Source organism: Ursus maritimus, unplaced genomic scaffold (genome assembly GCF_017311325.1).
Source record: "Ursus maritimus isolate PB19 unplaced genomic scaffold, ASM1731132v1 scaffold_31, whole genome shotgun sequence".
Taxonomy (NCBI): Eukaryota; Metazoa; Chordata; class Mammalia; order Carnivora; family Ursidae; genus Ursus; species Ursus maritimus.
The window spans coordinates 16,926,841-17,071,019 of record NW_024425675.1 but is presented as its reverse complement, the minus strand read 5'-3'; the positions used below and the strand labels follow the sequence as shown (position 1 = coordinate 17,071,019).

Genomic DNA, 144,179 nt, shown 5'->3' with positions numbered 1-144,179 from the left:
AAGCTACTCTGTCCTTTTCAGTTTTGTGTACCACACGGGCCGGGTTCTTGAATTTGTCTAAGTAAAATGCATCACCCTTTTCCCATTAATTTTTCAGATCCACCAGTCACTGAAGATGGGTGGGTTATTTACAAAGACTACCAGTATTACTTTAGCAAAGAGAAGGAAACCATGGACAAAGCCCGAGAATTTTGCAAGAAGAACTTTGGTGATCTTGTTTCTATTCAAAGTGAAAGTAAAAAGAAGTTTCTATGGAAATATGTAAGAATTTGATTAATTGGAGAATGAAACAGTGATGCAATAAGCAAAGATAGAGTCTACTATTGGTACCCCATGGTGCAGTTTCAAATTATGGGCTGAATTTGAATTTTCTAAGGTCAGGACAAAGATGTCAATGTCAGAGGAGGAGAGGTAGATGCTGGCCATAACAGAAATGAGTGACCTGTTTGTTTAAATATTCAGTGCAGAATCACAGACCCCAGAAAGTTTTTAGTCAAGACTTTGTGAGGACCCAGACATGATAGCTTTGTGTTCACTAATTTGATCTTCAAAGATCATAATTCTTTTTTTTTTTTTAAGATTTTATTTATTTATTTGACAGAGATAGAGACAGCCAGTGAGAGAGGGAACACAAGCAGGGGGAGTGGGAGAGGAAGAAGCAGGCTCATAGTGGAGGAGCCTGACGTGGGGCTCGATCCCATAACGCCGGGATCATGCCCTGAGCCGAAGGCAGACGCTTAACCGCTGTGCCACCCAGGTGCCCCTAAAGATCATAATTCTTAACTAGTTGTTATATATCAATCCTGGACCCTTTGTGTCTTAGTGTAGGTTGATTATTCAAAAATCCATCTTAGTTGGACCAAATTGTTGGTTAAAAGTACAGCTTGATTATCCACATGAAAATCTTCCTTGGTTGTACCAAAATTGTCACATAACAGTGAGAGCATAGTTTATTCTTTCCAAAGGTAGTTGGCTTAGGATTTCTTTTTCAAAATCTTCATGGCATCCTTGTTGCTTACCAGAAAGGAGTTAAGAGGGAAAGCAGAAAAAAATAAGGTGAACGTAATGAAAATAAAAATTCATTTACTTACAAGGTATTCAAGTGTAGTGTGACTTATCTTCATCTTTGTGGATATATCTTGGTTTGAAATTTTTAGGGAATTTCCTAATATTGCACAAATATATACGTGGATGAAGTCTTTCCTTAAGCCAAATACTAAATGGTTACTTTGTTTTAAAGAATATCTTCAACAACCTTATAACTATAGGCATTTGGTATTATAGAGAATGATTTAAGATATTTGTTTTATAAATTCAGGTTCTTATATAGTGTGCATATTTTTCTTTCTCTTTTTTTTTTAAAGCTTATTTATTTAAGTAATTTCTACCCCCAACGTGGGGCTCGAATTCACAACCTCAAGATCAAGAGTCACATGCTCCTCCGACTTAGCCAAGCACCCTAATATTTTTCTTATTATTTCTATGAAAAACATAACTTTAATGTACGACAGAATTTCTACATGAATCCCCCCTTAGAGAAGGTCCCAGATGGGCTGCCTCATTAATAAGTAGGTTTTATTTAAGGATTTTTTTTTATTATAGGGGTGCTTGGGTGGCTCAGTTGGTGGAACACCAACTCTTGGTTTTGGCGCAGGTCATAATCTTGGGGTCCTGAGATCGAGCCCCATGTTGGGCTCTGCACTCAGCATGGAGTTTGCTTGAGATTCTCTCTCTCTCCCTCTGCCCCTCCCCCTGCTCATGCTCTCTCTGTCTCGCAGATAAATAAATAAATCTTTATTTAAAAAATAATTTTCTCATTATATAAGTAAGGATTGAACTATATGTCAACTTCCGTCTTTCAGGTAAACAGGAATGATGCACAGCCAGCATATTTTATCGGTTTACGGATCAGCTTGGATAAGAAGTTTATGTAAGTACATCCAAATGAAACAACGTTGCTTCAGAGAGTGATCTGATAAAACATGTAAGAGTTATTTTGACACTTTAGCTTTGCTGGGTACGTTTTTAAAAATCCTACTGAGTTCTCAATCTAAAAAGGGTCTTTAAAGAGACAAAAAGAATTTTTTAAAATCCTGTTGAATATTTTCAACATCATAAGTCTCAAACAGACAACTCCAAGTTTGACTCAATCTTGCAAAACACCGATCTTGTTATAGGGTATCATCACACGTTAGCCAGTGATCTAGTAAGAAGGTGTGTTATACAAATATGAATATTGAACTTATTTTGAAAATTGTGATTCCCATTTAGACCATCCTTGGCGCACAGAATTAAAGGGTCCTTTTTTGTTGCCGCACTTACTGTTTTCACAGCACTACTTTGAAATACCCTTGCAACTGCCTGAAATGCTTTCCCTTCAAAGGAATGACTGTACTGTTTTCCATTAGATACAGGGGCCAGGAAAAGCTGTGGGAGGGAGGAAATTAGTACATTTTTGGGGTTTCTGTCCTTGTTCATTAATACACATGTTCTCCTAAGTTTGAAGAGCAGATATGTCTTTCTGGCTCAGTCACAGATGTTTTAGCCACATATGTTCCGCTTGACCATTAATTGCCATTTTGAGCAATAGAGACCCAAACTCACACTCATTATTTTTAAAGATCAGAAGTGCTTGATGCTTCTTTGGACAAGCACCCGTTTCAATCATCTCTTAAATGAGAGGGTCGCATTTGATGATCCCTTGCTCTCTTTCCAGCTAACAGTCTCTGAATTATAATTTATGAAAATAAGCATTGGCCCACATACCTTAGGAAAAGCCTAGAACAAACATGAAAATCAGAAGATGGGCTTAATGAGAAACTCTGAATTCTTGGTCTCTCTCTATGGGTGGTTTTGTTTTGCGGGAATCACTCTGAGAGGCTATTTGCTTCTGGCCCACTTCCCGAGAAACCGGGGTCTCCATGACCTCTCTCACTTCAAGACAAAAGGTAGCTTCTTCCAGGGAGGGAAAAGAAGACAGACTAGCCAGGGCACTGAGTTGCCGCAGAGGAAGGAGCACGGTGCCACGGGAAGCACCAACCACTTGGGAGTTTTCCTGCTGGTCTTCTAGAATCCTCTCTTCTGTTTGCTTAAAATCCTGTGCCCTGTTCATCTTCGTTGACTAATCTGTTCCCCACACCAGCATGTAGCCAGTTATCCTAATGTTTGGATTATTATTGCTAAATGCCTGAATTTTCTTCTCCAGTTGGATGGACGGAAGCAAAGTGGATTACGTGGCTTGGGCCACAGGTGAACCTAATTTTGCAAATGACGATGAAAACTGCGTGACCATGTATTCAAATTCAGGTAGACAATATAAAAAGCTTGAATTTGCCTTGTGGGGTGATGTGTCATTTGCTACATCCCTAGGCTAAAGGTAGCAAGTTGTGCACTTAAAGCAGCCAGAAGAGCAGAGAAAATAAAGACGTTAAATTTCAGCAGCATCACTGTTTGGTTTGTGAGAATGGAGGCTTAACATTTGCTCTAATACATGACACAGTCTTCTCACGTCTCATTTTACGTATTTCTGTATGTTTCGATTTGAGTAAAATATCCAGAATGTTTATCTATCTCCTTTATCTGTCTCCACATCTTTGTCTGTAAAATGAGAATAATGACAGAACGTACCTGTCGTTGAAAAGATTAAAGATATAATATACCTTAAAACACTAAGAAAATGCTTGGTATATCTAAGTGTAGGTATTATTAAATTATTATTATTAGCTCTTACTGGCTATTTAGATAATACATCTGCAACACCAGGTTTATTCTGAGCTCCCGGGAAGCTCTCTATAAAGTTGAACTCTGACCAGTTTCAGGGAAAGAACAAAAGGGTAGGACAAAGATCTTTCTAGCCACTTGTGTAAAAATGTTTGTAGTCGAAGCCATTTCTGAGAATCCTTCTAAAACATAAATGCATTTTTTTAAAAAAAGAATGTTTTTAAATGCAAATATGAAAGTCTAACTTGGCTCTTTGTCCTTTGCCAGGGTTTTGGAATGACATTAATTGTGGTTATCCAAATGCCTTCATCTGCCAGAGACATAATAGCAGCATCAATGCCACCGTGACTCCAACGGTGCCTTCAGTCCCAGGAGGTTGTAAGGAAGGCTGGAATTTTTACAATAACAAGGTACTAAGAAAATTAGTTGTCGTCTTGGTATTGATCAATACAGAGAGTGACAGTGCCAATCTTTCAGCTCAGAGGTAACTTTTGCTTACCTAAGGACTTCAGAAAAATGTAGGCAAGGATAGATAGAGATTCCTTTGTCAAATGCTTTATGGAAATAGGGAGTATACTTGGAGATGTGTGTCCTTTGTTCTGAGGAAGAAAAAAACTTTGCAAAGGAAGTTCATGGGTGGTAAAACTCCCTTAACCTTTTGGATCTCTATTTGGTTGGAGAAAATTTATATGCAGCTATAATCTTTGTGAAAATTTTTCATTTCTTCAGACCAAACACTATTATCTGTACTTAGTCCCTCCTTTTTTTTTTCTTTCATCGAAGTGTTTCAAAATCTTTGGATTTGTGGAAGAAGAAAGAAAAAATTGGCAAGAGGCACGAAAAGCTTGCATAGGATTTGGGGGAAATCTGGTATCGATCCGCAATGAAAAAGAGCAAGGTAAGCAGACATTGTACAATCCGTGATGCACTTAAATATGTAATTTCCCCCCCTGCTGATAGTAAATGATATTTTGGTTTTCCAGAATAAACACTAGACAGGGGAGAAAACCCAAACTCACATGGAGAACTATTTTATTCAGTTGTAGGCACCGCCCTGGGCATTTAACATAGAAAGACCTTTTTCATTGTTAGGACAACTCTGCGAAGCCAGTTATCATCACCACACTTGTGAATGAGGAAGTGGTGTTCAGGGACCCCACTGCTAAGCGGGAGGGTTGGGAATCAAACTGGCTCCCTCAACTTACGTTCCATTCTGTTTCCACCAAACGAGTTTATTCCCCAAAGAGCCAAGGACGTTGAGTAGTTCTAGGAGTGAAATGGAAAATTAGCAATTCTAATCACTTGATCACATACCTTAAAATGCAATAAAACTAATTTTTAAATAGGAAATTTGAACAAATTGGGACTTTTTCCCCCGATAAAACATAAGGATAAACCAGAGCTTTGAAGAAAACACTGAAGGAGAAAACTCATCATATCCATACAGCAGATTGTAAAATTCGGTATATTGTTAAGAGAAAGATAGTTGACCAGTTTTGCATGGTCTTTTCATGGCTGACTTACCGGAAATAGATACTAAGCTGGATTAGTGACTTATCACTTGGAGGAGGATGCTGGCCACCCGCAGACCAGCCGGATGAAGTAACTAAATTCATGGAGGGTTTGGAAGCCTCTGCAGGCAGCAAGTGAGGCATATTTGAGAGACCTTCTGCTTTCACAGCCTGGAAAGAGGGGGTGTGGGCTATAAAAAGAGAAGGTATGGACCCGTATCGTTCCAGAATGAAGACTTAGGACAAATGAATGGCTGTTACAAAGAAATAGATTTAGGCTCAAAACTGCGAGGTCATTCTCACAATTAGAACTGATTAAATGAGCTGCTTTGTGAGTTCTCTACAGAGCTGTGAAAATGCTTACGTTGGAACATTCTCAACTGGATGCTGTAGAGTCAGACTGGTACATAGCATGAAAGATGTTCAATAAATATTTGTACGAATGAATTTATGTGAGTTGTTAAGGGGGAGATGAGGAACTGCATAATTTCTAAATTCCCTTTTGGGTTTGAGATTGACTTCCAAAATCATTACCTGGAAGACATGGTATGTCTCAGAAAATATACAAAGAAAGCCCCAGGAACCCTCTATGGCCATCTCTTAAATGTTTTCTCTACTCCGTAAGTGCCGCCATGTGCCCTCTTGGAACACATGATACAGTAAATCAACCAAGGTTTCACTGAGAGCCTTTGTCAAGTTCAGCAACTCGCCAGACACCAAAAGAAAAGGGTCAAACCATAGCACACAATAGAAACATTTTCAGAATAGAATATTCATATTTCTCCAACTGGCCTACCACATTTTGGGCTTAGCTACCCAGCAGAGAAACATAATAATTGATTTCTTCTCTTAACCACAAAGTGCTGATTCCTGGCATCACAAAATTAGAACCTGGGTAATAGAGATGTGCAGAAGGAAACAATTTTCAGATAAAATAACATTATTCCTGGCAAAACCGGCACACGTTGTTGAAGTCTTATTGTGGTTGTTGGCAGAAAAAAAAGTCAGTGCTGAAATACTGGCAGGTAGTCCTTTTCCACATGCATTTTAATTTGGGGATGGGGAAAGTTAAGATCTCATTTAGGAAATAAAATAAAACCAAAATAAATATCTAGCCATGCTCTTCTCCCTCTGAAAAATGTTGAGAGGAAAAAAAAAATTCCCTTTTACCTTCAGTTGAGAAAGAAGCAAATCTCTGAGCAGAGCGGTCACTGCCTCTGCAACCCTAGCAGGAAAATAAACATGCAACAATGGCTCTTCCGTGGAATTGTTTGTTTCATGAAGAAACAGATAATTGTATCTCTTTGGGCTTCTCTCTATTTTGCATTTCCTTTGCGTAACCCAAATGCTTAGTCGCTCAGTCTCCTATGTGCATTCAAGAGTCGAGTATAAGCATTAAGTGTTGTAAGGTGTTCTGTCCGGTTGGTGTTCATTCACCTGGGCATCCTCGGCTCCTGGCAGGCAGCCGGGTGGCGTGGGGGGCACACGCAAGGGCACATAGACAAGGGATGGGGCACGTGTTCATTGAAGCCTTTTACAGCTTCTGGATATTTACCACCCTCCTCTCTGCCACAGAATGAGCAAGGAAGCAAGAGGCCACACTGGCTGTACCTTCTCTGCATTTTTCTAGATCTTCTCTCCTAATGATGCAAGTGCTTAGTGTCAGGATGGCCCCCCTGGTCCAAGCACACAGGGTGGATGGCCACTGACCCCTTAGCAGTTGCTGCCCCGGGGTGGGGGTTCCAATTGGGTAGCTCTTATGGTTTGGAAATCCAAAGTCGTGATAACTTGACAGCCTCATGCTTCTTGTTTTGACAAGTAGGTTTCATTTTTGGAAGTTTTCTGGATTAAGAGCCTGTTTGCCCCCTAGTTTTTAGGATCAGATTATCTTATTTAAAGAATCAGGAAACCTGCTAACTCATAGGATGAGTGTGTATGAATTAGAAACAGTATCTCTTTCTGCAGGAGGCAGGCAGCCACAGCCCAGATTGGGGTGTATGAGAAATATGAGAAAGAAACGTGTTGCACGGGGCATGGGGTGGACTCAGCCACCCTTGTCCCAGTTCCCCACTGCCCTTGGGCACAGCCCAGCCTGTCCATTTATCTGCAGTGGCCCCAATAAAACCTAGACTTTTATTATACGAAACTTTCCAAAGTACGAACTGAATTGATAAGGTGATACTAGGGTTAGAATGTGTTTGTTTTCCTGGTAAGTGGTTTTAAATAATAGTAAAGACCTTAATCACATACTCAGTATTTTAAAATTATGTATTTTGAATATTTTCCATATTTTGAGTATTTTCCCCCAAAGGCTGAAATTATCTTGTGGAACTTTCTTTCAGCATTTCTTACTTATCATATGAAGAACTCCACTTTTAATGCCTGGACTGGGCTGAATGATGTGAATTCAGAGCACACGTTCCTCTGGACGGATGGGCGAGGAGTTCATTACACAAACTGGGGGAAAGGTTATCCTGGCGGAAGAAGGAGCAGTCTTTCCTATGAAGATGTAAATATCAGTTTCAGGTCACCTCTCTGTGTGCTGTCGGCCTGCTTAGAGTCAGCCTATTAGTGATTCATCTTCTGTGCAAAATCGACCAGAGTTCTCCTTGGTCTGGTTCATTCTCGCATATCTTAAGTGTTTCAGACTGAGCCAGCCTTGAGGGAAGGGGTATAAATTCAATTACAAGCTCTTCAACTTGTGGGGTAGGTGGTGATGGTCTCAAGGGATGGGAAAGCCAGCTCCAACCAGGATTTATGTTCTCGGTAAGGATGTACACTTGAACTCAGAGTTATGAATTTTATTTGTATCAGCTGCCTCTAAACTCTTGCAGCTTGTAGTATGAGGGCTGTATGTCTGGCAGCTACTACTCCTAAAGATAGAAGTTATCCTGATTGAGCTGCCATTTGTAGAGTACTTACCATGTGCCAAACACTATGCTAGCTGCTCTCATACATTAACCTAAGAGACAGGTGAGTGTTTATTTTAGTACTTTTAATCTTGCATCATTGAATAGTCAACCAGTCCACGCTAAACACCACACTAGGCATTGAGAAAAACATGGAGAAGCAGAAGATTTCATTCTGACCTTAAAGAAGCTTATATTCATGTTAGGCTGCAAGTCTGATACAGGAAAGAAGAGAGTTAAGAAATGCAACTGTATGATGACAGGATCAATTATAAAGCCCTGTAGCAATTAGAAGGAAAGAAGCTTACTGTGGGAAAGAATGATCTAATCAGTCAATACTTATTTAGGGAGGCTTTCATTTGATGCAGAGAAGGAATATGAGAAAGAATCAAATATGGGTCTTTTCCTCAAGAGGTTTAAAACAATGATTGGAGAAGTTGGGTGTGGGAGGTGGGGAACACCATGCTAAGTGGGCAAGGTGCATAAAGTCTTCAAGAAAAAGGCACAAGATGGGTCTGGGCAGGAGTAAATGACTTGGGATATAGCAGGGCTTTTATACAGAAAAGAAGTAGGAATAAACTTTGAAAGGTTGACAGCAGAATTTAGAGAAATTTAATTGCCCCAGGAATGAGTTTGGACTTTGTCAGATGGGCAGCAAAAAAAGGTTGGAGTAGAAAAATGATCTGATCAAAATGGTGCCTTTATGATAATTAATTGGGTGAGCTCTGTGTAGAGTAGATACATTTAGGTGATGGGTTAGTGATTTTCTTTGGAGAAATTCTTTGAATCTTCATTTCATTCATCAGGGCTGAAAACTTACTGAAGAAGTTGAAGTAGAATGGAGTGGGGTGAGGTTTGCTTAAAAAATTTCTAGATCAGAGGTGAATTTTGTGTAAAGCAAAAAAATTTTATTTTTGCCTAAGTTTTTTTGTTTTGAGAACATAAAGACAAGCAGAAACAACAGAAGCAAAATCCGTAATCTCACCATCCAGGGAAAAAACACTGTTAATTTTTTGTTGAATTTATTTTTAGGCTTTTTCTTAGTGTGTGAAAAATAGAAAATTTATTTCACAAAAAAATGGAATCAAAATACACATACTGTGTTGTTACAATTTCAGGACTTGAAAGATGAAGAGGATTAAATACAGTGTGATAAACAGAGCGTGAGAGAACTTTTCATATGCCTTTTGTGGTGGAAACATGCTTGCTCAGGTTTTCTGGAGTAGAGCATAGGCTGTAAGCCAGGGTAATGGAAGATAAGAATAATTAAGAAGGAAGATGGGAATGAGTGGAGAATCTAAATGTAGGCTTGGGAGTTCCTGGGAGTTGAAGTTCGTGGGATAATGAGGCTGGAGGCTGGAAGTTTGCAAAGGCAGCCAGAGCAGCATTTGCAAGCTACGGATCAGGGAATGAGGGGGATAAAGCCAAGGATTGGGTTCTTTCCATCTTTCTGCTCTCATCATTGGCATGCTGGCCTAGCTCTTCATTACTGGAGAGAAGTTCCAGTCATTCTGTCCATTCAAGATAACACCCAATCTTCCCTTCCTTTGTGGCTCTTTATCAACAAGAAACCCTGCTTACAGCACGCTTTGAATTCCTCACTTGCTGGGAAGCAGGACAGTGCAGTGGCTCAGGTCTCTGCCAGGAGACAGAATGCTTGGGGTTTGAATCCTGACTCTTATTTATTAGCTGTATAACCGTGGGCAGGTTAACCTGTGCCTCAATGAACCTGTGCCTCGGATCTCTCATCTATGAAATGGGCATGCTCATAGTACCAACCACTAAGGATGGATGTGAGTTTACAGGAATTAATATGTATATAGTACTCAACAATGTCAGATATTATAGGTGTGAGCTATAATTATTAGAACTGATGGGTTAAAGAAACCCAACACATGATAAATCAAAATCTTCATCTGACATTGGTTGAAAACGTTGGCAGGTGCAGGTTTCATGACTTTTTTACTTGATTTGGCTCATAGACTGTCCTACGAAGCTTGATATTGCAAACATATTCCCAATAAAAAATAGAAAACTCTTTCCAGCCTGGCATACTTCCCTGTAAGATGGCAAATAACGTGTGCAACTTTTTAGCTACACACCAGCAATTTGCTCTGAACCCATAATGAGACTTGTATAAATAAAATTAGCAATGAAAAATATAGATTATACTTACTTCTCTTTTACAGTAGGATACCTGTTTTGGGGCTTGAATCATGAGAATTTATACAGAGAAGATATTGTGTTCTCCTAAGATTTGATTGCTAAATTTTGATAGAGATTAATACCATTTCTGATAGCGAAGTTTCTCAAACCTGTCTCTAAAATTATTCAGAGCTATCTGATTTTTAATTAAAAATAGTTCAGTGTAAGAGGTCCACATGGAAAGTGCGAGCAGTTGCATGGCAAGTAAGGATGAATTGAATGTAACTGTAAATGATTTAGGATGGTCTTTAAATTGGGTGGTTAGGAATGAGGGATTTTTTTTGGCTTAATAATGAATTGATTTAAACAATTTTTGATTCACACTGCTTTTTATTTTCCTTTCTCTGAAAATGTACAGGCTGACTGTGTGGTTATTATTGGAGGGAAATCAAGGGATGCAGGAAAATGGATGGATGACACGTGTGACAGTAAGCGGGGTTACATATGCCAGACACTTTCCGGTAAGTTCTACTAAACCTCGCCTGCCCATAGAGCTGGGGTTATTTAATATTTTTTTTTTAAAATAACCTTCTTCTCAATTTTGCTGTAAACCTTAAACTGCTCTAAAAACATAAAGTTTTATTTAAAGAATGGCTATTCTCATGCAGTTGTTTCTCACCTCAATCCATGGGTGCCTGTGACAGAGAAAAAGGGGGACATTTTCTAGAAACTATTCATGAGTGTACCCCTTCATCCATTACCAAAAAATTTTGTGCAGATTACACTTGAAGTTGGAACTTCTTCCAACTTCATAAGAAATGTAGGATTTTCACTTACCTGTACCTTTTAAAAAATGTCACAATAAGAATACTTTGTTTCTGCTTGCCTAATTTGAGAACCAGTGGCACATAACATCATATATGCCTCATTGGTTCTGTATCCTCTGCCTTTAAAAGTGTAGATATCTTTTTTTTTTTTTAAGATTTTAAGTAATCTCTATACGCCATGTGGGACTTGAACTCATAACCCCGAGATCAAGAGTCTCATATTCTACCAACTGAGCCAGCCAGGCACCCCTAAAAATGTAGATATCTGATTTGTGTTTCATTTTGTATCTTAAGAAGCCCTATAGTTAAACAAAAATAAAACAGAAAATGTGCATGATTACTGAGAGTCCAGATTATGGTTGTACGCACTTTAGTCTCCAGCGAAAGAAGAATACAAATGGCTAGCTACACGAAAAGAGGGTCGGAAATTAAAAGATGGTTTAGAGAGGAAGGTGCAGTGTGGGGTGAGCTGCTCTCATCCTGAGAACAGCTCTTAGAGTTCAAATTAGAAGGTACTTGTTCTAATACATCAAACCAATTTTTCTACACTTTCTAGGGAATCCGGGAACTAAGGTCAACTCATGACCAAGAGTGAAAATCACTTATGATATTTTCAGATGATTGAAAAGTACTGCAGAAATTCTAAACTTTCATTAATTCAGAAGCTGGTCCGGGACCTGTCGCTTTTGCCTGTATGCTGTGTCCTGTGGTACCAGAATCTTAGGCCACCAGAAATGCACACATACCATCTGAGTTTCTGTTTTGAGGAAAGGAGGGACTATCCTTCCAGGAGTGAAGGATGACTCACAAGCTCTTTGAAAATCTTTTTGTCCTTATTATAAACTTAAGTGATAGACTATTTGCCACTAATAAAAGTTTATTGAAAAATAAAAAATATTTATCATCATTCACATATACATTTGTGTTTTTATTCATATATACGTATATATATGAATATATATATTTTTAAAAATATATTTTATATATTTAACCATTTTAAAACTGTTTTTAAAAATATGTAACACATATTCTTTGTTGATGTTTTAGAAAATGCAGAAAAGCATAAAGAAGGGGAAAAAGTCACCCACAATCCAACCACCTGAAAATAACCTCTCAATATTTTAGTTTTTCCTTATAATTATTTTATGAATGTTTTAATAAACAAGCCAATTGGACAGATGAGCTGTTTCCTAATTGCATATAGCTGTCTGTGAAACTTTTTTTTAAGCTTTCAAACCTCATTTGCCATGTTTAGTGGCCTCCAAATCCTCCACGGGTATTAAGACAAACCCAGACCTCCCCAAGTTGGTAAATGGTAAGATTATTCAATCTCTACAAGCTGTACCATGTGAAGGGTGCTGATCTGGGTCTCTTGGTTTGATGATATTCTTCTACTAACACAAGGTGGCAGCAACAGCAGTAGAAAGGGGAAGGTGCCCCTTGCCAAAATAAAGTCATTACCATACTAGGCATAATCAAGAGCGCATTTGGCATTTGGATAGTGACAGAACAAGGCAGATGGTAGATTAGGGCGGTATATAGTGGAGCACGTCTGAGAATTAGCCAAGACAAAATTGGTAGGCAAGGACATGTAGAACCCTAGACTAGGAGTTGGCATTTATTTTCCTGTAGAGAGACACATTGTAAATATTTTAGGCTGTAAATATGCATTCTCTGTTGCAACTACTCAACTCTGACATGATACTAGGCAGTCATAGACAACACGTAAACAAGTGAACGTGGCTGTGATCCAATAAAACTTTATTTATAGACACAAATTTGGATTTCATATAATGTTTACATGTCACAAAAATTATTCTTATTTGATTATTATTATTATTATTATTATTGTCAGCCATTTAAAAGCCATTCTTGGCTCATTGGCTTCAAAAACAGACAACAGACCAGATTTCACCCTGTGGCTGTCATTCACTAACCTCTCACTTTAGGGCATCCATCCATTAAGGGACACAAAAAGAAGCTCTTTTTTGGGGTCTTGACAGTAAGTGGCACAAAGGATGGATGGGCCTACAACAGCCATTAGAAACCCATGCTGGAGGACTGAGGACAAACGTTCAGAAAGCCAAAGTGGCTCTGCATAGAAGGGCCCTAGCCCCTGAGTCAGTTTGGTTAAGATACGGGAGGCCTGGATGAAGGGTGTAGACAATCATCACTAGGAGAAAAGCCTGATCCTGGGATAAGGGTTCAACGAACCCAGGACTGGTGTCTGGCTTCATGCCAAAACTTAAAGCGGTTCCCAAAGGTGCATTACTAACAGGTAGAGTCAAATAGATACAAATAGATGCAAATTCATGGAGAGGGTGCAACAGACAGAGGAGGGGGAGGAAGACTGTTGGTGACCTTGAAATATGACCAAGATGATAAAATAAAGATTAGTAATGACAGGATGATAGATATTCTTTAATTGATGGGATTAAACTGTGTCATTTCATTCAGATACTAGATTTCGTTGAATTTGCAAGCTTTTTGGTTTTGTTTTGTTTTTTTTTTCCATTTTTTGGTTTTTTGTTTTTTGTTTTTTTTTTAGTTTAGAAACTTGATTACGTATCTATATTAATGGTCTAAATACAGTTTGGAAATTATTTCATTCAACCAGCCATACTGCTTAAAAAACAGAACTTTGTTTTTCAGTGTGAAATGACTCATGAAATATTTTTAGCACCCGATGGTTTAGATTTATGCTATTCTGATTATTTTTATAATGTACAAGATATGGTAGTAGACTAAGTGTACCATTAACACTCAAAGTAATGTTTATTGATAATGCTAATGAAGACGAATTTTTTTATTCCAGACTCTTCCTTGCCTAATCCTCCAACAACAATTCCAACAGATGGCTTTATTAAATATGGTGAAAGTAACTATTCACTCATGAAATTAAAATTAGAGTGGCATGAAGCAGAGAAGTATTGCAAGCTTCACAGTTCCCTTATTGCTAGCATTCTTGATCCCTATAGCAATGCATTTGCATGGATGCAAATGCAAAGATTTAATGAACCTGTGTGGATCGCCCTGAACAGCAACTTGGTAAGATGCCGGAAACATGTGTGACTTGACATGATTGATAAATTGTGATTAAGCATGATTCTCTTTCTATTCATTCTGCTGCACATTTGTTATATGTAAGACACTGTGCCGGGAGATACGTATGATGCCGACATGAACTAGACCCAATCTTGCAAGGATCCAATGCTTTCAAGGATCTAGCAAGCTAGTGATATGTGTCAGAAATCAAACTAAGGTTTATATAGCTTATATTAACTTTAATATTGCTTTTGAATATTAAAATTAGATTCTGCATCTAAGCATTTTTATTTATTAACTAACTCCTCTCTAGTGTCTCAATTACAACTATGCCATCGGAATTAAGCAAGCAGATCAGGGGCATCGTTCTTGGATCATGAGGACACTTTTTATTTTTTGTGGCAAGCCATTCTAGAGTTATCAGTCCTTAAGTTGTGTGAAGAATTTCACTGCAGTCAATTCTCTGTGTTCCGTAAAAGAAAAAGGCATGTTGGCAGAGGATTGGGGTGGCAGGCGGGGGCTGTGGGCACAGAACTAAGAGTGGTGATGAAATTGCCGAAATATCCCTATGAGTTTTCTCTGATGCCCTGTGATCCGTCTATCCTCCGTCTACTTAGCTAGCCAGCCAGCAAACCTCCTAATAGAAGAAATAGGGATGTCTGCAAGTAACTAAGAGACAAGATCGAAAATGTCGAAGAGAGGTATGTAAAAGTGCTAACAAGAGGAGGGAAAGGGATGGGTTGAGTCAGGGAAGAAGGCTGAGAAGGCTCCTCAGAGAAAGTGGACTTTATAGAAGTAGTCTAGGATGGTGGAACACAAGGAAGGAGTGTCACGAAGAGAGGAAAAGGCAGAAGGAGATAGAGCTGGAAAGTAGGTTGGTGTCAGATTGACAGAGATTCCAGTGCTGTGCTACAGGGATCAAAATGTACACTTCATGCCCAGAGTAATTCCTGAGTAGGGAAATAAATATTTAAAAGTAAGTGGTTCCATAATGATTTTTGTGATTAAACTTAGGCAAGACATTTTTATGTCTATGTTGACTCTGTTTTTATGGATTAATTTGCTTGATAGTTCACTCATTTTCTTCTTATAGACATGGTCACAATTCTCTCATGAGTTTTAAATAGGCTTTTATTTATTTTTAGAAAGATTAAGCAGCTTTTCCACTATACCAACATTTATAATTAAAACAGTAGTATTATCTTCCTTATGTCTGTGGAATTAATGACTATGTAAGCATCATTTGATTAAACATGATAGAATACTACAAAATCCTAACTTGGGATAACACGTGCTTTTGATTTTGTCATTAAATCTTTGGTAATTGGCTTGGTAAATTAAATAATGCAGTTAAAATGGAGACTATTTGAATTATTTCAAAATTCATTTATCTCTTTAATACTATATATATCATATTTTTTAGGCATTACTTGTAAATTCTTAGACTGTTAAAAGGATATTATTGATAAGTAATATTTTTGATGTTAGTAACTAATTGATATGTGATTCTACTAAATTTAATAAGAAAGTAAGTATGAAAATTGAATAAAACAATCAGCTGTGTAAAAATTACTGTCATGGTTTGTTGAAAGACCACCTTACTGGAAAGCAAGACCCCTAGGCTCTTCCGTTACCTGTCCAGCTGATCTCACCTGTCATTTGTCATGTACACTTTTTAAAAAACTAAACAATGAGAAGATCAGAAGAGACTAGTATTTCTCTCCAAGGTCTAGTAAGTTCAGTGAAAATTACTTAATTTTTATTATCATTTCAGTGATAATACAATAAATATTTTATTTGTTCTGAAGACAAAATTTGTATTTTACACTGAAAACCTCTGAAGAAAGAGTTTCATAGAGTAAGACATCGGTTTTTTTTAAGTCTGTGTTTTTCAAAGTAGCTTTCAAGGATGTAGTTATGGGGAACTCCAAGAGTCTCTCTAAAAGGAAAGTAACATCCGCTGAATTTAAGTTGGTAGAAATGACTTGTAATGTCCTTTTTGTTCTGAAATGTTGAAGATTGTTGGTCTAATCACAGTCCTAAATGCACTTTTACTCCTCCCTGGGTTCTTTTGGTGTTTTCTACATGAGGCAAGACTCCACGTTAGTGGTGTTTTTTCTCCCTGCAGACCAATAACGAGTATGCTTGGACTGACAAGTGGAGGATGAGGTATACTAACTGGGCTGCCGATGAGCCCAGACTGAAATCAGCCTGCGTTTATATGGATTCTGAAGGCTACTGGAAGACAGCGTCCTGCAATGAAAGTTTTTATTTTCTCTGCAAAAGATCAGATGGTAATTAAATACACAAAAACAATCGAGGGATTTGAAATTTTCTCAATAACCTCATTATTGGTATTATTAAACAGTAACATGTCTTGGGGGTCTTAAGAATAAGATACTAAAACATATCCCTTCACCTCACAAAAGACTGACTTGGAAATAGACAAATGCCTAGAGATCCGAATAATGGAGATAGAAAATGTTCTTCACTGCTAGAGTTCATTTGCACTTTTTGGATTTTTGGATTTTTATTATTGAGATTATCCTCTGAATCTATGATGTCAGATTTGTCTGGAAATCACGATTACCTTTTATATCAACAGCACACCTGTATCAAAATAATTCTTATCAGAATGCAAATAGATTAATCAGAGTCAGTGATATTATGGTTTTAGCTTTCCTAGAATACAGTCCTAGAAGTGAATAAGGATACAGGCCTAGAGTTTTAACTGTCACATTTCGTTATATCACAGACATCAGTCATAGCTAACAAGTGTTAATAGGGGTTAGGATTCCAGAAAAATTGTCTTGAAGGGGGACTCCCTTGGCAAATTGTTTTTAGGGAACCTTTTTAAAAAATAATGATTGGTGATAAAATTTTCCTTAGCTGCTACACTATTATACTACAGAAACTTCAGGTTTTATTTTACTTTAAATGTCTTTGTATTAACAGAAAACCCTGCCACCGAGCCCCCACAGCTGCCTGGAAGATGCCCCGAGTCAGAGCACACAGCGTGGATTCCTTTCCACAGTCACTGCTACTATATTGAATCATCATACACAAGAAACTGGGGTCAAGCCTCTCTGGAATGCCTCCGAATGGGTAAGTGCCACATTTACTGTAAGAAAATCCCATCATCATCTATTCTGGACTACCATGGTACTAATAACACGGTACATTAAAATCATATGGGATGTGAAAACACCTGTTTATGTTTCTCCATAATTTATATTGTAACAGAATGGGCAACATCATGCCCCCCCAATGTGATTTATAACATTGTAGCCTCAAAATTTTAAAGAATTACAGTAGAAAGTAATCGTTTGCTGAACAAGTCTTTCTTACTTTCTGCCCTAATATTCTAAATTGTTAGGATTGTCATTCTCAGTTGTCCAGAGTGCTGTGTTCACCTCTTCTCATTATAAGCTTGGGTTCCACAGTGCCGCGGAACCATTTTGCTTTACTGTTAATAGAAAAGCATTTAGCTCTGATTATCTTATCTGTGAAGAAAAACAAGACAAAATTCAAATAGACATGACATAGATGGATAATTTTCCTCTCAAAATAAAAATATTAAAGTTAATTTTTCAGAGTGCATTTAAAAATCCACTTAATTAAATCCCACTTTTAAAAAATTACTGAATTATTCTTTTACTAAATTTTGATTATCTTCTAAGTCAGTGTTCTTTATCCAACAGTGATATATATATATACAAGAGCTATATTCTCGTTTCCTTCAAATTCATTCAAAAGTCAACCTTGAGTTTTGACTTTTTCTTTTTACTTTTAGGCTTTTTTCTCCCTTAGTTCTATTGCGGTATAATCGATAAATAAAATTATAAGGCATTTAAAGTGCACAATGTGATGATTTGATACAGGTGTACATTGTGAAGGGATTCTCACCATCAAGTTAATTAACATATCTATCATATCACGTATTTACCTTTTTTTTCTTTTCTGGTGAGAACACTTACCATCTACTCTCTTGGCAAATCTCAATTTTATAATATGACATTATCAGCTATAGTCACCATATTATCCATTCGATCCTAAAACCTTATTTATCTTGTAACTTAAACATTGTACCCTTTCACCAGCATCTCCCATTTTTCCCCCACCCCACCCCATGGTCCCTGGCAACCACCATTCTTTCTGTTTTGTTTTTTTTTTTAATTCCACATGTAAGTGATACCATGGAGTATTCATCTGTCCCACCCCACGGTCCCTGGCAACCACCATTCTTTCTGGTTTTTTTTTTTTTTAATTCCACATGTAAGTGATACCATGGAGTATTCATCTGTCTCTGTGTGGCTTATTTCCTTAGAATAATGTGGTTAGTCAGTGTTGTCACAAATAAATAAATACATATGTCACAAATACATGTATGTGTATATATATATATATACACACACATGTATATATACACATATATATACACATAGATAAATACATGTGTCACAAATACATGTATGTGTATATATATATATATACACACACATGTATATATACACATATATATACACATAGATATATATACTGTGTGTGTGTGTTATACATATATGTACACATACTACAATTTCCTTATGCATTCATCTGTTGATGGATACTTAGGTTGTGTTTGTACCGTGGCTGTTGTGAATACTGCAGTGAACATGGGAGTAGAGAGGTATCTTTGAGAAGTGATTTCATTGCCTTTGGATATATAGACCCAGAAATGGGACTGCTGTATCATACGATAGTTCTATCTTTAATTTCTTGAGGAAACTCCATGCTGTTTTCCATAGGGGCTGTATCAGTATACTTTCCCACCAACAGTGTACAAGGGGTCTCTTCTCTCCATAGCCTTGCTAGCATTTATCTCATCTTTTTGATAATAGCCAGTCTAACAGGTGTGAGGTGAGGCCTCATCCCATCGTGGTTTTGATTTGTATTTCCTTGATGATTAGTGACGTTGAGAATTTTTTCATGTACCTGTTTGCCATTTTTAAGTCTTCTTTAGGGGAAAAAAATGTCTATTCAGTTCTATTTGCCTATTTTTTAATTGGGCCATTTGTTTTTTTGCTGTTGAGTTATGTAAGTTCCTCGTGTATTTTAGATATTAAACCTTTATTAGGCTATGCAGTTTGCAAATATTTTCTCCCCTTCCATAGGTTGCCTTTTCATTTTGTTGATGGTTTCCTTGGCTGTGCAGAAGCTTTTTAGTTTGTTGCAGTCCCATTTATGTATTTTTGGTTTTGTTGCTTTTGCTTTTGGTGTCAAATACAAAAAAAAAATTATCCCCAAGAAAAATGACAAGGAGCTTACCACCTGTTTTTTCTTTTTACTCCTCTGGATATATTTGACTGCCCCTTCTTCTGGGCCATTGTTTCTTGCTTCCACTTTATCTGGTCTGCTGTTGAATCCCACTATCGTTATGTTTCAGTTCCATTATTTAGCCCTGTGATTTCTGTTTGGTACTTTTTGATTCTTTCTCTCTCTTTGTTGAAATGTTCACTTTGTGCATTGCTTTTTTGACCTCAATGAGCATCTTTATAACTGTTATTTTGAACTCTGTCAGATAAATCAGTCATCTCTGTTTCATTAAGATCCGTTTGGAGATTTATCTTGTTCTTTTGTTTGGAACATATTTCTCCTTTTCTTCATTTTCCTTGGCTCTCTGTGTTGGTTTCTGCACATTCCATAAAACAAACACCACTCCCAGTTTTGAAAGTCTGGTGTCGTGTAGGCGATGAACCTCATCAGTCAACCCAACCCAACCTCCTGCTTGTCTCTCAAACCTTTGTGATGGTCTACACTGCCATCTTTTTTTTCGTGGCTCCCAGTAGTTGAGTGTGTGCAAGGGTCCTATGATGTTCCAAAGGAGAAAATCACAGTCAGCACATAATCGTATGCTGATTAGAAGCCAGACCCTCAAGTAGCAGCTAGGAAAGTATGTAAGCCAGGTGTGTGTATATGCTCCTTCCAGAGAAATATTGGTGACCTGCTTTTGTCATTGTGCCAAGCCAGAGAAAAAAGGTGGCGGAAGTATTCACCAGATACCCCAGGCTCTGTGGAAGATCACATCTTGACCCTAGATGCATGCAAATTTGCAGTTGGACCACAGGGCAGTGGGTTGTAAAGTATGCAGTCAGTCCCTCTCCAAGAGAAGGCTGAAAAATGGGCATGTTTATCTCGGGATGTCTTAATTTTCCCCTCACTTTCGAAGGATAGTTCTGCTGGATAGAAAGTTGTTGGTCAACAATCATTTTGTTCCCCAGGCTTTTTTAGTATCTTGTGCACTGCCCTCTGGCCTCCCTGGTTTCTGTTGAGAAATCAGTGTTAGTTTTTTTTTTGAGGATCTCTTGTACATGATGAGTTACTTCTCTCTTGCTAATTTTAAGAATCTCTATCTTTTGATAGTTTGCGATGTGAATTTCCTTGCAATTCCCTTACTTGGAGCTTGGATAGATGTGGTTTCCTAGATGTGTACAATAATGTTTTCCATCAAATTTCAGAATTTTTGACCATTATTTCTTCAAGTATTCTTTTTGCATCTTTCTCTCTCTTTTCCTTCTCAGACACCCATTAAGTATATTTTGATATACTTGATGATGTCTCACTAATCTTGGAGGCTCTGTAAATTTTTTCTTTTTTCCCCCCATTATTCACACTGGATAATTTCAATTTACCTGTTTTCATTTTTTTGGTTATTTCTTTTGCTTAATCAAATCTGCTGTTAGGCTGCTCTGGTATATTTTTCCTTTCAATTATTGTGATTTTCAACTCCAGAACTTTAAGAAATAATTTCCATCTCTCTCTCAATATTCTCTATTTGGTGAGACATTACTCATACTTTTTTTTTTCCCATTTTTTACACATGTTTTCCTTTATTTCTTTAACATAGTTGATTTGGTCTTTGGTAAATTGAAGGTGTGGCTTTCTCAGGAACAGTTGGTATTGACAGCTTCTTTTCTTGGGTATAGGCCGTATCTTATTGTTTTTTGCATTTCCTGTAATTTTTTACTGAAAACTGGACGTTTTAAATAATTTGATGGGCAACTCTGGAAATGAGAGTCTTTCCATTCCACAGAGTATACTGTTGTTGCTCTTTGTTGTTTTCTTCTGGTTTAGTGATTTTCCTTCACTAATTCTGTAAAGTTTGTATTCTTTTTCATGTGTGGTCACTGCAGTCATACTTAGTTAGTTTAGTGGTCAGCTAATGATTGGAAACAGATTTCTTTAAATGCCTAGAACCAGTAAGTGTCCCAGGTTTTCCTGAGGGACTCTGCCTGAAGATCTTGCTTTCCACATTCATTCAAGTAGCTTAAAACTCTGCCTTAGTCCTCACTTCCTGTTTGTGCAGACCCTCAAGGTTAGCCAGGGGTGAGAGCTTAGGAGTCCTTCAAATTTTTCATAAGCATGCATGTGGTCCCTGGTAGTGTACACACCCCAGTAGATGTCTGTGGCCTTCTAAATTCCCAAGAATGGATTGAAGTTTTTTGGAGCTCACTATGGACCTCTTATTCCCTTTTTTCCTTTTAAGCTTTTTTTTCTTTGTTATCTTCTTTTCCTCACCTGTTATCCCTGCCTCAGACATCTGTGATGTTAGACAATTGCCACTGAAAGTTTTTGAAAAATGCCCTCAGAAAGAAGGCTGTTACACCGTTGAGTTCTGAATTAGGACAAATAAAGCCAAGCTTTGCAAGTGAGACTTTCCATGGAACTGTCAGAGAGATAACATAATGGAAATTCTTTGAATTGGGACTTTGAAAGAGCTCCAACCCCATTCTGACTATTCCAGTGGCTTCTAGGCTGCTGGTTTTCACTGTGATTTGGGTGCTGTTTGTTTTTAAGGTAAATAGAGAGCGAGGATAAGGCAATGAGATTAGAACAAGTTAAAACACCATGAAGCTCACTCTTCATCCAAAGACTGAATATTTTTCAAATAAATACTTTCTGGATTGTTACAAGCTGCTGATTAATTTTTAGGGTTCTGAAATTTGTCAGTGTTCTTTCTGCTTTTGTAGAGGACAGGATTTTCATGGACACTTAACTCTGCCATTCCTTATGGTGTCACCGAAGTCTGCTTTGGTATTTTTTAATTAAAAAATATTTTTCCTTCATATTGCTAACTGTTTTTTTTTTAATTGCAATGAATGTGGAGAAAATTTGTTTTCAATTTTAGGTGACTATGTTTTCCTGTAAATAAAATGAATGATTCTCATTTATCAAAACATGTCACAAGTATTTTGAAATGGTTATTATCTTTGAAATATATTAAACAGTGGAGTATGTAATCATGCAAGAAAAACAATCATCAAGGGGATTATACAGGACCCAGGAACCTGTCTTGCAGGCATACGGTTAAGTGTAGGGTTTTGAGATTCAGAATGCCTGGATCATGTTATGACTCACCCCTCTACTATTATTGGGATCTTGACAAATTACTTACCCTCTGTACTTTTGGATCCTTATCTATAAAGTGAGGTAACAGTAGTGTTCATTTAATAAGGTGGTTATAAATTCCTAGTGAGATCATACTTGTAAAGCACAATGTGAAATGTCTGGAATAAAGTGCTTAAAATGTATTATTGTTATTATTATAAAGTTGTTATTATTATAAAGCTATAGATTTTTGCTATAAACTCTAATGCTGACACTGACTCAACCCTAATGTAATGTGAGATGTTGATACCATAGTAATCTAGACAGTCTTTCAGTTTTCCTCTCTCTTTTTACTTTGTACAGCCCTATACCTAACAGCAGGACTAATAATTAATCCTGCTGCCTGAAAAAACTAAGGGTTCTTATCACTACCTTAAATACCCATCTCTTTGCATCTGCAGAGAAGCCTAACCCAAATCTTTTTTCACCTGTTGACCAGAGTAGTCCCTCCAAACTGAGGCATCTATTAACAGTCTAAGTTCCTTCCAGTAGATAGATCTATCTGTCCATCATTTGTCTATATCATATCATCATAAATCAAATATGGATGAATCCATGTATCTGCGTGCTACATTCTTGAGGAAGTTCTATGCTTTCCTCTCTCTGTCTCCTCTCTCATTCCTTCTCTTTATTATTTTCTATTCTTTCCAATTGAAATCCTATGCTTCTTAATATCTTATATTCTATTTTCTCCATACTCCCCTTTAGTTACTCCACCTAAAACACATCTTCTCCCTATTTGACATGTCAGTTACATATCGTACTTATTTTTTCTTCTAATGCACCCACCTATCTATGCTATCTCCTGAACCATAACCTGGTTAAGACATACTCTATGATGACCTGGATAGACACTTTCCCAAAGAAGACATCCAGATGGCCAACAGACACATGAAAAGATGCTCAACATCACTAATCATTAGGGAAATAAAAATCAAAACCACAATGAGATATCATCTCACAACCGTCAGCATGGCTAAAATCAAAAAGAAAAGAAATAACAAGTGTTGGAGAGGATGTGGAGAAAAAGGAACCCCCACGGACTGTTGGTGGGAATGTAAATTGGTGCAGCCACTGTGGAAAACAGTATGGAAATTCATCAAAAAATTAAAAATAGAACTATTATATCATCCAATAATTCCAGTATTGGGTATTTACCCAGAGAAAACAAAAACGCTACCTCAAAAGATATATGCACCCCATGTTAATTTTAGCTTTATTTATAATAACCAAGACATGGAAGCAACCTAAGTGTCCATCAGTAGACAAATGGATAAGGAAAATACACACACACACACACACACACACACACACACACTGGAATATTACACAGCCATAAAAAGGATGAGATTGAGGTTTTTTTGAGACAACACGGATGGACCTAGAGGGTATTTTGCCAAGTGAAATAAGTCTGACAAATGCCATATGATTCCACTCATAAATGGAATCGAAAAAAATAATAAACAAACAAAAAGCAGAATCAGAACCGTAAATACAGAGAACAAACTGATGGCTTGTTCAAGAGGGCAGGGAGGTAGAAGGTTGGGCAAAATGGGTGAAGGTGAGAGAGGGAACGATACAGGCCTCCAGTTATGGAATGAGTACATAAAGGGAATAAAAGCAGAGCAAAAAGAATGCAGTGATATTATAATAGTGATGTAATGGAACAGATGGTAACTAGACTTGTCATGAACATAGCGTAATATATACACTTGTCAAGTCACTGGGTTGTACACCTGCAACTAATGTAACAGTGTGTGTCAACTGTACTCAAATAAAAAAAATTCACACACACACACACACACACACACACGCACACACACACGTAGCTATACCCAAACCCACACTCAAGAGGAGGATATTACGTAAATGCTTAAATATCAGGAGGCAGGGATCAGAACGAGCCACCTTAGATTCTGTCTGCCACAAGAGCTATTACAATGATTTGAGTGTGAGATGCGAGTGGCCGTTCTTAAGGTAGAGGAAGTAGAAACAGAGAGAAGCAGACAGATGTGACAAATATTTAAACAGTAAAATCAACAGAATGTGGGCATAAGCATTAGAAAGGGTGGAAGTCAAGAATGACTCTCATGTTCAGGCTTGAGCAAGTGGAAAGATGCTGCTGCTTGCTGAGATGTAAACAGCTAAGGAGAAATAAGATTTCTAGGCAAGAATTTAATGAGTTTTGTTTTGTACATGTTGAGCTTGAAGTGCCTGTGAAACATTAAAGCAGAGTTTTCAAAACAAAAAACAAAAAACAAGACACATTGTCCTACCGGTCTTCATGTGTCCTGCAACAGCTCATTCAGTGCTTGTACAAAAATTATGCTTAAAAAAAAAAATTTTTTTTTTAAGAGTGCACGAGCAGGGGAGGGGCAGAGGGAGAGAGAGAATCTTAAGCAGGTTCCATGCCTAGTGCGGAGCCCAATGCAGGGCTGCATCTCATGACCCTGAGACCGTGACTTGAGCCAAAATCAAGAGTTGGCCGCTTAAACGACTGAGCCACCCAGTCTCCCCACCCCAAAATCATATTTTCAGAAGGGAAACTGAAATTTTGAGAAGTCAAATGTGTACTCTTTGGAATTCTTCCCCTTAAGTGGAGATGTTGGGGTGATTTTTATTGCTCTTACTATCAATACTGTCATTGTAAAAATATTTTTAGTACTTAAATGTAGTTCCATTGTGTTGTTTTTTTATACCTTGCAGGCTCCTCTTTGGCTTCCATTGAAAGTGCTGCTGAATCAAGTTTTCTGTCCTATCGAGTAGAGCCACTTCAAAGCAAAACCAATTTTTGGATAGGATTGTTCAGAAATGTTGAAGGTAAATTTGCAGAACAATTATCTAATCACAGATATTTCAAAATGTTCTGTGCAAAACAAGTTTTCCATTCCAGAAACTCTTGCCTTAAGTAACGATTAATTTATGAAGAGTTTGAAAATTCGAACTTGTATTTTCATTTAAAATAAGAACTGAAAGTTTAAGTGACTCACATATTATGCTATCTTGAAGGCTGTTGATTAAATGAGTGTTTTCTGTAGCTAAGTTAGTTTAAGAGCTTTAAAAAAAATAATTTCTATCTTTTGCCAGAAAAAAATTAGGGAAGGATAAGTATATGTATTTGTACTAATTAGGAATCAATTTTGAACTAAGCTATATAAGAAGCATACTCTTTTCGTTTTTTTTTTTTCTCTGTAATAATTGGTCATTATAATCTTGCATACTAAAAGTCTGGTTGTAAATAACTATTGATTATAGTATAAAATAATATGCTGAGAAATTGTGCAAGAATAGGTTGAATTTATTTGAAGATGGGTGATTTTTAGCTTCTGTTTTTACTGACTTTTTCTGATCATCAGGGAAGTGGTTGTGGGTGAACAACAATCCAGTCTCCTTTGCCAACTGGAACACAGGAGATCCTTCTAGTGAACGAAATGATTGTGTAGCTTTAACCGCATCGTCTGGATTTTGGAATACTATTCACTGTTCTTCCTACAAAGGGTATATTTGTAAAAGACCAAAAAGTAAGTAAGAATTTTCCTTGCAGTGCTTACGTTCACAGGCCATTATTTCTTTCAACTATTAAGGGGTCAGGTGTGGGATTATAATGCAGTTACAGGTCCCATGCAAACTCTCCCCCTGCATAAGTGGAAAATCCAGCCCTGCCCCTCTCTCTCCCTCTGCCCCTCCCTCTGAGGGAGCATACTCTGCGTGGCTGACATAATAATTTGGGTATATCAAGACATTTATGATGGGATACCCAGGCATATGGACTGTGAAGTTGCAGGCGGTTTGGAGGGTGAGTTTACAAAAGCCTTACAGCATAAAAGGAAAAGGGGTAAAGTTTGTCATCTCCACCAAACCAGAAGGGATTAGGGATTACTATGGAATAAATCATGTAAGACCAATTAAACCTTCTTCTGAGATTAAGTGGCAGATCATGTAAAGATAGGGATTGGCGGAATTAATAGTGTTCTATGCCCACGATGTGGTTACTCTCTAGACTTTAATAATATTTTATGCCATTCCCCTTCACGTAATATCCTTCCTGAGAGATAAAATTGTTAATTAGATAATAGATTTAAATAAATGGATTAGATAAATTAACACTCTATCCCCCAGTAGATTTTATTATTTTGGAATTGTGTACTTCTTCAGTCTTTTCTAGCTCTGTTTGAGACACTTTGGTGCAGTGTATGTATGTATGAAGACGTACAGACATACATAAGTCTTCTAGATTCTCTTTATCTATCCTCTATCTCTATATATCATATCACCATGAAGCAAATATGGAGGATTCCTTGTATCTATGAACAAAATAATAGTCACTACCTGAATGCAATTATTATGGGTTTTTAGAAGTATTTAATTAATTTTTTTATTTCGCAAACAGTTGTTGACATTGAACCTACTCACACATTAATTACAACAAAAGGTAAGACCATTATGAAATTTTAAGTTCTGTATCGTAATATATCAATGCAGTTTGCTTGTTTTAAAAACCATAACGATCCCTTCATATGCCTGTGTCCTCTCAGTACAATTGCTCGAGCTACATTAGCCTTTGTCCTTGTGTCATCCACCTCCCTTGAATGACACCCTAGGAAAGCAGACCTTGGAGTCAGGTTGGTGTTTTTACCACAGTGATTATTGAAGACAGTGCTGCATTCCAGAGGTGGCTTGTGGAAGCCACAGGAGACATTTCTCTCAGGAATCCTTGTGGGTTTTTTTTTTTTAAGCAATGTTTTCAATTTTATTTTTATAGACAACTTGTATCCGGTAACTAAGGGTAACTGACCTTACTTCACCAATTTTGTTGGCAGCTAAAAAAAACTCAGTGAGATGTATGGTTTGCCTGCAAACCATATTAGCCTCCTGGATGCTGTTTGTTAAGTAATTATACTCCTGAGTTCAGATTCCCAGTACTCTTATTTTCTCTTTTCCCTAATTTTCTCCCTTGCTTTCTTAAAAAGATCGTCATTATGATTACTATTCTATTTATCTTCATATGATGTATCTGTAAGGAGCCTTACCTTTTTTTTTTGAAACAGGTGTACATATTTTAAGACAGTGATGTTAAGTGGGGTCCCTGGGTGGCTCGGTTGGTTGAGCACCCGACTCCTGGTTTCAGCTTGGATCATGATCTCATGGGTCCTGGGATCGAGCCCTGGGCAGGGCTCCATCCTCAGTGCAGAGTCTGCTTGAGATTCTCTCTGCCCCTCCCCATGCTCTTGCTCTCACTCTCTTTCTCTCTCTCTCAAATAAATAGATAAGTCTTTAAAAAAACAAAACAAAAAAACATGGATTAACAGATGGAATATTCCTGCAACTGAATAATAATCTTAACTTCTAAAATAATCCTTGATGTCACACGGGCTCCTGTTTTCATGTCCTGCATTTCTGTCTGACGAATGGCAAAGAATATTTGACATGAAAGGACATTTATGCAATTTAGCTTTTCAAAAAAAAAAAGCTGTCTTGTTCTCCATAGCATTCTACCTTTTGCCTCCCTCCACCTTTCTCCTCATGATTTTATTTATTCCTAGCTGACCCAAGGAAGATGGGCCCTTCCAAACAGTCTTCCAGCGTGGCAGGAGTCGTCGTCATGGTGGTCCTCCTAATCATAACAGGTGCTGGCCTCGCAGCATATTTCTTTTATAAGAAAAGACGTGTGCACTTACCTCAAGAGAACACTTTTGAAAACACTCTCTATTTTAACAGCAGATCAAGTCCAGGAACTAGTGATATGAAAGATCTCGTGGGCAACATCGAACAGAATGAGCATGCAGGCATCTAGTATCCTAACGTGATTTAGATATATTTGAATTTCATAACATTATAACTAAAATGTTAAGGTCTTTAATGCAATGTGATTGTTTTCTTTAAAAGTAGTACTGTATTGACCTGGCCTATCCTTTTTCTTTGCCTAATTGAAGAAATAATTGCTCATGTTCTAGTCTGGCAAGGGATTTTCACAAAAGAGGGATAAGGATATTGACTACCACTTGAAAAAATAGCTTAGGTGAACACACAGCACAGGAATGCCAGCTTAAAATTTAAGCGTCACTGGTGTGTAGCGAGCGTCAACCCCATGTGGGTTAGAAGAACCCCAGAGACCTAAGCTTCCTGAAATAGTTTAAGGAGCTCCCAAAGAAATGTTACCTGTTGAATTGTAATTCGGAGATTAGAAGACTGTTTAAAAAATCAAGTACCAATAACCTCGGGTGGCATGAAAACTTAGTCACTGTTTTCTCTTACCAATCTTGATTTTTACTTCGGTTATTTAGAACTGTATTTGTACACATGCAGAAAGGAGGAGGCAGCTGAGAATCTTGTTTTCTCTAACCAAGGTTTTCCAGGCTGAATCTTGCAAATGTGTTCTTTTTCCTGTTATATGTATATCAGGAACACAAAGATGTGAAATAAAAATGTAAATTTGCATAACTGGATGTACTTAGATAATGTGAAATAAACATCAAAGACAAGGTCTATTTTTAATATATGTGTATTTTGGTGATCTTGGTAAATGTCAATTTTCTTTGAAGTGTGACTTATTTATCTATTTACTTTATACTTTACTCTGAAAATAAGCACTGTGACTAGTAGAGGAATCCTTGAAACCCTCCATCTATTTGAAAAGATACATTGCTTAAACACTAGGTATAAAATGAATTTTTTCTCACAGTGACTTGCATAATTTTCCCAGATCTTCCCCTGTAACACTGATTCAAGTCAGGGTTCAACAAAGGCACTGTTACTGCGAATTAGGTCTTTAAATATCTTTTTCTCACTTTAATAATTAATAATTCCTTTTTGCCCTAAAAATGTTGCTTTCGATAAAGCTTCCTGTACACTGTAATACTTCGGAGGGTTCGCATCTCACACAAGTACCACACTATCAGCTCATTCTTGCCTTTGTCAAGGGCTTGCTCCTGGGCAGGAGTTCCTTACCTGAGGTCTCCGGACGGGACTCAGGTGCCTGTGTTAAGAGATCTAGGAATGTCCAAAAATTGCATGCAAAACACTGTGTCAGTTTGTGTTTGTGACCTTTTTTTTTTCTGGGAAGAAAAGAGCAGATTTTCAGGTAAGTCTGTAATTCAAAACAGATGAAGAAGCTGAACATTGGGCGGGATTGGGATGGAGTTTCTAATACCCCAATCAGATGAATAATGGGTGGAAAGATATAGGAAGTGCGAGGTAGGCAGTTGTGGAAAAGGTTGCTGAGCACAGGCAATTCCCTCTCATACTTGAAACAGTTGGAAACAAGCTGCTTTTTATTTTCTTGGTAGGAATGAAGCATTTTCCATTTGAAGAAGTTTCAGTGGGAAAGATATATATAAAGATATATACTATACATACATAGTATATATACATAGTATATAGATACTATATATAGATACTATAGAGAGAGATATATCTATATAGATACTATACTAAATATTATATAATATATAATATATACAATATATACTACATATACTAAAATATACTATACATATATATGCTATATATGTATAAGATATACGTAGTATATATTCCTAATATATATATACACACTATATATTCACTCTATATGTATCCTTTTCCTAATATATGTATTTTTGCCCCTCAAGATACAAAAGAGAATTAGAAATATAAAATGTGGAGAAATACATAGTGAGCATGATATAAAAATTCTTCACAAAAGTGATTCTAACTCAGAGCGGCAGATGCACAGAAAATATTTTGGACTTCAAATATGTATCTCAGACTTAAACGTCTTACTTTTTCAAGAAACAGTCCGTATTTGGCAGAGGACTGAGCGTTGTATTTCACACTCACTTTATCCACTCAAACATATAATCAGATAGTTAAGTCATTTGTACCCACACATGTATCCAAATACAATACTAAAATATCTAGGCTATTTTGCGGGGGGGCGGGGAGAGGCATATAGAGTGGTGAAGAGCAGTTTATGCAGTTTTGGTTTTGGTTGTTGGAGTTGAGTTGTTTCATTTCGTAACCAGATATTCTATCTGGAGGATTAAATGTTTAAGTACTCTCCTCAGTGGCTTGCTTGCTTCAGGTTTGTATCAGAATCCAGCAGCTGGAAGATTCTTAAGGATATTTTTCCCTCCAGTTGAGCTCAGGCAATGTGAATAGTCTGTAACTTGAACTCTGAAGTTAAAATTGGTATCTGTAGAGACTGGCAGACTCTTGATTCATTTTTCAGTATTCGCTACTGCATCTGGTTGTGTATTTGCCCATTCATCCGTCAGATATTTCTGGAGCCTCTGTTACGTGTGCCAGACATTGAGCTACCCCCTGGAGATTCAAGTATGGGTAAGGAACAGTGCCTGTCCACAAGACGTGCACAGCCTAGTAGGTGTCTAGGCACAGATCATTTTACATCAATGTGGGAGACGCACTGGTAGAAATAGGCTTAAGATATTTTTTCAGCTTGCACCTGGGTGGCTCAGTTGGGTAAGTGTCTGTCTTCGGCTCAGCACATGATCCTGGGACTGAGCCCTGCATCAGGCTCCCCACTCAGCAGGGAGTCTGCTTCTCCCTCTATCCCTCCCCCTGCTCATGCTCTCTCCTCTTACTCTCTGAGGTAAATAAATCTTTAAAACAGTTTTTTCAGCTTTATTGGGATATAGTTGACATACAACTGTGTACATTTAAGATGTACAACATAATGATTTGATGTTCATATATATTGCAAAATGATGACCACAGTAAGGTTAGGTAACACAACGCCCACTTCACATAATTTCAATTTGAAGTACGTCTAAGGTATTAATGGAGCAGTGACAGATGCAGACATGGTTTCAGCAGTGCAAGAGCTGGGTTTTGTGGGTCTGAGAAGTTAACTTTGGGGGGGCCCTCTTGAAGAAAGATAATACAAAAAAGTAGGTACAAAAGTGAAAATTTATTCAAAATGAAAAAAGAAATGAGAAATTACAGATTTTTTGAAGTTGGCAGCTATAACAAATATCATAAAATTCAGGACAATTATACTTTATTTTTAATAATTAACTGCCTGATATCCTTTTATTTGTTTTCTAGGATGTACCATAACAAAATACTATAGACTGGTGGCTTAAACCATGCAAGTTTCTTTTCTTTCAGCTTTCCTATAGCTTACGGTTCTAGAGGCTGGAAGTCTGTGGTCACGGTANTGGCGGGGGGGGGGGGTCCTCTGATGCCTCTCTCTCTGGCTTGCAGATGGCTGCCCACTTGCTGCCCCTTCATATAGCTGTCCTTCTGTGTGCAGGAGTCCCTTGTGTCTGTGTGTGTGTCCTACCTACTCTTACAAAGATACCAGTTAGATTGGACTAGATCATACCTTAAGACCTTGTTTTTAACTTAATACCCTCCTTAAGGATCCTATCTTCAAATACAGACACATTCTGAGATACTAGAGATTAGGGCTCCAACATTTGAGTTTGGCGGGGGCAGGGGGGACACAGTTCAGCCTATCAGATACTTCAGAACACTTCTTTTTCATTATCCCTTGTGTCAGAATTTTCCAGAGAAACTGAACCCATAGAATCTATCTATCTATCTATCTATCTATCATCTATCCATTGATCTATCATTCATCTAACTTTTTATCTACTTAACTATCATCTATCTAAATGGAGAAAGATACATTTTAAGGAAAAGGCTCATGCAATTGCAGATGCCTAGTGAGTCAAAACATACAGGATAGGTGAGCAGGCTGAAGACCCAGGGAAGAGTTGCAGTTGGAGTCTAAAGGCAGTCTGTTGGCAGACTCACTCAAGGAAGAAGTTCATTCTTTGTTCTGTTAGGGCCTTCAACTGATTAGACAAGACTCACCTGCACTAAGGAGGGTAATCTGCTTTGCTCAAAGTCCACTGATTTAAATGTTACACTCATCCAAAATAATTCCTTCATAGAAATATCCGGAATAATGCTTAAGCAAATATCTGGGCACCATGGCCCAGCCAAGTGGACATGTAAGATTAACCATCACACCCCTTTGTATGGCAAAGGTTTTGCAATATTTTTTATAGAGAGAATAGAAAGATAAGGCAGTCTTCAGCATGATAGAGCAAATTTTTGAAAAATTCTTTGATAGTTTATAGTTTTAACTCTATAACTTATTATTGATAATGTAGTATAAATTTTAGGCTTAAGGTCAAATACGGGAAAACCTTTTGAATTTCATTCATCTATAAGCACTAATACTTAGGGCATTTATTTTGAGTTCATGTGTGTGTGCATGTGCGTATAACGAGTAATTGTAAATACCTCTGAATCTGGTCATAATCACTAATCAGTTTGTTGACATTTTTATAATGGCATATTATGAGTGCTCGGTGAGGTTGGTATTTTGTGTCAAATCAGCTAACAATTTAAATATTTTTCTAATGGTTATTGTGATTCAGTTCTCTTCATTCTCATCATTAACTAAATTACCATATAACCTAAGAGTCTCTTCACTACTTCAACTTGAAATTAATCTCTTCCTATTAATAAATTATTGCTTTGGGAATGACCTGAAAATTTTCTTGTTCCTATTTCCATCTTGATGTCAGAATAATTTCTATTGGTTTCATTTTGCAATTTTCAAAGTTTTCATTTTCAATTTTCTATTGGCCAATTTTTTTGCTTTGTTTCATATTCCCATTCATTTGACTTGCATTTTATTCTGATTCCTTAACAAATAAATGTGTTTTTAAGATTTTATTTATTTATTTATTTATTTATTTATTTGAGAGAGAGGAAGAGAGCACAAGAGAGCACGTGAGAGCACGAGAGAGCATGTGAGAGCACAGGTAGGGGGAGGAGCAGGCAGAGGAAGAGGGAGAAGCAGGCTCTCCGCTGAGCAGGGAGCCCATGTGAGGCTGGATCCCAGGACCCTGGGATCAGGACCTGAGCTGAAAGCAGACACTTAACTGACTGAGCCACCCAGGTGCCCCTTTAACAAATAAATTTTTAAATGACAAAAAAAGGTATATTTTCTACACATCCAAATGGGCAGTCTGCCAGCACCTATAAGAAGAATTTCTCAGTTGTTTTTTTTGAAATGTTCCAAAAATGTTTTTCCAGTTACAGGTAAAGTGGCATATTTGATTAAGCTCTGTATCACATTCCCAGCAAAAAAAAAAAAAAAAAAGAGAGAGTGAGAGAGAGGAAAACCACACAATGCTTTTATATTGTATATGCTGCATTACTTCAACCTTCCATTTTGATTCGGCTATGATGACAACTGAAATTTCTACTTCAGTTTTTTCCCCTGTGGTAATTGAAGGAATTTCTCTAGACTAGCATCTGGTTTCAAATATTTCAAATGTTGTTTCTTCTCTAAATCCACTTACTTTGCTCCTGGGTACCATGGGATATGCTTATGCTGCTGAATAAATTCCGGTTCTCCACCAGGGCTGGCCGATCTGATACGGGGGATGGTAGGTACGTTCCCAGAAGCTGTGAGGTGGCTGATGGACGTGACCGTTTCACGGGGCTGAACTCAGGTACTCAGTCAATCCAGCATGAGTCTAGCTGCTCTGTGAAGGGATTTTGCAGAAGTAATTAAAGTCCCTAATCAGGTAACTTTAAGTCGGGGATATTATCCTGCATGGGCCTGACTTAATCAGTTAAAAGGTCCCTCAAAATCGGGCTTAGGCTTTCCCTGGGGTGGGGGTTGAGGGCAAACTTCTGGTTTTAGGAAACCGTTTTTGGCCCGTGGAGTTCAGCTTCTCCTTATCTTCCCTTTCTGATGGCCTGCCTTGCAGACTTGTTCAGCCAGTCTGCCACAGTTACGTGAGCCAATTCCTTATGTCTCTATAGAGGTTTGCCTATTATCTATGTATCTATGTATCTATCTATCTATCATCCATCATCCATCTATCATGTTAGTATTTCCTACTGGTCCTCTTTCTTTGCCTGAACCCTGACTGATAGACCATTCCTATATTGACAACCACATAAATATATTTTTCCATTAAACCAACCAAATGTGTTCCAAACTCAATGTCCCTTTACCCTGATTCCCAAAGTGCTCATGGTCACTCCCATGCTACCTGACACAAAAGGGAGTTTAATGGAAGGGGAGTTGGAGTAGAGAGTCTGAAACAACTAGGGTTAGAGCATCTTACTTCAGCACGTCTTATTTTAAAAACACAACCGTGTGAAAACACGGCTAGGACCCTGTCCACCGGCTTAGAAGGGACGCATGCAAGTGAGGGCCCCCTAAACTATGCTTCGTTTGAAAGCTTCACTAGAGAACCAGTCTGAATGTCAGAGTAGTTTCTGGGAGAGGGGCCACTGGAGAGGAGACCTGAGCACAGTCTGATAAGACGAGAGAAAAGAGTATCTCAGTGGGGAGGGGGAAGGTAGGAACAGATGCCAGACAGAGGAAATGAGCAAAACCAGAGATGAGAAACCGCTGGTGGTAGATAGGGAGTCAAGTGGGGTCAACGTGGTAGGGACTAGAATTTAGAGGTCACACCCTCAAACACTGACAGCAGGCAGTCTTCGGTTTGGTCCACTCCTCACTTCATCTGCATTCAGAGCACCTCGACGTGTCAGGCTCTGCCCAGATGACCTAACCAAGGAGACAACATGTCTTGCTAGTTCATTACCGTAACACACATTATCAAAGCTGTATACATAACCTGGCCTCACTGAAAGAGGGCCTCAGAAATAACACTCCTTTTTACTCCAATGTTCGAGTTTGGAGCCACTAAGTTACTCTAGCAGAGGCAGGAAGAATTAGGCTCAGAGACTCCTGGAGACTTAGATCCCATAACTGTGGGATTCATAGAACAATTGGCTTGTTTGCACAACAAAATTGGAGGCTGAAAAACCCTCTGAATTCAGAAACCCTTGAATCTGAAGAATGTAAGACACAGTGAGAATTTCCTTTCTGCTAATATCTTAGGGAAAACCTATTGCATTGGCTATAAATGTGTATCTCAACCCTGGTTGTACTTTGTAATTGCCTGGGCCTCACCTCAGACCCACGAAACGAGAATCTAGGACTCAGGCATCAGGACTCAGCTAGCTTGACCAGCAGAACAGAGCAGGTCAAACCAACAAAAACTTCCCAGTGACTTTAAGAACAGGATAATGAAGAAATAATGTTAAATAGTACAAGTTTGAAGGTGTTAATTATTCTTCAGGATTCCCTAGTAGGTCAAAATTCTTGAGAACATGAATATGGTAATATTCTCAAAGTTAGCAGAGGGCAGTTAGTGAATTTCACGATGTAGGATGGCTGCTCTTAATATAACTTTTTTTTTTTAACTAAAAAGAAGATACAACCAAAAACAGTAATATTATAATTTGCCCTTTCATACTTCTGGTTTTTCTTAGAGAATTCATATGGTATCCAAATATCAAATAAGAAAATTTCCTTAAAACATTGTTTTTGGTCAAGCCTAAATAGATGTTGTCATAAAAATGTTTCAGGAGATTCCTTCCACCGGAACTTTTGTCCAAACTGGTGCAACACATATTTTGGTATTAGAATTTCCTTAGCATTCTATAAATAATGTTTTTGATTTGGAAGGGCCCCTGACAGGCAGCAATTTTAAACAAAAGATGGCACTGACATTGGAAAGGCTCCATGAGTTTGGCTGGAGATCCTGGCTGTGCTGTGGGGGCTTTAAAATATTAAAGTTATTCATGGCGGCTCTGCACGATTAGATTTTGGCAAAGATTGTTGATCTCATTCAACTAGCTCTGTGGGTTGAGTGAAAACCATTCCTATCACAGCTTTCTCCTTCTGGGTCTGATTACAGCTCATGTGCACACAGTTCTCCAGGAGTTTGAGAGAACTCCATAAAGCAATCATGCTCTCTTTTCTGTTAACTTTTGTTTTCTTTAAGGACAGAAAAGTTCAAGACTCCTTGGGCTTGCTCCTGATTTGGGGCTTTGGCAAGGGTTCTCAAACTTTGATGGGCCTTAAGAGCCACAGAGGGAGTTTATTCAAAATACAGGTTCCTCTGGGCTCATGGTTATGATTCTGATTAAGTAGAGCTGGGTTGGAATCTTGGAATATGCCTTCCAGCAAGCCTCCCGAGAGATTCTGATGGCCTCAGGCTATGATTTTGATGCCTCTATTTCAGAATCATTTTGCATTGAGATAGCATTTCCTCAAAGCTGTTAGAAATCGCACATAATCCCATAATCCGTGAGGTAAAAGCAGGATAGCCAAACAGCATGGGAGTTAACCAAAGTTTCAGTTTTTCCATTCTTTCTGTTAATGAACCGGGAACTGTTGATGCTAAAATCTTTCCGCACTACTTTTCATAAACTCCCTTATACTCTCTGCTCTCTCCTGAATGTTTGCATCTCCCCACCCCAACCCCATTCACATGTTGAGAAGCTAATTCCCAATGTGATGGTCTAGGAGGTGGGGTCTTCGGGAGGTGGTCATGTGATGAAGGTGGAGCCTTCTGAATGGAATGAGTGCCCTTATAAAAGAGACCCCAGAAACCTCCCTGTCCCTTCCATCATATGAAGACACAGAAAGAAGACTACTGTCTATGGACCAGGAGGCAGGTTCTCATCCGACACTGAATCTCCTGGCAACTTGATCTTGGACTTCCCAGCCTCCAGAACTGTGAGAAATAAATATTTGTTGTTTCTGGGCCACCCAATCCATGGTATCCTATTAGAGCAGCCCAAACGGTCTAAGGCATTCTCCCAATGCTATCCTGCGCCTACACCCCCTTTATAATCACCATTAACGAATATGTGTGAGTTGATGATTTGTCTCTCTTGTCCAGTCTTAGGACATCAACTCAGGGAAGGGAAAAGCCAGACATTATATGGTCCTGGACAGAACTCTATATCCTTATGAAAAGCACCGTTTCTCTTTTTTGTAAGAGAAAGCAAAGAAATTATCCCTAGAGAGATTCCCAGCTCATGGAAATGTCAGTTGTGGTGGGTCAGGGCTTGCTCATGTTATAAAAGGAGGTACATGGAAAACTTCTAATGCTGTGACCATCAGAACTCTATAATTCACCTTTATTTTCTTGAGAAGTGAGAGAGAAAAGGAACCTCAGCTTCTTTGATAAAAATTGTAATAAGTACTTAAAAGAGGATTCTGTCTCCTATTTTCCCTCAATTTTGTGGAAATCAGGAGCAGCTCTTAGCTCTGAAGGTAACAGGGAAACTGATTAAGTTCCTGTCATGCTAGACACAATGGCCTGCAACTGAATGAATTCCAGATGGTCCGGAAGTGTGTTCTGCTGACTGCCATGTGCCACCCTAGGGGTTAATTCCAAAACCCACAGGTCCTGGCTCTTGAGCTGTGGGGACAGAGGAGATTTGAAGTTTCTAACAGAGAAGAAGGAAGGATGTGGGATTGATAGTCTCTGGGTATCCACGTCTCTGAATATGACAGTTTGTTTTATCAGGCAAGATTTGACTCCCTTGAGGAAATACTGGGTTAAGAGATGAGCAAAATCTCTATGTGTTTTGTGTTATTGATTTTGGGTCTCAATAAAATGTCCTGGTTTTCTCTGGATGTGTCCAGACTTCTCTCTGGGCCTTTGCTCCCATGTGTTAGTAGGCTGTAACTAGACATGGCTTATGCAAGAACTGCTTTTGTTGGAAGAGTCTTGCTTCCATATCCTATGTACCCATCGGCCCCTGACTCTGCTGTGGGCCACCTCCCCACCTGGACGGCAGCCATGATGGAAACACCTGGACTCAAGCACCAGTGGTGTGTGTACCACAAAGCAGGTAGCAGGACTCCTGCTTTGACCATCCAGGGGGCCACTCCTCACCCAGTGAGGACCCCCAGGCCAACCTTGCAGAGCATGAAGAAGGAAGCAGATCCAGTGTGGGGCCTTCTTTGCTTGAGCAGCTGGCAAAGATTCCACTGCCAAGCAACAGAGAATCTGGCACGATCTCTGAAGAGCCTCCGCCAACTGGAACTTGTGAAGCCACAGCTTTCCTCTGAGCTCCCCCTCAAGATGGGTATAGTCATCGTGCTTGTTTTGCTTCCTCCCTGTTCTTGTTTCAACGCCAGATTTCTCCCGTGACAGGCAGCAAAATCTCAGTCCTGTGGGGTTGCCATGAGGGCAGAGAGGAACAGGGAGAACAAGTTTGGGGAGGCCAGCACAGTATCAGGTAACTTTTCCTGAAGTCGATCATTAGAGTATCCAAGCCACTGTGTTCTTTTGGACTGTCTTCAACCAAGCATTTCCCAGTGCCAAGCCTCAGGATATCAAAGAACCGCTCACAAAATACTCTCTCTCTTTTGTAAGAAGCAGAATGATTTAGCTAAGAGGACATTTCTGCCAACACATATCACATAGACTGAGACAATAAAAAGAAAAGAGTAAAAAAAGCCTAAAGAGAATGAGAGTGAGTTCTTGGTGGAAAGAACACAGTCACTCTCCTTCTAAGAGTTCCTGTGATTGGCCAACCTAAGCTACTTTGGTGGCTGCCACACCCCTGTGGCACTCAAAAATGACCAAGACAATGGGAAACGTGGTACCTCAGTGACCATAACAGGTACCACACCTGGGTAGTCGTCGACATCCATAGTCATGCATTTTTCAGTTCTTACTTTGTTTTCTTCATTCAGTGGTATTTCAGTTTCCATTGTATCTGGTAGTAGTGTCCAGGAGTAAAACGCTGTAGAGAACCAAAACAAAAAAATGACAACAGAGTAAGCTACAAACCCAAAAGCTGTTGCTGGGACCTAGCCAGGGGTAAATGGGTCAAATAGACACACTCTGTTCTTCGGAACACACCAATCATAACATGACAACTTCCCCAAATATTCGACAAATCCGCGAAGGCAGTCACCCCTTCGATTTCAGCAGGAGATTCTGTAGTTGGTACAGAACGCAGAGCTATGTCCGTTTGGTTGCGTTGAGGCCAAAACTACCATCACGGGGATGGTCAACACCATCACCCCTTAGGAGTCCTGTCTAAGACAACAATGATCACCACCAGCGCATGAAGAGTTGAGTCAGAAATGAAGGTACCATCCGTACTGACCAGGGGGCTGAAGGCCACACCCAATATCACATGCACAGTATGAAAACTTACAATTTCTGAGAAGGAGGTTGAGGGTGCCACCTGGGTGGCTCAGTTGGTTAAGTATCTGTCTTCGGCTCAGGTCAGGATCCCAGGCTCCTGGGATGGAGCCCCACATTGGGCTCCTTGCTCAGCGGGGAGCCTGCTTCTCCCTCTGCCCCTCCCTCTGCCCCTCCCCCTGCTTGTGCTTTTGCTCTCTCTCTGTCAAATAAATAAAAATAAAACCTTTAAAAAAAAGGTTGACATAATATGCAGATTACTGATGACAGAAAAATCTAGAGTTGAAGCCATTGTCAGCACTGTCTTGACAGAGTTTATAAAAATGCTGAAGATGCCAACAACAAACCCAAGACAGCACGGATCCATTGGGCAATACGTGCTTGCTGTCACAAGTCTTCCGAATGGCACTAAACAGATTTTACCCTTGGTGGCCCTTTTAATTTCTCTTGTCATATTTATCTTTAAAAGCTACAAGAAGAACTACACCCAACAGAGTGCTTAACTAATAGGCTTTAGATGATTATGAAGGAGTTATTGGAAGGGCACTTACACAAAAAACAATTTCTGTATTAAGTGTGCTGGGAAATCTCCGGGACATTTCTCATTCCTTTGTGATCTGTTAAGTCTGAATCACGTATTATTTTATGCATTATTTTGATGTGGTTTGAGAGAGATGACAGATACTTAATAGATTTGTTATGAAATTAATGTATTATTAAAAGCTCCCTCCTCTTTTTGAAATTAAAAAAAAAGTTATGTTATAGACCAGGAAAGTGTAATAACTCTGTCAGCATAGATGTAAGCAATCCCAAGGTCATCATGGACTTAGTTTATTGGGTCACTTTTCAACTTGAATCAGATCTAAAGAAAGAATTCTTGTGGATCTTGACTTTTTTTCTCCCTTTTGATATGATGTTATGTTTATAGCCCATTCTAGTTAGAACCTCTGTGAAATATACGGTGAGTAATTAGTGTTGTTTTTGCAAATAGTCATTTAATGAAAAATAAGATCCTAGAAAAATAAGTGTGAGAAGGAATAAATACCATGTTCATGGGGCGCCGAGGTGGCTCAGTTGGTTAAGCATCCACGTTGGGTTTCGGCCATGATCCCAGGGTCCTGGAATGAAGCCCCGATTTGGGCTCCCTGCTTAGTGGGGAGTCTGCTTCTCCCTTTCCTTCTGCCCCTGCCCCCACTCATCACTTGTGCTCGCTCACTCTCACTCGTTCTCTCAAATAAATAAATAAAACATTGTAAAAAATACCATGTTCATGCTGATAAATCTCAAATTTATATCTTAAGCCTTAACTTGTGCTTGGAACTATTAACTTGCCTACTTGACGGCTCTACTTGAATATTTCATAATATCTCACATTTAACCAAATAGAACACAGCCTTGCTCCCATGCTATTACCACTCTGATCTCCATTTTGTCAATGGACCATAAGCTATCCAGCCGCTCGCTCTAGACAACTTGGAGCCATTCTTTTTTCATCTCTTTCCGTCACTCTCTGTAACTGTCACCAAGGCTGTTCAATTCAACTCCCCAAATAAGCTGTTGGACTTGTCCACGTCTTCCTCTTTCTATGGCTGCTCCCTAGTCCAAGCCTCCATTATCTCTTGCCTGAAATAGAAAAGTAGCCTGCCACCTGATCTCCCTATTTCTGCTTCTGTTGTCCTCCATTTGTCCTCCACTTTGCAGCAAGTGACTTTATTAAAATGTGAGTCATATTATGTCACTCCACAACTCAACACCTTTCAATAGCTTTTAATTTCATTTAGAAGACCACTCAACATTCTTACCATGACTGGTAGGATCCATGTGATCTGCCCCTGGCTTGCCACATGCTCACCACCCATAATCCAGCCAACTCCTCCTCTCAGCATTTCAGAAGGTAGAACTCTTTCACTCTAGAGACTGTGCACATTTTGATCCCTCCACATGGAACGTGCTTTCTTCCCAGATTCGGAAGCTAGAGCTATTAGACCCCTCAGGTCATTTTCATTAAGGTAGCCTCCGATTCCGTTGATCTTCAACTCAGCCTCCAGCTTGTTTCCATAATGCTCATAATTCTTTAATATTTCCTCTATTTGTTTGGTTTCTCTTTCCTCAGTGTAATGAAGGCAGGAACCAATGTCTAGTTTGATTTGTCAGTGAATTTCTGGCGCCTTCTGCAGTCCTTGGCTCATGATGGTGTTCAATAATGTTTGTTAATGCCACTGAATCAATGGGAGAATTTAAAAAATAAAATAATTACAAGAGGACTTCTGGAAAATCCAGCGAAGGGCTAACATCAACATTGAGGAGCAGGATACAAACCTACAAGGAAATTCAAAAGAAGCTGTCAGAGAGGAAGGATTCTGCTAGAATATTCTGAAAGCCAAGCAAAGGAAGCATTTCAAGAAGGATGGTGGGGGAGGGGTAGGCTCCGCCAGAATCTGCCAGTTGTCAGGTGAGACATAGGTTGAAGCTGTCTGCTGGATTTAGCGTTACAAGAGTCATTTGTGACCTTGGCAAGAGCAATTTCAAGAAGACCGGTGAAGGAGAAAAGACATCGGGCACAAGTTGCTGGAGGGAAAGATTTCAGTACAACTGAGTATAGGAAAGGAACTAGGAGAGAGGGAAAGTGTAAGAGCCAACAGTGAGATGCATGATCAGTGGAATACAGCCTCCCTGGCATCCACTTCCGTGGAACCCAAAACCCAGGTGGAAGAAAGAAGAGACTTTTCTAGAGTCACTGCAAAAATCACCTGGGGGGCTGTTAAAAGTATCAATGTCCTTGGCCCAACCCTAATCCAATTAGATCAGATCTGTAGGGTTGGGGTCTAGATATGATATTTTTATAAAGCATCCAGGCACTTCCAATGTGTGGACCATGGTTGAGAAATGCCAGTTTAAATAACTGTTTTTACCTTTCTTTGGTGTGTTGAAATAGCACTTGCTGTCGGGTAGTTTCCTTGCTGTGCAAACCCTGAGTTAGGGTAGTTGACAGGTACCAGCAGGAAGGGGCGAAGACATCCGTGGGTACTTTTACCCAGCCGAATTGCTTTAATCCACACATACATTCGTTTATAAAAACGTGGTAGAATACACCTAACATAAAATTTGCAACTGTAACCATTTTTGTGTATAGTTCAGCAGTAAGTATATTTATATTGTTGTACAACCAATCTCCCAAACTCTCTTATCTTGTAAAACCAAGACTCTATACCCGTTAAACAACGTTCCATTCCCTTAACCCCAGCCCCTGGAAACTACCATGCTACTTGCTGCCTCTATGAATTTGACTTCTCTAAGTAGACGATGGAAGTGAAAGCATGCACGTTCGGCCTTTTGTGACCGCCTTATCACACCTAGCGTCATGTTCTCAAGGTTCGTCCATACTGTAGGGTGTGTCAGAATGCCTTTCCTTTCTTTTTTTTTTTTTTTTAAAGATTTTATTTATTTATTTGAGAGAGATGGCATGAGCGGGAGGGAGGGACAAAGAGAGAGGGAGAAGCTGACTCCATGCTGAGCGCAAAGCCCGATGTGGGGCTCCATCCCAGGACCCTGAGATCATGACCTAGCCAAAAGCAGATGCTTAATCGACTGAGCCACCCAGAGGCCCCAGAATTCCTTTCCTTTTAAAGGCTGAATAATATTCCATTGTATGTATAGACCATATTTTGTTTATATTTTCATTGGTCTTTGGACACTTGGTTGCTTCTACTCTTGGTGATTGTAAATAATGCTGCTCTTAGCATGGGTGTACAAAATCTCTTCAAGACCCTGCTTTTCATTCTTTTGGGTAATCCCCAGAAGTGGAGTTGCTGGATCATATGGTAATTCTATTTTCAATTTGTTGAGGAACCACCATACTATTTTCCACAGTGACACAGCATTTCATATTCCCACCAACAGTGCATATTTCTTCACAGGTTCAATTTCTTCACATCCTTGGCAACACTGTTTTCTGTTACTTATTTTTTTTACTCTCGCAAATGTGCTATTTTTGAGAATTTCTTGAGTCACGCTGTAGTGGGTGCTGTTGGATTTTTCAATGGATCTCCACCCTGGGGGAGGCTAGGATTGGGTAAATTGGACTTTAGCAATGCCCTGGCTCTCCTTTTCTTGTAGAAGTTTTTAACATCTGGAAAATAAAGAAAAACTTACACACAGTTACAGATCATGTGCTCTGGTCAGGTTCTTCCTGTCTGGGGAAGACACGTGCACACAGCCTCTTCTAAAGTTTTCTCTCACTCAGTCCTACAGACCTGTGGAGAGAAATATTTCTCAGTGCTGCTCATTTCTGGGCAAATCTGTGCTGTTTATTTTACATAAGATTGAGATAACTAGAGGCTTACAAAGTGTGCAAGGGAATAGATAGGCCAAGCCACTGACCCCTTTCTCTGGCCCCATCTAGAGAGGACAATGTCAGGCTGGGAGAGAAAATCATGGTGTCTGCTGAGTTCAGGGCAGGAGGCTTTAAATATATATATTTGTCAAGAATCTATGTACCTTACTATTACTCTATTATACCCCTGTTGACTTCAGCAAGCAGAATACACTTGATGAAAAAAATGGAAAGAAAACATTAAGTTCGTGTTATGAAAGTTTTCATACCCAAGAGAGTTGAGAGCCTGCCACCTGACTGTACCTGATTTCTGCTTAGATTACAGAAATGTGAACCCCAGGGCCATTCAGGATCTCACTTTTGTTGCAGGAGGTGGAGTTGCCCCTGCCTTTCTCAGCACTCCTTTACCTTCCTCTCGAGAAGCCTGCCCAGGCTTCCTGACCAAGGAAGTGCTTGAAGGCTTCTGTCTGCTAATGAGCCAGAAAAAGCCGTGACTCCCCATGGGGTCACTTCAGAAGTCTTATTTATATGTCACCCGAGGAAACCTTGAGACTTGAAGCTAGATGGCAGTTTGTGCTCAGCGATAATCATTTTCTTCGAGGGCATTTCCAAGCTCTCTGCTTCACTGGATTTCACACAGACCTCTCTGTTTTTACTAGTATTCGAGTCAACTTGCCTTTTGTTGGCCCCCATGGCGCCCACACGGGATAAGGGATCCGCATAGAACCTGATGTGTGTATCATTGTACTTACCCTGCTACAAGCTGTTGGACTGTCGGCCAGGATTTTCTCTGACAAACTGTGATTGTGTGCAGCGATCATGCTCCATTCGTCATTGTCTCACCAGCACACGGCGATGTAAGCATGCTCAATAAATATCTGAGTGTGATACGATGTAAATATGCAAATAACGCCTAACACTCATGGAGCATTTCCTATGTGCCATGTACAATCATTCATTGTATTAGTGTTTAATTTAATCTAGGTGAACCCTCACAACAGCTCTATGGAGGCAAGTGTCTACTCTTATCCTCTCATCACTGAGAAAACTGAAAAAAAGTTTAGGAAAGTCATCGAAATTCACTCAGCTAGCAAGGGGTTGAACCAAAAATGGAGCCTGGGCAGTCCGGCTTTTGAGTCCATAAGTTGACTTTGAAAGAAATAGAAAAGGAAAGGAGGTAGGGAAAACAAGTACTTTTATCTGTCTGAACTCCCTTCCTGGGCAAAAGGAAGCACAGGTCCCCAAAGGTGAACGAGGTCAGGGTGGAATGGAACTGGCCATGAGGTAGCGGCTGGGTAAAAACCAAGGCCAGGGCCAGCACAACCCAAAGACACCAGCAGCAAAGCAGTATTCCCCAGAGACAGCCCCCTCCAGAGCAGGGGGTCATAGTGGTGGGGGTGCAGGGCCAGCAGACTTCTCCAGGATATAATTCTTCCCCTGGGCCATTGGGATAGGGTGTGATATCAAGGATTTCAAGCTGAATTGCCAATATCAGCACTGAGAATGACAAATGAGGTATTTCACTCTATTTGTTACATTTATCATCATCAGGATGAATAAATAGATAATGCATATATAGGGTACACAAATTAAAAGATTCAAGGGGGTGGTGAACCCCCGCACCACCCACCCCTACAACCCTCTCCATCAGCCACTGGCAACCACAGTTGGACGTTTCTTGTATATTCTTCTAGCGATCAAATACACACACACACATATGTATACATACACATACACACACATATTTATATATGCACAGCACTTCTCTGGAAGAATATATAAGAAACTCTTAACAGTAGTATATATACGCATATATGCACACACATATGTGTGTATATATATAGGAATGTCCATTCATCCATTTTCATCCTTCTAAGCTTTTCTTCCTTTTTTTCCCTTTATTTGATGAGCTGTGCTTCTTTTATTTAAAAAATCCTCTATTGGCATAGTGGAGTTTGGAGGAGACCTCTGAGAGAAACACACACCATGTTTAACCAGAAGTCTTGTTACAAGGTATTGATGGAGCGCCGCTGGAGACGGTCCAGGATTGGGTGATCACTGATGATCTATGGGAAGCTGGGTCAACTCAGAGAAGAAAGCAATCTAACAAAATCCTGGTTTTAATAAGAACAACAGTAATGTTCATTTGACATTATCAGCACTAGGTGATGTACGTGACATCATCTCTCTCATTTAATCCTCCCATAAAATAGGGACTAAATCATCATCTGCATTTCAGAGACAAGGACACCAAAGCTTACAAAGATCCAGTAAACTGACCAAGGTCATAAGGCCAGGATTGAAACTGACATCTGTCTGAAACCTTTCTCTCAACTCCCGGGGCTGCTCGTTATATACTCTTCTGGCTAATTCCTGGCCACCATGAATAAATTGGCTCAAACTTCAGTTTTGTGAATGAATGTATGTATGTCCATGCGGACAGGATATGCTGAGTGCGATTTTCCAGGGTCTGTTCTCTTCAAATGGCACTTGAAAAATAAGAATAGTATTATCTTAGGAACTGGTTGATGAGAACCAGTTTTAATTCTACCTGAAGACATGGCAGCTATGATTTCTGAAGCCGTCCCAAAGCACCCTATGCCTCCGGCCTTCCCCTGGATTAGCCTTAATCTTTTTACACTCTCTTAAAGTCTAAAGTCTAAAAGTGCAAATGGCACATGCTATGCAGTTTCAAAGAGAAGCCGAGTTTCCAGAAGTTCTTAACGTAACAGGAAGCTGGGTTTCAATAATATTATATTGATACCATAGTATTATATGTCCACTTGACAGGGCCATGGGTTGCCCAGGTAACTGATTACACATAATTACTGGAAGTGTCTGTGAGGGTGTTTCTGGATGAAATTAGCATTTGAATTCGTAGACCCGGTAAAGCAGATGGCCCATCTTATTGTGGGTGGGGCTCATCTAGCCAGGTAAGGGCCTCAATAGAAAAAGGTGAAGGGGAAAGTCACTCTCTGTTTTATCTCTGAACTGGGACGTCGGTCTTCCTCTGCCTTTGGACTTGGACTAGAACTTATACCATCAGCTCTCCTGGTTCTAAGGCCTTTGAACTAGATGTCTTGGGATTTCTCAGCTTCCATAATCACATCAGCCAAGTCCTTACAATCAATGAATCTATCTATCTATCTATCTATCTATCTATCTATCTATCTATCTATCATCTATCTATCTATCTATCTAACATTTATCTAAACTTTATCTATATATCTCCTACTGGCTCTGTTTCTCTGGAAAAAGTGACTAATAAAATTGGATGGGCGATCCCAAAATACGGTGAATAGGGCCACTGCACTGCACGTGTCTGGGGGGCACCATTCACCTCATGGGCTATGTGAATGATACCAGGTCAAGTTGAGGCTTCCACTCTCCGTGAATCCAGGGCTCTTTACCAGCAGTCATGGGACACCAATGAGGCTTCTCCTTATAATACAGACATGCCCTCCAGTTCAAGGAAGGCCCGATCTAGGTGTTTGAATGTACCCTTCACAGTAGGAATCCTGGGACAGAGCAGTTATTTGAACAAAGCTTCTCAGTTCAGCAAGCGACACCCAGACATTAGCTGGAGTTTTTCTTGTTTTGTGTTTTTGGGTTTTTTCCTTCATTTCATCTATAGAAGAAGAGGATTGTAAGTAGAACAAGAGATCAGAGCATGGTTCCCCATGATACCATTTTCTCCTTTCAGCACCTTATCATCTCGACCGTGAGTTTTTCTTTTGCAGTGGTTGAGCTGCTTTCTTTTAAGCTAGTCCCCTCCTTCCCCAGCAGCAGATCTCCTGATCATACAGGGATGATTTTTATCCGTACAGGGATCACACAGTTCTAATCTACTTTTCCTCCTCTGGCTTGTTCATTCAATTATTCATTGATTCATTCATCAGATATTTATTCAGCATTCACTATATATGCAAGGCACTGTGTGTGAAAACCGGGATACAGCAGTGACAGGAAGATAGTCCTTCCTCCTGTGGACCTTGGGGGCCTGTAGGAAAGACAGAATTTAAACAAATGATTTCACGAAGAACTTTTAATTGTTATTGAAGCGAGTGTAATGGAGAAAAGTTATAAGAAGCCATGAAGGTATGTATTGGGGTCAGAGAAGCCTTGAGCAAGTTGAAAAGGATGGAATGAGCCAGGGTGCAGAGAAACTGATCATTGGAGGGCTGGGGGTGTGGGCAGGGAAGAGCGTGTGGGAAGGAACAGAGGTGAAAAGGTATAGAGTCAGCAAGGTGGAAGGCCACTGCTGGGGGTGAGGCTGCTCCCTGTCTTAGCTCCCGGTCTTCACAAACACCTAGTTGAAATGATTTTATTTTCCCTTCGATTCTCCAAAGTTTAATTAAAAAGGAAATCCCTGGAATGAGTTATTTTTCTCATTGGAGGTAGTCCATTAAAAATGAAGTCCTACCCTCTCTCCCTAATCAGAGCTGAGCGATTCCTCCACCCACACACAGAACACGGGACGATCCCTGAACCGCTTTGCGGTATTGCTGTTTGGGGCTGGGCTGAGGTCTCCCGCCAGAACGAGGGCCCGGGAGATTGGAGAGTGTATGTCGTTGTATTTCACCCAAGCTGTAACAGGAACTTGCACATAGCAGGGTCTAAACAGGTGCTGGCTGAACTGAATTATTATGTGTTGATTTCAAGGTTTTCTAGAAATTATTTCTGGAAAAGTTACTATTAAGGGAACCATTTTTTCAGCAAATGGTTAAGGACACCTTCCGATTTCTAACATCCCTCTTCTGGGATTATTTCTCCCAAACAACCCTCTCTATTTCCTGCCCTGTTCTGAACTAGGAGCTGGCATTTCAGTGATGAGACAAACATATACATCACCACAGTGCGGGATGAGTAGGATAACAGCAAAGTATCCCCGGGCACAGGTGATGCGGATTCTGCCAGGAATGGGAATCACGGGAGGTGTCTCAGCTGGGTCTGCGGGAAAGCGACCCAAGCAAAAGGAACTACAGATTCAGCAGCAGAGGGGAGAAGGGGCCATTTCTGCCTGAGAGAGTAGCATGCGTGCTAGAACCTGGAGAAGGTCAGGGTCAGAGAAGTGAAGGTAAGCAGCCTGCAGGAGGAGCCAAAGAAAGAGAGGCGGGAGAGCCTCTTTCATGGCATTATACTGGAGTGCCGGCATACTAATTGCAGAGTGATGACAGTCCCTTTATTGAACTCACAGGTGTCCTAGCTACCAAAATGCCACAAAAGCTGGTGATAGCCCCATCTTAAAAACGAGGATGAGGCTCAAAGGGCCCGTAACACACCCTACGTGGGGCCCGTGTGCTTTCCCCCAGGTCTGATTCCTATCATCACCACACCCTGATTTAAAGAACTCTGAAAACCGTCCCGGCTGGCAGTTTTAAAAAGTGTTTCAAAGAGTCCTCAGCTGTTGTGGAGTTCCACAAACAATGAAAAATACTTTCCAAAACACAATTATCACTCTTCTCAGATATTTATGGTAGGATTCCCTCCTTTAAAAGAAGCCTTTTGATGCTCAAATGAATTAGAAAAGGAAAACCATTGATGTATTTCAATCCTCTTTTAAAAATGAGGATTTTTTCCCCTGTTGTGCAAAATTACACATATTTACTATAAAAAATGTGGAAATTATTAAAAAAAATAGAAAAGTCACCTATATTTCTACCACCAGTGAGGAACTATTACTACTTAATTTATAGGAATATTCTTGCCGTGAATATATTTGACATAGCTGTGATCTCTATAACATTATACACGAATGTTTAAAAATAACTTTCTTTTGATACAATGTGCCTAATAACTGGATAAATATTGATAAGATCTCTTTCCATACTGAGAACAAAATCACCAAATAATAAGCACTGAACAGTTTATTTTGTAGAATTCTTGTGAATGCCATTAAATCAGTATAAATAATGTTGAGTCACTGGCAATAGTTGAGTTCAAAAAAATTTGTAAATTGTCATTCGCTTAAAGGATATTCAAAAGATAGAAATTTCAGCGCATCACATAATTCTGAAATACCCATGTGTTGACACCAACATCTTAATCTTAAAAGCAGGCTAAAACGTTAAATCAGGATTCTACCACTTTTCTAAAAATATTCTAGAAACTTCAGTGGTTTTGGTTTGTGGAGTAAAAACTATGTTTGAGGGTTATGTATCTTAATATCCTTTCATCTCAAATTACAAAGGATTAGTTCTTCATTTTAGGAACAAGCAAAGAAGACATTAAATTAAAAAGGAAAAAAAATTTCCAGTGCGTTAGACTGGTGCTGAAGATTCTGAGTAAATACTAAATGTTGAATATATCCTTTGTCATTTTTGTGGCGAACCCCAGGAGGGCTTGGAAACAAGTGAAGTTGGGGTGTGGCTGGAAGATCGAGAAAGATGTTGTAAGAAGTTCCACCGTCTCCACTTCCCCAGAAAAGAGTATGGATGAAAAATACAGCCTTTTGGAATGTGAACTGTCCTAATTCCCCATGCTTCTCCCGTTGACACTTTATGCCCCCCAGGGATCCCCAGCTCCTGGTACTCACCTCCTTCTGGTGTCCCTCTCCCCCAAGTGTGGGTGGGACATGTGACTCCCTTTTGACGGCTGAAATAGGAAATGTGATTAGAATTCATAACATTGCCAACAGTCATGTGAGTCTGAAAGGCCCTCCTTCCACCCGCAAGCCTTCCAGAGAAATCCCAGTGCTGCTGGTCACCTGGGCTGCAGCCTGATGAAGCTCTGGAAAGGAGAGCACATGTTGGCCGTGTCTGACCCACAGAAACTGTGAGAATAGAGACTCTTAATCTCAGGAAACACATTGAGGGTTGCTGGAGGGGAGCGGGGCGGGGGCATGGGGTAACGGGGTCATGGACATTGGGGAGGGTACGTGTGGTGGGGAGCGCTGTGTATTGTGCAAGACTGATGAATCGCAGACCTGTCCCCCTGAAACAAATAATACGTTATATGTTAATAATAAAAAATAAATAAAAATAAATTTTAAAAAATGTGTCCTGTTTGGAGCCTCAATTTGGGTGAATCTGGTATGCAGAAAGAGATGACTAATACACCTATTTACACAGTGATTCACCCAGACTGAGTCAGAAAGTAGTTGTGAAATTAAGTGGTCAGCAGGCCTCTTCATACCCACTCTCTACTTCTATCAGCTTTTTCCCCGTCTGAAAATGTCACTTCCAGAAACAGAAAAAGATGACAAGACATACCGTTGTTGTCTCAAGGGGTACCAGTGTGTGCATGTGGCACACGTGAACAGAAGCCTTGGCGAAATGGACCTTACAGAGGTGGGGGCCCCAAAACTGCAGGGACAGGCCGCCAGCGTTGCGAAGGTGACTTGGCTGAGAACTTCAGTGTCTCGCAAGCCTCACTTCTAAGGAGTCTGGAAAAGTGAGGGGTTTTCGTTGGGCACCCTGCTGCCTTGAACAGATGGAAGGAGGAAGGATGGCCATGGGGTAGACACCTAGCAAAATCTGCCCCTCCAAGCTTTGTTCTCACAGAAAGAACCACAGAAAGACAGGGAAAAGGAAGGGCAGAAATAAAAAGAGCGGAAACGAAGGACGTGGAGAACAAGCTACAAATGAGGATTCATGAAAGCCAAACGGGAAGGTGAAGTTTTGAAATGACTAATAAAACAGATCTGTTTGCAGCAAGACTGACACCAGATAATGAGTAAAAATGATGAGTTTTAAAGTCATGCATATAACATAATCCAAACTAGGTTAAAATAATAAAAAGAGATACACTAAAAGGTAACATATAATACAGAGAGTACCTTCTTTTTTTTATATACTCAGGTATTATCTATAGTTTTTTTTAAATTAGTGATCATAGATGGCTTTTATATAGAGAAGAAAAATATTGCTTGAAAGTTGCACATAATAAAAATGTATGTTTTGTTTAAGTTCTTTTTACGATCAGCTTCCACATCAAAGATGGCCCAAAGGTCTAAGTTCAAAACAACTGACATGTTCTAATTGCTGTTTCTCCAGTGATGTTGGTAGTGTCGCAGAATCAGAAGATGGGTAAGACAGTCCCGACCCCGTAGGGGCTGCCTTCTCAGTGGAATATTCTGCTTTTCCTCTGAGAAATCGTTTACAAAACAAGTAGCATTTGTTTCAAATGCCTGGTAGGTAGTCCTGTTAAGTATCACACAAGAGTGGAGCCCAAGGTTCTGTTTGTTTTAAAGTTCTGTCTTTTGCTTACATTTCTTCTTCCTCTGAGAATTTTTGGACTGAAAGCTTTTGGGGAAGAATTGACCAATCAGAATGTAGCAGATTATTTCCTTAGTGATGGGCTCTCATCGGATTCCTTTGTGCATCCTGACCACCCCACGCTGTGCAGTAAAAAGCTTGCACACACAGATAAAACCAAGGGAACTCATCACAACCGACGGGTGCTTGGTGGTATAAGCACCAGCTTCGATATGGACGGGCCTGGATTTCTGGTGACACCTACCGGCTGTGTGACACTGGGTATTTCTGAAATGGACTGCGAGGAGTTCATTAGGTTCTATTGATATAACATGAGAAAATAGACATGAAGTTGCTTAGCACAATGCCTAGGCATAGAAGATACTCAAAACGTGTTAATAAACATTATTATTATTATTATTATTATTATTATTTAGAGAGGTTAGTGTGTTGGAAAAAAACGGAAGACCGTGTAAAGAGGCACATGGGGAGAAACTGGGCCCAGTGGCAGCTCAGAACGTTAGGACCTCCTATGACTGCCAGAGCTGGCCCCACAGGGTGTAGGCTGGATGTTGAAGCAGCACCCATGCTGCCCTCCACCACTGTTGAAATAAATATAGAAATCTGTGATTACCACAGAAGTGAATGATGATCCCTAAAGTTGTACAATGCCCCACCTGCAGAACTGTACAGGGCGGCCCTGAACTAGACCCACAAGATGGCTTTATCCTGGTTTCAGTCTCTTAAGTTGCTGCCATTTATTTCAGGTTTCCCGGAGGGCCCCTTTAAATTCTTCCTAGCTCAAGCCAAGGTACACGTGGAAATACATTCTAAGACCTGTAGAAGAAGTTTGAAACACAGGCCATACCAAAAGGCAAAGAATCGGAACTGAAGGAAAGACTGGTCCACCTTCTCTCCCACTTCCTGTCCGCTACATCTCCCTGCGAGAGCGCAAAGTGCCTGTGTATGGGGACATACTGCATCACGTGAGCGTGGTCCCAAATGGGGCTCACTGCCTTGTAACTATCAGTCAGGGGTAAATTGGCTCCTTCTTTACGCAGGGGGCTAGCTAACATCTGAAACTCATTACCCCTAGAGGCTGGTTTGGATTGCAGATGCAAGCATGTTTAAGAAAGGCTGGTTTCAGGCAGGCCGCGCCCAAGCAGTTAAAGCTACAACCCGGAGTCAGGCCCGGAAGGTGACGCCACCAGGTTCTGCTAAGTGTTCTGTTCCCTTATTACTCCTGCTTTTTTTCTTGCCGGCCCTCCGCGGCTTGGCCTGACTTAGAGCCTACATCCTGGGCTTCTGCCTGCCCCACCTGAACGGCGTCTCACCTGGGACAGGGACAGGATCGTGGCTGGTGGCTGACCGTGGGGTGCAGCAAGCCCTGGGGACAAACAGAGCAGACTTGGCCATGTGACATCGCATCGGGAGACGTGGTGGGGGGAGGGTCGTGTGGCCGTGGGTAGGCTGGCACAGGTGGTGGGAGCAGCTGAGAGTTCCTGCAGGAGGTAACGGCCTGGAGGCTATTAGGAGGGAATCCGTGGCCACGGGGAGCCCGGGACTAGAAAATAGACCTTCCCGGGTGGACGCTGGCACAGAGGAATCGGGAAGATTTCTTAGAGTCTCAGAAGCGCCACTGTCCTGGGACCCCGGGTTAGAGCAAATCAAGATCCGGTTCGGCTGCAACCGGTAAGTCTTGGGCACAGAGGACAGATTTCAGGTCCTGCTAATCAGGGCAGGGCCGGGAAGCCAGGGCTTTAATTCCAGAAACAAGGCGAAGCCGAGGTACTGAAAGGCAACACGTGATGGGGGGACTGGGTAACGTGCTCAGTGTTGGTTTTGGACAACTTCGCTTTAGATACCTCCCAACCCATCCCTCAGACAGATAAGGCTGAGATCCCCCCCCCGGTGGGAGTGGCTGCTGGCCAGGGGCCTGAGCTGGAGGAAGGAGCTCTTCCGTGCTCCTCTGCCCCCACTCAGGGCCCTCGCTGGGGAGTGCTAACCCACTTCTCCTTCCTCTCCCTGCTGGACTGATGATTCTTTTTTTTCTTCTTTCTTTAAGATGTTATTTATTTATCAGAGCACAAGCAGGGGGAGCTGCAGGCAGAAGGAGAAACAGGCACCCTGCCCGCCCAGCAGGGAGCTCCATTGCGGGACTCAATCCCAAGACCCTGGGGCCATGACCTCAGCCGAAGGCAGACGCTTCACTGACTGAGCCATCCAGGCCTCCGTGGACCGATGATTCTGGACGCGGCCTCCCGGTGAGCCCTGAGCTCACCAGAGGGCTCAGGAGGAACGGGCCAAGTCCCTTCCCTTGACAGTTTCGGTAAATCCACGTGCTCTGTGATGTGTCATTAGAGAGAAGCTGGGCATTTCTGGGAGCTTTTGCCTCCTGTGTTTCTATGAGTGTTAGAGCGTTCTCGAACGTGGTCTCCCGCTGTTGCTCCCAGTTTTCACATCCTTAGTGACGGAGAAAGCAGATTCTCCCAATGTCTTTCTCTTTTCATTTCCTCTGCCCCCACCCCGAGAAGCCCCTCCCTTTTGAAATCACGGTTTTGAACTTCTCTTACCTCCTCCACAATGTAGCACTTTGATCTCTCAGTCATTGCTTTGCTAATAATTTGTCGGGTGTGCGTTTCGCAGGGCCTTGCGGGCCATACGTAATCGCTTCTCCCGCAGACTCTGGGATCAGAATATATACGCTATTTCAAGTTCCCCATTTCCATTCACTTACTTCCCAGGTAAAAACTTTATGCCTCCAACACATACTTTTCTTCTTGTTTGAAGACCTCTTTTTACAGATTTTTCGAACGCCTGAAGTCTTTTAAACCTCTGCTCCTTATATAATTAAGGCTTTAAACAGCTTATCTTTTCAACAAATTTTTGGCTTGAGTGTGGCTAAAACAGTTACAGAATGAACTGGAAAGGAGAAAAAAATGTTGATCTAGCATCAAAGCCCTTCCATTCTGCAGGTGAAATCCTTTGACCCAGATCTGTCCCGTAAAAGGCAAGTGACTGTAAGAAATTCTAAGTTTTTCTTAGACTTTTAGGAGCATTCGTAAATATCGCTATAAAAAGTCAGGTTCATTTGCCACTTTTACTTGATTTTCCTGAAAATCTGCCAGACAGAAAGTTCTCATTTTTATCCACCTTCATTGTTACCCCCAGAGCAGCGCTCTCCATAGCAACTGAAAACTTCTCTGGGTTGAAATAATCCTCTCCAGCTCCCGATGCACAGTCCAGGAATTTTAAAAACAGAGGACTTTGTAACCACAAAATACTCGGAGATTTAAAGGCCACGGAGCTCCAGATAAATAATCATTTATCTTTCTTTTAACGGTAAGCACCGCATTTAGAAATGTTTGTCTCATCTTCTGTCCTTTTTTAAATGCTAACGTAAGAATCTTAAACTCTCTCTCTTTTCTTTACTGTAAAAGTTATCCCAATATCTCTGTTACTACCCCCACAGTCATGACTAGCTCATCTCTGGGCCGAGATCTGCCATGAGATGCTGTTAACATTTTATATTCCTTGAGCAATCGGTGGAAGAGATTAATTTTTTTGCAGAAAGCTGATTGGCTCTCAAGCTGTCCATCATGCCTTTAGTGAACGTTGAGTGAGTATGTGAATTTATGATGGCTCTTGTGACCTTGAAACCCTCGGGCTTTTCTGCTGGTTCATCCTGGTAATAAATAAAAAATGACCAGTGTTTTCTGGGCATGACTGTTTTCTTCTAGTGCCCTTCCTTAACTAAAACCGTCTCATTCCACGTGATAGGGGTCATTTTTTGAAATGCATTTTCTGTTTATTTTCATTTACTGACTTGAGCGATGAGGACCACCCAACCCTGGGACTTCTACTTTCGGATGGGATAAAACGAGAGTATTTCCTGCCCGGGTCCTACGACTGGTACCACCTGCAGAATGAACAGAGAAACTTCTTCTTCCTAATTCGGATCCTCTGTTGAGTTTAGAGAGAGGCAATCTCACAAACTTCTTGGCTGTCCTACCGTTTGAAAGTCCACAGCCCTGATGCCTGCTGTTTGTGGTTATAAAGACCTACAGGCCCCCCGCTGCTCGGAACCGGCTGGCCTTGCAAAGCCGCTTAGCCACCCCACTAATGAATCCTTTCAAACACGTTGCAGGCACAATAATTAAACCCTTTATTTTCCCCCTTCACTACAGAAATTCCTCCGATTACAAGTTTACACTGACGGCAAGCCACCCAACTCCATCACACACCGACTGGAGGTAAAGGAAGGGTGGAAATGTGCTTCTGGGCGAAGCTTCCAGTATTGGGGGTTCCGTTGTTCCTTCTTCTCAGCCTTGTTCCCGCTGCTGAGACAGAAAGACCCTCCACCCAGGACAGCAGCGGCACCTGGAGCCCAAGCCACCTGACGGAAGTACTGCAAGCTCTGTCTGCTGGTGGCCCCCCACACCTGAACCATTCGGGAAGCCTCGTCAAAACATTGCTGGAGAAAACTGGCTGCCCACGGAGGACAAGCGGAATGCCAGGAGACTGCAGTCTGGTTAGTGCAGTAGGATACGGGGTCAGGGACCAGGGCGCGTTCAAAGAAGAGCGGTGGCTTCTCTGGCCCTTTGCTTTGGTAAAGCAAAATCGAACCCCTGCCCCGGGTGGGCGCTGTGTTGCGGTCCAATAATGCCCACAGCTAGGATCCTGCGAGTCACTCAGCGCTGTACCTATAGCAATTCAAAACAGGGAGAATTTTCGTTTATTAAAAGGGTAATGTTTCTGGGAGCCTTTCTGCAGCCCTTTGGCATGTTGAGAAGTATTTAGTTGCAAGTGTGACCTTTTAGTTCTCTCTTCTTTCTGATTTACTGATCCTGTGTGTGCACGCGCGCGTGTGTGTGGGGGGGGGTTGCAGAGAATTTGTGCATCACTGGTTAGATGCTATTTGTTTGGGGAGCAGAGTGACGGTGCTAGGATATTTGTCTACCGTTGAATTTTTTTAGTACTTTACCCTGGATGTTGATTGGTTTCTAGTATGTTGCATGATGGGTCGTTCGTGAATTGGATAATCATCCTCTTAAAAATGACACATCGGAGGGGCGCCTGTGGGGCATGGTGGACTAAGCCTACCGTTTCTTGGTTTCAGCTCAGGAAGTGATCTCAGAGTCACGGGATCGAGCCCCGCATCAGGTTCTGCCAGGAGTGCAGTGTTTGCTTGAGATTCTCTCTCCCTCACCCTCTGCCCTTTCTGCTGGTGTGTGCGCACCCCCCCCCCCGAAATAAATACATATTTTTTAAAAAGGACACATCTGATCTGGGGAAGAGAAGTGCTGTAGATGGAGCTAAAATGAGGCCTGTGCCTGGTGGGGCTGGAGTCCCAGCCTTACCCGGTCTGCCCCAGCGGGTCTCAAACCCTGTCCATACCTCAGCATTGCCTGACCCCTGTCCCCCAATATCACGTTGGGGCTTCTTTCTCCTTCCATAGAAGAGATTTAACTTGCCTGGGATGGAATTTACAAAAAAAAAAAAAAAAATCTTCTGCAGGCCACTTTAATGTAAAATCCACATTAATGTAAAGTCAGCCCTTAATGTAAAATCAGAATGTCTCTGTCTGGGTGGAGGGGTCCACAGGGACAATACCAGAGGCAGGAGCCCATATTTTCAGACGATAGCAAATAAGAACAAACAGAAACACTATTCACCACCCCTTTCCTGATTGACGAGATTTTTTTCAGAATGAAAGTACAAATAAATGATGATATAAATAAATAAGAAAAGAAGCAAATAACTGCCACCAGCAAAAAAAAAAAAAAAAAGAAGAAGAAGAAGAAAATTGGCAGACTTTCTCAATCACGCTTAGTTCTAGGGGAAACATTTCCTGGCCAAGTGTTTTGTTTTTTGTTTTTTTTTTTTCTTGTGACAGAAGAGTCCTACTAATAGAATTTTTTCTCTGCTCTGTGCAAACAACAAATAATTCAATAATTAATGAGATTCCCAAAGCTCCCAGAGAAAACATGTTACAATAGGCAACACATCTGTAATGACATTAATTTATATATATAGCAACATAAGACTTCCCCATGGAAATAACTAGGAGTCATATCTTATTAATGTCCTCTGAGAATTTGCTTCAGGGAAATGTTCTCCTCTAATGACATAGGGCCTTATTAAGGCTGGTTGAATATTGGTCTAGCTAAGGCGAATATAAACATGCAAAATTGTTCTCTGTTGTTTTGGGGGGGGGGAGTGGCGGTTGTTTTTCACTTTTTGTTTTCTGTGACATTGTCAAGTGTTTGGCCGATTTAGCTTCTGTTTGAGCTATTTCTTTGCCTAGGAAGTAAAATACTTGTCTTTAATAGCCCTCTTGCTGCTGGGATTTCTCTGTGGCAAAGACTGAGGTTAAAAAAAAAAAAAAAGGCAAATTTCCACTTTCCATGACCAAAGGGCTACACTTCACCTGAGTCCCCCGTAAGTGAGGATCCCACGCAATCTCTCCTTGTCATTCATAAAAAACTAGGGAGAAACAGTGTCCTATTGGTTTGACAAGCAACCGCATTCTGGCACAAACCACAGCACGTCAGCCTTATGTCTTTTTAGGGACTTTGTCTATTTAGAGGCAGGGTTTGTATTAGAAATTCAATGGTAAAAAGAGGGCAAGGGGGTAAGTTCTTATCCCTAAATGTCTGGGAAAAAAGAGGGAAGTGGGTGTCTTAAATTTGTGGAGAGAAAAAAACGTTCCCAATTTTATTTTAGGCTTAGGTAAAAACTGAATGAGTGTGTGTGTGTGTGTGTGTGTGTGAATCAATCTGAAGTATCTGAAAGCACTGTGCATTTAAAAATATATCCATTGAAGCTTTAGCCTTTGAAAATAGTCTTGCCTGATCATGGCCTTTTTTTTCTTTTTTTAATGAGAAGGGTTAGAATGGAGTTTTAATGAATTTAATGAGGGATTAAGTAACTCTAAGAGAATAAATTCCACTTCAGTTATGGTGAGAAGCATGCCCCTACGTGGGCTCCAGACATGACGAAGGGATAAGAATCTGGTGTCTGGGGTCAGCCAGCACTGGGCCCAAATCCTTGTTCTGGAAACTTCTAGTTGTTCAGACATGTTGAACCTCAGCCCCCTCATCCATAAGACCCCAGTGCTGGTTCCGTCCTCAGGGAGCTGTGTGTGAGGACCCCAAGGCTGTGTGTGAACAAGCTGGGGCACGACAGCTCAAGCTCTCTCTGTCCCCTCACGTTTCCTGGACACCGTGGACACGTCCAACCCCCTTTCCCAGGGACTCTGGAGCAGTGATGGTGAAGTACTTGCAGTGCTGCTGAGAAATGAAGTCTTCCTCAGCATCCCCCTGCTGCGCCATCCGCAGCCCCCTCCCCCCGCCACTGTCCCAGGGGCTTGGGGTTTTTATCCAAGATCTCTGGAAGATTCTCAGACACACTCAAGGCAGAGAACCACTGCTTTAAGGTCCTGTATTTAATTCAACCCCCTCTCCCATTTGTCATTTCTGTCACAGGATAAACGGCTCACACTTTATCTTAACTTGCTGATCTAACGGGTTCTTCTTACCTCAGGAAGACTTATCTCTGTCAGTCAGAAATGCCACAGAATCTGGTATAGACCCACCAAAAGCCAGTGCCTGCCATTAGCCAACATCCTTCCAACTCCTGGTTTGGCAGGAAAAGGAAGAAATATAATTTCCCTCTCATAGTCCTTATAAGACCCCCCCACACACACACAAAAGAGACCTTATAAAAATCTCAGAACTTGAAAGAGGCCAGTGGATTTATCCATAATCAGAATCAAATTTAAACATCTTTGAATCTAAAATCTTTCAAGTTTATCTACAAGTGTGACAACTGCCCTCTTCACACAGAAGGAAGCTTTCCTATTGCTTTTTGTCATGGAGGCTTTCCTAGCATTAGCAGTGAACAAAACGGAATGAAACAGCTGGGGAAGGCGATCTGATTGGCTATAGGAATCCAGAATCTGTGCCCCCCCCATACCCCCCAAACCTTATTGCCTCCACCTGACAAGATTAAAGGGAAAATCGATGGATTATTCCTGAATGAGTCCATTCTTCTTTAACAAAGAATCACTTCAGCAGTGTTAGCGCCTTGGACTGATCTTGATGCTGTGGGGTGGAAGTATTTGCAAAATTTTACTAGACATCCTCTCCCAAACACAACACAGCCACAGCTAAAAGCTCCAACAACTGAAATCTCGTGATGATGAATTGGAAAGTCCAGCCCCCCACCCACCCCCATAGAACTTTCTGTCCTGTCCATGTCTGTTAGCTCTTCTGATGTTCCCGACAGCGGTCTTTCCGCAAGCCACTGCCTTCCATACAAAAGTAACTTCTTTAGAGTCAAATATCATTAAAAGGCAGAAAGTTTTCAGACCATGGTCATTTGATTGCCAACTGAGCTTCATTCAAGCAGACCTCAGAAAATTAAAGCAAGGTTTAGGTAACTTCTGTTCATTTGAGACGAAGGAGGGCTCTCGTCATACAGAGTGTGATGCTCCGCAACTGTTTAAACATTTTCAGTCAGAAATCAATTCACCTTCCACGTTCTATGCTTGTCACCATTCTTACCCTATTCTTTGCTGCCCGGGGCCACATCCCTCCATTCCAATCCAAGAGAGGTACATGGAGGAGGAACCACAAACGGAGAGGGGTCTCAGTCACCTCAGATGGGCCACGTCCTCTGCCGTGTGCTGTCAACCAAACCCTGGCCACACGTGCCCGGTCTGGTGGCCTCATGGAAGTCCCATTTCTTGTGTCACTGGCACTTTTTCCGACCTGCCCAGCCTCGTCAAACAGCCCGAACAGCACTTGACAGTCTGTCAGCAGGAACTCATTCAACCTTCTCGTTGTACTACGTTCTCATTGATTTATATTCGAGCCTTCCCCTCCCTTGGTCTCACTTAACCAACTGAGCCATTCAGGCATCCCACCCATTAGATTTAGGTACTGAGGATGCGTGAATACCTAAGGGGCTTAGCACTGTCCTGGGCACATGGCTTCCAACAAGGGATAGCTGGTATTACCAATAGTTTGGTTTCAGGAGGTTATATGTTACAAAGACTGGCTTGGTTACACTTTTGTTTCAACTGATTCACCTCCTTGAGTCTCCCCGTCTGCCCTGCCAACAGCGACCAAGCCATGAACTTTTCTTGTGGGCTAATCACAAAACAGGAAAGGGGGCTAGGTTGGTTTCAGTGGCAGAGCTGAACAGTCACATAGAGTTAGTCTTGTTGGGAAGCCCGTTTGCTGAGTTCTTATCCCAGAGCAGCCGAGTCGGGGAGAGAACAGAATCTGTATGGCCTATGAAGAATGTGAAGCATGCTTTGCTTTAGAGACAGATGACGTGTTTCTTCCTGACTCGGATGGTACGTCCCAGACGTCACCCAGTGGGACACACAGCACACATGGAATTAGGATACCTGCAGCTTCCATCTCAGAGAATAGATTAAAAGATATTATAGTAAATTGTCCCACAGTGGGAAAAAATCCCTCTGGGGCTCAGGATGGGTGTCCCTCCATACCTTCCCTCTGAGGCTGATGCTGTGCAGTGGGCTGATCTGGGATCCTAGGCGAATTCTTAGGAGCGCCCCACTGTCTTTGAAGGAAGAAAGCTTCCCTTCTACAGCCTGTGTGTATCTTTTTCCTATTGTCCCATCACATTCCCCAAAACGCCTTCTGCCATGTAAACTCCCTAGATGAGCCAAGCCAGGCGTCTGGCTGTGGGTGTGAAACAAAGAAAGCATCGTGGAAGTATTGTTAGCAATTCTCTCTTAGGTAGGGTAAAGGTGAGGCAGATGGCGTCCATTCATTCCATTTCACACCTCGTAAGTGCCAGGCATTGTGCTCGATGCTGAGGATACAACTGTGCACAGACGAAACCTGCCCCTCATGGACCACTTGGTCTCAAGGGAATAGAGAAAATAAACATGGAGAGAAAGCCATTTTAGAACACTAGTGCCACGAAGAAAATAAATCTGTTCTATGCTGGAGCTGCCACTGTGCCCGCGTGACGTTGGGTACTTGATAACGTGGCTCGTCTGAATTGAGACATGCTGGGAAGTGTGAAGTACACACTAGATTTTGAAGACTTAGCCTGGCAAAATGCATGTCAAATTGCTCATAAATAATTTTTAAAAATTTTAATGACATGTCAAAGTGATCCTATCTTACGTATATGTTTCAACAAGGTACATTATGAAATATGTTGTTAAAATTGATTTCACTTTTTAAAATGTGGCTACTGGAAAATGTAAAGTGCTGTGTGGCTCACCTCTGTGGCTCGGGTCCTGTTTCCATCGAACAGTGACACGCTGGAAAACGTGGGGCAGAGGTTGGAGCTTTCTACTTTGCATAGGGTGTTCGGGAAGGCGTCCCCAAGGGGGTGTCACTTGAAGCTGGATCTGAGAAATGAGGGGGAAGACCTGAAAGGTGGTGGGAAGGAGCTTGGTGGGACTGATGGAAAATCACAGGGGCAGAAAGTTAATGAGAGGTGGGGAGAAGCTAAGGTGAGGTAAGGGAGGGAGGGAGGGAGGCAAGAGCCAGACCAATGAGAAAATTGTACAGAGCTTGGATTTCGTTCTAATGCAATGGGGCATTCCTTTAAAACCAAAGAGTCAACTGTTTTACTCCAGACATCTCATGGACAGCTGGAGGTAGAAGGACTCCTCTCAGGGAATAAGGGCTCCCCGGGAGGGCATCACTGATGTATAAAAGTCCAAGCAGGGTATGGAACCAGAAAAGGCCCCGAATCTCCAAGGAACTGTTGAAAAGGAAAAACAAAGCTGGGGGCATCACAATGCCGGATTTCGAGCTGTACTACAAAGCTGTGATCACAAAGACAGCATGGTACTGGCACAAAAACAGACACATAGACCAATGGAACAGAATAGAGATCTGTAATTAAACTGCTTTCCCAAGTGTTCCCTGAAGAGGGTTTCTAAGATTTTTCACTGTTAGTCTCTAATTGATAGCTCTTTAGTTTGTTTTTCACTCTATAATGAAAGAGGGGTACTTGCTTTACCAGTTTCTTTTGTTTACTCCCTAACTTAATATCTAACCACAACATAACTTAAAGCAGAATGTGTGACCAGTGGGTCAATTAAAGAAGTACCACTTTTTAAATAATCTACACAGTTTCTTAAAGGTAGATCTGCTCACCGAGACGTTAGGTTTTGCTTTCCTGATAAAAGGCACAGATGTGGCTATCACTACTGCTTTCTCTTCTATCCCCACTTTTTTCCTTGAATGTGGTAGTGATGCCTGTAGCTGTAGCAGTCATCTTATAACCTTGAGGCTATGAGCCCTTGATGCTATTCAGCTGTGGGCAGTCATCCTTATGAATTTGATTTCAAAAAGATAAACTATCATTTGTTTCAGGTTTTATTAGCTAAAAGCATTCCTAATTAACATATGATAGTCATTGACTACTCTCAGTGAGATAGAGGAGGACAGAGATTTCCACGAGGAAAGGGTTTCTCAACCTCAGCATTATTGACATTTAGTATTGGGTAAGTTTTTATTGTGGAGGTTGTCCTCTGCATTGTAGGGTTTTAGCAACATCCCTTGCCTCCTGTATTCCTTAGATGACAACAGTAACCTTACATACCTTTCATAGTTCAACTGATGAATTATCAGGTTTTGTTTGCTTGGAAATGTCTTTATTTGTCCTTCATTTCTGAGAGGCAGTTTTCTTTCAGCACTTTGAATGTATCATCCCACTCTTTTCTGGCCTGCAAGGTTTCTGCTGAGAAATCTGCTCATTGACTCATAGGGGTTCCTTTATATGTGAGGAATTATTTTTCTCTTGCTGCTTTTAAAATTCTTTGTCTTTGATTTAGATAATTTGGTTATAATGCATCTTGGAAAGGATTATTTTGGATTAAAATTTTGGGTGTGGTTTACCTATTCGCTTTATGAACTTAGAAATCCAGATCTCTTCCCAGATTTAGAAATTTCTTAACCCTAAGGGGGGGTAATCAGAAGGGGGAATGAAACATGAGAGACTATGGACTATGAGAAACAAACTGAGGACTTCAGAGGGGAGGGGGGTGGGGGAATGGGATAGACTGGTGATGGGTAGTAAGGAGGGCATGTATTGCATGGTGCACTGGGTGTTATACACAACTAATGAATCATCGAGCCTTACATCGAAAACCGGGGATGTACTGTATGGTGACTAACATAATATAATAAAAAATCATTAAAAAAAAAAAAAAAAAAGTCCAAGCAGGACTACCTTATTTGAAGTTGACTATTGGGGCTGCCCACGTTCCCCTCCTATTCGTAACATAGTAAGCAGGAGAGATCCGGTGGTCGTTAGTGTTCTAGGACTATGTGCTAAGCTTTGTTTCTACTTGTGTGTTATTTTTTGTTTTTGGAACAGTGCTTTGAACCAGATGCCCTGTTACTAATAGCTGGAGGAGATGTGAAGGAGCAGGTCCAAGAGGAAGTGGTCCAGAGAGTTTCTCTTCTCCTCCTCTATTACATTATTCATCAGGAAGAGATCTGTTCTTCCAGGCTCAACATGAGTAATAAGGAGTATACATTTTACCTACATAGCCTCCTCGGCCTCAGGCAGGACGAAGACTCCTATTTCCTTTCACAGAACGAGACAGAAGATATCCTGGCCCTCACCAGGCAGTACTTTGACACTTCTAGAAGCCAGGTAAGAAGGGCCAAGGTGCCAACTGGCTTTGCTGCTAAGATACGGTCTCCGAGCCTTGTTCTCTGTCACTTATTTATCCCGAGGACAGTCAGGGACTTTTAAGAGAGGTGTTTGTGGGGTTTCGTTATGGGATGTTAAGTGACGTCATTTAAAATTCTGAGGATAAAAGGGGGAGATGTGATGACTAATGATTATAAAATGAGTTCTAGCCAGAAGGTGGGGAGGGGGGGCAGGAAACCAGGTGACGGGGCAGCTCTCCTCTCCTGCACATGAAAGGGAGTGACTCCCGGCTCCCGATCAGTCTCCAAGGACTGACCCACGTCGGCGAGGGTCGCCTTCTGGCCAGGGGGAAACGCAGGCAGAGCCATTTGAGAGAGATCATCGTTAGTTACTTCACCGGAGGGACAGCTTGCAAGAAGCAGTATTCACGGCAGTCCGCACAGACAATATCTCTTCTGCAGCTCTTGACTCGTGCTGCTTCTGTTCAAGGGGGCTCTTGAAGCGGTTCTCTCCTCAGGGCCCCCCTGTGAGGAACCCGGCGCCCGGCCCCTTCCGGCCTTCGCTACCGTTCCAGCAGAAGCTGGCCTTTCCGTTACCTTTATCAGCTTTGCCCTGGGACGTCTGAGCGGATGAAGTGCTCTGAACGTTAAAAAAAAAAAGTTTTTTAAGCCACATTTTCTTCAAGAATTGAACAGCCACCCGTGCGTTTTGAAGAGTGTTGGGAATGATTATTTTTTTCCTCTTGAATTTTTCATTGACATGTGTCTTTGAGCTGCTGTAACAGAAATACCATAGACTGAGTGGTTTCTACACAATAGAAATTTAGTTCTCACAGTTCTAGAGGCTGGAAGTCCAAGACGAAGGCACTGGGCAGATTTGATATCAGGTGAGAGCCCCCATCCTGGTTCGTAAGAGACCATCTCCTCACATGGTGGAAGGGGTGGGGGGAGCCCTCTGGCGTCTCTCTTATGAGCACACCAATCCCATTCATGGCGGCTTCTCCCTCTTGACCCAATCACCTCCCAAACACTCCGCCTCCTCATACCATCACAGTAGGTGGTAGGATTTCAACATACGAATTGGGGGGGGGGGGCACACAAACATTCAGTCTACAGTGACGTGTATAGGTGTATTTAATTTTTGACCTCAATCCCGGCTCCTGGGAGCCCAGAGGGGTCTGTGCAATCATGCTGTGGCCTCACGAGCAGCACACATATCCTCCAATTTGCCGTAAAAATGTTTACTTTCTCTTGTGATTGGCACCCAGATGGAAAGACTGTTTCCTAAGGACTGTGTGGGCATCCCTCTGGTAACTGTCATCTCATGAATCTCAGAATAGGGCCATATTTTTGTTTCCACTTCCAATTGAGAAAACAGGTTCCTTTCTAGAATTCAGTTTCTGCTTAAACAAGGAAATAGCCCCACATATAACTTCTTCAGTGCAACATCCATATGATACAAGATCGGTTCAGATTAGCCACTAGGATTATAGTCATCCCATCTGTTACTGCCTTTCGATGCAGATGAAGTGGGAACGAACACCCAGCCCTTAAAAGCAGATGGTGTGTACACGTTCAACGCGGGTTTCGGTTATCCAACACACGCAGCAAATACCTGGGCTTCCAAGTATATGTGAGATTAAACATCCCTAGAGCAGCATAAAATATTTCAATATTATGGGTCGACCTACTTTCTCCATCAATTTGGTCAAGAAGAGTTAAGAGCTCTTGTTGAGTTGTAACCCTTGCTAGGCCTTAGACCTGTTGTCTCCTGGAGGCTGACACCGTCATCCTAGCCCATTCACTTGGGATTCCCTTAGGAATCCTCAGTCAGTCAATCCAGACTTTTATAGGAGGTCTGTTGGCCTCTCATTGGAGGATGCCGTTCTTTCCAACCAGAGAGGGCGAGGTCACAGAAGGTGCTGGTAGACCAGGCCCACCACTACCAGCATCTCTATGTCTTGGTCTACACAGGATTCAGCCTCCATAGTTGAAGACACTAACAGCTGCTGCAGGTGGGCCTTCATGAGCTCACCAAGAAACAGCTGTACCCTGGAGGACCCCAATCCAGCCCCCCTCCCTAGTGGGCCAGAATGTCAATATCCCTCCGTTCCTTCATTCACTTCTGTCCAGCTACTGTTTATCTCCTTGACTTGGTCTCTTGCTCCCACCTCTCTCTGCTCTTTCCACTGTTGGCTGTTTCCATGATAAATAAACAGGGATCTGTACAGACATCTCCACTAGCCCTGACTCTTATATGGAGGACTAGTGGATAGTATTACCACCATACAGCTGACAAACCCAGAAAGCTGAGCCATTTTTAACTCTTTGGACTCCTTCACATTTTCTGGCAAGTCCTTTGTAATATTCTTCAAATACATCCACTTCTTTCCATCTCTAGTGCTACCATCTGAGGTCAAGAAATATCTCGGGTTAATCAACAACTTCTTAACTAGACTTCTTGCTCTTAAATTCTAGCCCTGGCAATTTATTCACTACTTTGCCACCAGAGTGATATTTCTATAACATACCTTATTGCATTATTCTTTTGTTTATAACATTAATGGCTCCTCTGGAGCCTTTAAGGGGAAAGTTGTCATAATGCTGAGTATAAGGCTCTTGATACCTTCTCCAGCCTACGGTCTATCAGAGGCACCACTAGACCCTGAGACCACCAATGGTAGGAGCTAAGATTAGCTGACTATGTCCTATGTACCAGCTACTATATTAAGATTTTTTTCATGCATTAGCTTATCTAACCTTAATAAACTTTGTGGTGGGCAGCACTGTCCTTTTTTACCGATGAAGAATGTGAAGGTTAACAAAGTTAATCATTTTGCCCAAGGTCGCTCTGTTACAAATAGCAGACATAATATTAAAGCCTTATCTGTCTGTCCCAAGCACTATGCCATGGAACCACTTTGATGATATGAAAGTCCCATCACCATCCCGTGTTTCCATTTATTTCCATATACAGGAGGAAGAGTATATAAGAGCATAGGCTATGGGTCAGATCTGAGCTCACACTGGGACTCTGTTATTGGCCAGGTGATCTGTGAAGAGGGTATCCACTGCACAAAGCTCTGGGAAAATGAATAGAGTAATGTAATGGACTTAGCATAGTGTCTGGCACATAAAGGCACTCAATAAATGTTAAAAGAGTGAATGGATATACTAGTGGAATACGAGGCAAGATTCTCGCCTTTAAGATGCTCCTAATTTAATTGAAGAAAATTGATGTACACGTGGAAAAGATCCTAGGTCCGATGGGTGTTCAAAGAACACAGCCCGTGCTAGCTTTGATTGGCACTTAGCCACATTGAACTTGGGACTAAAGGCAAGGGTCAAAAGAGACGTTTTCTGTGATGACACAATGCACCAGAGCCAGTATGAAGTCAAGGTCAGGAATATAGATTCCTTGAAGCTGGAGAGAAACAATTCACCAACTGAAAGGTCATGAACAGTAAGAGCAAGGATCTTCTTGGAGAAAACACATCTCTGAGGGAGTAACGTGAAAGGTTAGGTAAATAAGGACCAGTAGGATGGCAGTTAGAAAATCCAGTGTCAGGGTGAATAAAGGAAACAGGAATTTTCCAAACAGAGTTCTGAGACTGGAGAATGATGGTAGTCATGTTCCTACAAACAATTCGGTCCTCTTTAGGGTAAAGAACTATTTCTTGTCTTTTGGGGAAATCCCAAAGATATTTTAATCAAAATAACTTCAGAGGTTCAAACTTTTCTTTTTACTGTGTCTCTGATTTCAGTGTATGGAAACCAAACTGCTGCAGGAAAAATCTGGAATATCGAGCAGTGACGGTGCTGATGAAAATACACTTCCTCAGTTGGCGGCAACAATCATCGCTTTGTCCCTCCAAGGTGTTTGTCTGGGGCAAAGGAACTGGCCTTCCCCAGACTATTTTACGGAATATATTTTCAGTTTTTTGAATAGTACAAATACTCTCCACCTCTCAGGTAAGGATGCTTTTCATGAATTTAACTACCAAGTCATACCTACTAAACGAATTGTGCCCAAAAGGAAAACTAATGCCTTTTGATGACTAGATTTGTTCAGGTATGTTCTAAACACCATTTTATCTTACCATGTAGTAAGACAGCTCAGACCCTTTCAAGGCAAACATGCTATTGTCTTCATGTGGTGATGAGGCAAAAATCAGGACTTTGCCCATTTGATGATGATACTATGGCTGTAGAGCCAAGGGGGAGATTTTTGTGACCTGCTGTAAGTACTAATGAACACTTTTCTACTTGGTCCATAGTCCTGAGCCAGGGGAACGTAAGAATGATGAAATAGTATGCCCGGTGGTGCCAGAATCTTGGTAGTGTTTGCTTGTAACCATAAAGGTAAACGACTTAATTTTAAATAAAAGTCATGTGCACTATCCATTCTGGCTACATTCACGAGTGCCAGCTTTTTGGAGCTCCAGGGTAAAATGGGATGCTGGAAATGGAATCAGAATGTGTGTTTTGCACATTCCTTTGTCCTTGACAAGACATTAAAAATGAAATGAATTTTAACTATTCTAGAAAGAGAGAGTGAGTGAGTGAGTGGGGGAGGGGCAGAGGGAGAGAGAGAATTTCAAGCAGACTCCCCACTGAGCAGGGAACCTGACTTGGGGTTCAATCCCACAACCCATGAGATCATGAACAACTGAGCCACCCAGGTGCCCCAGAAATGACATTTTAAAAAACCGTATCAAATTTGCACACCAAGAGCACAGAATGTCACATAAGAGCTGGTGCTGCTCCCAACGCACTTCCTCATAGGAACTCACAACATAAAGGGAGATGTGAATTTACCAAGGGACCAACAACACCCGTGATCTGGATAAACCTGCCAAGTCTGAAAGAAGGGATTGAGAGCTGGAGCCATACAATTCAGTGTTGAACTTTCCTTGGACCTGTTTGCCCAACAATTTGAATGACAGATGTGGTTTTCTACAGTTCGCTTGCATTTTCTGTTCAAAGTCAAAGTATAATTAAATCATGTTACCTAGCTGTCATGCATAGGAAATAAGTCAGGGGAAGGCATGTTATGCTGAGAATCATTTTGAGGTGGGAAATAAGAGTTGGGAAATTTTTAGCAGTTAACATACAGTGTTATATTAGTTCAGATGTACAATATACTGATTAAATTCTATACATTACTCACGGCTCATCGTGTGAAATGTATTCTTCATCCCCATCAACTATTTCCCCCACCCCCCACCCGCCTCCCCTCTGGTAACCATCTATTTGTTCTCTACAGTTAAGAGTCTGGTTTTTGGGGGCGCCTGGGTGGCACAGCGGTTAAGCATCTGCCTTCGGCTCAGGGCGTGATCCCGGCGTTATGGGATCGAGCCCCACATCAGGCTCCTCCCCTGGAAGCCTGCTTCTTCCTTTCCCACTCCCCTGCTTGTGTTCCCTCTCTCGCTGGCTATCTCTATCTCTGTCAAATAAATAAATAAACTCTTAAAAAAAAAAGAGTCTGGTTTTTGGTTTGTCTCTCTCTCTCTCTCTCTCTCTCTCTCTCTTTCTCTATTTTTCCTTTGCTCACTTGTTTTACAGTTTCTTAAATTCCACTTATGAGTGAAAACATATCGTATTTGATTTCTCTGACTGACTTCATTTTGCTTAACATTATACTCTCTAGCTCCATCCATGGTATTGCAAATGGCAAGATTTTGGTTTTTATGGTTGAGTAATACTCCATTGTGTATATACACCACATCTCCTTTACCCATTCATCTATAAATGGACACTTGGGCTGTTTCCATAGTTTGGCTATTGTAAATAATGCTGCAGTAAACATAGAGGTGCATGTAACACTTTGGATTAACATTTTCATATTCTTTGGGTAAATATCCTGTAGTGTGATTACTGCATTATATGGCAGTTCTGTATTTAATTTTTTGAGGAACCTCCATACTGTTTTCCATAGTGGCTGCATCAATCTGCATTCCTTCCAGCAGTGCGCAAGGTCTCCCTTTTTCTCCACATCCTTGCCAATGTTTGTTGTTTCTTGTGTTTTGATTGAGCCGTTTTGACAGGTGTGAGGTGATATCTCACTTGCATTTCCCTGATGTGAGTGATGTTGAGCGTCTTGTCATGTGTCTGTTGGCCATCTGCATGTCTTCTTCGGAGAAATGTCTGTTCATTTCTTCTGCCCAATTTTAATTGGATTATATGTTTTTTTGGTGTGACGTTGTACTTTATATATTTTGGACACATCCTTTTTTGGATTTTCATTTACAAATATCTTCTCCTATTCAGTAGGTTGTCTTTTAGTTTCGCTGATTGTTTCTTTTGCTGTGCAGAAGATTTTTATTTTGATGTAGTCCCAATAGTTTACTTTTGCTTTTCAGGAGACATTTCTAGAAAAATGTTGCTATGGCCAGTGTCAGAGAAATGACTACCTGTGCTCTCTTTTAGGATTTTTATGATTTTTAGATCATAAGGACATTTTATGTCCTTAATCCATTTTGAGTTTATTTTTATGTATGGTGTAAGAAAGTGGTCCAGTTTCATTCTTTTCCATATAATTGTCCAGTTTTCCCAAGATCATTTGTTGGAGAGCCTTTTTCCTGTTGCATATTCTTACCTCCTTTGTTGAAGATTAATTAACCATATAATCATGGGTTTATTGCTGGGCTTTCTAATCTGTTCTATTGATCGATGTGTCTATTTTGTGTCTTTTGATTATTGCAGCTTTGTAAGCATAACTTGAAATCTGGAATTGTGATACCTCCAGTTTTTTTCTTTTTCAAGATTGCTTTGGCTATTTGGGGTATTTTGTGATTCCATACAAATTTTAGGATTGTTTGTTCTAGCTCTGTGAAAAATGCTGTTGGTATTTTGATAGAGATTGCATTAAATCTGTAAATTGCTTTGGATAGTATAGACATTTCAACAATATTTGTTCTTCCAATCCATGAGCATATCTTTCCATTTGTTTGTGTCATCTTCAATTTCTTTCACCAATGTTTTATACTTTTCAGAATACAGATCTTTCACCTCCTTGGTTATATTTATTCCTAGGTATTTTATTATTTTTGGTGTAATTGTAAATGGGACTACTTTCTTAATTTCTTTTTCTACTGTTTTATTATTAGTGTATAGAAATGCAACAGATTTTTGTATATTGATTTTGTACCCTGCAATGATACTAAATTCATTTATCAGTTCTAGTGGTTTTTTTGGTGGAGTCTTTAGGGAATCTACATATAGTATCATCTCATCTGCAAATAGTGAAAGTTTTACTTCTTCCTTACCAATTTGGATGTCTTTTATTCCTTTTTCTTGTCTAATAGCTGTGGCTAGGACTGCCACTACTATGTTGAATAAAAGTGGTGAGAGTGGACACCCTTATCTTGTTCTTGAAATGAGAGGAAAAGCTCTCTGTTTTTCTCCATTGTGGATGACATAAACTGTAGGTTTTTTATATATGGCTTTTATTATGTTGAGGTAGTTCCCTCTAAATCTACTTTGTTGAGAGTTTTTATCATGAGTGGATGTGTACTTTGTCAAATGCCTTTTCTGCATCTATTGAAAAGATCGTATGATTTTTATCCTTTTTCTTATTGATGTGATATATCACATTGATTACTTTGCAAATATTGAACCACCCTTACATCCCAGGAATAAATCACACTTGATCATGATAAATGATTTTTTAAAGGTTTATTTATTTGAGGGAGGGGGAGAGACAGAGGAAAAGGGAGAGAATCTCAAGCCGACTCCCCACTGAGCATGGAGCCTGACTCAGCGGTCCATCTCACAACCCTGAGACCGTGACCTGAGCAAAATCAAGAGTCAGATGCTCAACCAACTGAGCCACCCAGGCATCCCAGTAAATGATTTTTTAATGTATGGTTGGAATCAGCATGCTAATATTTTGTTGAGGATTTTTGCATCTATGTTTATCAGATATAATGGCCTATAGTTCTCTTTTTTGTGGTGTCTTTATCTGGCTTTGGTATCAGGGTAATACTGGTCTCATAGAATGTATTTGGAAGCTTTCCTTCCTCTTCTAGTTTTTGGAATAGTTTTAGAAGTGTAGATATTAACTCTTTAAATGTTTGGTAGAATTCACCTGTGAAGCTGTCTGGTCCTAGACTTTTATTTGTTGGAAGTTTTGTTTTGTTTTGTTTGTTTTGTTTTGAGGGAGGGGGGTAGGGACAAAATGAGAGGGAGAGAGAATCTTAAGCAGGCTCCATGCCCAGGGTGGAGCCTAGTGTGAGGCTTGATCTCACAACCGTAAGATCATGACCTGAGCTGAAATTGAGTTGGACACTCAACCAACTGAGCCACCCAGGCACCCTGGAAGTTTTGTGATTACTGATTTGATTTCAGTGCTAGTAATCAATCTGTTCAAATTTTCTATTTCTTCTTGATTCCATTTTGGTAGGTTATATGTTTCTAGGAATTTATCCATTTTTTCTAGGTTGTCCAATTTGTTGCCATATGATATTTTTATATTCTCTTATAATCCTTCATATTTCTGTGGTATCAGTTGTTATTTCTCCTCATTCATTTCTGATTTTTTTTTAAATTTGAGTATTTGAGTTCTTTCTCTCTCTCTCTTTTTTTTTTAAGAGTCTCACTAAAGGTTTACCAGTTTTGTTGATCTTTTCAAAGAACTAGCCACTGCTTTCATTGATCTGTTCTATTGGTTTTATATTTTCTATTTTGTTTATTTCTGCCTTAATATTTATTATTTCCTTCCTTTTACTGGTTTTGGTTTCCTTCATTTTTACTGGTTTACTGTTTCTTCTTCTTTTTCTTGTTCCTTTAGGTGTAAGGTTTGGTTATTTATTTGAGATTTCTCATGCTTCTTGAGGTAGGCCTGTATTGCTATAAAATTCCCTCTTAGAACAGCTTTTGCTGCATCCCAAATATTTTGGACCATTCTGTTTTCATTTTCATTTGTCTCCATGCCCTTTTTTATTTCCCCTTTGATTTCTTGGCTGATCCATTCATTGTTTAATAGCATGTTATTTAGTCTCCATGAATTTGTGCTCTTTCCAGATTTGTTCTTGTGGTTGATTTCTACTTTCATAGCGTTCAGAAAATATGCATGGTATGACTTCTATCTTTTTATATTTGTTGAGACTTCTTTAGTGTTTATATGTAACCCATCCTAGAGAATGTTCCATGTGCACTTGCAAAAAATATATATTCTGCTATTTTAGGATAGAATGTTCTGAATATATGTTAGCTCCAGCTGGTTCAGTGTGTCAATCAAAGTCACTATTTGAAAATCCTTGTTGATTTTCTGTTTTGATCATCTGTCTGCTTATGTAGGTCGGGTGTTACAGTCCCCTACTATTTTTGTATTACTATCAATTACTTCCTTTATGTTTGTTATTAACGGTTTTATGCATTTGGATGGTCCTATAGTGGGTGCATAAATATTTACAATTGTTATATCATCTTGTTGGATTGCCCCCTTAAAGATGTTACAGTGTCCTTCTTTGTCTCTTGTCACAGTCTCTGTTTTAAAGTCATATTATCTGATGTTAAGTATTGTTACCCTGGCTTTCTTTTCAAATCCATTTGCATGATAAATGTTTCTCCATTCTTTTACTTTCAAAGAGTAAGAGAAAAGAGGAACAGAGAAGAACTACAAAACAACCGTAAAATGAGTAACAAAATGGTAACCCTTAACTAACTGAGCCACCCAGGGGCCCCTCTGATTGGTTCTTTTTTATGTTTTCTATCTCTTTCTTAAGGGTCTCACTGATGTCCTTCACTCTTTTCTCAAGTCCTGTGAGTATCTTTATGACTATCACTTTCTATTCCATCCGGCATATTACTTATCCCCATTTGCTTAGATCTCTTACTGTGATTTTTGTCCTGTTCTTTCATTTGGGTCATATTCCCCTGTCTCCTCATATTGTCTAACTCTCTGTGTCTGTTTCTGTGTGTTAGGAAAGTGAGCTACATCTCCTGCCTTTGAAAGTAGTGGCCTTATGAAGAAGAGGTCCTGGAGTGCCCTGCAGTGCAGTGGCCCTTGTCCAGTAGAACCTGGCACTTCAGGGGAGTCTCCTATGTCTGTTGCATGCACCCTGCTGCACTGTGTTTCATGTATATTTGTTGATACAGATGTTTGATTATTTATTTGGGGGATACTGTCTTGTAGTCAGTACCTTCTACCAGAAGGTACATACCATCTAGTTGTGTCTCTCTTTTTAGGAAGTCATACAATGTTGATAATTGTGTAGATTGATTACTTACAGCTTATGAAATGGAGTTCTTCTAATTTACTAATTTATTCTTCATTTATTAGTGTAATAATTCTGTAATGGAAAACCTCCCCTCATCACAATTTCACTTTACTGTGGTTCTTAAAATAAGAATAAATTCTTGATTTTTAATTTAGCACTTTTCAAAATGATAACATTTCCTTGCATCCTTCAAAGAAGAACCATGAACTTTCCTTTTTATATCATTTTGATTTCAAATCTCTCAATCTTTTGTCATTATTATCCTAATTAGTGCTCAAATTGTTCCCTTTTTGACCAGTGGGATCATGATCAAGTTGGCTGCTAAGTCCTTTTGACAAAACTCATGACATTTTCTATCTTCCTTGCTGTCTAGTATAAGATATTCCAAGTTTATCTTGTACATTTCCTGTACAGACTCGGAATCAATTTTTCTCCAAATACTTTTTTATCTTTTTTAAAAAGATTTTATTTATTCATTTGACACAGAGAGAGCGTGCACAAGCATGGCAGGGAGGGGCAGAGGGAGAGGGAGAAAGACATTTCCTGCTACATTTATTTTTAGGCTTTTAGCTTTCTTCTTGGTTGTCTTAAATAAAGTTCTTTCTTTCATTATCTCTTCTAACTGGTTCTTTGTATATACCAAGGGTTTTAATTTCTATAGACTAATTTTATAACCTCCTCCATTATTAAATTTTTATTTTATTTTTGCATTTTTTAATGGTTTTCAGGTATATATAATCATATTATCTCGAAATAGATGTAGCTTTGTCTCTTGCTTTCCAATTCTTGTATCTCTGTTTTCTTTCTTATCTAGTTATGTTGGTTGATAACCCCAATATAATGGTAAATAGTACCAACGACAGACTGCATCCTTATCATGTTTCTGACTTTGAAAGAAAAGCCTGTAGTGTTTCCTCATTGAGTTTAGAGAATAAGTGAGAAAAATATAAATTTGTCTTTTTTATTAGCCCACATACTTACCCTTCTTGTGCTCTTCCTTTCTTCCTATATAGATTCATCTTACCATTTAGATCATTTATTTTCAGCCTGAAGAACTTCATTTAGTATTTCTTATAAGACAAGTCTTCTCTCAATGAATTCTCTCATTTATTGTTTATCTGGGAATGATTTTATTTCACCATTATGTCTGAAGAATTGTTTTGCTGGATATAAAATTCTTGATTGGCAGTCTTTTCTTTTAGCACTGGGAGTATAACATCCGCTACTTTCTGGTCTCTGTTGTTCAGATGGGAAGTCAGGTACTATTTGTATTGATGGATCCCTGTATGTGATGAGTCATTTTTCTTTGCTGTTTTCAAGATTTATCTTTTTCTTTGACTTTCATCAATTTTGCCTCAATGTATCTGGGTGTGGATCTTCTTATATTTATCCTACTTGACGTTTGCTAAACTTCTTGAACATGTAGAATAAGTTTTTAACATCCAATTTGGATAATTTTGACATTATTTTTTCCAACATTTTTTCTGTAGCTTTCTCTTCTGTGGTCGTTATTACGTATAGGTTGGTATACTTGCTGTTGTCCTGTACGTCTCTCAATTTGTTCTTTTTTAAAAAATCTTTTTCCCCCTCATTCGTCAGACTGGATTATTTCTATTAATCTATCTCCATTTTCAGTAATTCTTCCTTTTACTATTTCAAATATGCTGTTGAGTTCCTCTAGTGATTATTTTTCATTTCACTTATTGTATTCAACACCAGAATTTCCATTTGGACTTTTATATAATTTTGAATTTATTTCTTCTATTTGCTGACTTATTATTGTCACACTTTAATTCTTTAAATATGATTGCCTTTAGTTCCTTAAGCTCACTTATAATAGCTGCTTTGAAGTCTTTTTCTGCTAAATCCAACACCTGGGAATACTCAGAGACCTGTTTATTTACTGCTTTCCTCCCTGATTCTGGGTTACACTTTCCCTTTTTTTTTTTTTTTTTTTTTGCAAGTCTTGTATTTTTTTTTTCACTGAAAGCCAGTCATTTAAAATGAAATATTGTAATAACTCTAGTTTGTAATTTCTCCTGTCCTTGATGATAACATTCAGGAAAATACCAGGGACATTGTCTTCACAAATGAGAAGATGGATAAATCCAAAGAAATTCACCATTATATTTTATTATTCTCTGTATCAATTTTAAAAGCCTAGAGCTCTACTAAGGGAAACTAAACTGTAATCTATAAACTGGCAACCATACCACAGTAGCATTAGAAAACAAAGTCAGATGTCTCTACAATCTCAGATCCCTTTTATTTCCTTTCTTGTTTCTGTATAAACAGACCCTTAAAAGGAAAATAATTTTATTGACTTAATCAAAGGAAAGTTATAGTTAATCTAAGGATATCTGTAGTACCTCAAGGAAATAAATTTCCCAAGGATTAGGCCAGTTCTCTTTTGTTTGCATTTTTTTAATATTTTTATTTATTTTTATTTTTATTTTTTTATTTAATGATTTTTTATTATATTATGTTAGTCACCGTACAGTACATCCCCGGTTTCCGATGTAAAGTTCGATGATTCATTAGTTGCGTATAACACCCAGTGCACCATGCAATACGTGCCCTCCTTACTACCCATCACCGGTCTATCCCATTCTCCCACCCCCCTCCTAGAAAAAGAAATAGTTGGCTCAAGAGAAGGTATCTCTTTGGAGGAATTGCCCATTGTATCATCTCTAGGAGATAAAAATGGTGGGAACATCTTTGCCAGGCTGATTTAGCCCCAAAGCTTAGTCAAACTCTTGTGAGGCAATCAATATTCACATGAAGTATAAATGTTCTTCTATTATTGTTCAGAGTAACATCCTGACTTTTCATTAGAACCAAATTTTTTAGCAAAGTATCTATGTTGTGGCCATAAGAAATTGTTATTATCCTGAGATTTGACTTATCTTTATTTTATGTGACGCCAGACTTTGTGTGAAATTTCTAGAACTAGACCAACTCCTCAACACTCTCTGGACCAAAAGAACCTGTATCAGAAAAGATAAAATCCACCAACTGCGAAGGAAACAAAACAACCTAACAATCTATGATTGGGGCTACCCTAATCTATCTGTATCCACGGGCCAGGGGACAAATGATGTTTCAGCTTCTTGGGATGAGGTATGGTCATTATTCTTATACCATCAGTTGCTACTGTCAAAGTTGTGAAAGTTCTACAAGAGTTGTGGAAAATTTAAAGGATAATGTGTATTTCCTTAAATGTAAAAATATTCTATTTCTACAGAGTGGTCATGGGTTTTTTCTTCTACAAATAGATCTCTGTAGACATAAACGTGAGGTCAAGATACGTAGGAAAAACATATATAATTATTTGTGCATTCAATATAGACATACGGGAGATATACGTATATATATAAAACTCTTTCCTCCCTTATGTCTATATTGAATGCACAAATAATTCTTTCAGCAAACATACTGAGCATTTACTATGTGCCCACCATCATGGGCATTAGGGATACAGTGAGGAACAAAAATAGGCACAACTCCTTTGGAGCTTACAAGGTCGTAGGGTGATACAGACATTACATATATACTTACAGTGACGAATGAACGCTTTAAACATAGATTAGGTTATGAAAAGCTTACTTTGATCTGTGAGTAACAGAGAAATATTTGTATAGTAGGTAGTACTGAGAAGTTTTTTGAGAAAAGGTGATATAGGAGCTAACAAACATACCTGCTTTTTCCTAAAGCTGTGCTCCAAAGTACATTCACTAGTCGATCTTAATGCTCCTTGAAACGGGGTGCTATGGTCAAGTTGGGTCTGGGAAATAGTAGAAATGCACATTGCCCTGTAGCATAGTAAGTTATCTGGGGAGGTCCTTCAGCAAATAAACTTCTTTAATCTTATTGAATCCAGCATTTCTCAAACTTTGACTACAGAATTCTTCCCAAGCCTAACTGTTTAAGATCCTGATAAACTGATGTTCCATGAACATGGCTTATGTTTATTGAGGATATACAATGTATCAGACATAGCACCATCTCGCCTGCATAGCCTCATTTAATTATTATCACAACTATATGAGGTTAGGGTACATTATTCCATACTACAGATGAGGAAATTGAGACATGGAACTAATAAATAATTACTTCAGTTCTCAGAAACTAGGACATACACATAGTTTGTCTAATAACATATTCTGTGCTCTTAATAGCTGTGCTATTGTTTGGGAAATGTTGATTTAAATAAAATTATTTTTGTTATTTGTATCTTAGGTGAGCAAAGTACTGTACCTTAAAAGGGCAGAAACCCTTACAGATTCTTAACCATGCAGAATGTTGTTCCTGTGAGTTATGTATACATGATTGGGCAGTATCCTATATCCCCCTCCCTCCCCCGAAGTTTGTATCTCTTAATCTCCTTCATCTATTCTGCCCAACCCTCCCCTCTGGCAGCCACTAGTTGGTTCTCCATATTTACGAGTCTGTTTCTCTTTTTTTGTTGTTGTTTGCTTGTTTTGATTTTAGACAAAAATAGATTATTAATTAGAATATTAGATTTTTTAAAAAGTAGATTTCTGTTACTTCCGTATATATGATAAAGATACGATATAAATAAATATATATGACATAAAGACATGTATTCACATTGATTCTTTCAAACTCATGCTAATTGTATTCAACTCATAGTGAAGAGAGCTGATGCCTATGTTAATCTTTGTCGAATCTTCTTAGATGCTTCATCAGGGCTGGCTTTTAGGAAGGGAGCAAATTTGCCTCATGAGACCTTATCTTCATAAAGAATGAAAATTGTTTCTTAAAATTTACGATCTGTCTACTTAAGGCATGTGACTTCTAAGAACAGTAATAGTCATTTCCTTGTGCTAAGAATGCAAATGGCTCTTCTCTGTCCCAACATGTCACTTTCCTCGTGATTCTTTTTTTTTTTTTAAAGATTTTATTTATTTATTTGACAGAGATAGAGACAGCCAGCGAGAGAGGGAACACAAGCAGGGGGAATGGGAGAGGAAGAAGCAGGCTCCTAGCGGAAGAGCCTGATGCGGGGCTCGATCCCAGAACGCCGGGATCACGCCCCGAGCCGAAGGCAGACGCTTAACCGCTGTGCCACCCAGGCGCCCCTTTCCTCGTGATTCTTGATAGGACCCTAAGATAGACCAGACCTGAAGATCCTGCCTATGTTATTTAGACCAGTGGTTCTCAAAGTGTTGTACTTGGGAACTCCTTCGAAATGCAAATTCTCAGATCCCACCCCAGCATCTGCTGAATCATAAACTCTGAAAGTAGAGCCCAGCGTTCTTTTAACAAGCCCTCCAAATGATTCTCAAAACTAAAGTTCATGAACTACTGTTTTAGAATATGTTTATAAAGTTACCATAGAAGTCTGATGACATCAAAACAAGGACACACATATATCGAAGTTTTATGCAAAAGAATAAAGACATTGTAAAGGTTATTGGCTGGGTAATCTAAATTTTCATCCGTTTTGTTCTTTATTAAACACATTTGGGGTTTCAGATTTATAGAATATAATGAATCACCATTAAGGACGTTTGTGTTAGTGACTTCAGAAGAAATTTAAAACAAACAAATGACCTAAATAGCACAGGAATAGCAAATAAAGATCAGGGCACAGAAGCTTCTAATAGAATATCCGTACTGCAGGAGAAGGTAGTCGAAGACCAGAAGGCTTCAGTTTCTTGGCAGTGAACTGGTGAAAGATGCATGACATTCTGTTCATGTTTGTCTCTGCACTGCTTTACTTACCAGTCAAGCACTTTTCAATGAGAATGTTTATTACAAAGGATTCATCATCAAAAGTCTGTTGCCAGTTTCCCTTTGTTGTTGTCAGTATTTTTAATGGCGAAGTAATTATATTCCATTAGTAACAAATGGTGCAAATTTGTGTCTTTGGCACAAATTATTTTGACAAAGGGAAAAAGAAAAACCCAAGTTTAACTTTCTGTTGTTGCTTTTTTGTAGTAGAAACCTTTTGGAGTTTTGCCCAGTCCTTTTCTGAGAAATGCCTTCCTCACCCACAGGCGTGAGGCTGGCAGCCATGTCTGAACAGTATGATTCCACCTCCTCTCTCGTGGGCAATACTGATTGAACCGAGGGACGTCTGACCCGAGAGAGCCCGTCTGTGGCTTTGCTGAAGCAATCCGATCTGTCGGGACTTGCAGACTCAACGCAGTCTTGGGTTTGTGGGCTGAGAGGTCGCTTCAGCGTTGGGGCTTATATGGCCGTGTGTTTACTAAAGGAGAGAACACTGGACCGCGAAAGGAAATAGATATATGCAGCAGGAAACAGGAGAAAATACTTGGCTCCAAAGACACAGAGACAGAAACATCTTTGGTTCTGATTTTCTAGCTTCAAGTTGAGTTCCTTTTGAGGTGTGGCTACCTTTTCAATCTCAGAGATCCTTAGCGTCCTTCCAGTACCATCTCCTCTTGGTTCTCACTGATTTGAATGGGTTCTCTTCCCTGCAACCAAACATCTCCTGATCGGGATAAAACGTTTTTTTTTTTTTTTTAAAGATTTTATTTATTTATTCAACAGAGACAGAGACAGCCAGCGAGAGAGGGAACACAAGCAGGGGGAGTGGGAGAGGAAGAAGCAGGCTCCCAGCAGAGGAGCCTGATGTGGGGCTCGATCCCATAACGCCAGGATCACGCCCTGAGCCGAAGGCAGACGCTTAACCGCTGTGCCACCCAGGCGCCCCGGGATAAAACGTTTTTTATTCGTGGATTCATCCCCCCAAAAATGTATGTGGGGAAAACCCAGCAAATATGTCATCATTTTCTGATCAGCACTGTGCTTTTGTTAAAAATCCCTACATTCTCCAGCAGAGCAAATCCCACACGCTGGGTAAATCACTGGTTCTCTTCAAATACCTTATTGATCGTGACTGAAGCTCGCAGACATTGCACTAGGGTTTGCTTCCACCATTTGTGCTCATGGAACTATAGACACATTAAAACTTCTAAATGTAATTTTTGATACACAAAATCAGCCCTGAACACTTCTGCACAAATTCCTTGTGGCAATTTGGAGAGCCCTGTTGCATTTGTGGTTTATCTGTAATCCTTATCTCTTATGACTATGTCTGTACAACAAAGAAAAACTGCAAGGATTTAGAGAAGCAGCAGTGCACAATAATAAGGATTTCAACAGTTTTTGTGGAGAAGGGAGGTCAGGCACAAAGGTATCCACATTATTTAGTGTTTACACACATGCTGGTTGACACAGCATTCACTGTTTAAAATATTTACTTTTATTGCTTTTGAAAATACATGTTGCCTACACAGGCTGTTCAATCAGAGAATATTAAAGACAATGATCTCGTTACCTCCGAGCTCCTGTTTATCTTATGAAATCTCGACTTTGTTGAGACAAAGCTATCCCCACTGAAAAGAAAAAAAAGGAAAGCATCAAGGCTGCCTTAGAAGGCTGGTAATAAAACCATTCAACGTGTTGTAAAATACCGTCCATGTTTCCAGGAAAGGAGGAAGGGTGCAAAACTCATACTACATGATACTCAAAATGAAAGTGAGATCAGAGGTTTAAAATAATCCTTGGAAATTATGCATGCACAAAAGATTGCGGGGGAAAACATGTAGCAATGGCTTCTGGTGTCCTGTTTAGCCATTCTGTTTAGCTCTGACTTCTCAGGAATGGCAATCGATGGGAAATTTGTTTGCTGAGATTAGTAACGATGTTTTCCCCCTACAGCCTTGCTTCTCTGCGGGGCAGCTGGCAGAGATATTTCTGCAGAACAGCCTTTCACCCATTTCCAAGGAAGACTTTAAACGAATGAGTCCGGGAATCATCCAGCAATTACTCAGCTGCTCTTGCCAGCTCCCTGAGAACCAACAAGCAAAGCTGCCACCCACCACTCTGGAGAGTAAGTTGTGCTTCTTCCCTGGGAAAGTTAGTGCACATAATGTAATAACAGTGACCGTAGGATACGTATTATATACCAGGCGCTATTCTCAGCATTTTACGTTTCTCAACTCATTCAATCCTCACAACACCACCATGAGCTAGACACTATTATTGTCCCCATTTTACAGATAAAGAAACAGGCACCTAGAAGTTAAGTGACTTGCCCAAGGACACACAGCTGGTAAGGGATGAAGTCTGGATTTAAAACCCGGCAAGCTGGCCCCAGAGTCCTTGCTGTCAGCCACTATGCTACATTACCTTTCATTGAATATTTTCTATTTTATATGTAAGTTACAGAAATTGATTTTATCCTCTCTATTGGACTCAGTCATGGACCAACTTCAAAGTTTCTAGTTGAGAAGTGGCATGGTATAAGAGAAAAACATTAGCGATGGGACCAGAGATGTAAAGTTGAGTCCTGCTTTCTAGCCTCAGCCAACTCAGTGGTCTTAAGCTCTCTTTATTTCCCTGAGCTTCCCATCCTTTCACACGTTGTGATGCACTTAAAAAAACAAAGGCACGCTGGGGTAAACCAAAGAGCTCCTGTGGGGTGGAAGTGACCGTGGAGGGAGTTGCCAGCCTCCCAGAGCTGGCCGGCACCTGCAGGAAGTAAAGGCTGGATATTTGCCCTCACCTGTAACCCCCTGATTCACTACAGTAGGTGAGCTCCGCTATAACGCTTCCCAGGGAGGCTGTAAGTTTCAAATGGGATAATGTGTACAAACATATGTTCTGTAACGGAAAGCACTGTATGTTTATAAGAAGAAGAAATCGTGGCCAAAAATATCCATGATGGATAGCAAAAATGTGACAGTTAACACAAGCACGCTTTAACTATTACCAGTGATCTGAGGGCCTTATGCAGGCTTTTTCAGAGCATTTTCTTTCTCTTTGAGACAGTCTTGCAATGCCCATCAGGGATGAACTGTCCAGCTACGCACTTCTAACACACTGGGAATTCTGCAGCATTAAGTGGTTCATTTGAAGATTTTATGTGAACAAAAACCTTCCAGACCTACATATCTAAGACTCCACGTTCACTGAAGGGAAAAAAGCTTCATTAAACCTGTAAAACAAAATAATTCAGCACCTGGTGGTCAGCGATAGCTCAGAAATGGAGAAGGGGGACAGACCGTGGCACCTAGGAGCCTCCATGAACATATTTACATGCCCCCCCCCCACTTGCCCTGGGCAGAGTATCTGCTACATACGGGCACCCGGGAAATAGCTTTCTGAACTGAAGATCTGTGAGAAATGTGTATCTTTCTAATGAACACCTGGACTTTCTGCGGAATGGTCTTCCTGAGAACAATTCAGAGAAATCACACTTACCATAGAACCCAGAAAAGCATTACTGTGCTGAATTTAAAATGTTGCATTATGTAACTTAAGGGAAAGGTGTAAACAACGGAAAATGTGGGATGAAGACAGAGGCAGGGGAGATGTTAGGAAGAGCAGTGTTGTGTTGGAACCTGACCTCTAAGCACCACCTGCACGTGGGTTTCCAGGATGTGTAAATCAGGTTCAGACTTGTTCAAGGGAGCTGCTCAAGAATGGCTAGGAATTTGGATGTGAGGGCTATCTGGCTGCAACATCTGTCAACCCGTTGATCGCCAGGGTTGATTCAGCTGATCTGGCTGGCTAGGCGGGTGTCCCCTTCCTCCCTCACCACTCCATGTGTGTCCCTCCCGAAGCTGCATGCTTGGTCGAAGAGGACGACCTTCCCCGATAGAGGAGGACCGTTCTTCGGTCAAGGGTATACCAGTAGTTGCGCTTCCCTGCTAGAACCTCCAAACAAGCTCTCAAGAATGGCTAGGAATTTAACGATGAGGTCAAGTTCTACTGTAATGATGGGAAACATTTATACAGAACCCGTCTGCAGGCTGCCTGACTCCAGTCGGGACACCATGACACCTCTGTGAGGACCTGGGGTGATGAGCAGAGTCCCGTGGCCATGAATGTCAGATTCTATGGTTTTCAGGCTCTCTTTGCCTCACGAGAGTGGGTGAAATCTGATTCACAGAGGACCTAAACAGATTTCTAAGCTCTCAAGTTAGGAAGGGTCCCTTCCCCTCCAAGGCCACACTGTAGTTGCCCTCAGGACAAAGGGAAGAGGAGTAGAAGAATAGGAAAGGACTGGAAAACTTTGCCTTTTGTCTGGGAAATGCCACACCTTAATTTATGCCTGTGAATCCTCAACATTCTCTGATCTTCTGTAGCTATCATAAAAATGTGGCAACTTTGAACTTTATTAGACATCCTTTGAATGTCTTTAATTTATGTATTCAGTGAGAAGAATGACATTCCAATATAGAGGCTGTTTGTGGAAGAGTGGGATATGAACCTTGGTTAAGTATCTCCAGGGATGTTTTTATAACATAGGTATTTTTATTAAGTCAGAACAAAATAAAACCTCTGGGTCTATGACCGTTCCAAACCATTTCTACTATTTACAAAAATTTTAACTGTGGTAAAAAATTGAAATTGAGATGAAATTTAACTATTCTTAAGTGTATAGTTCAATATTTTCACATTATTGTGCAATAAATTTCTAGAACTTTCTCATCTTGCAAAACCGTAACTCTATATCCATTGTACAACAACAGCCTTACAGAGGTTTCCTAGAAGTGAAGCATGGTGTTAAGAGTGGGAAAATTAAAATTTGAAAGCTTGTTGCCTCTTTTGAGTACATTGCTGACACTGTTTTAATATTAGACTCCTGTATAATTTAGAACTTATAATTCAATAAAAGTCCTCTTAAAAACACAAGATTATTACCATGTTGCCAGCTAGTATCATTAAGACAATAAAGGTTAACCTTTCAGAAAAGTACAAGAATGATAAGAATAGAATATTTCCTATTTTAACAAATTTTAAGATGGCCGTTTCTTAAAATCTACAATGGGCTTTAATTTAGTATGATAACTGAATTGTTGGATTTAACTTATTATCTGTAGTCACTAAAGGAAATGATGGTTTAATTTTGTAATTGCCTTCCTTCATTGTTTACAAATCAATTTGCTGTGGCTTATTAGTAATTTCTAAATAAGTAGAAGACAGAGTATTTGCTCTGAATGTTTGCAACCAAAGGAAAATGGTGGCCTGGAAAACTCTTTATCCCCAAATCATTTACACAGTTGACCCTTGAACAAGACGGGTTTGAATGGCACAAGTCCACTTATATGCAGATTTTTAAATACATATATACAGTACCGTACTGTAAATGTATTTTCTCTTATGATTTTCTTTTCTTTCTCTTTTTAATTTTTATTTTAAGTAGGCTCTATGCCCTACGTGGGGCTTGAACTCACGACCCTGAGATTAAGAGTCACCCGCTCAACCAACTGAGCCAGCCAGACATACCCTCTTACGATTTTCTTAATGACATTTTCTTTTCTCTAGCTTAACATTGTTCAAGGGTCAACTGTACTTGAAACTGAAAGCCATTTTCTCCACTCTCTTTTCATCTCTTTCCTTCTTTGCTGCTTCTTCCCTCATTCATGTTTGTTTTTGTTTGAGTAATCTTAAAAATTACACTTCCTGATTATCTTTTGAAAATTTAGAAACCTAGAAACATGGGATCAATTTAGAGGTTCTAAAACATGATTGCAATAATTTAAAATGTAGGCTGTCGAAATTCATATTAACAACTATTACGCATTCATTGATCAGCTCTTCCTAATACAAGCGCTCATTTTAGGCACTGAGAATAATAAACACTTTTGACATTATGAATAATTTTAAGAACTTTTGGAAGAAAGTAGTCATCTTGTACAGAAAGCAGCATAGGTCTTCGACGGCCCCAAACCCTGTGCTCCCTCTGCAACTCTGCTTCCTTGACTTCAGAAGGTTTAAACGGCATTAGAAGGAAATCATTACCAGTGTATGGCCGCAGATGTTGTGGTTTAAAGTGAGAGAAGTTAATTTCTTTGGCTAGGTCCTTGTTGCTGTAGTGATTTTAGTAGGGGGTAGTTGGGGTCACTTCAAAGTAACAAGGTTAATGGTGAAAGTCTTTTCATTCTTTTCCTTTAAAAATGAAGACCTTTTACGCACTCAAACGCTCACATAACAATCCATATCCCTATCAGCTGTATTGCAAGATGGATTTTTCTGGCATTTTCACTGGCTGGGGCACCACTGATCGGATGATGAGCTCTGACTGCTTTGCACTCTCTGTTTGGCTTAGAATATGGCTACAGCACAGCGGCCGTGGCCTTGCTCACACTGGGCTCCATGCTCGGGACGACGCTGATTCTATTCCACAGCTGTGAGGAGAACTACAGGCTTATTTTACAGCTCTTCGTGGGTCTGGCCGTCGGGACGCTTTCTGGGGACGCTCTGCTCCACCTTATCCCTCAGGTAGCTCTTGTCTGTTTTTCCATGGGGTGTTTCTCATTTCCATTTCCATTGAGTCACTGGAGGCAAAGTTTCACGGTGACTTGGCCAGTGTCTTCCTTGGAAATAAGTATCATTTCCCCAAAGCACTTACAGGGGAAATGAGAGAATCAATCCTTAGGTTCACCACGTATTATTCTTATTTTTGCAATAAACAAAAAACAGTAATCAGATGCAGATTCCCATTAAGAAAAACTCAGGAAGTATCCACTAATTATCTGTTAAATAAAAATGAATGGGCTGCGAGATGTTGTGCTGTTTTCTCCAATTGTCCCCAACGCTCATTGTCCCTTCTCTGCCCTCTCTGCTGTTTTTTTTCCTGCCCCAGAAGATGGCACCTCCTCAGCTTCCTTGTGGGCTGAATTGTTGTTTGGATTGAGCCAATGGGAGGCACAACAGAAAAGCGGAGGAGAGAGTAGCAGGGGTATTTCTTCCCCACGGGCTCCTGGCTCTGCACTTGCTCTAGAAGCAGCTGATTACCTACAGTACTACAGCTCCCTGGGAGCCCCCCCACCCCCACTCCACCTCCCCCTGAGCTGCAGAAACATTAGTTCCAACCCTTGCCCTTTCTGCCCTGAGCGTGAAAATGGTTTCCTAGGCCTGCTAGCTTCTGGGCGGCTCGTTGTCCCTTGTTCCTCCCCTTGCTGCCCACACCTCTGTCATCGCACCACCAGTAAGCTCTTTTCATTTGAACCATGAAAATGAATTTCTTTTTTGCCTACGAACATCTAGATTTTCCTTAAGGAAAGTGTAAGCCCCAGGAAGCTGGCTCTTTGCTGAATTCTTCTGAGGCTCTTTGTCAGATCTGAGATGCAAGAGTTCAGGCAGAAGGGGCTCCGATGAGGTTGTTTCTTCCCTCTGAGATCTCTTGGGATGGATAATGATGGGCAAATGAACCCCCCTCTTGCAAAGCCAGAGATGTTAAAAATTTCCACAGGCCTTTGGCAATTTCCTACAGGGTCACTCTTGTTGCTCAGAGGCTCAGTAATTATTAGATGTTCTGAAAATCACAAAGTGAGCATTGGAAAATGAAACCATTATTTGTTTTAATTTCCCTTGTAATCTAATTTTCTGGAAATATTTCAGGGCTTATTGGCTTGAGGCAGTGGACAAGGCCTTTTCCTAGGTCCCTTTAGTGGTTGCAGAGCTGCTCACTGCCGAGGATTCTGCAAAACAGCAAAGGCTTCCTAACCTCCCCCAATGGGGGCATGCGGCTCTGGGCAGCAGGCATGGACTTGGGGGGGTGGGGGTGGCGGTGTCAGCTGGCTCTGCAGAGACGTGTTCCAGACTGGAGCTTAAAAGATTAGCTAGGTTTCATGAAAATTAGAAGGCGACTGTTTCATTTGAGGGAAAAGATATGGACAAAGGTTACTGGGGAAAGGAAGAAAGGTGCAGTACAAGTGTTTAGAAAGCTGGAAAAATCAGTGGCTCCTGACCGTGATCTGTGGCTGGTGGTCACAGGGCTGCACAGAAACGAGAAAAATACGACTGTCTTGAGTTTCTTTTTTCCACTAGCAAAATGTATTCAACTTAAAGGTTTACATTTTATTCTGAGATTGTGGGGTTTCTGCTTTGTTTTGTAACCTTACCGTGTCCATTATTTTATGAAATAATAGTAATCACTAATATTAGATGGGTCTCCTTTAATGTCTTTACCAGAAGGAAAAGTTGAGTAACATATATTGGTTTTTAGTTATGTTCATAAACTCAATGTATATACCTGGATACATATGTACGCTCACACATGCACTCATGTGTATACGTCTATGCACACTTACATGCATGTACGTATGAACACATATAGGTACAGAATGGATGCATACAATTTCTTTTTCCTTTTTTTACTTTGGTGGTCAGTAACATCCTAAATGTAGAAACCACTGGCTGTTTCCCAAACTGCCTTCTCCTGGGGAGGGAATATGATACATGCTGATTTACTAGCTCACAAGAAATCATGAGGTCAACCAATGGGGTGAGTCAACTAGAGGAAAATTCCTAATGCATTTCCTGTATCCTTTTGTTTCCCAGAGAGCTGACAGTGTTGCTGGGTAGACAGTGTACACTCCATGGAAGAAGTCATTCAGGCAGATTTCTCACTTATCTGAACATTTATTAAAAGTTTTCTTTAATTGCAGTGGGGCATGGGGGGAATGAACCTTGAATGAAATGTATCTTTATGTTTCTTCTGGATCTGTTATAAAGACTTGCTGTGTAAACAGATACGGATTGAACTCTTGATGGGGGTAAAAGGACTGAGAATATATGAAAATGTGGTTCTCTTTTCTTTTCTCGTGTACACATTTTGTTTGACCCTGGTCAAATCATGTAGGGGAAGCATTCCTACAACTAAGAGCAAACTGGGCTTTGAATGATTCCACAGTTGTCATGGGGTTCCCCAGAAGGAAAGGTGAATATATTCAATACCGGACCTGTTCATTAATATTTAAGTCATCTAAAGTTATTTCTTTGTGTCTCCCCCCCCCTTTTTTTAATAAAGGTTCTTAGTTTACATAAGCAGGATGGCTCAGAGTTTGGACATTTCCATGAAAGCAAAGGCCATATTTGGAAACTGTTAGGATTAATTGGAGGCATCCATGGATTTTTTTTGATAGAAAAATGTTTCATTCTTCTCGTATCACCAAATACCAAGGTATATTTTAAATTTTCTTTTTCTTTTTCTTTAGAGATTCATAATATGCATCTTTCATTTCCAAAGTCCTTGTCGAAAAGTAATTGACATCTTCATAAAGTTCCCTAGGTAAGGGATGGGGCTCTGATTTCCAGGATACATAGATCATTCTGACTGGCAGCTTCCCTGCAAGTATGGTTATTAATTGTTTAAACATCTGTTGCTGGCCTGTTAAGGTCCTTGTTAAAACCCGCTATTTGACCTTCGTGGCTAGTTTAGAAACAGGGGACTATTTCATGTCTGGAATGAAGAGGCCCAAAGGCCTAGCTACTAATCAGCGTTTTGGATGTCTTTCCTAACCAAAACCAAATAAACATGCAGACAAAAACTTTGAAAATTCACAAAATTACCCATCATTTTCTATCCTAAGAGCATTTCAAATTATCAAAACAAGGAGCTCAGAAATGGGATTCGTGGCAGATCTTTTTTTTTTTTTTCAGCTGAATAATTGCATCCATTGGGCCTTATTTGGTCAGTTTCCACGTCTGTGATGAAACGTAAAATGAAGTATCATTTTTCAATGGATTTGTTTTGCTCTTACACATTATCCTATCAGACAGTAGAGTAACCGGTGGGATGGCTAAAAAGGTAAATGCTTACAAACTGCTCTAGGAGACTAAAGGAAAGCAAATTCTCCTTACAGAGCCCTGAGGCTCTACGGTCCTCCGTGGTTTTCCACTTATTTTCTGGCTTTCTCCTTGTTCACATAATTTATAATGTCCGTGCTCAGGGACAAGTTAAGGAGTTTTTAAAAATATCCAGCACTTCTCTATTAGTGTTCCCCAATTTATCCGAGATTCAAATTCTGTGCATCAAAAAATAGGATGGTTTTATGGATGGACGGAGGGATGACAGATGGAGAGGTGGTAAAATGGTTGTGGTCAGATGTTAATGGTACGACCTTGGGAGTGAGTATCTCAGCACATTTCCGTTCTTTCAGCTTTTCCGTCTAGTTGAAACTTTTCGCAGTAAATAAAATGCAGCCAAAATTTTCTTTTTGAATGAAGCAGGATGCTATAGGAATTCAGAAATTAGGAATGTTAGCTTTGATCACAGTCCCAACCCTTGCACGTTCAACAACTCAACCTCCACAAAAGGGGTTCTCATCTCAGTAAGCACAAAGGACAATAATAGATCCCCTGTGTCCACAATAGATTAGCATTCTCGGCCTGGGAAAATTAAACGGCAAGGTCAACATATCAACCTATGTGTAACCATTAGAAATTTAACCAGGATAGAAATGAGTGATAAATGCTAGCCATCCAAAAATGTGGGGAGCTTCTTCGCATTGTCCTTGGACTTGTCAGGGAACTTAGAACGAGTTTTAAGACCAGCATTTCAAGACTCATTATATGGAGTAAAATAAAGGGAATGCAAATGTTTTAGAAGGTACAAGTGCTTTCGTGGATGAATATATTTCTGAAAATATTAATTTCATAGTTACAGGGTATAATATAGTTTCAGTTCTCATCCCTTTGGTATCCCCATCAGAAAGAATGCAAAATTTAATTTTGTAGTAAATATAATTTTTCGGTAACTACAAAAGACAACATAAAAACTATCACTGTTCAAGTCGTTTAAAATCATAACTAGACATTTAAAGTTTCATTCTTAAGGCATTTGGAATATGAACGATGTTTCAGAGCAGTCCTGTGCTTCTCGAAGGTGAGACATTTTTAGCAAGTATTTATCATGATGAAATTCTCCTTGTGCTTTTTTTTTTTTTTTTGAAGATTTTATTTACTTATTAGAGAGCACAAGCAAGGGAGTGGCAGACAGAGGGAGAGGGAGAAGCAGGCTTCCTGTGGAGTAGAGAGCCCGCGGTGGGGCTCGGTCCTAGGACCCTGGGATTGTGACTTTAGTCAAAGGCAGACGCTTTAACTGACTGAGCCACCCAGGCGCCCCTCCCAGTGCTTTTTTGTGTGCGCCACCTGCCGCTTTGGCCAGTAGGCAAAGTGTGAAATAGGACCATGAAACTGACAGAGGCTGCACCTGTGTTCTTCCGGCTTCAGCACTAATTGTAAACCATCCTCGTCCAGCAGGGCGTGTCCTTGGTTAATGGGCATGTGGGACATTCCCACCACCTTGCGCTCAACTCTGAATTAAGTGACCAATCAGGCAGAGGCAAATCTGCTTCAACTATCCAGTTGGTAGGTGACTGATCTGAGGTATTCTACTGATTTGATTACCTTCTTTCCTTCATTCCTTGATGCATAGATGAAAATCAGTAGGATAGATTAACAAATCCACTCCTGATTTGCCTTTCTTAACCCTGATAAGTAGTTTGGAAAACCTTGCCCAGCACCTAAAAGCTGTTTTAAAGAGGAAAAAGCCTTTCCACAAATTCAAATCCTTGCTATCTACACCACTTTGAAACACATACGATCAGATCGACATAAATACATCTGGTTCATTTTGTTTACAAGTTTGCATAAGCCAGTTGACCTTTAGGTTTTCCATCCTTAGCCATGACTAGATGGGGCTAAATAAATGTTGAGCAAGGAATTAGTGCGTCTAGCAGTGGGGTAATCATTGTACACTGCAGAAAAGAACCGATTCTGTCCCATAAGATGTCTTACAGTAAGTGGCTTCTGTTACATTTAGTTTTCCAGGACAAATGTTCCATGAGAATTGGCAAAACACAGCCTCCAATCAGGTTTAAAACAATGTTCCCACTCTAATTCTCAAAGTAACAAGTAAAGGGACAGGAAAAAATTCGAAAGTAACAAGTAATAGAAAACTTGCCTCCTCTAACCATGGCCTTGGGGGAGGTGTTTATAGTTCAAGGATAGATTCCTAACCTAGAGATAAGTAAGCTGAGCCAGGGGCAAAGGGAAGTCAGCTGGGAGATCGTGCATCTAGACCTGACTCAAATATGAACAAAACCATCCCTTTAAACAGTAATTTTAAAAGCCTTATTATGTTGATTGCGTAGATACTTCACATGTGGCTCGGAAGAAGATCGTGTCAGTCTGAGATTAGTTTTAAAAATCACTTTCAGGCTGACTTCATTCCTTCTGTTTCAGTGAAGGGCTTCAGAAGCCCAAGATGTATTTAAGCAAATCGCTGATGCTAACTTAGTGAGTTTTGAGCTCTTTGAATATTTAGCTCACTAAGAGTATATTCACCATTCCTTTTGTTATTTTAGCTGCAAGATCACCCTTAAGTGAGTAAAAATAATATGAGCATTTAGGATTGTTTGGTTCAATTTCCTGGTTTTTTCAGGAAGGAGGGGAACTCATAATTCTCACCAATCAAGGAGTCCTGGATGCCTACCTCTAAATTCCTTTACATAGTATATAGTCTTTTGGGAAAAAAAATTCTAGAATAAATATTTGAACTCCTGTCTGTTAATAGCACTATAGAACCTTTTGATTTTAATCAGGCTTTTGATGTAATGTAAAAAAAAAAAATCACATTGTTTTCTTGTTCACTCTTATCCGATATCCTTCAGGTCCTACCTTACTTTTCAGTCACTTATCCAAAAATAGCCCATTATAGCATCTTTTAAGTATCTGCTACTGTTCTAATATGTGAGATACAAGTTTACTTTCTCTGTTTCACGTTTTTAAAAACGATGCTTATGCCTCACATTACATTTGCCTCCAGGTTTTCACAACTTTGGGTGATGGGATTATATGAATATGCTTCTGTTTTTTTGTGTTTTTTTTGGAAGTGTATTTATTTAAGTTATCTCTACAATCAATGTGGGGCTTGAATTCTTGACCCCAAGATCAAGTGTCACACGCNNGCTCTTCCAACTGAGCCAGCCAGGCGCCCTTGTGTATGTTCCTTTAAAAGGACATGTTCAATAGGCAGATACAGGTTTCCCTCACTATCCGAAAATAGAGCATTCCTGTGAAATCTTTTGTAAGCCTAAATGGTATAAAGTGAAGAAGCCATTACTATTAATTTACATGGGAAAATGTGTGAGCATTCCCGGACACAAAAAATAACCTCTCTTAGGACTTTTTGATACCTTAGAATGCCTTTTGCTAACGGGTGCGCACAATAAATCTGGATAAAGCACAGACGCTCACAGGTACCGTTCAAAGCCCTGGTGGCTTGATGCTGAGATGCTGAGTGCAGTTCCCGGGGAAAGAGCTTGGTGGCGCCACTCAAGGCCGAGGTGGGCGCTGCCTCTTCAGCCTTGCGACAAAACGGACGCTGAATGCTGTTGGTGCTTTTGGCTTTTTTTCATAAAAGCAAAAGTCCTCTTTGGATTTCTTTCAGTTCGGGGAAAACAGGCCCTAGTGAGGTTTTTCGTAAAAGCAGAGGGGGTGTTACATGAGCTTCAGAAAAGCGGGGGCTACTTATGAAAGAAAGGTATTCTTTCACATCATAGAATGAGAATCTTAGGCCCGTGGAAGGGAAGTGACTTTCCCAAAATTGATCCATGAGTCAGTCTCAGAAATAAAATCACCTAATCTTAATTCACAGAAGTCAATTTCAAAATCGTACTTCTCTGTCCTATAAGAGTATTAAAAAAGCTTAAAATGTATTATATTTATCTTTTCTAAGTCTGTTGATGTACTTTCTTAATCAGTGAGATTCTTCTACTCGTGGACGAAAGCCCCCCAAACAGAATATTATGCTCTCAGGAATATTGGAGGCGTTGCACAAGCTTGTTCTCCATCCACAATATATGATGTGCTTTAAGATCAGAAACTGAATCCTAGACCCACAGTCCACCATACAGAAGTGTCAAATTAGGTCAAGAATCAAGAATCGTTTTTTTCTACAGCTTTTGGGTTTCTTAAAGGCTTGCATAATTTAAGAGCCTGAATTACAGACTGTCTTGGTAGCCTCCGGCTCTGTGTGGAAGGTTCTGATCTACGTAAGAGGGCTATTTTTGTCTAAAGGTACACAGGGCCAAAAGTTTGCTCCCAGCCCTTCAGCTTTACCTTCTATACTTGCCTATGAAATTTCGAAGTTCTGAGACACCCTAGAGTATTCAAATGTTTAAAAATCAACATAACTCTCCAGATGTTTCATTTTTACAACACAATGATGAGCATTGCTGATCTTTCATCAGTTTTTTTTTTTTTTCACTTTAAAATAGAAAGGCCCAGAAGATTCACAGGCAGCTGAAATTCCTGTGGGCAGTATGACAGCCTCCAACAGAAAATGTGAGTACCAGTTTTCAAGAGCTAAACTTTCAGTATAGAAAGTAGCCCAGAACAAGGTTATGTCTGTTTGAAAACAATGTGTGGAAATCATAGAGATTTCTTCCTGGGTTTGTATTTCCTTACCTTAGCCTTTATGAGAAAATGTGTAATACTCATTCCTATCAGTCTTAGACACACACAGTGCATTAACGTTAATCGTACTCCATTCTTTAAAAATGATGTTTTCCGAAACCGTTGAAAACTGATCCTCTGAGAACTACAATTGCTGTAAATCCATATGCAGTGATCAGGGATCCTTTAAAATCATGAGTGCAGCATGTGGCATCAACTTGCGGAATCACTGTGTTGTGTGCCTGAAACTAACGTAACACGTGTCAGCCAAAAATTAAAAAAAAAAAATCATGCTTACATGATGATTGAGCCTTTGACTTCTTTCTCTATGAAGTCTGGAGACTTCTGTCAAGGCTACTGAAATTTAGCACCAATGTCTGTCTCGTGTGTGATGTTGTCCCTGGGACGGTGGAGGTCAAATCAGAGATAACGCATCATTCATAGCTTATCTATAACTCACTTGTTCATATAAATTTCAACCAATCCTTTTTCATTCTGTGATTTTTTTTCTATTTCTGAATTTCATGTACCAATTTTGTATACGACTTTATTCCTTTTGGCTTATGTTTTTGAATAATTTTCTGAATTCTTTTGGTCTCTTTCAGTTTTCATCTGTTACTTCCAAATCTGCCCAGTTTTTCTTACTGATAGTACCCTTTTGTGACACAAACTTCAGTGTTTTTTTTTTAAATATTTTATTTATTTATTCGACAGAGATAGAGACAGCCAGCGAGAGAGGGAACACAAGCAGGGGGAGTGGGAGAGGAGGAAGCAGGCTCACAGCGGAGGAGCCTGATGCGGGGCTCGACCCCACAACGCCGGGACCACGCCCTGAGCCGAAGGCAGACGCTTAACCGCTGTGCCACCCAGGCGTCCCCAAACTTCAGTGTTTTAATGTTAAACAGTCATGACTAGTTATTCCCATCCTACCATAATAGATTAGTTACCCCGTAATAAAAATAGCTAACATTATATGCCAGGCATAGTGCTCAACACATCATGGACTATCTTATTTAATACACCTACGACTGAATGAATTATGAACAATTATTATCCCAGTTGTTAGAGAAGGTAAGTTACTGCCCAGAATTACATAGCTAGTAAGCTCCGGTACTGGAACTAACGAATGCTCATGGACCAACAATTTCGTGACGGTCATTCATTCATGCATGCATCTATGTCTTCTCTCACATTCTTGCATTCATTCAAGAAATGTTTGAAGATGAGCTGTGTTTCAGGCACCGTTGCATGCACTGGAGAATAAAATAAGAATGATCTTTATCCCTAGTTTGCAATGTGGTTGGGGATATAGATACTTAGAGATCAAACACAATTGTAACAATCACTATTTTAAATGTGTTACATGTATTAACCCCAGTAATTTATCTATTTGATTCAAAATACGTGATTATGTAGTCTGTCTAATTCTGCTCTTGGGACAAGGCTAGTAATATTTTTCCTTCTAAATCTTTAGTTCCAGGAGAGAGTCTAGAATGCCTGGCACCTAGTAGGTCTGCAGTGGGCATTTCTTCTCTATTGTTTTTGAAAGAAGGGAAGAGGAGAGAAGGATACCTCCTGTCACATTAGGAGTGTGGTGGCAGATGCTGGGTCAGGGAGTAACGATGGTCCTATTCAAGGATTTTGGAGGCCTCATATCTTTCCACTTCAGATACCAGGCTTGGCATACAGAATGCCCAGTGAGCAAATCCAAATTTGATTACTCAACTGCCCTTTTGCCAGGGACATATTGAATTAGCTTCAAATATTTGATTACTTGTTTCACATTACCTCATTGGTGGAACTCGGCTTGTGTTTCAGAAGACAGGATGTGAACATCCTACCCGCAGTCTGATTTAAATAAACAAAAAGCAACATGATACAAGGTCCAGCCCCTGTTTCACCATGGAAAACCTCTGATAGGTTAGAAATGTGGAAATGAATATGACTGCCATGTACATCAGCAAAGATAAAATAGTGATAATTCTGTAGTAAGTATGTTAGATTACCAGTGAATGCTGGTCTTATCTTCCACTGAATAATGTGTAAATTATCTTAAACATTACATACAGTGCGCTTCTTGACGTTTACCTTACAAATATGTATATTTGCCTGTGGCTTGCTGCATGTCCCTGATCTGACATTTAGAAACCCATAATCAGAGGTAATAAGATAATAGACAACAAAAATAGCCACACTGTTTCTTAGCAGAGTATAAATTGAGCAAAAATTTTCCATTTGAAGATATGCTACCTGTATCAAAACTACACTAAAGTACATGGAAATCGCAATTTATTTGCATGCTGCAATGTTGCCAAATGTATCACTTTAAATTGTTTTATTTCCACAAAGAAGAGCTTTATTTCTGAAAATTGGCAGGCATGGCAAAGCGACCTGGTAGGATTATTAGATTCTGAGAATTTCCAGGCCATGCCAATAAGAACTCCCTGAATTCAATCATTTGATATTTATTCTGTGTTTATGTGACCATTGCCTGAAATTTTCTCATTTTTAATAAAGAATAAAGCAAATTAGTAGACCACAAGAAGGATATAAATTAGTCTTACAGTGATAGGTCTAAATAAACCATGAATTTTAGAAGCGAAATGCATGGACCATATTTACAGCAGTCAGTATGTCTGTCTCCTGGCTGATGGTCTGGGCTCTATCTGCCATTTACTCGACTGAAGCTACTTATTTTATGGTGCAGGATATGAAATGAGTCAAAGTGTATTTCCCAGGCAAAACAGAAAACCATATTATAATGCAGTGTCCCCGTAGTCCTTGGCTATGTAACAGAAACCAGGAGGTAACCCCTTTCTGTTTTCACTGAGTGTATAATCATTAGAATATTGGGTTCAGTTCTAACAGCAACAGCAGCTGCTACTTATACTGGGCACACAGTGGCTAAAAGTTGAGTAATTAATGAAGTGTTAGACAATGGAAATTGATTTGAATGGCCATTCCTATCAAATGGCATCCCTAGATGGCTTACTGTCAGAATAAGTGTTATCCCAGGAGTACTCTTTGAATGTATTAGTTGTCCAGTTTCATGAGGGGGTTATACTAGTATACAATTTTAGGTTTTTGAAAACAGAAATTCTGTCCATTAAAACCTTGGACCCAATTATGATCGAAAATATGATATTAATTATTTCAGTGACTGTCTACTAATCAGATAATGTATTACATAATGGAATCCCATGAAAACAGCTTCTCTTAATTTTGTTCAACATCCAGCTGGTCTAGTACTGAAGGTTATTTTTCAGAAAGACAAGGACATTACTAATTGTTCCAAAGCTAATTTAGGGGCCAGTGGAGTTGGTGGTGTTTCTGTTGTGGTCACAGCTGGAGAGAGAACAAGATACTTGGGGAGGGCCATGAGCGCCAATCAGGAAGGGAAACTCAATGTGCAGAAAATGGCGGAAGTGCAGTCCTGCTGACCAATGCCGGGACAGTCTGACCCAGAGGAGACAGTTTTGGAAAATAGCCTCCATTTTAATGACATCCTTGGGGAGGGTCTTAAATAACTTCAAAGTGCTTTACAACAGATGCACGTGTAAAGGTCACTGGTGGTATTTTGGAAGGTTGTAACAATATTATTTTAATTTTTTTTCTTTTGGAATAGCTGAACAAGGTGACAGAATAGTGAATACCAGTACATAATTTATCTCGTTACTAGTCAGATCCGTTAGAAAAACAGTGACCGTGCAGCCAAATGTGTCAATCACCGTATTTGCCTCTCCAGTCCTGTCTAATATGAAAAGCTGAAACAAAGCGGAGCTTAATTTGATGCGATGTAAGAATGTCAAGGGCGGATGGGGATTTGGTTGTGTGTGAAGGGTTGCATGAAATGTCTAGTGTGCTCTTAATGCTTCTCACACCTTTATTTGGTTCTTTAGGCAAGACCGTTAGCTTGTTAGCCATAATGATACTGGTTGGGGACAGCCTGCATAATTTTGCCGATGGCCTCGTGATAGGAGCGGCCTTCTCATCTTCATCTGAGTCAGGAGCGACTACCACACTTGCCATCTTGTGTCACGAAATCCCACATGAAATGGGTAAGTCACACAGTAGCATGGCTGTCCCCTGCTTGTCGAGAAAGCCAGAGTGTATTCCTAGCTATGGTCTGTAGGCATCTTTTCCGACATACAATTAAAAGACGAATACTTTCCACTCATCATCTATTGAAACGGGAAGAAGAAGACACCTAAGGAAAAAAAAAAACAAACTTCCGTAGCTTGGGATGAAATGCACTCTTTATGATGTTTCCCCAGGGCCAGAAGTCACTCGTTTTGGATTCTGGAGAGTTCTATATGAGAGACAGTCATTCAGAGGAACCTCATTTTAAAGAACTTTGGCAAAGACTTTTAAAATCTGCATATTAGGTGTGGGAAAAAACATTAAGAGGGGAACTTTCCCCATTGTGTCAGCAACTAGGCCAATGAAATAAAATAACTTTAAATTAAAGCCAAACCATGGTTTCATCAACTTGATTTATATAAAACATCTAAGGCCAAGCATAAAATTGAAATGACAGGCGTCTGGTAGCAGACGTACATCGAGCTCTTTTTCTGGATAATCTTAATAGCCCTGTAATTCAAAATCTTCCTCCCAGGAAACAAGAGGAGACAGAAGAGACATTTCCGAAACGGGCCCAGAAAGAGCAGGGGCTGGCTCTGGGCACACACATGCCCTAGAGAGGGGGGTCTGGGCAATCTTACTGCCCCCACTTCCAGGTTCACACTGTCCCTTTGGGCCACCTTGACCTCTGGTGTTCAGTGAATACTGCCCGAAATCCTGTCACCTATCCTTCTCAGAGCAGGGTTATTCAAGGCTCTTCCTGAATCCATTAAAATGTACCCGGTCTGGGTACCATATACTGTGGCCCTGCCTTTCGCTATTATCATAAAACCACAGAGGAGTGTGACAGGCGGTGGCAGGCCAGCAAAGATGTTTTAAGACCTGTTCCTAGGACCAGTTATGCCACGGAACTAAGAAACTGAGTCGCCAGAATGTCTCTTTACTGAATTTCAGCCCTTCCCTATCTCCCAAAAAGACTCTCAGATCAAAAGGTCATTCTTCTTTAGGAGGAAAGGTGTGGCGAGAATAAGGTCAGTTTTCTAAAATCATCAAGACAGTAAAACGTTTCCTAAAGGAAAAATTGGTTTTCCTAACCAACTTTTGCAATGACTTTAAAATCTCATATTAAGTAGTTCTCTGTTTCCCCAGAGGAGTTCTTGAAGATGTAAATAATAAAAGCCAACGTAATGTGATTTCACCTGGCAAGTTTCCAGGCAAAAACATTTAAAAACTCGGAAACAGCAATTGCTTTATTCTGCACTTATCTAAGTTGAAAATGTCACAGGGTGTCAGGAACTAAAGAATATGTCACAGTCCTCCCGGCATATGCTAGCTTCAGGACTAGTAAAAGGAAGACAACCCTTAAAATGTAACTTCCTAATGGTACAATGAGAATTCTAGAGAGATATAAGAAAATGTTTTCTCAACTGGTCAGTCAACTTTACTTGTAAAATTGGTCCCAGTTGCTGAAATTTGAAGCAACCTAATAGCACATTACTCTAGCAAAGGCGTCATTAATTAGACAATGCTTATATTTTCTTTTTCCCTTAAATTTCAGGAGACTTTGCCGTGCTCTTAAGCTCTGGACTTCCTATTAAGATTGCCATCCTTATGAATTTTATAAGTGCTCTCACTGCCTTCATAGGACTATATGTTGGCCTCTCCGTATCAACTGATCCGTGTGTTCAAAACTGGATCTTAACAGTTACTGCGGGAATGTTCTTATATTTATCCTTGGTGGAAATGGTAAGCTTTGTGGCTTTTCTATGTTGTTTTTCTAAACTCTGAAAATGTAAAACAGAGACAAAGCTGTGAAATGGAAGGATAGATGAGAAGAGAAGAATATATTTAATTATACGAAAGACTAAGGAGATATTCTGTGTAATTCAAGAAAGTAAGTTGTAGGCAGAAGAAACATAATTTGAGATACAGAAAATATTGACATCCTTTTAGTGAATTTAAATGGAATGAATGAAAGCTGTCGAGTTGCCAAAAAGTGACCATCAGTTCGTTCTGTTTCAGCTTGACATCCCTATATGGTGCCTCTCCTTTTAGCTGAAAAATGGAAAGTTCTGTAAAATAGCTACCTGTTTTGTTGATGCATTGGAAAATAGTTCAGTCAATCTTGTCATTAATCCTCTGTTTGACTTCATTAACCAACTGTATTTTTTTAAATAATGATTTCATCTTTATTTAAGTTATACTTGCCAAAGGGCTATCATGCTGGTGAAAAGAGAAAGATGATAGTATGGGGCCTCTCCCATGACACCATGTATTTCCTACAGAGGTCCTCGCTGACACGAATGGGAACTCAGTTATCACTTTTCATCCTCTCTAATCCGATGAAGGAATTGAAGCTGGGAAATTTTACTTTTTTTTTTTTTGGGCCTCTTAAATTCTGGAATCTGCAAAACAAACCAGTCTTTTTAAGGTCACCTTCTATTAGACTTGGTACGACTTAGATGTGTTAAGGTGCAAGTCCTAATAACTACTCTTTCTCGTGCGTTGGAATCCTGCAAATAAAAATGATATAAATGAACGAAAGACATGGAAGAGTGAAAAGCAATAGAAAGCCAATCCAAATGGATGCAAAACATGTGATCACATGAATCCTAGAACAGAAAAGTAAAATAAGCGATCTTGAAGGTCATATGTAGAACAGGACTCTTGGGATTGACTTGTGATATGGCAGAAGCTCACTATTGTCCCGGAAGTAAGTGAGGAGACATGTTTCCTGAGGAAAAAATTCCGAAAGGCAGGAACCTGTACTGAAACAACCAGGTAACAGTGAATTCTGGAGGTGGAATTCAATGAGGGGATTCTTCAAGTAAACACAACCATTTTAAACCCCAGTCTACATACTTCTGACTTTTGGGTGGTTTTTCTTAATTCTCATGGGATTCAGATAGGTGAGGTAAATACCAAAAGGTACTTCTGTGTTTAGAAATGTTCTTCCATATTATTTACGATACTCAGGGAATTTCCTAATCTTGATAGCAAAGACGGTTCTAGTGGGGCAAGTTCAACCCACCCCTTCTGAACCACAAATCTCAAGCCAAAGTCAGTATCACAGAATCCTGGGAACCTTCCAGTTTGAGAAATCTGTATTGCGAGCCTTGCATGGTGGCTTGAAAAGAACGCTATCGTTCATCTCTGCATGTTGCAAGCCACCTTCTGTTTAAAATGTCTGTATGTCCTCGAATTCGCTCGTGAGTCTCCTGATTTTCAGTTTTCTGCTTCTAACTTCCCTTCTCTTTATGACTCAGTTGGGGGGCAGTTGCTGTATTCTTTTGAAATTTATTCCGTTTTTGTTTTTTGATTTTTAAGTCTGGATCTCTCTTCAATTATGATGGATGTATATTTATCTAGTTAATGCCTTTTCTTTGTTAGAGAGTCTGATCTCCCAAAATGGACCTGAGGGCATTATCAAGAACCATTTGTCGTGGGGAACCCTAAGCTAAATACATCGTTTTCCCCTCCGTGTTTCTCCCCCTGGCTTCCTAAGCGTGAGCAATCGCTTGTAAGAAATGTGGCAGATATCCTATGAGATTCCAACTAGAATGAATCTTGACCTTGCTGCAAATTACTATTGGCCAAGGAAAAACTGGCGTCCTGGCAAAAAGACAGGAAAGAAAATACTCTCGAGTTTCCTGGGGCTACTTCCTATAATCCAGGTCGCCTGCTCTCACGGCCTTTTGAGTAACTTCTAAACAAATAGGACTCTTTCACATAGCAGCAACTTTAACTGTTGCTCTGCTCTGGGGCTGTGCCAGAGAAAATAGTCTTTTGTCATTTAAAGGGAAGAAAACAAGGTTTCAAGACTCTAAAACAGCAAAGAAAATAAATAACAGTAACTAAAGGGTAAGGCGGGGCAGAGGGGGATACTTTCATGCACTGGTTATTTACTAAATGCTGGAAATTTACCAGGCACCTTCTGAGCAGGGCTAATGTGAAAAGATTAGCTGTATTTTTGCCTTGCTTGTTTGTTTCAAAGAAATTGGGCGAGTTATTTCAAACTCCCAGAAGAAAAAGAACTAGGAGCAAAAATGGGGCCATTAGTAATGAAGTCAGCAAAGCAGAAAGGCTTCACTAGGGAAATCTGCCAGCCTAAATTCTCTGAAGTGGTATTGCCCTATCCAAGCACACTAACTCTCAGAGGCATTGAATGGTTTCTAAAGAAAGTTAAGAATGAATGCAGGCCTGGGTGGCCGGAGGAAATTCATTCTGCTGTAAAGATCCGTGTGCTAGGATGGGTTTGTCCCAGGCAGAGGCTAAGACAAAGGCATGTGGGAAGGCAGTTCGCCCTGGAGGTCACCCCAGGGACTGGGATGGAGGGCAGGTGGGGTGGAGCGGAAAATGACAGAGAGTCAATAAAATGATGTGTTTTTGTTAAGTTGACCACCGCTATGGGGGATCCACCACACAGGAGCTTCTGGGGCGGGGGACTCCTATCCCCATTGTTCAAAGCTAGCCCTGCAAACATACCCCCGCCACACACACACGCCCCCTGTGGGTTATGCATGCTTGAGCACCAAGGGAGTTCCCACGGCAGTCCCACGCCATCACACTGGTGAAGCCCAGGGCAAGAGAAAGAGGAACGCAGTGTGGGCTGAAGCAAAGTTCTGTGCAAAACTAATCCACACCCTCCTTGGAAACGGTCCCTGCAGCAGTGGCCGAGCGTCAGAGATGAGTGAATACGAGGAGCCCCTTCAGGGCAGGAGCCAGCCAAAAACTCAGGAAAGACTCAATACGTGATAGTGAGTGGAACACCCTCCAAACCCAGTGGTCTTGAGGCAACATTTGATATTCAACCCTCTCTGTCCTCTAACACCCAACTTTGGTTCTCCTCACTTTTAGGCAGTACCATGGCTGAAGCAGATTTCTTTCCTAGGAGGGCAGCCCAGGTCTTCCCTGAGGGGTCTGCTTTGTCCTGGTGGGGCCATGTTTCCTGTGCTTGCCTGCTCACCATTGTCATCAGACATGGAAGCACCAAGAGAGGGTTCAGGGGTCCCCTGCTTTCTAGACATGATCCTGGCTTCCTCCATTGTGTAGCCATTACCCTACCTCCTCACGGTAGGCAGTGGCAATGACTCCCGCCAGTTTCATAACGTTTATCTCTGCTGGTTGATCTACTGGCAGGAGGCGCTCAAGCGTACTCACAGGTTCAAGTTCAGTGGAAATACTCCCTGGTATATTTTCAAAAACAAGGATCTGTGATCTGACAGTGCTAAACTTTGCCGGAGTAGGAAGCACAGATTCTACCAATGGACGAGCTGGTGATGATGGTGTATCATTGCTTCATGATTTTCTCTCGTTTCTGCTATCTCTGTGATTTCCTTCCTTCTGTTCACATGGCATTCATTTTCTGCTGCTGCTTTTGTGAAGTGGAATGACATATCATTGATTTTTGAATCTTTTCTTCCTTTCTAATCCAAACATTGAAAGCTATAAATTTCCATCTATGCACTACTTTGCTGGATCCCATGTATTTTATTTATTTTTTTTATTTTTGCTTTTTAGCTATTTATTTTATTTTAGTTTAGTTTTTTAATTATATTATGTTAGTTACCATACAGTACATCCCCAGTTTCCGATGTAAAGTTCGATGATTCATTATTTGCATATAACACCCAGTGCACCATGCAATACGTGCCCTCCTTACTACCCATCACTGGTCTATCCCATTCCCCCACACCCCTTCCCTCTGAGGCCCTCAGTTTGTTTCTCATAGTCCATAGTCTCTCATGCTTCATTCCCCCTTCTGATTACCCCCCCTTTCTTTATCCCTTTCTTCCCTTACCGATTTTCCTAGTTCTTATGTTCCATAGATGAAAGAAATCATATAATTGTCTTTCTCTGCTTGACTTATTTCACTTAGCATTATCTCCTCCAGTGCCGTCCATGTTGCAGCAAATGTTGAGAATTTGTTCTTTCTGATAGCTGAGAAATATTCCATTGTATATATGGACCACAACTTCTTAATCCAGTTATCTGTTGAAGGGCATCTCGGTTCCTTCCACAATTTAGCTATTGTGGACAATGCTGCTATGAACATTGGGGTGCATATGGCCCTTCTCTTCACTACGTCTGTATCTTTGGGATAAATACCCAGTATTGCAATGGCTGGGTCATAGGGTAGCTCAATTTTTAACTTTTTAAGGGACCTCCACACTGTTTTCCAGAGTGGCTATACCAACTTGCATTCCCACCAACAATGTAGGAGGGATCCCCTTTCTGCACATCCTCTTCAACAATTGTTGTTTCTTGCCTTGTCAATTTTTGCCATTCTAACTGGCGTAAGGTGGTATCTCAGTGTGGTTTTGATTTGAATTTCCCTGATGGCTAATGATGTTGAACCTTTTTTCATGTGTCTGTTAGCCATTTGTATGTCTTCATTGGAAAAGTGTCTGTTCATATCTTCTGCCCATTTTTTGATTTGTTTATTTGTTTCTCGCGTATTGAGTTTGAGAAGTTCTTTGTAGATCTTGGATACCAGTCTTTTATCTGTAGTGTCATTTGCAAACATATTCTCCCATTCCATGGGCTGCCTCTTAGTTTTTTTGACTATTTCCTTGGCTGTGCAGAAGCTTTTATCTTGATGAAGTCCCACAAGTTCATTTTATCTTTTGTTTCTCTTGCCTTTGGAGATGTGTCATGAAAAAGGTTGCTTTGGCCGATGTCGTAGAGGTTGCTGCCTATGTTCTCCTCTAGGATTTTGATGGATTCCTGTCTCACATCGAGGTCTTTCATCCATTTGGAGTTTATTTTTGTGTATGGTGTGAGATAGTGGTCAAGTTTCATTCTCTTGCATGTAGCTGTCCAATTTTCCCAGCACCATTTATTGAAGAGACTGTCTTTTTCCCACCGGATGTTTTTTCCTGCTTTATCAAATATTAGTTGCCCAAAGAGCCGAGGGTCCATTTCTGGGCTCTCTATTCTGTTCCATTGGTCTATGTGTCTGTTTTTGTGCCAGTACCATGCTGTCTTTGTGATCACAGCTTTGTAGTACAGCTCGAAATCCAGCATTGTGATGCCCCCAGCTTTGTTTTTCCTTTTCAACAGTTCCTTGGAGATTCGGGGTCTTTTCTGGTTCCATACAAATTTAAGGACTATTTGTTCCAGTTCTTTGAAAAATGTCCTCGGTATTTTGATCGGGATAGCATTGAAAGTGTAGATTGCTCTGGGTAGCAGGGACATTTTAACTATGTTCATTCTTCCGTGGATCCCATGTATTTTAATATGTTGCGTTTTCAGTACGGATCACTGAAATGTATTTACATGTCTCATGTACGTTGTTTCTTATGGAAGTATGGTGCCTAATTGCTCAATGTTTGTGACTTTTAAAAGTAGCTCTTAGTTATTTATTTTAATTTCTTCATTGTCAGAAAATAGACTCTGTATTATGGTAGTCCTTTGAAATACTTTAAGGCATATTCTATGGCCCAATCTATGGTCCGTTCTGGGCCCTCATACGCATTTGGGAAGTCGATGAGTACAGCTTTTGTTGGGTGTAGAGTTCTGTGAATGTCAGTTATGTCAGGCTGGTTGATGGCTTTATTGTTATTTTCAAATTCCATACTGATTTTTTTTCTCCACTTGCTCTCTTAATTATGAAGAAGTGATGTTAAAATACCAACCTATGCTTGTGGGTTTGCCTATTTCTTTCTTGGTTTTACCAATTTTGCTTCATGCTTTTGAAGCTCTGTTATTACATGCATGCGTATTTGGGGTTGTCCTGTCCTCTTGATTGAACTGATACTTTTATCATGTGGAAAGAGCCCTCTTTACCATTGAGAAAACTCTTTGTCTTGAAGCTTCCTTTGTCTGATGTTAATAGAGTCACATCTGCTTTTCTGCTTATTGTTTGCACAGAATGTCTTGGCCATCCTTTTGTCTTCCCCGTCTACAGAAAGTAAGGGGTGGGGTCGTGATAGAGTATTTGAAGTGTCACATAACAGAAGTGTCTTTTACAATCAACAATCTCTGGGATTAATAGGTTAGTATCCATTCATCTTGTCTCTCCACTTCCTCCAAATCGTCTTCATAACCAGATCTATTGGTTTGGTATCTTTTTGTTACTCCCATGCCTGCTGCAAAGATCTCATGAGATGTGTTCTCTATAGGTAATGCTCCCTTCCCCAAGATATCCATGTCCTCTTCTTGGGGACCTGTATGTTAGCTTATATATCGAAAGAGACTTTGAAGATGTGATTAAGGTTTAGGACTTTGAGATGGGGAGATTAGCCTGGATTATCTGAGTGGTCACGTTCTAATCACATGAGTCCTTAAAAATGGGAAACCTTCCCCAGCTGTAGTCAGAGAGAGATATGGTGGCCAAAGGAGGATTAGAAAGATTTGGTGCTGTTGACTTCCCATGGAGGAGGGGGGTCAGGAGCCAAGGCATGCCAGCTGCCTCTAGAAGCTGGAAAAGGCAAGGAGACAGATTCTCCCCTGGAGCCTCCGAAAGGAACACAGCCACGCTGACATGTTGATTTCAGCCCCATGAGACCCATGCCGGGTTTCTGACCGATAGACTGTTAGATAACGAACTTGTTATTGTGTTAAGCCACTAGATTAGTGGTAATTTGTTAACAACAACCAGAGAAAGCTAACATATCCCTACTACTACTCCTTAACTACTAACCCTGGTTTAGATATGTTTGGGAACAGAGTCGCTATGTAGGACCGTCTCATTCTGCTTGAGAACCGAGAGTTCCTTCTAAGAAAATTCTCAGAACTAAAAAAGTCCAGAGGATTTCTCATATTCACCTTCTCTAAAGTTTACAAACTTTCTCAAATAGAAGGAAAAGGTAAGCCCTGGAATTATTATTTTTTAGCAGGTTGGGTAAGAGAGACTTTATTTTTTAATAAATATGATTTATTATTTAAAGAATAAATTAACTCATTTTAAAGAACAGAAGAGGGTATAGCAAAGGAAGGTTTATTTTGGACCTGAAGCAAGTTTTAGACCTTTAGGCATTTTTCCTAAGGTTTTAGATCCTGAAAAACTGTTTCCATAACAACGAGCCCATAGAAACCTCCAGGGGCTATCACCACAGATAAAACTAGAGATGTCCCTAGAACTGGCAGAACTGGACAACTGCCCAGGACCCCAATACATGACTAGCACCCAAGCTGCTACTCTGCGAGGTAGGTAGTAGAGAAGGAAGCACAGAGCTCACCAGTTTACGCCAAAACAAAAGGAAACAAAACTCAGGTGCCCCCTCCATGTACATCAAGGCCAACTAGTTGAGAATAGACCTTCTTTCCAGCTCCCTCTTCAACCAGTCTCCCCTAACTATGTAGTTCTCTGGATCTCTTTCCCTCCCCTCTGTGCTTTTTTGCTTGTTTGTTTGTTTGCTTGTTTGTTTAAAGGGATGCTCTTTTAAAACTTCTCTTCCTCTTCCAGATTATTACTAATGTTCCTTCAATCTTGATTTCACTTACATAACAGGGGAAGGAAACTGAAAGATTGAAGAGCATTCACTCAGAGTACCTTGTGTATCTGTCCTCTCCGGGAAGTGTCCCCTTGGAGTAATATCACAGCCAGACTTTTGCCTGGAGCATTTTCCAATTTCCAGATAATTTTCCTTTAGGGAAAGGCAGGGTAAAGAGTATTTTGAATCTGAGCTTAAGATCCTTTGCTTTGAAAATAAACCCCAACACACAAAAGTAAGATCTATGTATTAAACCCAGTCAATAAATAGGATTATCAGTAGTCAGATAAAGAGCATCCATTGGCTTTTCTATGTTTATTTTAACTCAGTAAATTTAACAGCTTCATGATAGTGAATTGGGTCAAAAGAATATAAATTGACTGACAAAACAGCCAACTTTCTAGCAAGGCTTCTTATCTTTTTTAAATCGCATGACTACAGAATTAAACTAAAATAGAATCCTATGCTTTTAGGATATTGATCCTATTTCCTCTTCCCCATCATTCTTTATCTTCCAATTTATTGATTTTGGTGGAGTCTTGCTTTCTCAGAGAAACTTAGATATGTCCAGTGCAATTCAGTCAATAATCTACAATCACCAAGTTAGTTCTGGTAAAAGAGTCCTTTCTCCCCCCAAAAAACTAGTAAGCTATCTTTTCTTTGAAGTTTGATAATACCTAGGGGTGATACCCTTTAAACAATATGTACCCATAAAAGGAGATATTTTATTTGAAAGGCATATAAAATAACCTTGATATACATATTTGCTTTCAATGAATATTGTACTTGAAATCAAGGCGTGCAACTCACATCATTTAAAATACTCTTTTTCCATGGAAAAAAAATGACAAGCATTGAAAAACCCTTTCAGGCAGCAAAATTAATATAATTTAACATGCACAATTATTTCTTCACAAAAGCAAGAAATATGAATCATTCTTACCACCAATTTTGAAAGATTTTTGTTCTTTCTCTATAAATCTGTCAAACTCTATGCGTAGATATTTTCTACTGAGAAAATGACTAATAGACCCAATTTTGATAAATGTTGTGCCCTGTGATTTTAAAAAATTGACCACCAGAAACGTTTGTATTTTTCTGCTCCTTATATATTTTTTTTTCCTTCTAGCCAGTCTCTCAAACCATGCGTGTGTGTACTCACACATTTTCTAAAGTCATCCATTTCTTAGGAAAATACTAAAGATGGCTAATGACTGTCTTTCCTGAGCTATACAATTAAGAATTTGTCTAACTGAATCACTTCCCCTAAGGAAAAAATGGAGACGTGAACTATTAAATACAAGTTAAAAGCAAATAGCATCCTTGTCTCTCTGAATTGTATGTGGTCTTTGTCTTATAAGTTAGTTTTCCAAAGAAGAGATTTTCATTTATTTTCTGATGTAAACTGCTTCATAAATTCCCTTGGGAAGATAAGATCGGGAAATTAGAAGTCTATAGTACCCTGTGTTTGAATTTTTAAATAAAATACTTAATGTTGAATTTTTTAATAATATCTTTTTATTATATTATGTTAGTCACCATACAGTACATCCCTAGTTTTTGATGTAAAGTTGAATTTTTAAAAATAACCTTAAAATAAGCTTACTCTTTGGCACCTTCACCTTGGTGATCCCTGGTACACTGAGAGCTGTCGTCCTTGCTTTCTTGCGTGCAAAGGAAAAATTAAACTGCTGTATTAAGTTGTTTTGTGAAGAGAGCTACTAATTTAAAAAGACGAATTCAGAACAGGACTTGTGTCAATGAGAACGAATCTCCCAATTTTAGGATATTGCTGAGTCAACGTAATGACCTGTGTTGAGGGTGCTACTATTAGTAATCAAATGTGAGGCTAAAAAGAACTTGTTTCTTTCTTTCTTTCTTTCTTTCTTTCTTTCTTTCTTTCTTTCTTTCTTTTTTTTGGTCGTATAGACTCTGTTAATTTTATTTCAAGACAATATTATTATTCCATAAAGACTTTTTTTTTAAAGATTTTATTTATTTATTTGACAGAGACAGCGAGAGAGGAAACACAAGCAGAGGGAGTGGGGGAGGGAGAAGCAGGCTTCCTGCCCATCAGGGAGCCCGATGAGGGGCTTGATCCCAGGACCCTGGGATCATGACCTGAGCCGAAGGCAGATGCTTAACGACTGAGCCACCCAGCCACTCCGACAATATTATTATTCCAGCAACTGCTTTTACCCCAGGGAATTTTTAACTCCGTTACAATTACCATACAGTGTTCTATCAGTTTCTGATGTACAATACAGTGATTCAACAATTGTGTGCATCGCCCAGTGCTCACCGTGAAAGTGTGCCCTTTAATCCCCCTCCCCTTCCTCACCCCTCCCCCACCCATGTCCCCTCCTGTAACTGTGGGTTTGTTCTCTCTGTTTAAGAGTCTGGTTTTTTGTTTATCTCTTCTTTTGTTGTTCATTTACTTTGTTTCTTAAATGCCACGTATGAGTGAAATCACATGGTATTTGTCTCGGACTGACTTCTCTCTCTCAGCATTATACCCTCGAGGATCCACGACCGTCATGGTGTTGCAAATGGCAAGACCTCATTCTCTTTTATGGCTGAACGATATTCCATTGTGTATATACCGCCTCTTTGTTAGCCACTCCTCTTTGGATGGATGAGCTGCTTCCATAATTCAACGATTGTAAATCATGCTGCAATGAACATAGGGGTGCACATATCTTTTCAAATTAGCGTTTTTGTATTTTGGGGGTAAATACCCAGTAGTGCAATTACTGGATCTTATGGTAATTTTTTGAGGACCTTCCACACCGTCTTCCAGAGTAGCTGCACAAATTTGCGTTCCCGCCAACAGTATACAAGGGATCCTTTTTCTTCACGTCCTCACCAACACTTGTTGTTTCCTGTGTCTTTGATTTTAGTCATTCTGACAGGTGTGAGATGACACCTCACTGTGGTTTTGATTTGCTTTCTCTGGTGATGAGTGACGTTGAGCATCTTTTCATGTGTCTGTTGGCCATCTGGATGTCTTCTGTGGAGAAATGTCTGTTCGTATTCTAACCCCCTTTACATTGCTGTCAAAAGAAATGACTAAGAAAACAAATTCAATAAAACAAAGGAGAAAATATATAATAGACAAAAGGATAGATTAGGTTGAAACCACAGCCAAACTTTTACTGAATTTAAATCTTATGAGACTGTAAGAGGCAAGAATTGATAGAGTATTTTTCAGCAAATATTCCAAAGAAAATTTTCATCCTCCAGAAGAGTGTAGAAAGAGAAATCCAGCAGGGCCCTTCTGAGATTTTGTAGCTGATATAACCTCATTCTGTGGACAGGCAACCTTCCCCAACCAATTGCAGCCAGGGAGTCAGCCAGGTTCCTTCAAGGAGAGGAGACAAAGACTTGCCTCCTTCATGTAATAGCCAACAATCACAAAGAATTTCAAAGTAGTCCACACTGCAGACTATGAAAAAGGGGATTCTAATCCTCTAGAAATGTATTATTTTATGGGTTAATTTCCTAATCCATTTGGGCTGCTATAATAAAAAAAAATAGACTGGGTGGCTTGAACAAACATTTCTTCTCACAATCCTGGAGCCTGGGAAGTCTAAGATCCAGGTGCTGGCAGATTTGGTATCTGGTGAGGACCTGCTTCCTGGTTTGCAGAGGGCTGTCCTGCTGTATCCTCACATGGCAGAGCTCAGGGAGAAGCAAGGTCTCTCAGAACTCTGATAAGGGCACTCATCCTGTTCAGGAGGGCCCTGTTCTCACGACCTCATTGAAAGCCCCACCTCCTAATACCATCACACTGGGGCATAGGGTTTCAACATGCAAATTTTGAGGGAAAGAAAACATTTGGTCCATAATATCTATACTCCAGGACTTTGAGATCTAAACGTAACACATGTTTCTCACTGCAAAGTGATGATAGTGAATCCTTACCAGGCAGTGAATGATATGTCTTCCTATCACATAGCTTCTTGGATGTAATTAGATACTGTTTATTGTAACATTATAATAAGCTAAAGACTTAAAGCAATTGTGAAACCTTGGAGTGTGTGTGTGTGTGTGTGTGTGTGTGTGTGTGGTGTTTATTATGGTAAAACGCACATAACATGAAATTTACCGCTTAAGGAATGCCTGGGTGGCTCAGTCAGTTAAGCACCTACCTTAGGCTCATGTCATGATCCCAGGGTCCTGAGATCGAGTCCTGAGTCGGTCTCCTTGCTCATCAGGGAGCCTGCTTCTCCCTCTACCTGCCTGCCATTCTCCCTGCTTCTGCTTGCTCTTTCTCTCTGACAAATAAATGAATAAAATCTAGAAAATTAACCTATTGAGATATATAATTTAATGACATTAAGTATATTCACATTGTTATACAACCATCATTTATAGAACTTTTTTCATCTTCCCAACCTGGAACCCCATACTCATTAAACACTAACTCCCCATTATCCCTGCCCCTACTCTCTGGCAACCACCTTTCTACTTTCTGTCTATATGTATCGGACTACTGTAGTCGTCCCCATTTAAGTGGAATCATACAGTATTGGTCTTTTGGTGACTGGTTTATTTTACTTAGCCTAAGGTCTTCAAGGTTGATCCATGTCAGCATGGGTCAGAATTTCTTTCCTTTTTAATGCTGAATAATATTCCACTGTATGTACACACATTTTGCTTATGCATTTATCCGTCAATGGACATTGAGTTGCTTTCACCTTTTGGCTACTGTGAATAATGCTGCTGTGAACATGGGTGTACAAATAGATCTTGAAGGCCCTGCTTTTAATTCTTTGATGTATATATCCAGAAGTGGAGTTGCTGAATCATATAGTAATTCTAATTTTAATTATTTGTTTTCCATAGTGGCTGCATCATTTTACACTCTCAGTATCTCTACATCATCACCGATGCCTGTTATGTTCTGTCATTTTGAAAATAACAATCCTAATGGATGTGAGGTGGTGTGTCATTATTGTTTTCGTTTGTGTTTCCTGAATGATTAGTGATGTTCCTTAGCTTTGTTTCGTGTGCTTATTGACCATTTGTATATTTTCTTTGGGAAAATGTGTAGTCAAGTCCTTTGGTCATTTTGTTTCAATTGTTGTGTGAGTGTGAGTTGTAGGAGTTCTTTACATGTTCTAGATGTTAGCCTCTCATCAGATGTGTGATTTACAGACACTTCCTCCCTACTCCATGTGTTGCCTTTTTGCTCTGTTTACAATGTCCTTTGATGCATAAAAGTTTTACATGTTGGTAAAATCAAATTTAATCTATTTTTTCTGATGTCTTCTTCCCTGAGCTTTTTTCTTTTTTTTAAATATTTTATTATTTATTTGAGATAGTGAGAGAGAGAGAGAGCAGGAGCCAGGGGACAGAGGGAGAGGGAGAAACAGGCTCCCCACTGGGGAGGGAGGCCAACACGGGGCTCAATCCCAGGACCCTGGGATCATGACCTGAGCCAATGGTAGATGCTTAACCAACTGAGCCACCTAGGCTCCCCTTCACTGAGCTTTTAATGACATATCCAAGAAATTGCTAAATCCAATGTTATACAGATTTCTGCCTATGTTTTCTTCTAAAGGTTTTATAGTTTTAAGTCTTACATTTAGGTCTTCGATCCGCTTTGAGTGAATTTCTGAATATGGTGTAAGGTCAGAGTCAAATTTCATTCTTTTGCATGTGGATATCCAGTTGCCCCAATACCATATGTTGAAAGGGCTGTTCTTTCCTTACTGAATTGTCAAAATCAATTGCTGTGTTTGCAGGAATTCATTTCTGGCTCTCTATTGTATTCCATTGGTCTATATGTCTGTCTTTATGCCAGGATCACACTCTTAATTATTGTAGTTTTGTGGTTAACTTTGAAATCAGAAAGTGTGAGAGCTCCAACTTTGTTCTTTTTCAAGATTGTTTTGGCTGTTCAGAATCCCTTGAGATTTTTTTAATTAATTTTGAGATAGATTTTTCTATTTCTGTAAAAAAAAATCATTAAGAATTTGATAGGAATTGCATTAAATCTGTAGATCACTTTACCTCATATTGATATCCAAGCAATATTAAGTCTTCCAATCCATGAACATGGGATGTCTTTCCCTTTATTTGTACTTTCTTGGTTAAGCTTATTCCTAAGTATTTTATTCTTTTTGATGCTATTGCAGATGAAATAGTTTTCTTAATATCCTTCCTTTTCAAACTGTTCGTTAATTGTGTACAGAAACACAGCAGATTTTTGTGTTGATTTTGTATCATACAACTGCTGAATTTTAAATTACATTTTAACATCTCAGAAGTAAAAAAGGTATTGACACTGGGTAACAAATTTTTATTTATCAGAGGACATGTTTTCCAAGCAGTAATTTTTAAATGTAAAGTTATAGTGAATACCATTGTTTAAGTTAAAGGCATTTACAAGTCAGAAGAATTCCATTATTAATCACATGAGCTAATTTCTCTTGTTTTGTTTTTCTTTAACTCACTAGAAACATAAAGCTTCAATTTTATCCATTTTTTCTCTTCTTCCTCAATTTTAGTTAATAGGAATAAACATGCATTGATGAGAATAAGCAAATAAAACAAATCTTTGTTTTTTCTTAAAGTTGGAAGGGATGTTTTCTTAAATTCTTAATGAAGACTGTATGACAAATTTGATCCTTGTGTGACTTTTCCTTTAGTAGAGCGAATTCCTTGTTAAATTTATGAAGTCTGTGACAGTGAATGCCAGATACAATCTTGTTTACTCATTAGACTAACATAGGTTGTTTACAATTTAGTTCATCTAAAGTTTATTGAATGCATGAGATGATCGCTGCTATCGAAGAAACAGCCCATGTATGGCTTCATGTTGTCAGCAGTCTGGGAGAAAAGCAAAAAGGTCATGTGATTGTTTCTCTGGTTGAATACTTACCAAAACAAGTAAGTTGGTCAGCTGACAGATTAGAGAAGAAAGACAAACAAAAATCAGTCCCTCTATTTTTATTGAATACATAAAGGCCAACAGTCTTTCTAATTTATCAATTTTTCAGCAAGTTATGATCTCATGGATGACTTCTTCAGAAAATTTTCTTGGAGACAGCATATGTATGAAGGAACGTATAGACTGTTAGGTTTTTCAAACACTGGGTGAACTTGTGAGTGTCATTAAGAACCATAATAAACCTATCTATCTATATCTTTCATGGAAAAACTCCTACATGTCTCTTTGTAAACATTTTTTAGATAACATGTTATTAATGAATAATTATCAAATAATCCTTCAAAAGATCAAAAGAAAAAGTGATTGCCTAATTAACATTGTCATAAATATGTAGGTGAGTGAATATTCAAAAGCTAATTTTTTTCTCATGCATTGGACACTATACAGATGTTCCAGTGTCTCTTCGTAGCAGTGATGATCATTTGAAAAAAATCTAGATATATTAGTGGTATAAGACTGTGGAAAATATTTGGAAAAAAATCCTTCTGTCCTGAGTATAAATAGACTTTGAAATGGCACTATCTAGTTTGACCTAAGCCACTAAACAGTCCAGAAACTCAAAATATGCTTTAGTTTTTCCTTCTTCTTTTCCTTCCCCCCCCCCATTTTTAGAATAATAAGAATGTGTGGGTGGAACAGAAGAAATACAAAATGATCCATAACCATTATAATTCTTCTCCCAGTGGGCCTATACTTCCCGCTAAGAGTGTTTCTTTAATTTATCTAGTGATAAGGGAGCCTGGGTGGCTCAGTCGGTTAAGCATCTGACTTCAACTCAGATCATGATCTCAGGGTCCTGGGATTGAACCCTGCTTCAGGCTCCGTGCTCAGCGGGGAGTCTGCTTCTCCCTCTGCCCCTCCCCCACTCGTACTCTCGTGAGCTCTCTCTCTCTCTCTCTCTCTCTCTCTTTCTCAAATAAATAAAACCTTTAAAAAATTTATCTAGCGACTTAGTTAATTAGCTTTTTGGGGGTCTGTGCTATCTGCAGTGGTGGCCACTACCCATGTGTGGCTGTCTCATCAAACACTTGACATGTGGTTAGTATAACTGGGAAATGGATTTTTTTTTTAATTAAAAAACTTTATTTTTTTAGAGCAGTTTGAGGTTCACGACAACATTTAGTAGAAAGTACGAGAATTCCCAAATAACATCTGACTACACGTGCATACCTTCCCCTACTCTCAATACCCCACACCACAGAGGTACATTTGCTATAACTGATAAAACTACTGACATGTTATTATCACCCAATGTCCATAGTTTACATTTGGATTCATGTGTGGCGTTTACGTTCTATGGGTTTTGACAAATGACGTGTACCACCCTTGTAATAGCATACAGAATATTTCTCCTGCCCTAAAAATCCTCTGTATTCTGCCTCTTCATCCCGCCCTTTCCATTAACCCCTAAAAACCACTGATCTTTTTTTAATCTCTGTAGTTTTGCCTTTTCCAGATGTAACGTAGTTGGAATCATACAATACGTATCTTTTGAAATGGGCTTCTTTCGTTTAGTAATATGCTTTAAGTTTCCTCCAAGTTGTTTCATGGCTTGATAGCTCATTTCTTTGTAGCACTAAATAATATTGTCTGGATAGACCACAGTACATTTATCCATTCTCCTACTGAAGGACATCTTGGTTGCTTCCAGGTTTTGGCAATTATGAATAAAGCTGCTATAACTATCCATGATCAAGTTTTTTGTGCAAACCTAAGTTTTCTATATATTTGGGAAAATAGTAAAGAGTGTAATCACTGAATCCTACGATAAGAACATGTCTAGTTTTAAAAGACATTTCCAAATGTCTTCCAAAGTGATTGTACCATTTTGCATTCCCACCTGCAATAAACGAGAGTTCCTATTGCTTCAGATCCTTGTCAGCATTTGGTGTTGTGAATGTTTGGATTTTGGCCACACTAGTCATTGTGTAGTGATATCTCTTTGCTGTTTTCACTTGAAATTTTCTAGTGACATATGACGTTGAACACCTTTTAATATGCTTATTTGCCATCTGTGTACCTTCTTTGGGGAGCTGTCTATTCAGGTCTTTTAACCATTTTTTAAAAACTGAGTTGTTTCTTATTTATGTGTTTTAAGAGTTCTTTGTACGTTTTGGATAGCAGTCTTTTATCAGATGTGTCTTCGGCAAACATTTTTTTTCCCAGTCTCTGCTTATCTTTTTTTTTTTTTTTTTTTTTTTTTTTTTTTTAAGATTTTATATATTTAGGGGCACCTGGGTGGCTCAGTCTTTAAGCCTCTGCCTTTGGCTCAGGGTGTGATCCCAGAGTCCTGGGATCAAGCCCCACATCAGGCTTCTCCGCTGGGAGCCTGCTTCTTCCTCTCCCACCCCCCTGCCTGTGTTCCCTTTCTTGCTGGCTGTCTCTCTCTCTGTCAAATAAATAAATAAAAGATTTTATTTATTTATTTGACAGAGAGACAGCGAGAGAGGGAACACAGCAGGGGGAGTGGGAGAGGGAGAAGCAGGCTTCCTGCCAAGCAGGGATCCCGATGCGGGGCTTGATCCCAGGATGCGGGGCTCAATCCCAGGACCCTGGGATCATGACCTGGGCTGAAGGCAGACGCTTAACGGCTGAGCCACCCAGGCACCCCAGGCTTATCTTTTCATTTTTTCAATATTGCCTTTTGCAGAGAAGAAAATTTAATTTTAATGAAATTCGGCTTATCATTTATATTTTTCATGAATCATGTCTCTCGTATTATATTTAAAAAGGCATCACTGTACCCAGGATCATCTGTTTTCTCCTTTGTTATCTTCCAGGAGTTTCATGGTTTTGTGTTTTCCATTTAGACCTATGATTCATCTTCACTTAATTTTTGTGAAGGGTACAAGTTCTATGTATAGATTCATTATAGGGTTTTTTGTTTTGTTTTGTTTTGTTTTGTTTTTTACATGTGGATGTCTGATAATTCTAACACCATTTGTTTGAAAAGACTATCTTTGTTCAATTTTATTATTTTTGCTACTTTGTCAAAGACCCGTGGACTATATTTATGTTGTTCTACTTCTGGCCCCTTAATCTGTTCCCTTGATCTGTTTTTCTGTTCCTTCACCAGTTCCACACTGTTGTGGTAGTTTTATTGTAAGTCTTGAAGACTGATAGTGTCAATACTCCAACTGCATTCTGCTCCTTCATACTATGGTGGCCATTCTGGGTCTCTTTCCTCTTCATATAAATTCTGGAATCGGTTTGTCAATATCCATGAAATAACTTGCTGAGATTTTGAATGGGGTTGTGTTGAATCTAGAGAAGAACTGACATCTTGACAATATTGAGTTTTCCTGCTCATGGACATGGAACATCTCTAGATTTATTTAGTTTTTCCCTGATGTCTTTTACTAGAATTTTATACTTTTCCTCATAAAGATTTATACTTAGGTTTAGCACTATTTTTGCTGCTAACATAAATGGTAATGTGTTTTTAATTCAAATTCCACTTGTTCATTTTCCTCATATGTAAGAATTGACTTTCGTATATTAACATTGTATCTTACAACCTTGCTATAAACACTTATTAGTTCTAGGAGGGTTTTTTTTATGATTCTTTTGGATTTTATACATAGTTGGCCTTTTTTGGTATTTCTTTTATTTCCTCTTATTCTCTTATTGCACTCACTAGGACTTCCAAATTGATGTTGAAAAAGTGGTGGGACGGGACCTCCTTGCCTTGTCCCAGATCTAAGCAGTAAATTTTCTAGTTTATCACCATTGGGCATGATGTTACCTATAGGCTTTTTTGTTACAGATTTTCTTTTTTTTTATAATATTTTTTTATTATGTTAGTCACCATACAGTGTTACAGATTTTCATTATGAATTTGAGGAAGTTTCTCTCTTTTCCTAGTTTGCTGGGAGTTTTTATCATAATGGGTGTTGAATTTTGCCAGTGATTTTTATGCATCTATTGATATCTTCTTTAGTCTGTTGATGTTGCAATGTAGATCATAGTAATTGATTGTTGAATGTTAAACCAGCCTTGTATAATTGGATAAATCCCACTTGATTGTGGTGAACAGTTCTTTTCATATATTGTTGGTTTCAATTTGCTAATATTTTGTTGAGAAGTTTTGTTTCTCTGTTCATAAGAAATATTGCTCTACAGTTATCTTGCAATGTCTTTAGTTTCAGTATTAAGACATTGCTAGCCTCATAGAATGAGTTGGGAAATATTCCCTCTGCTTCTATCTTCTGGAAAAGATGGTAGAGAATCAGTAGGGTTTCCTCCTTAAATGTTTGGTTGAATTCACTAGTGAATAACCTTTTGGAAGATTATTAATTATGGATTCAATTTTTAAAATAGATACAGGCCTTTTCAGATTGTATGTTTCTTCTTGCGTGAGTTTTGGCAGTTATGTTTTTCAAAGAATTGTGTGTTTCATCAAGATTATCAAATTTGTGGGTATAGAGTTATTCATAACATTTCTTTATTATGCTTTTATTATCCTTGGTGTTTGTAGTGATATCCCTTTCATTTCTGGTATTAGTAATTTGTGTTTTCTGTCTTTTTCTTAGTCTGGGTAGAGGTTTTTTGATTTTGTTGAACTTTTCATAGAATCAACTTTTGGTTTTGTTGACTTTCTCTACTGATTTCCTATTTTCAATTTTATTGATATCTACTCTAATGTTTGTTATTTATTTTCTTCTCCTTACTTTGTATTTAATCTGCTGTTCTTCTAGTTTCCTAAATTGGAAGTCTAAATGATTGATTTTAGATCTTTGTTCTTTTCTAATATATGCATTCAATGCTGTAATTTCCCTTTATTCACTACTTTCACCGACTCCACAAATTGTGATAACTTGTATTTTTATTTTCTTTTAGTTCAAATACTTTAAAATTTTTCTTGACTTTTCTTCATTGACCTTTATGTTATTTAGAATTATGTTGTTTAATCTCCATGTATTTGGGGATTATTCAGCTACCTTTCTGTCATCGATTTCTAGTTTAATTCCATTGTTATCTGAGAGTAGATATTGTATGATTCCTATTCTTTAAAATTTATTAAGGTGTGTTTTAGGGCCAAGAATGTGTTCTATCTTGGTGAATGTTCCATGTGAGCTTGCAAAAAAAAATGTGTATTCTCCTGTTATTGGATGAAGTAGTTTACAGATGTCAATTATATCCAGTTGATTGATGGTGCTCTTTAGTTCAACTGTGATTTTACTGATTTTCTCCCTGCTGGATCTGTCCATTTCTGATAGAGGGGTGTTAAAGTCTCCAACTAGAATAGTGGATCCATCTCTTCTCTTTGCTATTCTATCAATTTTTGCTTCACATATTTTAGCACTCTGTTGTTAGGTGAACACACATTAAGGATTGTTATGTCTTTTTAGAGTATTGAGACTTTTATCTTTATCTAATAACCATCTTTATACTTGATACCATTCCTTGCTCTGAAGTCTGCTCTGTTTGAAATTAACATGGGTATTCTTGCTTTCTTTTGGTTAGTGTTAGCATGATAATATGTTGCATCCCTTTACTTTTAGTCTAAATGTGTCTTTATATTTAAAGTGGACTTCTTGTAGACAGCATAGAGTTGGGTGTTATTTTTTGATCCATTCTCAAAATCCCTGTCTTTTTTTCACTGTATTTAGTCCATTGACATTTAGAGTGGTTATTGATATAGTTGGATTAATAGCTACCATATTTGTTACTGTTTTCTGATTATTGCCTATTGTTCTTTGTTGCTACTTTTGTCTTCCACAGGTTTTCTACCTTGTGATTTTAATTGGGCATTTTATATAATTCCATTTTGACTCATTTATTAGCACATTAATTATACTGCTTTTCTAGTACTTTAAGTGGTTACTCTAGAGTTTTAAATACACATTTACAAGTAATCCAACTCCACTTTCAACACTGCTTCATGGGTAATAGAAGGACCTTATAATGAAAAAATACTCCTAATCCATCCTTCCCATTCCTTGCATCATAGCCGTCAATCATTTCACTATTCTATAAGCATACATATATATACACACACATAAGCATATATAATCGAATACATTACTGCTATTATTTTGAACAAACCATTATCTGTTGGATCAGTTAAAAATGAGAAAAATAGAAGTTTTAATATTACTTTCACTTATTTACTTTCTGATGCCTTTCCTTTCTTTATGCAGATCCCAGTTTCTGACCTTTGTCATTTTCTCCTCTACAAATTATTTCTTTTAACATTTTTTGCTAGCGACAGATTTCCTCAATTTTTGTGTGCCTGAGAAAGTTTTACTTTCCTTTCATTCTTGAAGGATAAGTTTCGGGGGTACAGAATTCTAAGTCGGTGGTTTTCTCTCTCAACACTTTAAGCATTTCGCCTCACTCTTTTTTTGCTTGCATAGTTTTGGAGAGTTCACATATAATTCTTATCCTTGCTTCTCTATAGGTAAGATTTTTTTTTTTCTACTCTGGCTTCTTTCAAGGTTTTTTCTTACCTTTGTTTTTCTAAAGTTTGAAAATGATAAGCCTATGTGTAGAGTTTTTTGTTTTTGTGTTTTTGTCTGTTCGTTTGCTTTGTTTTGTTGGCATTTATCCTGCTTGCTATTCCTTGAGCTCCTTGCATCTGTGATTTGGTAACTGACATTAATTTGGGGAAAAACACAGCCATTATTGCTTTTGATATTGCTTCAGTTTTTCTTTCTTTTTCTGGTATTATATTACACCATTACACCTACATTATACCTTTCTCCCCATGGTTTGGATATTGTGTTTTGGGGTATTTTTTCTCTCTCTTTTTTTTTCTTTTTAGTCTTTTTTCTCTCTGCTTTTCCATTTTGGAAGTTTCTACTGTCATATCTTCAAACTCAGAGTTTTTCCTCAGCCATGCCCAATCTACTAAAGAGCCCTTCGTTCTTCATTTTTCTTGCAGTGTTTTTATCTCCAACATTTCTCTTTTATTTTTCTTAGAATTTCCATCTCTCTGTTTATATTATCTTTGCTTATGTTCTCTACTTTTCCCATTAAAGCCCTTACCATATCAATCATAGATTTTTTGTTTTGTTTTTTAAGTTCCTGCTCTGATAATGCCAACTTTCCTGCTGTATCTGACTCTAGTTCTGATAGTTTTCAGTCTCTTCAAACTGTGTTTTTTATTTTCATGTAACTTGTGTTATTTTTGTTGAAAGGATGACGTGATGTACTGGGTAAAAAGAGCTGTGGTAAATAGTCCTTTAATAATGTAGTAGTGAGTTATGGGGAAAAAGGAAGCATTATATAGTTCTTTGATTTGGTCTTGGTCTTTCTGTGAGCTAGTGCTCTGAGATGGTGAACTTCTTGTCTCCTCCCCCTTTAGGTGGAAGAGAATGGCTAGAGGGGGACAAAATTGAGTATTTCCCTCCCATAGGTGGGATAAACTCTGATAAACCCCCAGCAGGTTAGGCTCTGATGAAATAGTTTCTCCTAAGGGAAGTCCTTGTTAAGATCAGAATCCTCCAGCATATTTCAAAATGGCTCCATTATCTTCCTCCTGATAAAAATATGAGGGGATTTCACCCCTAAAATTCACTGGGAGAATTCAGTAGAGCTCCTGGCAGAAAAATCCATGGAAATGTGGATTAAGACTTAAGACTGGGTGCCCCTAGATTTTTTAACTTTTAGGCTTGTCTACACAAAGCCTCTAATAATTTGTCAATTAGTTTATTGCTCTACCCTGGCACTGGTTTTCACAAAAGTTTCTGCTTGTAGGTTTCTGCTCAGGTAAGTTTGATTCTCTATATATGCTTGTCTTTCTCTCCAATATTTGGGCTGGCCATTTGACCTCACTTTTCTGTCATATCCGAGAAGAGTTGTGATTTTTTCGTTTCTTCATCTTTTTACTTGTTGTTGGATGAGTTGGTAACTTCTAGTCTTGTATGACATACTGGAAACCAGAAGTCTTTGATATTAAATTTTTCAGTGTATAGTTTGCATATGCAAACAGATAATTGCAGATTTGCAAGCCAAATCATGACTTTCACGAACAAATTTCCATCTTGTTCTCAGATGTGGGTCTTCTGCAAGGACACAATTAAGCTCATTACAAATGTGACAGTAAGAGCAGTCCATGGATTATGTGCCCCTAGAGAGATTAAGCATTATTAGGACAGCCTATAAAATAAGTGTCTGAGGTTTTCTCTCTCTTCATATTTCTTAGGAACAAGAGTGGCTCCTGTGAGCAAATGCAAATGTATGCCTAACTCAATGTGCACAAAGGGTTTTAGGGATCTCTGAAAAGAAGATGGTATAAGTCAGTTATCGAGGGAGCTTCATGAATGGAGAAGCAAATCATTTCTCTTGAAAGTTGATAATGCCAAAAACTATGCACTCCTGAGAGAGGAAAAATATTTGAATTATAGTCTTACCTTCAAAGGAGACATCATTGAATGTCTTCTGCAAGTGAATGTTGAGTATTTATATTTAAATTGTAAATTTTTCATAATGAAAGGACTCTGATTTTTTTTAGAAGCATCGGATGCTGAACTTCCTTTTTCAGTATGTGTATTTATGATTCATACTGAAAGCAAATGTTGAAATATCTGGTGAGAGATCTTTAACGCCAACAAGAAACAAGTTTCAGATTACAGATGGAAGTAGACAGAGAAGGCTTTGCATGGCAAGGCTCTGAAGATGTATAAAGAGAGACCAAAAATCTTAGTTCTAGAGGGTGTTTTATAGACCATCCTCCTTTGTGATAAGTCTTCCCTCCTATTAATTCCATAGCACATAACATTAGAATTTATCCATTTTCTTTCCTGATGGGTTCTAACATTCTCTGTGAGCATTCCTTTTAAAACTTCGGCTTGACTATGAATACAGTTATGGGGACTGACTCGAGTGTAAATCATTTACTTAATATCACTTTCTAAAATGTTCAGAAGTTCTAATTAGCACTTGGCCATCGTACTTACATCTCAGTTCGTTAATTAGAATAATTGGGGTCATTATCTGCAGACAAGTCAGTCACTGTGTAGACTTGGTGCATCTCATGGAATTGCTCTCCTGTGTCTGATTCAAATTTGAAACAAAACAAAACAATTGCACGATAAAGAGCTATCTTTTAGGTAAAGATGTTTTTTCTTTTTTCCCCTTCCTCCCTCCCTCCCTTCCCCTTTCCTCCCTCCCTCCCTTCCCCTTTCCTCCCTTCCTTCCTTCCTTCCTTCCTTCCTTCCTTCCTTCCTTCCTTCCTTCCTTCCTAGAAAATTACAGTTCCTTGACTGTCATATATTTTGGTATCCACTGGTTTGAGTTGGGGAACTTGCTAAACATTGAAGGTAAAAAAAAGAAAATTAATTTCTACCTCAAGGTTTCCAAATTTCTGGCAGAAATCTAAAAAATATATCTCTTGCTCTATCTCTGGGCAAAAGTGTTTTGCTAACATTTCTTCTCTTTTTTCCTGACCTTTTTCTTCATTGTTAACATACTCTATCCATCATTTTACCCCCTCTAGTCTTAGGGTATAAATCAAGATCTATAGAATTGTTCAATACAAGACTTTAATTGCCCTAGAGGAAAAGGAAAAGATTTCTTTCTTGAAATCCAGGGGGAAATGAGGAGCAATAAAACTGATGTCAGGAATTTTTTGAAAAGAAAAAAAACAAAATATATACCCTTGAAAATTAATTCATATAGATCTTCATTTTCCTTCAGAATTTACTGACTGAAATAAAAAAAATATGGGTAGATTCAAAGTAAGTGAAATGCTGTAATCAGACATGGCTAAGATTTGGCATTTTACATTTGTATCTCTTGGAAAGACTTTCTGTAAGACTCTCTGGTATTTTGGTATATACCCAAGAGATATTATGATTTATATGTTCATCCATAATCATTCAAAAAAGAGCCAAGTATTGTCTCAAAAGCAAGCTTAGCTGGATTTTCTTACCAAGCCCATTTATGTACAGACATGAAATAAGTTCAGATAGACCATCCAAATTAAGATGACCCATATCAGAGACTGTGGACTCTGGGAAACAAACTGAGGGCTTCAGAGGGGAGGGGGGTGGGGGAATGGGATAGGCTGGTGATGGGTAGTAAGGAGGGCATGTGGTGTTATACGCAAGTAATGAATCATGGAACTTTACATCAAAAACTAGGGATGTACTGTATGGTGACTAACATAATATAATAAATAATATTAAATTAAAAATAATAAAATAAAATAAATGAAAAAACCTTAAAAAAAAAAGATGACGATATCAGGATGAGACTCTCCTTAAACTTTTTTTGAAATGTTGATTTCATTGTTTCTCCATTTCTATAGGCTTACAAAGTTTTCGTCTTTATTTTAATAGCTTTTTTCAAGTACTTGTTGTCTGCCTTAAAAACAGAACCAAAAACATGATATCTTTTATAACAAAAGCAGCATGATACCTATATGTTGCATAATATATTTTCATTATGTTTTCATCACATGCAATGACTTTTATGTCTGAACATTGTTAGCATTGATATTTCCACTTTTTTCTAATTCAGTAGGAATGTGTTGGTCATAATACAGATGAATTTCAGGTAGAGAGCTGGTCTTTACAGGTCTTTAAATGTCCTTGTTAGAAGGAGGAGGAGAGACAGTAAAGTATCCCCAAAACTGAGAAAGCATGGTGAGAACAGAAAACGAAGCAGACCACTCTATATAGTTTACACAGAATTTTATTCAGGTTAATTTACTGACAGGGGCAATCGGGCAGGCGATGACCCATGACAGCAGCATAGTTATTCTCTGCAAAATCCAGACCTTAGTGCACAGATTATATAGATGGGACACGCTGAAGGTCATTGTCATGAGAGCAAAGGGGTCACATGCACCTCCAAGGGCTTGCATGCACCTAATTGACAGCTAACCTTTAATTAGATCGCGGGCATCACCTGTGCATCAGGAAGGGGAAAGACTACGTTATCTCTAACAGATTCATGGGAGGCCAAAACAAGCTTCCCCCAATCTCAGCCTCGGTGTGCATTTCTAAGGTGTATATTAATCTCCAAGGGGGCCAGAACATGTAGCCCTAAGAGAGGTCCCTGAGAAAACATGAACATGATGGAGGGCCAAAGATGGAGTCAGTATTGTCTGCACTTCTACAGTCCTCTACAGTAATGAGATGAGCTGGCTTCTTGTCCTAGTTCTGATGTCACATCTATGTGACTTTGAGTACGTCCTTATCCTCCTTGAGCCATTGTTTCCTCCTAAAAGGAGTTAATAATTTTATTTCTTGCAGGATTATGAATCCTAGAATCCAAGAGTAAATGGGGCTGTGGGATATAAGAAAGGGCATGATAAAACAGATGTAAATGAAAGTAAGCACTGCATGAGACCCTCAGCCAGAGCATCCTGAAGGACCTCAAGGAAAAGATGAGCTGCTGGAAGTCACACCTACATAGATGGCAAGATACCGCAGAGCCAGTTATTTTGATTAAAAAGTGAAAAGCAGGGATCCTGCTGCAAAACTTTCCAGAAGACATTGCGTTCATGTGAATGGTGGCTCCTGGAGCTGTAAAATATTCATGGTGTTTTCTTGTGGATAATGCCATCTACATATTCAAAATCAGGGATTCTTGGTTTTCTTACTGGGACTGGGGCCACCGACAGAGCCTGGAAACTCTTATAAACACATTTATTCAATTTTATCATGTGTTACAATAGCTGGTCTATAAACTTAGGCTGGTGAGAAAAACAATAGATCAAACAATTGTTTTTAAAAATTGTGGCATTTTTGGATTTAGTCGGGACAGAAACTGACTGAGATTATGAAGGAAGTCCCAAGATACTAACTTAATCTCTGCAGTTTTGTATCTTAAACATTTTGGCTATTAAATCTACCTAATCAAGACCTACTTCTTTCCAACCAAAGGCCCCGAGTAGACGTTTGAGACAAAGACAGAACTTAGAAAGTGAGCTTTCTAAAATGTAGGTTAAAACATAGATGGTTTGAAAATGCATCTCAAGTTCTAGCTGTTGAGCTATTTTCACCTCCATGCTTTGTATCTTGGCTGAGGTATTTTTCTCAACAATTCACTAAAAACAACCACGATGGTTCAGTCAATGATTATATTTTAGGAGTATTTTCCCGCAAAAAAATCTTTTTAGAACTTACTTCCACTTCATCAGAGATGAACAACAGCCAGGTGGCCCTAGACACAGTAGACATAAGATGAGCTGTTAATTCATCCACATCTTGAGGGTGAATATTAACGATCTTGCTTGAAACCAAGGAGGAGAGGCAATTACATAATGTCAGTGTATTTGGAAATAGACTTAATCAAACTTTGAGCCTTTATGTGACCAGAGATGGCATAATTATGTCTCAAAGATGGTCTGATAGACAAATGATTGAGACAGAAGGAAACTGGTCACCTATGTTGTCTGGCCTTAAAGTAAATGCTTGGAAGTTGCTTACAAACTATTAAGAATCCGATGTATTAGATAACTCCAATACCTGTATCTTGTTAATCCCACAAGATTACCTTCAATTGCCAGCTCTTTGGGAACAGTCTATGGATTTTCAAAATGTCATTTTAAATTTATAATAGATAAGAACCATACAGGATTACTCTAAAGTAGTATGGTTAAGCTTATTTTTCAACATGGCAGAAAAACACCAAAAGGACACATAATTGTTTAAGGTCATCCACCCAGGACAGCATTTCTGGATCCCACTTTGCGTTTTGGTCCACTGCTCAATGTTAGGGTGTGAGATAACAGGTCACCAAAGTCCTAATCTTCATCCTGTCCATTTCTCTAATTAAAAGGGAGAAACATCCATCTCAAGCATACTCCACGAGGACATTCGGGATGCTCTTGTACAGACATAAAAATCAAGTCAACCTAGAAAAAGAATATATCGACTTTTGATTGCCATAAAATCTAAAACCCTTGCCTATTTTATAGGTTTTACCCTTTTCTTGCTGTAAATAGCCCAGTAGTTCTCAACCAGAGGTCATTTTTTTTTTACCCCCCAGGGACATGTGACAACATCTGGAGACATTTGTAGTTGTCACAACTGGGGTCAGAGGTAACAGCTGACATCCGTCAGGTGGAAGCCAGCTGAACATCCTACAACAAACACACAGAAGATCCACCGTAACAAAGAATTTTCCAACCCAAAACGTCAATAACGCCATGGTCCAGCGAAGTCTTCTCTCCATTTTGACCTAAGCCAGTTTCCCAATAGAAACCACTATGTCATGCAAGAGATACAGTCACTCCCACCTTCTCAGGATGAGGGATTCAAGGGAGCATGAGACATGACCGGGATGAAAGCTGTAGCACAGGGAATACGGTCAGTGGTATTCCAGCCTTGTAAGGTGACAGACCGTCGCTACATCTGTGGTGAGCACAGCATAACGTATAGAGATGGGAAATCACCATGTTGTACACTCGAAACTAAGGTAACAATGTGTGTCAACTGTACTTCGATTAAAAAAAAAAAAATACAAAGAGGTTTAAAAAAAAAAGGGAACATGTTGAGATGCTTTCCCCCAGACGCTCACGAGAACATTTTCTCCTACATGGTGTTAAAGGCATTCCACTAACAAAACAGCTGCCACTTGCCTCTCCGAGAGTAAAATACAGCCTTAGGGCGTGATGTGTTCATTGTTCTAAAGGTCAGGAAGACCTTGGTGATCTCTTTGAAAGGAAACAAATATGTGCTTCGTAACAAGGAGTACATGTAGCGGCTTCATAAACCTAGCAGAACAGTCAGAAATAATACTTTCAATCTATTTATTTCACATAAGCACTCTCTGAAAACGAAAGAAGGGTTGGGTTTGATTTCAGCTGATATCTATGTCATTTTAAGACTTCTGGCAACCCGAGGATCCTTCTAACCACAGTCGAATGACTTAATTTATCTTACATTTTTAAATTTTAGTCAAGAGTAGGTATTAAGCATTTTGTAACTGTTTTGGGAATTTGAAAGGTTATTAAGTTCTGAATAACAGAGTCTCTCATGTTTTCCCACCAAACTTTTCCCAGCAGTGAGTATATCTGGATCTTATTCTGGTTTTTCGTTCTTTTTTTAGCTTCCTGAAATGACTCATGTTCAAACACGGCGACCCTGGTTGATGTTTCTCCTGCAGAACTTTGGATTGACCCTCGGTTGGCTTTCTCTCTTACTGTTGGCTATATATGAACAAAATATTAAAATATAAGTTAAGAGTCTCCAAATCCTTCAAAACTGAATTTATATGGCTTCATTCTGTTTCTTTTGTTGTACTCTAGGGTGGCTTGTAAATTAAGCATGTTTATCTTCAAGGAAGGGTGTGTGTCTTGTAGTTCATTAACTTATTAATTTTATGATGCACTTTTGTTTTAGGATATAAATGTCAGGTGGTCCTCAGCTGAAATTTTGGTATCAGTGCCCAGCACCATGGTGGAACTCCTATCTTTTTTAGTAATTAGCAAATTCTAAATTAATGCTGGTAAACTTTCAAACAATATTGTTTTGCCAATAAAGAATATTTGTAGTGTTTGAAGTGGACAGATGCCTCTTGGGATCAAATGGGCTGCAACTTCTGATGTCAGTAATATTTTTCTTCTTGCAAGACGAAAAACCATAAGCAAAATAAATGACAAACAAATGTAATAAAGTCTAGTGTTGATGTGATGATTTGAATGACCTTCTGGGGTGTCAGATTCTGAGTCAATTCTTGCAAAACCAATATAGTATGGTTCACCTGGAACCATTATCCACTGGCTCATAAATGCTTATAAATCAGCAAACTCAGGAAGCCGAAAGGATAATAGATCAGCATTCTATCTAATCACCAAATGAAATCTGTTCTAGGTAAGGAGAAATGGAAACAAAAAGGGAAGTTAAGAATTTTTTTTTTAAGTCAAAAAGCTGGAATGAGGCCGTAGATCAGTGCCTAAACGCTCACAGATTCCACAGAATGTGTCTATGGATAGAATATTACTGACGATGTGACATAGCTTATATTTTTCTGAAAAAACCCAAACATTATTTCAGTAGGTATGTTCGTGAAATGTGCAAGCCGCATTACTGATAACCCAGCAAAATTATTAAAATAGAAAATAACCCTGGCTTTAGTTATTTTTCTTGGAAAACAGAGGCCTAATAGTTTTCTTATTTTTTTAATGATATATCTTGACAAGGGAAAAAGCCCATTTTACTGCCAAAATGACTCACGGCACTCGATCAAATACATCCCTTCTGCCTCTTTCTTACCGGTAGACCGATGCCCTTTGCCACGTCCCACCCAAGCGCCATCTTTTTCAACCGCCTTTATTTGATTTCAAAATGAGGCCGGTTTCTTCCTCAGTTGTCGTTAGAGCTTGACTTCCGCGGGCCTCCTGATCCAGTGCAGGAGTTCACAGATGGGGGCCCGCGGGAGGATCGACTGGACGATTAACTCAAACACAGAACGTTCGTCTCCGACCCGAGAGTTTCGGATTCGGAAGGTCTGGGCGGGGCTTAGAGACTTTGATTTTGAACGACCTCCAGCTGATACCGAGGCTGCAGGTCGGGCCCCCGTGTGAGCTCCACTGGTGCGGGAGAGTCAGGCACACCTGGCTTCCAGAAAGAGCGGGTAAACAGCCCTGTTGCTCAAGAACCGGGTGATTCTGATCGAGCTGATGATCACCGCAAACGTCGTGCGGACGGGCGTTCCTAGGTTGAGACTCCTGTCCCTTCGCCTCCTTGCCTGCGAGCGTCGGATCGGGACAGGGGTCCCCGGCTGAGGAGTCCACGGAGAGGCGCTTTTACTTGGATTGGCCTTAAGGTAAGCGGACCTGACACACCGAGCTTTGCCTTTTGTTACAGAACCTAGTAATTTGTAGGTGAACGAAAACGCCTTCGTGCAGGTCACCACGGCGTGCGGGTCGCTTACAGGAAGCACCTGGCACCATCTGTGTTTCGGTTTTTATAAAAAAATTCGGATGTTGACATCGAGCCTTAATTTATGCCAATTTAAGAAAGCTCTGACGGATGACTTTATTCGCAACTCAAGTTTAGAGTGGTTTGGGGCGAATGAAATGAAAATGTTCGATGTGAGCTACTCCATGACCTTCAAGTTAGAGGGAGTGACATCCAGGATGACGTTGTGGGCACAGGGCGGAGGGGCTTGGGGGGAGCCACGTGTTGGAATGAGTGGAGGGACATCCCCAGTGAGCGTTTTGCAAGCCTACAACCAGTGCCCTGATTGTAAGCCCTCAGTCCTGGCCATCAGAGGTCCCCTGGAGGGGTGACCCTAATAGTGTGGTGTAATGGCTCCTGAGGGCACCTTTCTAGGCTCACCACTCCTTCCTTCTGCTACCTTAGCTGGCTCTTTTTCTACTCCATGGGGTAACCCAACAGCCCGAGATGGACCTCCAGCCACAAACAATCTTAGAATTGCTAGAAATTCTCTTTTTCCTCAAAATTGAGTGGAAATGATAGAACTATTATGACAACTATTTGCCTTCTAAATATGGACAGAGCCTAAATTTGGGGTGGCTGAAATTTGTCATCCTGGTAAGTCGTCTAAATTATGTGTTATTCATGGAGATGTGGCGTAATTGGTGTTTTCCTTGAAGCCAGATTTCTCAATAATGTTAGCGCGTTTCTGTTTGCCAGGCCTAAATTTAGGATTCCACTGTGTTTCTACTTGGTGATTGATTTGTTTTGTAGTCACTGAGCTAGAAATGGTCCACGAGCAAATCAAAGAGCAAATCACCCAGAGATCTTACTCGAACAGCCATCACCCGCTGACAGCCATCTTTAGGGGGAGGGGATTGGCCCCAGGTCGCTGTGATGCTAAGTGCGGGGCTTGGGAAATGGGTCCAGTGCTGGGTGCTTACCCGGAAGAGCATGTTCTGTGTATGCGCCTATAAACTGTGGCTATACCACTCCTCCCAGAACCCACACTTTGGGGGGTGAGACTGCGCCTCTTTCTGTAAGACACACCTGTCAGGCCACGGCGCCTTTACCCTCTCCTTTCTCCTTCGAAGCCGGAGGGGAAGGGTTATATCCCGAGGCTGCTCATCACTAGGGTAGACTGGACTAACCAGGTTGGGGCTCTTGCGTAATCATTAAAAAATCAGGCTTTATACTGGAATCTTGGTTCAAATCCTAGTGCTGCCATTTATTAGCTTTTAACTTCTTTGAACACTATTTCTTCTCGTGTAAAATAAGGCTGGAAATGGAACCTGACTGCTAGGATGGTGGTGAGGTCCGTGTGAAGCACTTAGCACGGCTCGTGAAGCACTTAGCACGGTGCCTGGAAAGCAGAAATGGCTCCGTAAAGATGCGATTGCCATCAGTGCCCCCTGTGCCGTCAGTTTCACGGTTCACCTCTTCGAGCTGTACTTTGGGTGAAGGAGAATGGCGATCAAGGCTTCTTATGTAATGTCTGCAGCCCTCTAGTGATGCCTCCAAGCCAGGCCCCACCGGTCCTTCAAAGCTGCCCGCGGGTTGTTTCCCCTTTACTCACCTCCGGAGACAGAGGGGGCCCTCTCTGGTCGACCCCACTCCGCCCATCTCCCTGGGAAGCCTTCGTCCACGGGTCATAATGCTTGCGCTCAGTGTGAGCCCTTCTCTCTCTTACTCGTTATCTCTCGTAAAAAAAAAGGAAATTATATTCTATTCCACTCACACTTTTAAGGATATGGAGGTTGAATCATGGAGTCTGATGGTGAAAAACCTGTCTGAGGTCATGGTTACTGTTACAACTCGATTTCAACTCTGGGAGAGCAAAAAGTAGTTCAGCGGATGGCCCCTGTTGCCCGTGCACCTGCCGAGGGAATGAAACCAGCTCTGAAAAGAGTCTGGCCCCATCAGGGTAAGTGAGGCGTCTGCCTGCTAGAGGCCTCGCCTGTCTACACAGCCAGATGCCCTCTGGCTGGCAGCACGCACAGCCTATGCTGGGGCCCAAGGACCCCACGGGTAGTGGTGTTCCATCTCCCCCAGATGCTGCGCAGACCCCTAGTGTCATAACACCCGTCATTCTCATACTTTTACTTACACAGGCAAAACCCACTGAAACTGTAGGGAATTTGAGGACCTACGAGACATTCCCAAATCCCACGTGATCTTACCCCACACCTATTGCTTCTTTGAAGGGCCTACTATGAAATGTATTTGCATAACCTGACTGCACCCACCCAGCCACCCTGCCCTGCCCACAATATCCACATCTTAGAGGTAGATATTTGTCATATAGACCTTCCCCTTGCACACTCCTCAACGCCCCACCCCCAATACACACACTCCTTCACCTGCTTTGCACAGCCTCTTGTTTCTCAGAAGTTTCTCTTTCATCGTATAACTCCCTCCACATCCCCAATCATATTGAACAACAGCAGAAAATGTCCCTCTTCCTCTGCCCACAGAGAAAGACGCTTTGTCCAGCTGTGACCCACCTGGGCTCCCACCGATTCCCATCTGTACGCTTGGCTTCACTCAAAATTTTGGAAAGGTGCTGGAACCGAAGTCAAGCATTTAATTCAACTCTTTGGTTTTTATAGTAGTGTCATAATAGCAAACACATTTATAGCACTGTGACACTATTAAAAGTGCTTTAGGAGAGTCATGGAATTCTCTTAAGAACCCTGAGAATGTGGGCCTGATACTATTTTCGTGTCCCCTTTTACAGATGAACGAACTGAGGCCCAGAGAAGTCAGTTAACTTGCCCAAGCTTGCAGAGCTAAGGTAGCCTGGCTCCAGAATCTGTGGTCTTAATCCCTACAGAGGGGAAACTGAGGTTTGGAGAGTCTAAATGATTGCCTGAGCTCTTCTCTCCCGGTAAAGGAGTTGACATAGGACTTAATTCAGATCTCTGACTCTAGTCCAGCCACCTTCACAGTCTCCAGCCCTTCCTGGTCCTGCCCAATCAAACTCTTCGCCTGCAAGACCTCAGTCATTTGAGGTTGTGTTTACTACCCAATTCAGGTTAATTTCTCCCCGTGAGGATTTAGAGTCTAAGCAGCAAGTTTTCTTTTTAATGGAGGTATAAGTGACATATAACATTGTATTTCAGACGTACAACAAAATGACTCGATATTTGTATACACATGAAATATTTACCCCAGTAGGTCTAGTTCACATCCATCACCAGCATAGTTAGAAATTTGTTTTCTTGTGAGGACAACTTTTACGACCTACACTCAGCAGCTTTCAAATCTACGACACGGTATTATTGACTATAGTCACCATGCCGTGCGTTACGCATCCCACGACTTACTGATTCCATAACCCGAAGTTTATGCCTTTTGACAACCTTCATGTGTGTCTCCCACCCCCAGCCCCCTGCCTCTGGCAACCTGTATGTTTGTTTGGGGATTCTGTTTGTTTTTTGTTTTTAAGATTCCACTTATCAGTGAGATCATACAGTATTTATCTTTCTCTGTCTGACCTTTTTCACTTAATGTCCTCGAGATCCATCCATGTCAAAAATGGCAGGATTTCTTTCTGTTTATGGCTGTATGGTATTTCATATTGTGTATGTATAATGGAATATTATATGGAATATTAATGTATATGTAGAATATATATTACATATATATATAAAGGAATACAGATCTATACTCCATATAGATTAATATTTGTATGCCTCCATACATATATGTTGGAGGTATATCTATCACTACATATATATCACCATGTATATGTATAAATATACATAGAAAGCTCCAATGTTCTTTATTCATTCATCCATTGATGGACACTTAGGTTTCCATATCTTGGCTATTATAAATAACGCTGCAACAAAAATGGGGGTGCAGAGATCTTTTTGAGTTAGTGTTTTCCTTTCCTCAGATAAATACGCAGAAGTGGAATTGCTGGATCATAAGGGAATTCTATTTTTAACTTTTGGGGGCTCTTCATACTGTTTTCCACAGTGGCTGCACCAATTACATTCCCACCAGCAGGGCACAGGGCTCCTTGTCTCTTTGATACCAGCCATTCTGACACGTATGCAGTGATAGCTCATTGCAGTTTCGATTTGTATTTCCTTGATGATGAGTGATGTTGAGCATCTTTTCATAGACCTGTCGGCCATTTGGAAGTCTCCCTTGGAAAGATGTCTCTTCAGGTCCTCTGCGCATTACTTGATTAGATTTTTTACAAGGTTTCTCTGTTTGTTTGTGTTGCCATTGAGTTACATGAGTTCCTCACCTGCTTTGGATATTAACGTCTTAACAGATACCTGATTTGCAAGTATTTTCTCCCATTTGCTAGGCTCCCTTTTCATTTTGCTCATGGTTTCCTTTGCTGTGCAGAGATTCTTAGTTTTATAAAGTTCCACTTGTTCATTTGTGATATTTTTATCTGGGCTTTGGTGTCAAATCTAAAAAGTCCTCACCAAGATTAATGTCAGGGAGCTTCCTACCTATGTTTTCTTCTAAGAGCTTTAAGATGTCAGGTCTTATTTTCTGTTTTTCTGTCTGGTATGAGACAGTGGTCCAGTTTCAATCTTCTGCGTGTAGCTGTTGTTTTCTCAAGACTATTGAAGAGACTGTCTTTTCCCCATTGTGTATTCTTGCCTCCTTTGTCATAAATTAATTGACCAGACATGGGGATTTTTCTGGCCTTCTGTTCTGTTCTTTTGATCTATTTATCTGTTTTTATGCCAATACTATACTGTTTGGTTAATCTACCTTTGTAAAAGGGTTTGAAATCAGGGAGCGTGATGCCTCCAGCTTTGTTCTTCTTCCTCAGGATGGCTTCGGCTGTTTGGGGTCTTTGTGGTTTCATACACATGTTAGGATTGTTTGTTCTATTTCTGTGAAAAATGCCACTGGAATTTTCATGGGGATAGCATTGAATCTGTAGATTGCTTTGAGTAACACGGACATTTTAACAATGTTCCATGAGCATGGAAAATCTTTCAACTTATTTGTGTCTTCAATTTCTTTCATCAGTGTCATAGTTTTCAGTGTACAGGCCTTTCATCTCTTTGGTTAAATTCATTCCTAAGTATTTTATTCTTTTTGGTGCAATTGGAAATGGATTGTTTTTTTAGTTTACCTTTCTGATAGTTCATTACTAGTGTATAGAAATGCAACAGATTTTTGTGTATTGTGTTGCTGTATGTTTCCCTGTTTAGGTCTGTTAGTATTTGCTTAGTATATTTATGTGCTGCTATGTTGTGTGGCTAAATATTTACAAGTGTTATGTCCTTTTCTTGGATGGGCCCCTTTTTCCTTATATAATGACCTTTTCTGTCTCTTGTTAAATTTTTATCTTAAAGTCTGTTTTGTCTGTTGTGAGTATAGCTACCCTAGCTCGGTTTTGGTTTCCATCTGTATGGAATATCTTTTTCCATCACTTTACTTTCAGTCTCTGTGTGTCCTTCCTTCTGAAGTGAGTCTCTTGTAGGCAACATATAACTGGGGATTTTTCCTTCCTTCCTCCCTTCCTTCCTTCCTTCCTTCCTTCCTTCCTTCCTTCCTTCCTTCCCCTATGCACCCATTCTATGTCTACCAATTGGAACATTTAGTCTATCTACATTTAAAGTAATTATTGATAGGTATATACTTATTGCCATTGTGTTAATTGTTTTCTGGCTGTTTTGTAATTCCTTTTTTTCTTCTCTTGCTTTCTTTCTTGGTGATTTGATGATTTTCTGTAGAGATCTTTGATTCCTTTCTCTTTCTCTTTCTCTTTTTTGTATCTACCATAAGTTTTTGTTTTCTGTTACCATGAGGCTTACATAAAAGAAAACCCACTTATATTTATATATAATATAAATAATATAATTTTAATATATTAAAAATAATATAATTTGTTTTAAATTTGTAACAGCTTAAGTGTGAATGAATCTAAATCTCCACATTTTTACATTCCCTCCCAATATTTTATTTTTGATATCACAACTTATATCTTTTTAGCTCATGCATCCATTAACAGATTATTGCAGTTTTAGTAATTTTTACTTGTATTTGTCTTTGACTTTCATATGCCTTTATAAGTGATTAATCTATCACCTTTACATTAGATTATTCTAATTTTACTATACATTTAACTTTACCAGTGAAATTTATACTTCCACATGTTTTCCCTTCACTAATTACTGCCATTTTGTTTCAGCTTAAAGAAGTCCCTTGATCGTTTCTCGTAAGGCCTGTCAGTGGATAATAAGCTTCCTTAGTTTTTATTTGTCTGGAACTCTTTATCTGTCCTTCAATTCTGAAAGAAAGTTTTGCCCAGTGGAGTATTCTTGATTGGCAGTTTTTTTCTTTCAGCACTTTGAATATATGGTGCCACATTCTTCTGGCCTACAAAGTTTCTGCTGAAAAATCTGCTCATTATCTTATGGGGGATTCCCTTGTTCTTGACAACTTATTTTTCTCTTGTTGCTTTGAAGATTTTTTTCCTTGTCTTTGAATTTGACACTTTAATTATAATGTGTCTCTCAGTGTGGGTTTCTTTCAGTTTCTCTCATTTGGATTTCTCTGAGATTCCTGAATCTGTACGTATGTGTCCTTTCCCAGTTAGGGAAGTTTTCAGTCCTGATTTCTTCAAATAAAATTTCTGATCATTTCACTTTCTCTTCTCCTTCGTGGACCCCCATAATGCAAATGTTGGTTTGTTGGTCTGCTTGATGGTATCCCATAAGTCTGTTAAACTATATTCGTTCTTTTTTCTTTTGATGCTTTGAGTGGGTTAGTTCCACTGTCCTGTATTTGAGTTCACTGATCCTTTCTTCTGCTTCATCTGATGTGCTGTCTTTTTCAGTTCAATTATTATATTCTTCAGCTCTGCGACTTCTATTTGGTACTTTCTTATATTTTCTCTATGTTTGTTTAAGTTCTCAGTTTGTTCATCCACTCTACTCCCAAGCTCAGTGAACATCTTTTTGACCATTATTTTGAACTCTTTTTCAGGTAAATCACTTATCTCTGTTTTATTAAAGCCTTTCCCTGGGTTTTTTTTATCTTGTTCTTTCATTTGGAACATATTCCTCTATTTCTTCTTTTTCTTTGACTCACTATGTTGGTTTCTGTGCATTAGATAAAACAGTCATCTTTCCCAGTCGTGAAGGCGTGTACTCATGCAAGAGATGAACTTTATTGTCCAACCCTGCCCTAGCTCTTGGTTGTCTCTCAAACTTTTGTGATTGCCCAAGCAGCCTTCTTTATACTTTAGTGGCTCCCAAAAGTTGAGTGTGCCATACCTGTCACTGTCCCCAAGGGGAGGATCTCAGTCAACACCTAGATTCAGGGCTGATTGGAAGCCAGATCCTCGGGTAGTAACTTCTAAAATATGCAAATTTATCTTTTCAAAGGAAGGCTGGAAGGTGCTTCTGTCTGCTCCCTTTACACTGAGCTCTGATGTGAGAACCATTTGGTTTTGTGCCGCCATCCCATTGAACCCATGGACACAGGCCACACTGGCCATCATAGTTAGACTACCAAAGGATGTGTCCTCCGTGTGGCAGAAACAAAATCTGGGGTGCCAAACATAAAAACTGGGGCTCCAGATGTATACACAAGCTCCCCTCTGGGATATCCCAGTGCTCTGGAGCACAGCAGAGGGAAAACACAAAGATATCACTCGTGCTCGGAAGTCTCTGAAGAGGATTACTGTCAATCCTTATGTGTGTGTTTAATTGGAAGCCTGCCCTCAGGCCACAGCTATGAAGACAAGCTAATAGGTTTCTTGAACAGCAAGACTAGTTGCCTCAGCCTGTTGCCTCCCAGCTGTGCTCTGTGCATGGGAGCTGGTTAAGAACCCTTTTTCTGTTACTGTCCTGTGGGACCCACAGCATAAGCCTCACTGGCTACCAGAGCCAGGAAATCTAGAGGTTTGTCCTGGGCAGAGGCTGTAAAAATCAGGGTGCCAGATAAATATAGAAACTCCTTCCTGGGAGATACAGGCACTGGAATGAGGCAGAGGGAGAGAGCTAAGATGGTGCCTGCCAGCCTCTGTCTTTGAAGAATATTTCACTAAGCCCCTAGCTGTGTGTTAAATTGGAAGCCTGCCCCTCAGGCTGATGCTTTAAAATAAGCAAATAAGTCTCTTTCACAAAAAGTCTGGGCACTTTTCATTCAGCTTCCTCTGCCCTGGGCCCTGGCATGGGTGAGGCTCTGTGTAAGCTATTTAAGAACTGTTTCTTAGCTCATGGTAGTCTTGCGGGCCGGGGGAATGGGGGGGGCAAGCCCCATTAACTTTCAAAAATAGATGTTTTGGGGTTCATCCCTCAGATAGAGCTCTTGAAGTTGAGATGCCAGAGGTGAGGTTCAAACCCTTCACTCCTCAGGAAAAAGGTTGGGATTTTGAGTTCCCTTTCCATTATAGGTTGTCATGCTAGGGGCGAGGTTTGTGGTAAAATTGTGTCTCAGCCTCTCCATCCCACCTCAATGCGGGTTTTTTCTCATTTACCCCATATAGAGGAGTCACACAGCTAGTTTGGGGGCTTTGTTTTCAGAAGAAATTATTCCTTATGTAGCTGTAGATTTGTCTGTGGGGAGAGGTAAGCTCAGGATCTTGAACCAGAAGCTGTTTATTTATCTTGTGATTGGGAGCAATAGAGTAAACAATTACAAAATGTTATATATGCAAGGTCACCTAACGTGTTTACTATGATTAAAAAACTGGTCTCATTTAGAGTTTTAAGTGCATTGCCCTTAAAAAAATGCAGAGAGAAATACCTGGCTCTCAGGCCAACCTGGAAAAGCTAGATGCTCTTTGGACACTAAGTTACCCAGATCAGCAGTCACAATAAATGAATAGATAGGAATAGAGGTCAGAAATTCCCTACATATTTTTTCTGCTCAAGAGAGAGAGTATTGTATGATAGTATTATGTGTGATGAACCCAGGTAATGAGTGCGATATTGAGACCAACACTTAGAGTTCGTTTTCTTTTTTAATGAAGTGAGGGCAGAGGGCATATCCAGAATTCTACTTTAATAATAATAGTAATAGCTATTATTTATGGAACTGCTTTATACAAGGTACTTGCTCATTGCTTTGCCTGTAATATTTCTCTTGTCATTTAAGTCCCATATTAAACCATTTTTGGAAATGAGGGACTTGAGTCAGAAAGTTTAAGTAGCTTAACGAAGACCACACAGCTCATAAATGGCAGAGCTACTGTGATTCCATGGTCTCGGGTCTTTCCCATTACACACACTGCCTCGGACGAGAAACTCAAAAGACAGCACTCGAAGAGGTCATTCTGAAGTGCTGTGTGGGAATCCCCTTTCTTACACGTCTACTTCCAACAGTGGAGCAAGCGGCCTTGGCATGGAGGGGTTTCCCCAGTTGGGAAAGGCTATCATTAAGGAGATGTGGAGCTAGACGACCTCTAACCACCCCCAACCACCACCACCACCACCACCACCACCGCCACCACCACCACCACCACCACCAGACTGGGAGCTGACAGCCACGCAAGGGCATTTCGTTGGAGGGAATGAAAATTGACAACATATTTGTGCTACAGAGACTCAAACTTCAAACAACTCAAGGAAGAGAAGCACTTTCCCAGCTATTTTTGGAGCTATTTTAGGTTTGCCAACTATATCTGAGGGTTCTTTTTTCAAATATCCAGGTCACTATCATAGCACTCACCCAAAATTTTGAAGGGAACCCTTTCCTTGCCCGCGTTTTCCACTAGACGTTTAGTTCTTCTAGGGTAAAATGATCTCTCTTATTCATGTTTATACTCTTAGAACCTAGCATACTGCCCCAAAGGTGCTAAATAAAAATTCGTTAAAATGAACTGTCTGAAAAACAAACCAGAGCATGTCATTCCCCTATTCAAAATATTTTGTTTCTCCTTATTGCCTTCAGGAGAATGTCCAAGTTACTTAACATGGAATAACTTAACAAATCCATGATTTGCCCTCTTTCTCCTTCACCTGCTGGATTTTCATTCCCTCCTTCTTTGTGTTTTATGTTCCAACAAAATCAGACTGGTTGTATATTTTCCTCGTAGTATTGCTGTTTCTCACCTCCATAAGTTTGCAGTGTGGTTCCCTCTGTCTGGCATGCCTTGGGCGTGACTTCCTTCAGAAGTTCTTCCCTCATTCTTCCTCCTAGATCTCACCAAACCCAGAGGGATTCTATCACCATCTTTTCTCCTTCCATTGAATCCCCATCATGGTACCCATGGCTCTGGTATATCACTGTTTAGACAATGTTCTTTCCCACCAGAAGGCAATCTCTTGAGAACAGATACTCCGTTTTGTTTATCCTGATATTTACAGAGCCATGATCTTTCCCTGGCCCATAGAAGACATTTATTAACTATCTGATGAATAACTGAATAAATCAATCAAAGTGTTCTAGCAATTGAAAATTCAACAAATATTTCAGTTTTTAAAATGTTTTCAAAGTCTATTTGAAAACAAACGGAAAACCTCACAGAGATGCCAAATTGCTTTGTCTTCACGAATATGAAGCAGATCTAATTTACCTAAATGGCCTGAAAGGGAGAAACCATCGCCATTTGCTTCATAGGAGCTGATTATCTGGTTACTTCATAGATTCATAAGTTAGCTGAGATGTGTCTAGAAATATGGCATTACTTTGTTATACATAGCTATTTATGGTGACCAATGTTAATCACTGGTAGAGTTGTGCAAATCTTTAAGCTACAAAGAATTACTTTGTACAAGTTGTGGGGTTTTTAAAAAATATATATAATGGCATATAATTATTTTTTCAGTGTTGTTTTAATGCACGGCTTTTAGGAGGCTTTGATTATCAAGAGATTATGCTTATCTCTTAAATTCTTCTCATGGGATAAAATTTATAAATCACCCTCCATATCTAAAACCTGTTGAGTAGAAAAGATGAGATCAGTCTAATGAAATGCCAGCCTGATCTTTTGGATGGGGTCACAAGTAGGATATTCAAAGTATTTACCCATAATGGTACAAGTATTAGTCTGGTGTTTTTGTAAATTACTATTATTTTTTAAAGATTTATTTATTCTAGAGGTAGAGAGAGCATGAGTGGGAGGTGCAGAGGGAGAAGGAGAGAGAATCCCAAGCAGACTCTGTGCTGAGCGCGGACGTGGGGTTTTGACCGCATGATCCCGAGATCATGACCAGAGCCAAAACCAAGTGTTGGGCCTTTTTTTGTTTTGTTTTGTTTTTTTGTAAATTATTTAAAAAGTCTTTTAGTTATTATTTTAATAGTGTCACAAGGTGGATAAAACTGCCTTGTGCTATCGACTTAATTTTTGCGTCCCCCCAAAATTCATATGTTGAGATTCTAACCCCCAAAGACAGTATTTGTAGATGTGGCCATTGGGAGGTGATTAGGTCATGAGAGTGGAGCCCTCATGAATGGGATTTGTGTCTTTATAAAACGGACCCCAGAGAGCTCCCCTCACCACCACCATGTCCGTACACGGTAAGAAGACAGCCAGCTGTGACGCAGGAAGCAGGCCTTCACCAGACACTAAATCTGCCTGGGACTTGATTTAGGATTTCACAGCCTCCAGAACTGTGAGAAATAAAATTCTGGTATGTATAGCTACCCAGTTTAAGGTCTTTTGTTATAGCAGCCCGAACATACTAAGACACTTTGGTTTTCAGCAAAGGTGATGCTAGTGAGTTACCGATAGGTTCTTCCGTCAAACTCAGAGGCTACCACTAGCTCCAGAACTCAACAGTTGGCATACCACTGTTCGGAATTTCTATTCTGACTAATATGAGAAAAGATAGGTAAAACATGGTAGGATCTCCATTTAAGTGCCTTTTTTTTTTTTTTTTTAGAAGATAGTGATTCTAGAGATAAGGATTGGGAGAACATTCCACATCTCTGTCATATGACATAATGAGAATACCCCTCACCCACTGCCATGCCATGACCACCATCTTCATTGATTAAGCACTGACTGTGTACCAGGCACCGTCCTAGGTACTGTAAGTATCATCTCCTTTAACCCTTAGTACACATTGAGATAGTTATTCTTAGATGAGAACACTGATGTTTGTAAGAAATTGATGGAGGGTTAACATCTATCTTTTAGCGTTAGTGCAAAAAGTATAGGAGAAAGGGCATTTGAGAGTATTTGCAAACAGTTAATATCTGAACAAAGAGTAGATTATTTCATTCTGGACAATTTATTTAAAGACGAGACATACTCAAATTTGAGCTCATGTCATAATACTTGTCTGATTGTCCAAATATATCCTGCCTCAAGACTAGTGTTGAATCTGGTAAGTCAGTACCTTAAAGGTTAAACAGAATTCTTCTCTGAAATAGACATGTGATATGAATATATACAACTTCACATACAGAATCAGAGAATGCTTGGCCGGGAGGGAAACTTCGACAGCTTCCAGCTCAATCCTTTATTTTACAAAGGTGGTACTTAAAATACCAGGAGGCTGGTACAATGTAGTGTGATCAGAACTATGTTGGGGAAACCTAGGTTCTGGATGACAAAGGGTGATCTTCATCTCAAGGAAGAGGTTTGGAGAAACTGATTTGGCACTGGGGACAAGTTGTTGGGAGAGGGAGAAAAAGCTGTCCAGACACGATGTTGGAAGGGGTGTCACAGCC

At 39.8% G+C, this 144,179-nt stretch overlaps 2 protein-coding genes across 4 annotated transcripts in view; both read left to right on the top strand.

Annotated features, from left to right (window-relative positions):
• Positions 1 to 29,070, top strand: part of MRC1 (mannose receptor C-type 1) — a 91,738-nt gene extending 62,668 nt beyond the window's left edge. Inside the window, exons 17-30 of the mRNA XM_008692051.2 lie at positions 98 to 261; positions 1,863 to 1,930; positions 3,206 to 3,306; positions 3,988 to 4,130; positions 4,504 to 4,618; positions 7,574 to 7,740; positions 10,704 to 10,806; positions 13,928 to 14,160; positions 16,286 to 16,451; positions 17,113 to 17,262; positions 25,291 to 25,404; positions 25,941 to 26,105; positions 26,975 to 27,016; positions 28,128 to 29,070. Of these exons, the coding sequence (XP_008690273.1) occupies positions 98 to 261; positions 1,863 to 1,930; positions 3,206 to 3,306; positions 3,988 to 4,130; positions 4,504 to 4,618; positions 7,574 to 7,740; positions 10,704 to 10,806; positions 13,928 to 14,160; positions 16,286 to 16,451; positions 17,113 to 17,262; positions 25,291 to 25,404; positions 25,941 to 26,105; positions 26,975 to 27,016; positions 28,128 to 28,378 (1,982 nt within the window). The 3' untranslated portion in view covers positions 28,379 to 29,070. The remainder of the gene's footprint in view (positions 1 to 97; positions 262 to 1,862; positions 1,931 to 3,205; positions 3,307 to 3,987; positions 4,131 to 4,503; positions 4,619 to 7,573; positions 7,741 to 10,703; positions 10,807 to 13,927; positions 14,161 to 16,285; positions 16,452 to 17,112; positions 17,263 to 25,290; positions 25,405 to 25,940; positions 26,106 to 26,974; positions 27,017 to 28,127) is intronic.
• A 27,318-nt stretch (positions 29,071 to 56,388) lies between these two features.
• On the top strand, positions 56,389 to 129,864 carry SLC39A12 (solute carrier family 39 member 12). 3 transcript variants are annotated; one of them, XM_008692053.2, is made up of 12 exons: positions 56,389 to 56,649; positions 64,500 to 64,781; positions 68,545 to 68,752; positions 77,951 to 78,123; positions 82,717 to 82,888; positions 87,116 to 87,288; positions 89,822 to 89,974; positions 92,056 to 92,163; positions 95,076 to 95,142; positions 99,153 to 99,311; positions 100,892 to 101,079; positions 129,736 to 129,864. In XM_008692053.2, the coding sequence occupies exons 1-12, from the start codon at positions 56,389 to 56,391 to the stop codon at positions 129,862 to 129,864; spliced, it is 2,073 nt and encodes a 690-aa protein (XP_008690275.1). The 3 variants fall into 3 exon arrangements, with proteins under 3 accessions (XP_008690275.1, XP_008690274.1, XP_008690276.1); XM_008692052.2 differs by having other exon boundaries at positions 92,053 to 92,163; XM_008692054.2 differs by lacking the exon at positions 92,056 to 92,163.
• Positions 129,865 to 144,179: the final 14,315 nt, after the last annotated feature.

Excerpts from the sequence above, each read along its gene's own strand:
- SLC39A12 (XM_008692052.2), top strand. The coding sequence starts at position 56,389 with ATGTGCTTCTGGGCGAAGCTTCCAGTATTGGGGGTTCCGTTGTTCCTT. Across the intron at positions 87,289-89,821 it reads TGCTCCACCTTATCCCTCAG|GTTCTTAGTTTACATAAGCA; the intron begins GTAGCTCTTGTC and ends TTTTTAATAAAG. Across the intron at positions 101,080-129,735 it reads ATTTATCCTTGGTGGAAATG|CTTCCTGAAATGACTCATGT; the intron begins GTAAGCTTTGTG and ends TTCTTTTTTTAG.